General features: G+C 40.8%; 3 protein-coding genes across 9 annotated transcripts; all 3 read left to right on the plus strand.

Moving 5' to 3' along the window:
- The first annotated feature begins 12,950 nt into the window (after positions 1 to 12,950).
- CD5L (CD5 molecule like) lies at positions 12,951 to 30,909 on the plus strand. Its single transcript, NM_001102119.1, has 7 exons — positions 12,951 to 13,085; positions 17,359 to 17,385; positions 19,450 to 19,773; positions 25,199 to 25,522; positions 26,771 to 27,082; positions 28,214 to 28,534; positions 29,915 to 30,909. The coding sequence occupies exons 1-7, from the start codon at positions 13,058 to 13,060 to the stop codon at positions 29,932 to 29,934; spliced, it is 1,356 nt and encodes a 451-aa protein (NP_001095589.1). The 5' UTR covers positions 12,951 to 13,057; the 3' UTR covers positions 29,935 to 30,909.
- Positions 30,910 to 35,403: 4,494 nt separating this feature from the next.
- LOC787904 (CD5 antigen-like) lies at positions 35,404 to 73,191 on the plus strand. 4 transcript variants are annotated; one of them, XM_005203583.5, is made up of 7 exons: positions 35,404 to 35,531; positions 42,600 to 42,626; positions 47,489 to 47,812; positions 53,324 to 53,647; positions 57,978 to 58,301; positions 66,038 to 66,361; positions 72,197 to 73,191. In XM_005203583.5, the coding sequence occupies exons 1-7, from the start codon at positions 35,504 to 35,506 to the stop codon at positions 72,214 to 72,216; spliced, it is 1,371 nt and encodes a 456-aa protein (XP_005203640.2). In that variant the 5' UTR covers positions 35,404 to 35,503; the 3' UTR covers positions 72,217 to 73,191. The 4 variants fall into 4 exon arrangements, with proteins under 4 accessions (XP_005203640.2, XP_024845663.1, XP_059740941.1 ...); XM_024989895.2 differs by having other exon boundaries at positions 57,978 to 58,148; XM_059884958.1 differs by lacking the exon at positions 57,978 to 58,301.
- Positions 73,192 to 81,639: 8,448 nt separating this feature from the next.
- FCRL1 (Fc receptor like 1) lies at positions 81,640 to 114,672 on the plus strand. 4 transcript variants are annotated; one of them, NM_001434743.1, is made up of 11 exons: positions 81,640 to 81,741; positions 102,437 to 102,457; positions 105,105 to 105,374; positions 107,525 to 107,812; positions 107,954 to 108,232; positions 108,572 to 108,688; positions 110,182 to 110,209; positions 111,471 to 111,553; positions 111,764 to 111,835; positions 112,594 to 112,625; positions 113,581 to 114,672. In NM_001434743.1, exons 1-11 carry the CDS (start codon positions 81,711 to 81,713, stop codon positions 113,650 to 113,652), a joined length of 1,293 nt encoding a protein of 430 aa, NP_001421672.1. In that variant the 5' UTR covers positions 81,640 to 81,710; the 3' UTR covers positions 113,653 to 114,672. The 4 variants fall into 4 exon arrangements, 3 of the variants coding, with proteins under 3 accessions (NP_001421672.1, XP_015317290.1, XP_010801130.1); NR_197956.1 differs by lacking the exon at positions 111,471 to 111,553; XM_015461804.3 differs by lacking the exon at positions 108,572 to 108,688.
- Positions 114,673 to 144,179: the final 29,507 nt, after the last annotated feature.

Consider the following 144,179-nt stretch of genomic DNA (forward strand, 5'->3'; position numbering starts at 1 on the left):
GATTTGCTCCAATTGGTGTATTTGGTTTTCAATAATAGGGATATGGCCCAAAAGGCTGAATGCAGAGAAATATGCAAAAGACCCAAATGATTGCAATGCCTTTGTCCCTCAAAGACCACCAATTAGGAGGCTGCCCTCTGGTCCTGGCAGACCACAAGGCCCATGGGTACCCGTACAAGGCCAGTGTATCTTGTATGGACAAAAGGGGCACTGGAGGAAGGATTGTGATTGATGTGTCCTTTGCAAACAGCCAGGGCATTGGCAGAGGGAATGCCCCAGATGCCAGGGAGCAATAGGGGCCCCTCAGCCATCGATAGTTTTGCAATCAAAAGAAGACTAATGGTGCCTGAGGCTTAAAGTGGCTCTGCCTAGAAATATTATCTACAAAACTAATGTCTAGTTTCAAGCCATCATTGATGTGGCTGGCCATTTGATAGAACTTCTTATAGACACTGGTGCAGCCTTCTCAGTCTTAACCCAAAGGATTGGAAACCTTAGCAATCATAAGGAATATGTAATAGGGTTGTCAGAAAGAAACGGCCAGTTTTCTGGAGCCCATTTTGTGCAATTCTAATGGTCAGTTTTTACATTTGCTTCTGTTTGTGCCTCATTGTCCCATCCCTTTAATGGGAAGAGATTTATTAACTAAGTTAGAGGCCACTGTTTCTCGAGGGGCAAAGGAACCACCCTCCTTTCCAAATAGATCTTACAGAAAGCAGAAAGGGACAGATTGAATTTGAAGTTGAGATATACCTTAGTATACCCTGGAATATGTAATATCAAGGTTCCAGGCCTGGTCAAAGGTATCCAGCCAACGGTTACTAAACAAGATTCTTTAAAAAAAAAAAAAAAAAAAGCTGTAGTTCACCATGGGGAACATCAGTCTCAGATTCCCAGGTCTAAATTGAAAAAAATTGCTGAGCTGACCAAGAAGCAATGAAAGCAGCTCAAATACCAACAGATAAAATACAGGCAGTTTTAATAGCCCCAGACTTGATAGAGGAAATGCCACAGCCTTGCTATACCAAAGAGATTGGGGTAAAAATAGGAGGTTAATAAGTCAAGAGAGAAGCCATAGGATTATTTGGTATGCTATGTTAAACATAATCATTTGTAATTCTGATTATTGTAACCAATCTTTATTGATTACATTAGCCATGTCTTTTAAGTCTTTTGTCATTTATAGATATTTTTGTACCCTGGTGCTAGTTCAAATAGTGCTTTATCATCAAGAAGATTCATAAGAAGGCTAAGGAAACAGTTACAACAGTTTCACATCAAGATGATGGCTCTGTGGGGATTCCAGCCCATATGGATTAAAACAAGGAGCTGCCCTGCCCTTGGGACCCCTGGATCAGGTTTTAGAGATTTTTACTCCCTGACAGGCAGGGTTAATGCCCCTACTCAGCCTTGAAGCAATTACAGAAAATGAACCATCCTCCTTCGGCTTCTCATAAGAATGTGGGAGTAAAATCTCTCAGGTGGGGATTGAAACAGGAGGTAAGGGGGCAGGGTACAACTTTTCAAAGAATGACATAGCCCAGGGATACAACATAAATGGATTAGAATCAAATGGGTCCAAGATGGCAGACAAATCAATTTAGACTAGACCTTGATCCTCAATCAGCAAGCTAAATGACACATGCAGAGGTGCCATGACAGTTCCAAGGCACAATCAAAAGACAAAAAGTGGGCAGTGGCCCAACTTCTGGAGATCTCCACCCCTTCCTCAAAATAGTTGGAATAATTCTCCCACTCATTAGCCTATGAAATTACCCAGCCCATAAAAGCTAACCACACCACATTTTGGGGCTGCCAGAGTTGCCTCTGAGATGGCCTAAATTCTGTCTTTGGAGTGTGTTTCTCTCTAAAAAATCCACTTAGTAGCTATCACTTTGTCTCTCACTGAATTCTTCCTGCAATGAGACATTAAGAACCTGAACTTCATTCGGTCCTCAAACTGGGTACTGTGGATTTTGGCTGGGTTTGAGTCCCAACCATGTGGATTAGAGTCCCAAGCAGGGTTTTAGCTAGTTTTGAGTCCCAGACACATGGGTTAGAGTCCCAAACTGGGTTTTGGCTGGGTTTGAATTCCAGCCATGTGGGTTCAAGTCCCAGTTGAAGGTAAACAGTTTCACAGCTGTAGGTTATTTCCATTAATATTTCTTTCACAGTGGCAGAAATTTATGGAGAGTTGTCCAAGTGTTGCACAAATTTATAGAATTGCTCAAGTGTTGCACAACATCTGGGGAAAAGATCCAAGGGAAAGAAGTCTTGTGGTGTGGGTGGGGACATGGTCAGTTCTTAGAAACAGTCTTCTCGGGGTTCACAGTTGGATCCTGCCCTGGGTGTGGTTCTTATTAATACATTGATATTTTTCACTTTGAGTGAGACTTGAACCTTAAATGGACTTTGGTAGTTCCAGTTGTTAATATCAGAGCCTCCAAGATTGGATAAAACTTTTCAGATCTGAACCCCCATTGTTTGCTGAATAACCCGAAGGCAGGCAGCAGGGAGGCTTTGTACAGTTTTCCATACAAATGAGGCAAAAACAACTACCCTTTGTTACCAGCTGCAAGCTGCAACAAAAACATCTCCATCATCTCCCTTGGATCTACAAGTCACATCATGCCCTAATGGGGTGAAAATGTATTGAATTTCTTTGGGTAGAAATTTCTCCCAAGATTTCCCTATTAGCCAGTTGCTTTGCTTAATTGCAGAAACATGTAAATCTTGTTGCTAATTTCTGTTATCCAATAGAGAAGACAGTGTTCACTGTAGGCTTATTCTCACCAAACCACACTGACTTTCAGATCAAGCACAATTTTTTTCTTATGAATCAGCAAGGGTCAGAACTCAAAATTAAGATGTGATTGGTTATGAAGATAAAAAAGAAAGTTTAAATTCTTTCACATCTGAGTTGTGGCATGAAAGCTTAATCTATCCTTCACATATGTCTGATATTGAAATGTAAAGTACCCAATATCAGACCATTCGTGTTTTCAAAACAAACATTCATTGGCATAAACCAGAGTTTTCGTTGTGAATGGGAGTCACATTATGACCAGCATGCCCTTTGTACCCTGTCCTTTTCTCCCCTGTGACCCGGATAGTGTTTTGGTCACCAGTATTTTGGTCACCTGATGCAAATAGCCAACTCATTGGAAAAGCCCCCAATGCTGGGTAGGATTGAGGGCAGAAGGAGAAGAGGGCATCAGAGGATGAGATGGCTGGATGGCATCACCAATGCAATGGACATGAACTTGGGCAAGCTCCAGGAGATGGTGAGGGACAGCGAGGCCTGGCATGCTGCAGCCCATGGAGTTGCAAAGAGTTGGACATAACTGAGTGACTGAACAGCAACAACCTGGACAGTAGTCATCTCTGCCACAAACTTTTTTCTCCTAATGCCCAATTTTACAGTACTCATCTCTTCTTATTTCCAAAGTGAACCTCTCTTCACAAAGCATTATTGAGTTGTTAAAGTTCAGTTTATTAGGTTTCTTCTTTTTCAGAAATTAATTTTATTATTTTTAGTAACTTACCCTTTATTGAATCTTTTTGCTTTTCACCATTAAAAGAAATCTGTAGGACGTCGTCTAAAATTTCCAATCATTTTTAGGTATCAATAAGTAGTCATCAACTCAAATAAAGAAAAGAAGAAATGAAAGAAAATGATGGGGAATTCCCTGGAAGTCCAGGGAATACAGAGTCTTAGCCATTGTACCACCAGCGAAGTCCCTGTGTCATTTTGTTTCCGAGTTGTATCACATTTATTGATTTGTGTAATGCTGTGCTATCTTGCACCCCAAGAATAACTTCCACTTGATTGTGGTTTATGACCCTCTAATATGCTGTTGAATTCTGTTTGCTAGTATATATTGTTGAGGATTTTTGCATCTATGTTTTTCTGGGTTAAGTGTGTACTTGTGTACTCAGTCATGTCTGGGATATTGGCTGGTAATTTTCTTTACTTTTAGTTTCCTTGTCTGTCTTTAGTCCAAGGGTAAAGTGAAGTCACTCAGTTGTGTCAGACTCTTTGTGACCCCATGGACTGTAGCCTACCCGGCTCCTCTGTCCATGGGATTTTCCAGCAAGAGTACTGGAGTGAGTTACCTTTTCCTTCTCTAGGGGATCTTCCATGCTGGTATTATAAAATGAATTTGAAAGGGTTCCTTCCTCTTTGATCTTTTGGAAGAGTTTGGGGAGGATTGGTATTAATTCATCCTTAAATGTTTGGAAGCATTTTCCTATAAATCCATCTGGTCCTCAATTTTTCTACTTGTGGAGTTTTGATTACTGAGTCAATCTTTTCTACTGTTGAATTTTTAAAGTTTTCTGTTTCTTCACGATTCAGTCTTTATACCTTGTGTGTTTCAGGAATTTATCCATGTCTTCTGGGTTTCCTAAACCATGCATGCATACTAAGTCTCTTCAGTCGTGTCCAACTCTGTGCAATCCTATGGACTGCAGCCTGCCAGGCTCCTCTGTCCATGGGATTCGCCAGGCAAGAATCCTGGCGTGGGTTCCCAGGCCTTACTCTGGGGGATCTTCCTAACCCAGGGACCGAACCCACTTCTCTCACGTCTACCTGCACTGGCCGGCAGGTTCTTTACCACTAGCTCCAATCCATTGTCATGCTATTGTTCATAGTAGTTTCTTATGATCCTTAGTATTTCTGTGATATTAATTGTAATGTCTTCTCTTTCATTTGTGTTTTTATTTATTTGAATCCTCTCTTTTCCTAGTCTAGCTAAAGTTTTGTCAGGTTTTGTTAACCTTTTTATAAAGCTAGCTCTTAGTTTCATTGATCTTTTCTATTACCTCGCTAATCTCTATTTCATTGATTTTTTTTTTTTTCGTGATCTTTGTTATTCACTTCCTTCTACTAACTTTGGGCTTAATTTGTTCTTTTTCCAGTTTTTTAAGTCCTAATATATGTTCTATCCTGGAGAACAATCTATATGCACTTGAGAAGAAAATATTTTTTTTTTCCTCTTTTAGGTTTGGTTTATTTGGTCTAATGTGTAGCTTCATTCAATATTTCCATATTGTTTTTCTTTATTGATGATTATCTGCGGTTGAAAGTGGGGTATTGAAGTTTATTATTATTATTAATTATCATTGGCTGTGCTGTGCTGCATAGGGGATCTTAGTTCAGACCTGTGCCCCCTGCAGTGGAAGTGCAGAATGCTAACCACTGGACTCCTGGGGAATTCCTATTATTGTTTTGCTGTCTAATCCTCCCTTTGTATCTGTTGATATTTACACTATGTATTTAGGTGCTCTGATGTTGGCTGCATAGATATTTACAATTTCTATATACTTAAAAAATTTATTGTTTTATTGAAGCATCGTAATGAGGCAGCATAGTGCAGTGACATCCAGTAACCCCTGGGAAACTTCCCAATCTGGAGCTGGTTCATCAGACAGCTCCTCTTGCTCTCTTCTCATGGGTCACATCAGTTCAGTTCAGTTCAGTTGCTCAGTCGTGTCCGACTCTTTGCAACCCCATGAATCACAGCACATCAGGCCTCCCTGTCCATCACCAACTCCAGAAGTTCACTCAAACTCACATCCATCGAGTCTGTGATGCCATCCAGCCATCTCATCCTCTGTCGTCCCCTTCTCCTCCTGCCCCCAATCCCTCCCAGCATCAGGGTCTTTTCCAATGAGTCACATACTGACCTTTTATTCCTACATTACCAGAATAGGGGCTTTTTAAACATGGGAATATCTTTCAGAAGGACTAGGTTTAGGATCAGGGATGTCCAGCCAACTTTGGAGCACAGAAAAACTAATGAAGGCACTAAGAAATGAGCTGGCTTATCTGAGGAATCACTGTATAAGCTACTTGCTTTGCTGTCATTTTTGATTTCCCATTTTAAAAAGGAACATGAAAGTGGATTAAGCAAGATTAAACTAGTTAAATATTTATTCAATAAAAGGCAGAAATGAAAATTGATCATTCTAGCAAAAACAGTATAAATACTCTTTAACAGAACTACCCAAAAGGGTCAAAGTAACTTGTTTAAGGTCATATGGCTATTAAGTGACTGAGTTGGAATTGTAACAAGGTTAGCTTCCCTCCAAAGCACAAGCATTTAGCCTTCACAATGTAATGCCTGTTTGTAAGTAGAGCTGTAGGAAAGTCCAGAAAAGCAGGTTTAAGTACCCTGGGCAGACAGCACACCAAGGCCATAAGGACAGCCAGGGCCAGTCTTCTACCAGCAGGACATGGACAGCCAGGAAGGATGCACACAGGAAAGTCAAGTTTACTGGGTTTCCTCCCTGTGCACTCTACTCTTTTGGCTGCCATCACCCATTCTCCTCTCTCTTGGATTTCTCACTTCAGGTACCTGGGGAGTTAGAGGCCATTAAGACTTTGTCATGTCCTGAGGGAGGCCACAGCTCAGGTGCCCTGCCTGTCCCTTAGCATGCACAAGGGCTCTCAGCCTGACAGAGGCAATGCTGATATTTTAAGAAAGCCTTAGGATCTTTTTTCTGACCGTTTTTAGAATGTTTTTGCAATTTTGAGACTTGGTGACAAGATAATAATAATCATCTATGCTATGTTAAGTCACTTCAGTCGTGTCTGACTCTGTGCGACCCCATAGACAGCAGCCCACCAGGCTCCCCCATCCCTGGGATTCTCCAGGCAAGAACACTGGAGTGGGCTGCCATTTCCTTCTCCAATGCATGAAAGTGAAAAATGAAAGTGAAGTCGCTCAGTCATGTCTGACTCTTAGCGACCCCATGGATCGCAGCCTAACAGGCTCCTCCGTCCATGGGGTTTTCCAAGCAAGAGTACTGGAGTGGGGTGCCATTGCCTTCTCCTAATAATCATCTAACCATAAGTAATGGAATCTATTAAGATACCACATGAAAAAACACCTGCAATTATACGTCCTCTGAAACAACTTACTTTGTCTTCAGATTTTCTCATGATGAGTTGAAAATAAATGCTTTTAGGAAGTGTCCATATGTAAGTCTTTTTATCTCTTCAGGATACATAAAATAATTTTCTTCTAAATACCTGAAGACTGTGCTAAAGTTCCCTGAATCCCAAGTCCTGGATCTTCCTTATTCTGAGCTCCTCTTCATCCTGGTCACTATGGGGAAGGGAGGCAGGTAAACAAATGAGAGCAACAGAAGGAATCAATGGTGTCATTATATTTGCAGGTGTTTACAGATTTACATATATTTACAGGAAAGAGCAGCCAATCCTACCAGGATCCTGTTTTCTAGATCCCCGCCCCCCCCCCCAAAAAAAATATATGACCTGCCTTACTATAGAAAGGGAGCTTGAAAGAGCCCCAGTCATTCCGACAATCATCTCAGAATGTCAGTCTTCACCTTTTCTCACCCAGGAAGCAGACCACAGTGGCTCTCACTTGTGGGTTCAGTCCCACCCAGCTCTAAAGGTAATTCTGTGTAAGATCAGATCAGATCAGATCAGTTGCTCAGTCGTGTCCGACTCTTTGAGACCCCATGAATCGCAGCACGCCAGGCCTCCCTGTCCATCACCAACTCCTGGAGTTCACTCAGACTCATGTCCATAGAGTCAGTGATGCCATCCAGCCATCTCATCCTCTGTCGTCCCCTTCTCCTCTTGCCCCCAATCCCTCCCAGCATCAGAGTCTTTTTCAATGAGTCAACTCTTTGCATGAGGTGGCCAAAGTACTGGAGTTTCAGCTTTAGCATCATTCCTTCCAAAGAAATCCCAGGGCTGATCTGATCTCCTTTAGAATGGACTGGTTGGATCTCCTTGCAGTCCAAGGGACTCTCAAGAGTCTTCTCCAACACCACAGTTCAAAAGCATCAGTTCTTTGGCACTCAGCCTTCTTCACAGTCCAACTCTCACATCCATACATGATAGGTGCATGTTAAAAACCTTGTCCCAGCAAAAGTGACGGGAATGAGTCTTTCTGGAAAAATAGCCTATCCCATTATTATGGTTGTGGGTGCCTGGTTGACTTAGTAGCCTATTAGCTGTTCAGATTGTCTTTTCATAATACAAACCCCAGATAGACAGAATACTTATTTCCTGCCAGGCTTTTCTCTTAGAGACCCTAAAGCCCCTGTCTCCCAGCCCATGTAAGACAGCGTGGACATGATGGACAAGAGATGATGTTTCTTATGATTCTAAAGGCTCACTGGTCTTCTTTGGTTGCCACTATAATCATTTATTCATTCAGAGTCAACAAGCATTTATTGCATGTCAAACATTGGGAATTCCTGGGCAACAGCTCAGGTGATTTCCTGTTCTCATAGAGACCACTAATAATTGACAGACTCAGTTATATTTCAGAGGGATTTCACCTTGATGCTGCTGCTGCTAAGTCGCTTCAGTAGTGTCCGACTCAGCCCACCAGGCTCCCCCGTCCCTGGGATTCTCCAGGCAAGAACACTGGAGTGGGTTGCCATTTCCTTCTCCAGTGCATAAAAGTGAAAAGTGAAAGTGAAGTCACTCAGTCGTGTCTGACTCTTAGCGACCCCATGGACTGCGGCCCACCAGGGTCCTCGGTCCATGGGATTTTCCAGGCAAGAGTACTGGAGTGGGGTGCCATTGCCTTCTCCACACCTTGATGCTAAACCAGCTGAACTTGGAGCTTATCCTTCACTAGAGTACTCAGAGAGAGTCTTCTGTACTCTTATGTTGTTATATACTGATGTTCTCCAGATAATTATCTACTTCCACACAGGCTTACCACTCCCTGCATCCCACTCCATCTCCCTCACCTGGGTAGACCTCACATTGATAATCCATTCTCAATTCGCTAAACTCCTCAGCTTCTGAAACTTCTACTTTCACTCTCTTTCAGTCTCCTGACTTGAAACTTGTCATTGTCCGGAACTATTTCTCCTCTAAAACCATAAATACCACTCTCCAAATCTCTGAAAACTTTCCATGCCTTGAACTTTCTAACATTTTCCTTTCCCCAGCCCTCCTTAGTGAGATCCTCTCTCCTACCACTTATTTTTGTTTTCACTTTTTATCAGCCCATTTCCTGATATCTAAGTCCTGCGGGCCACTTGAGTTGCTTCCTCATTTCAAACTCCCTGACTGTGTCAGACTCCCAACATACTTTTCTTATACAACTCCAACTCTGAATCAGGCAGGCTGATAATCTCTCACGGACCCTCTGATGGCTGCTTGAAAGGACCTTGCAGCAGGGCATATTGATGCTGCTTAACAAATGCAAGCTTTCAGTCCAATACTTGTCTTTACCAGGGCCCCCTTTCCTCTCAGGTGATTACATTAGACCCTTACCAACTTTCAGAAGCTTCCTGTCCAACCAACCTCTCTGGCTCCTGCTAAGCAACTCATCCTCCATTTCACCCCCAAAACACTAGCAGATGTAGTGTCTAGATTCTACCTACTATTGCTGATGTTTATCTTTATTTTCACCTCTTTCACATTTTTTCCTTTCAGAAGTCTGAAAATCATCTTAAATGATCATTTACTCCTCAAAGAGCAAAGTCTTCTTGTAGATTTTATAATTAACTCTCTCTCATATCCATCCCCTCCCCTGGACTCCCCTTACCATCCTGTTGGTTTAGACTCTCTTCTGTACTTTCTGGACTGGTGCAGTGGTTTCTTCATGAATCTTCCTGGCTCCAGACATTCCCCATCCCAATTCCTCCTCCACATTGCAGTCAGAATGAATGTTCCAAAATGCATGCTGCTGTGTTGTGCTAAGTCACTTCAGGAGTGTCCAACTCTTTGGGACTCAATGGACTGTAGCCTGCCAGGTTCCTTTGCCCATGGGGTTTTCCAGGTAAGAGTACTGGAGTGGGTTGCCACTCCCTCCTTCAAGGGATCTTCCTAACCCAGGGACTGAACCTACATCTCTTATGTCTCTTGCATTGGCAGGTGAGTTCTTTACCACTAGCACAACCTGGGAAGCCCTCTAAAATGCATATGGTCCTTCATTTTCTGTGTGTGTGTGTCAGCATAGTGCTCTTTCTGGCCAAGGCCAAAAAAGCTTCCTTTTTCTTTCCTCATGTTCTTGACTCTGTTAATAAAATGCTAGAGTCTGGAGAAAACTTTCATCTTTATTTTTCTCTCCTTTTCTTTCACTTAATTTTCTGTGTGAGTTGGGGAGAAATATATCTCGGTCTTGAAGCTTGAGCTCTCGGGTGGATTTGTCTGCCCTCAGGATATATGAAGTCTTTTCTCCTTCATGTGTGATCAGTAGGGCAGGTGTGACTCCTGAAGGATAAAGATAAATGCATAGGGTCTTGGATCCCAGTTGCAACCTAATGTAGATTCCTCAACAGTAAAGCTAATATTCTGAGCCTTTTCTGAATTCTATGTCTGTTACTGCATCATTTCAGAATCTGCAGAAGGTAGAATGTAAGTAATAAGCATTTACAAAGCTATTTATAACTTTTCATCATCCGGATCCTACTAATACTTTTATATCATCTAGTGTTTTTAAAATTGAACATCAGTGTCTCCTGACATCTGACCACCACACAGTCTGTGATTCAGTCATTCCATAGTAGTTCTTATTGCTTAAACAGGTAATGCTGTTTCATTTGTACAAAAAAGTCTTTTCTCATTCTGATTCTCCATTCTATTTATTCTTTAATTCCTGTTCAACTGTCATCATTTCTGTGAAGTCTATTATTAGCCCCAAGGAAAGGTGATCATTTCTTTAATTGTGTTCCCAAAGTTTCTTATACTTTCCTTTCTTATAGCTGTGTTTACATGCTATTACAATTAGTTCAGTTCAGTTCAGTTCAGTTGCTCAGTTGTGTCTGACCCTCTGGGCCCCGTGGATTGCAGTGCACCAGGTTTCCCTGTCCAACTCCCAGAGCTTGCTCAAACACATGTCCATCGAGTCAGTGAAGACATCCAACCATCTCATCCTCTGTCATCCTCTTCTCCTGCCTTCAGTCTTTCCCAGCATCAGGGTCTTTCCAATAAGTCAGTTCTTCACATCAGGTGGCCAAAGTATTGGAGTTTCAGCTTCAGCATCAGTCCTTCCAATGAATATTCAGGACTGATTTCCTTTAGGATGCACTGGTTTGATCTTCTTGAAGTCCAAGGACTCTCTAGAGTCTTCTCTAGCACCACAGTCTTAAAGCATGAATTTTTGGGACTCAGCCTTCTTTATGGTCCAACTCTCACATCTGTACATGTCTACTGGAAAAGCCATAGCTTTGACTATAAGAACCTTTGTTGGCAAAGTGATGTCTCTGTTCTTCAATATGCAGTCTAGGTTTGTCACAGCTTTTCTTCCAAGGAGCAGTTCAGTTCAGTTCACCCGCTAAGTCATGTCTGACTCTTTGCAACCCCATGAGCTGCAGCATACCAGGCCTCCCTGTACATCACCAACTCCCGGAGCCCACCCAAACTCATGTCCATTGAGTCGGTGGTGTCATCCAACCATCTCATCCTGTTCTCCTCCTGCCCTCAATCTTTCCCAGCATCAAGGTCTTTTCAAATGAGCCAGTTCTTCGCATCAGGTGGCCAAAATATTGGAGTTTCAGCTTCAACATCAGACCTTCAAATGAACACCCAGGACTGATCTCCTTTAGGATGGACTGGTTGGATCTCCTAACAGTCCAAGGGACTCTCAAGAGTCTTCTCCAACACCACAGTTCAAAAGCAATAATTCTTCAGTGCTCAGCTTTCTTTATAGTCCAACTCTCACATCCATACATGACTACTGGAAAAACCATAGCCTTGACCAGACAGACCTTTGTCGGCAAAGTAATGTCTCTGCTTTTAAATATGCTGTCTAGGTTGATCATAACCTTCCTTCCAAGGAGCATGCATCTTAATTTCATGGCTTCAGTTACCACCCACAGTGGGTGCCCAAGAAAATAAAGTCTGTCACTGTTTCCCCATCTATTTGTCATGAAGTGATGGGGCCAGATGCTATGATATTAGTTTTTTTAAAGTTGAATTTCAAGCCAGCTTTTTCACTCTCCTTGTTCACCCTCATCAAGAGGCTGTTTAGTTTTTTCTTTTCACTATTATTATTATTGAAGTATAGTTGATTTACAATGTTGTGTTAGTTTCAACTGTATAGCAAAGTGATTCAGTTATAAACACACGTATATTTTCAGATTCTTTTCCCTTATAGGGTACTACAAATATTGAATATACCTCCCTGTCCTATACTAACTGTTCCTCCTTGACCTGCATACAAGATTCTCAGGAGACAGGTAAGGTGGTCTGGGTCTCGCACTTCAGAATTTTCCAGTTTGTTGTGATCCACGCAAAGGTTTTAGCATAGTCAATGAAGCAGAAGTAAATGTTTTTCTGGAACTCCCTGTCCATCATATCTTAGACTTAAGAACAACCTGATTTCGTTATGACAAGAACCTGCTTCCATTCAGTTTCCAAAGATGGGCATAATTCAGGACAAGCACAGAAGAGCAGATCCATGTACTAGGCCCTCTACTTAGCACTGGAGAAGCTGGTTTGAGAGAAATAAATCAAGCCATATTTGCAAAGATTGGCATCTTGACTCTGGATTGCCATCGTGACTCTGGATTATGGTGGCTTCAAGGGCAACTTTGGAATTGTTCTATGATCTTTGGCCTCTAGATTTTCCAGTCACCTCCATCTGGAAGGAAAGAATTGAAATTGGCTTATTAACCCCCACAAACCATACATGAGAATCAAGCATTGCTTGATCTTCTAATGTGAAATGGCCCTTATTCTTGGTACTTGCCTTTCCTTATGGGAGTTGTTTTCCTTGTTTACATAATGAGGGGACTAAAGCAGAGCTCCATGGAGCTGGGATTACAGCAGAACCAAAGCGTAGCAGCTTTGGATTTTTGTTTGTTTTCTTCATCTTTCTGCCAATTCCAGCCACCTCCCTTCCTCTGGGGCATGCTGAATTCAGCAAGTCCAGCTCTATCAGTCCTGACCTCTGAGCCCATTGGTTTCTAGTCATCTGATAAAGCCTCTGCTGCAGACAAGACTTGCCTCCTTCCCTCCTCACTGCACACTTGCAACCAAAGCTGCATATTCCTGTTGTGGGGCCTCCTTCCAGCCTTCTATTTCAGTTCACTATCTTCAGCCATCTGGGACATGGCTCTGTTTTTCTTCTTGATCTTTGGTGAGTATTTCTGCTCCTTTGGGTCCAGGCTTCAGAGTACTATGGAACTGCCCATCTGGTACAGATCTAGGTATCTTTCAGGGAAAGGCTCTTCCCTACACTCCTCCTTTCTCTATATCTGGTAATTATTCTAAATCCCCAAAGCCACTTAATCTATGCTGCTGCTACTGCTAAGTCGCTTCAGTCGTGTCCGACTCTGTGCAACCCCAGAGACGGCAGCCCACCAGGCTCCCCCGTCCCTGGGATTCTCCAGGCAAGAACACTGGAGTGGGTTGCCATTGCCTTCTCCAATGCATGAAAGTGAAAAGTAAAAGTGAAGTCTCTCAGTCGTGTCTGACTCCTAGCGACCCCATGGACTGCAGCCCACCAGGCTCCTCCGTCCATGGGATTTGCCAGGCAAGAGTACTGGAGTGGGTTGCCATTGCCTTCTTGGAATCTATACTCAATTTATAATCCATCTTGATTACTAGAAAACTTTATATTTCCCTATATTCACACTATTTATTCAGTAATAGTTTATACTATTGCTTTTTCACACAAATTTTCCTAAATGCACTATTTATAAAAAGACAAATAAATGGACCATGGGTAATAGCAAGAAAAGGAAGTAGAACTGCAGGACAAACACCTTTCATTGATCATATTGATTCCTCTCAAATGTATTTCATGTGTTTCCCTAGTTTTTCCCAGTTTCTTGTTGCTCAGATTAATTTAGAGTATTTTGGGATTTTGGAATCAAAGAGATCTGGATTTCAGTTTTTGCTCTTTGATTTCTTAGCTGTCTGAATTTTAAAGTTATCATAGCCCTCAGAAATCTCATTTTCATCTATGAAGTAATGTTATGTTCCTCAGAGGTTTGTTAGGAACCTTTCCACAAGATAAAAGAGCCTGCTAGGTCCCTTCCCTAATCAGTCACATCCATTTTAATTTTCCTGATGATCCAGTATACCACTGAAACCTACCGGCCTCTCAGTTGGGCATTTGTGTGTCCTATGCACAGTGCTGGTCACAGTCCTAAATGCCCATACACCCCTTATGTTACCTAGCAGATAGTCCCCCACCTCCTGTTGTGAAGTTACTATTGAATCTCTTAGGCTTATCTTCAGTTGCACCTCCTTCATGAAGTCTTTCTGATCCGTGATACTCATGGTGATCAACCCCACTACAGAGTTCTCAAGTCACCTCTGGGCTTGGTCACTTTCACACCTATCAGGCTCCTCACATTCAGTTTCCTTTGCATATATACATGCTTTCTGTTCTTTATTAGACTTGTAGAGTGCTATGCATGATATAACCTTGAGTTTTAGGCAATTGCAGACAAAGTCTTTTTGAATCATGTTGTTATCAACCAATTATTTTTTTTTTCTTTTTTTTTGTTTTAATTTTATTTTATTTTTAAACTTTACAATATTGTATTAGTTTTGCCAAATATCGAAATGAATCCGCCACAGGTATACCCGCATTCCCCATCCTGAACCCTCCACCCTCCTCCCTCCCCTCCCCTCCCTCTGGGTCGTCCCAGTGCACCAGCCCCAAGCATCCAGTACTGTGCATCGAACCTGGACTGGTGACTCGTTTCATACATGATATTATACATGTTTCAATGCTATTCTCCCAAATCTCCCCACCCTCTCCCTCTCCCACAGAGTCCATAAGACTGATCTATACATCGGTGCCTCTTTTGCTGTCTCGTACACAGGGTTATTGTTACCATCTTTCTAAATTCCATATATATGTGTTAGTATACTGTATTGGTGTTTTTCTTTCTGGCTTACTTCACTCTGTATAATAGGTTCCAGTTTCATCCATCTCATTAGAACTGATTCAAATGTATTCTTTTTAATGGCTGAGTAATACTCCATTGTGTATATGTACCACAGCTTTCTTATCCATTCATCTGCTGATGGGCATCTAGGTTGCTTCCATGTCCTGGCTGTTATAAACAGTGCTGCGATGAACATTGGGGTACATGTGTCTCTTTCCCTTCTGGTTTCCTCAGTGTGTATGCCCAGCAGTGGATCATAAGGCAAAGCAAATATTTGGAAGAAAATATTCCAGGACAAGTCAATGAAATAGATGGATTTGCCTAAAAAGCTCTAGGCTGGAAGTCCAATGATACTAACTTCTTCAGAAAGATCCTATAAGATGGGGTGGTGTTGGGGGATGATGAGTTTTGAAGTTCAAAATACTGGGTTTCAGAGACCACTGATAGTCACAGCACTCTCTGTATAGCATTTGCTATTGTTCAGTAGCTAAGTCGTGTCTGTCTCTTTGCAACCCCCTGGACTGCAGCATGTCAGACTTCCCTGTCCTTCACCATCTCTCAAAGTTTGCATTGGGATGGAGCCTAATGAGTAGATGAGTCTGATTACAAAGAGATCTTGTAGGAAGAAACTCTGATCATTCAAAGATGTGCTGATACTTAAACCTGGAAGTTTGGGAATTAGCATAGAACTGCTTTCTGCATTCTTAACCAGGTTCAGCAAACTACAGCCTGCAAACTAAGAATGGATATTACATTTTTAAACTGTGGGAAAAGTCAAAAGAATAATATTTTGTGGCACATGAGAATGACACAAAATCTAAATTTAATTGTTCATAAATAAAGGTTTATTGGAACACAGCCAGGCTTATTCATTTACATGTATATGGTTGCATTGACAGAGCTGATTGGTTATAACAGAGACTGTATAGCCCATGAAGCCTAAAATATTTGCTATTTGGCCTTTCACACAAAAGTTTGCTTACCATTGTCTAAATGCAGTGTCAGTGAACACAGAAAAATACTGCCATTTTCCTTTATGTGAAAGGTTGCTGCTATGAACTGTGAATGATGCTGGGATTCTTGGCCTCTGGAGGAGAGGCATTCAACCTGGGGCCAGTGATGAGGCTGCGTTGCCAGAGCTTTTTGTGTAATCAAGTTTTATTAAAGTATAAAATAGATAGAGAAAGCTTCTGACATAGACATCTGAAGGGGAACACTTCCATGAGTAAAATATACTGATGTTTTGAGCCATTATGGGTTCTGAGTCTTTGGTGAACAGACTTGAAGAAACATAAATAAGGTAAATACATCAACATAGCTTAAGAAAAACATTTCCATAAGAAAAATGCATTGGTTAGCTCAAGGTTTGAGAAAAGTTAAGTTCAGGTGGAACCAGGTGTTGTCATGGCAACACAGAATTTTAAAAGAACCCTCCTTTTAATTTTGTATAGAGAAGGAAAACAAACAAACAAACATTTGACATTTGTAGTTTATTTCTTCCACTTGGGGACCCCTAGCCTTCCTGCTTGTTACCCTCTCATATGCCTTTCAAGACATCTTTATCCTCCCCAACCGTGCATCTGTTGTGGAATCCGGAGTTGCAAAGCATACCTCAGAGGACACTCAAGAGAGTGGAGTACAGTTTATTATGCCAGCGGGTCCAAGGGGAATAGTTCCCAACAAGGACCCTGATGTTTCTGAGAGGCCCAGTTTTATACACCCCCCCACCCGACCCCTGCCACCGCTATGTGACTGGTTACATGTTAGCAACCTCTTTGTTGTATATGATTGAGTTTTACAACAAATAGGTGCTAGGAGAACAAACAATTAAGGTTAAGGGGGGTGGGGGGGCAATGATTATACATCAAGGTGGATATCTCCATGGTTAATCTAACCGGGGCAGTCTGACCTCAACTACAATCTCCGTTTGTCATCTGTAGGGAGGGAAGTCTCCAGCAGACCTGGTTTTCACTAGCAAAGGTTTTCTCACTCTTGGGCAGGGTTCAGTCCCAGTTCACATCCAGTCTTTAAGATGGATGACAGGCTTCCAGATGGAGTCTCTCTTGCTTCTCTCACAGTGGCCCCAACACATCTTCCCAGAAACCTCCAACATGTTTTCCTGTTGGACTCAGATACTACATCACCACACTTCTAGTTTAGGTGGTCATCACCGATCAATCTAATAGATTAAAATCGAAAATCAAATCTATCCATGCCTGGGGTAGAGCCAACATCAGATGGAAAGGGAACATGATAAGTCTAATAAGCCATGGTAAAATGGATCTTTTTGGCTCTTAGTTTCCATGTGTTTTTTTAGCCTGGTCATTCTAGGAGAAGGAGAAGGAGAAGGTCTCAACAAGGTCTAACCTTGGAGGCTGTGTATTTACCTCTGTCTCACAAAGTTCAAGAAAACTTTCTAGAGAGTTGTGTTTTTGAACAAAGCTTTGGCAATTGACTACTTGATCTCATTCACTTCTTTCTCTCTTTCTTTCTTTTTTATTTGCTCAGCCTTTAGCACTGGACCTGGACTTCTAGGTAAGAATTTTGGGGTCCTAAGAGGGTGGACTTTCAGCTCTGGAGAGTGGAAATTTTGATTTCCTGTGGCCAGGGAGAGTGGCTGTGGTTCAAAAGAGCCCCAGTAGATTTTCTTTCTGGTTTCCCAACCCACCAGTCTTATATGGGTAGATTTCCACTTCCAAAACTTAGAGAAAATTTGAATGGTTTATACTGCAAAGGGATTCCTTTCCATTTGGCCTGTGTGACCCAAGATGTTAGCCCAGCTCTAGCTCCATTATGTAACAAAGCAGATGGTTTTCTTTCAGGCTCAGAAGATACCTCACCTTCTGGGAAATAAACTTTCTTCTGCCCTTCTATATTCTACTACTTCCTGGTCTCTCTGCCAACTTTAATGTTATCATTGAACTAGAAATGCACCAGCCTCTGTGCACCTCATGGTTTCATCAGCAGAGTGCAGGCTGGATTTCAGTGGCCACTGCCCACCTTTTCAAGGAGACTTTCAGCAGAGCACAAACAGTTCAACTGAGGAGAGAATGGGGAAGCACAAAGAGAATTAGTCTGTGGAAGAGGAAGCCTCTGGTGGTCCAAAAATCAAGGGGACTGGTTAAGGATTACGAGTTTCTTTGACATTGTCTCTTCAACCTATTCTTTCTCTTGATAGTAGAGGCTTTATGAAAGAGGGGCAGCTGCAAACTCTGCTATGAATGTGGAGGATCTTACACCCTGCTTGATCAATTTGCTTCCTTAAAGAAATGCTGCTTCTGGGTCCCAGTCCAGTACTCCAGATGACCTGGTTTTTCTTCTCTGGCCTCCAGAGTTATGCCTTGCTGCAAGTGCCAGGAGACAGCTGCTCTCTTTATATCCAGGGAGGGAGGACCCACCCTGGGTCCTTGTCTCTCAAGCCCTCAGCTAATAAAGTAGGCTAAAACACTGTCTAGGACACAACTGCCCTGATGAGCTCCTTTGTTCTTCTCTCTAACTTTTAAATCTTCTCAGCCCTTCTTTTCCCTTTAGCTGCACTTCTTTGATGTATATTCTCTTTCTCTCTCTTAAACACATTTCTTCTCTCCTACAATGTGATCTAGTCCTCTACTCCGTGGAAAAGGAAAACTTATTTAAAACCAAAATTTGAGGGCTTCCCTGGTGGTCCAGCAGTTAAGATGCCATGCTTCCAATGCAGGGTGTTGGATTTGATTCCTGGTTGAGGAAGTAAGATCCCACATGCCATGTGGCATGGCCAAATAAAAAATAAACCCAGAATTTTATAACTCAGAATAAAATAAAATAGCCTGTGCATGATCCTGATATCAAATATTTGCTAGAGCAAACAGTAATGCCTATCCAAACTCTAATCGTACTTACAATGATCCAGAAGTTATTTCTAGATGACTTTTCTTGAATTATAACCACATGCCTTAAACTTCAGAGTGCAACAATGGTAACTTTTCTTAGTTTTTTATAGTTCAATTTTAATTTTTGTCTCTAACCTCCATTCCTCATGTAATTTCCCTCAAGAAATTATAGAAAAGAGGAGAGAAACAAGAACAAATTAATAAATCAAATAGAAATTTCTCAATGCAGCTTAAAATCAACCAGGTCAGATGTCTTTCACCCAACTACTTCTTCTGGGGTTGATGCCATGTTCTAGGGAGTTTGTGCAGAGTTGAGACAAAGTAGTAGAAATTTGGGTCCTAAGAAATTGTATTACATTCACAGAGGTGTCTGAATTGTTTCACGTAGCCCATGTTGTCATATACTGCTCATAGTCTGATAGACCACAGGCCACAAATACAGAGTCAAAGGTAGGGATATTAAACCTGTTTTTCCAAGTTTCACCAAGGGCCAAAAAAAAAAAAAAAAAAAGTTTAAATAATAATAATAATAAAAGAGTGTAGTAGAACCAGAACTCAGAGATGGTGTCCTGGAGCTCCTGTTCCTTGTCTTCCCTTTTGACCACTACTTTCTCACCCTTCAATTCTCCACATCCTGAAAATGGTAGTAGAATTCCAAGAAGACTGCATACATACCTGAGTACTCCCTGGGCCACTCCTAATCTCCAGCCAATATCTCATTTCTTTGCAGAGTCTCCTCCCAAAGTGCGACTGGTGAGAGGTCCCCATCGCTGTGAAGGGCGGGTGGAAGTGGAACGGAATGGCGAGTGGGGCACTGTGTGTGATGATGGCTGGAACTTGAAAGACGTGGAAGTGGTGTGCCGGGAGCTGGGCTGTGGAGCAGCCAAGGGGACACCAAGTGGTAATTTGTATAAGCCACTGGCAGATGAAAAACAAAAAATCTTCATCCAAGACGTCAACTGCAATGGGACGGAGGATGAATTGATTGAATGTGACCGGGTGGAAGACGTTTTTGATTGTTCCCACAGCGAGGATGCAGGGGCAATATGTGAGAGTGAGTATGGTAGGACTCAAAGACTATATGCCAACTGCCCATACCCCGCATGACCACTCTTTGTCCTCTTTATCTTTATTCTCCACCATGAACTAATGGTTAACTGATTCCTGTCCTTCACTTCCCACTCTTTCTCAACTGTGGACCCTGGAGACAAACATATCCTCATCTAGAACTGTTACTCCTCCTTGGTTGAGCAGTGGCACTAGTGATAAAGAACCCACCTGCCAATGCAGAGACTTAGAGACGTGGGTTCAGTCCCTGGGTGGGGAAGATCCCCTGGAGGAGGGCACAGCAACCCATTCCACTATTCTTGCCTGGAGAATCCAATGGACAGAGGAGTCTGGTGGGCTACAGTCCATAGGGTCACACAGCGTTGGACACGACTGAAGCGACTTAGCATGCACACTTGGTTGACCTAATGATTTTGTCTTAGTTTCAATCTTAGTTTTTCTTTGTTTCAAGAAAACAAAGAACCTGAACCTGATTCCAAGAACCTGATATCCAAGAACCTGATTCTCTTTTTCACACACACAAACATGCACAGATCTAATAACCACTAAACATTTGTATCTAAAGCTCAGTTGGAATTATGGGGAAGAAATGAGCTCCAAAAATATAATGTAAGTTTTTCAGTTCTCAAGGAGACTATCATCTAGTTAGGTAGACAGGAGATGCTCATAGGAAACCAACACACAACAACTGTGTATATATATATGTATGAATGAGTGCATGCTCAGTCGCTTCAGTTGTGTCTGACTCTTTGTGACTCTATGGACTGTAGTCTGCCAGTCTCCTCTGTCCATGGGATGCTCCAGGCAAGAATACTGGAGTGGGTTTGCCATGCCCTCCTCCAGGAGATATTTTCCACCCAGGGATTGAACCCAGGTGGATTCTGAACTCACTGAGCCACCTGGGAATCCTATATATATATATATATATATATATATATATACATGTATTCATATACAACAATTATATATATAGTATATATTATATTAATATATATGTATATAATAGACTAGTCCCTTAGCCAAATCACAGTCTAATTGAAAAGGACATAGACACACAGAAAGTTATTAATGCATAGAAAGCAAATATATGAAAGGAATAAAGGAATACAACAACAATTACATATATATATATATAGGCATTAGAAATTTGGGCCCTGAGCAATTGTAGTTCATTCTTATAGGTATCTGAGTCATTCATTGTAGCCCATATTTTCATATACTGTTCATAGTCTGATAAACCACAAGCCACAAGTCCAAATGTTGTCCCTCCAGGTACAACAGTCCTCTCCCTGAAGGCTTGGCAAACTTAGATCTTCTTTATCACTATATCTCTCTGGGCTGAGAGGACTTGATGGGATTGCTTCAAGCCTATTAAATAGAATCCTCTTGAGGACAGCAATGCTAACTATCTTGATCATCACTGTTCTCTGTGTTCATAAAACAGTACTTGGAATGTAGTATCCAGAAGTTTGTTTCCTGATAGGCTTGTCCCTTGTCTCCCTACACAGTCCTCTGTACTTCATGTCTAAGTTTTGATTTCCTCAGAATTTACCTGGACCTGGAGAAGGAAGTGGCAACCCACTCCAGTATTCTTGCCTGGAGAATCCCATGGACAAGAGGGCCTGGCAGACTACAGTCCACGGGGTTGCAATAGTCAGACACGACTTAGCGACTAAACCACCACCCCCACCACATGCAGGTGACATCACCCTTATGGCAGAAAGCAAAAAGAAACTGGGGAAACTCTTGATGAAAGTGAAAGAGGAGAGTGAAAAAGCTGGCTTAAAACTCAACATTCAGAAAACTAAGACCATGGCATCCGGTCCTATCACTTTATGGCAAATAGACAGGGAAACAATGGAAAGAGTGACAGACTTTATTTTCTTGGGCTCCAAAGTCACTACAAATGGTGACTGCAGCCATGAAATTATAAGACGTTTGCTCCTTGGAAGAAAAGCCATGACCAACCTAAACAACATATTAAAAAGCACAGACATTACTTTGCCAACAAAGGTCCAACTAGTCATAGCTATGGTTTTTCCAGTAGTCATGTATGGATGTGAGGGCTGGACCATAAAGAAGGCTGAGCACCAAAGAATTGATGCTTTTGAACTGTGGTGTTGGAGAAGACTCTTGAGAGTCCCTTGACTGCAAGGAGATCAAACCAGTCAATCTTACAGGAAATCAGTCCTGAAAATTCATTGGAAGGACTAATGCTGAAGCTAAAGCTCCAATACTTTGGCTATCTGATGCAAAGAACTGACTCCTTGGAAAAGACCCTGATGCTGGGAAAAACTGAAAGCAGGAAGAGAAGGGGATGTCAGAGGATGAGATAATTGGATGGCATCACTGACTCGAAGGACATGAGTTTGAACAAGCTCTGGGAATTGGTGATGGACAGGGAAGCCTGGTGTCCTGTAGTCCATGGGGTCACAAAGAATCAGACATGACTAAGCTACTGAAGTTAACTGAACTGAACTGGGAGGTACTCTGGGTAATATAGAGACTTGAATAATATCTGCTTCTTGACATTCAAAGATTCTTAATTTAGCAGGTAACACACACATATGTAAATGACTTAAATACAGCACAAATTGCTGTTTAAAAAATAAACTAAATGCATAAGGAAGTTTAAAAAAAAAAAAAAGAATTTACCTGGAGACTCTGTGAAGCCCATCTCCCACTCCAAACACGTACAGTCTTCTAGACCCAGTTTTAGGGCTCTGAGACTTCGAGGCTCTGACTCTTCCCTTACTCAGCACTCTCTGTATTTCTTCTGAGCTAGGTTCTTGGACATGGGAAAATGTCATGGGAAGTAGCAAGGATGGTTGGGAGTGGATCACTGATACTGAGAGAGAGAGTCAGGTTGTTTAGCCCAAATTATATCTAGACATCTCCATGCTTTCAGTGCAGGGGAAATAGGTTCAATCTGTAGTCAAAGAACCACAATCCCACAGTGGCTAGAATGAAAAGCACATTACAGAAAGTTAATCAGGATGAAAAATCACAGGGTTATGTCCCAGATTAAGGGACAAGATAAAGCCCCAGAAAAACAACTAAAGGAAGTAGAGATAGGCAACCTTCCAGTAAAAGAATTCAGAATAATCATGGTGAAGATAATGATAGTAAAGATCATAGGATCTCAGAAATAGAATGGAGAAGATGGAAAAAATGTTTGCCAAAGACCTGTAAGAACTAAAAAACCAACAGAGATGAACCATACACTAGAAGGAATCAGTAGCAGAATAACTGAGGCAGAAGAACAGATAAGTGACCTGGAGGACTTCATGGTGAAAATCGCTGCCACAGAACAGAATATAGAAAAAAGAATGAAAACAATGAATACCAGACTGAGAGGCCTCTGAGACAACAGTAAACACTCCAGCATTTGCATTATAGGGGTCCCAGAAGGAGAAGAGAGAAAGGACCGAAGAAAATATTTGAAAAGTAGATGAAAATTTCCCTAACATGGAAAAGAAATAGTTAAACAAGTCCAGGAAGTGCAGAGTCCCAGGCAGGATAAATTCAAGGAGGAACACACTGAGACACACACATAGTAATCAAACTGACAAACGTTAAAGACAAAGATAAAATATTAAAAGCAACAAGGGAAAAATGACAAATAACATATAAGGGAACTCCCATGAGGTTGTAAGCTGATTTCTCAACAGAAACTCTACAAGCCAGAAGAGAATGGTATGATATATTTAAAGTGAAGAAAGAAAAACCTGCAACTAAGAATACATTACCCAGCAAGACTCCCAATCAGATTTGATGGAGAAATCAAAAGCTTTCCAAACAAGCAAAAGTTAAGTGAATTCAGCACCACCAAACCAGCTTTACAACAAATGCTAAAGAAACTTCTCTAGGCAGGAAACACAAGAGAAGGAAAAGACATACACAAAATAAACCTAAAACAATTAAGAAAATGGTAACAGGATCATACATATGGAAAATTAACTTAAATGTAAATGAATTAAATACACCAACCACAAGACTTAGACTGACGGGGTGGATGAGAACATGTGCATGTATGCACTTACACTTATCATAGCACTCTACTTAACTCCCCAAATTTATGTAATTTTTTTATATTGCTAGGTTAATCATGTTTCTATAATGCCTTGCAATTGTAGTTATCTTTTATTTTTTGTCTGGCTATTGATTGTGAAACTAAAACATCTTTTGTTATTGTCATTATGTAATTAGTGGCTGTTTAATACCATTGGCCATTTTTCTGGTCAACAGAAAAATAAAAGAATTCCATATCACTAAAACTACCTTTTAATAGAAAAACCTGTAGTCACTTTTCAAAATCCAGATGCATATTAGAATTATCTTGGAAATTTTTGAAAAATGCAAATTCTGAGGGACTGCTTTTTATTTCCAAAGCTCCAGTTGCATTTCTAATGAGCCACCATGTTTAAAAACAACTGGATATATGATGACCTTTTACTTTTATCTGGTCTGTTTCAATTTTTCTATTTCATGTTCAGTGCTTCATGTTTTAGTTTCATTTAGTTTATGTTTTCCAGTTTCTCCATCATTTTTTTTTTTGATGTTCTCTCTCAAGCCTTTATCAAGCATAGTAGAAAAGCCTTGGTATACATATATATATATAGTTTGTATAATATATATATTTTAGAAAATATATAATTTTTTGCTTAGCTAAAACACTTATGACTTTTTGCCTTCACTTGTTTGACCTAGTATGAATAGAATGCTAGATTTCTAATTTATATTCACTCAAAACTTTGATATAGTTCCACATATTTTGGCCTCTAGGATCACTGCTGGTAATCTAGAAAGTTTATTATCTTAGATTTAAAAAAAAACTGAATGAGGCTTGAAAGTTCTAATCCAATTCTGAGAATATAAAGGAATACTATGTTGTTAAAACAAACAAACAGGGAGCTAACTTGTGATACAGTATTATTAGCTGAAATACAGATTTTGTTCAAATTTCACACAAAATGCATATATATATATGCTATACTTTATTTGGCAGAAAGGTAATTATAAGACAAACTAAAATTTTATGCAACGTATTTATGATCATTATAGCATGGTGCATCTTAATTCCTGTTAGAAAATATACTTTTGAAATAATCATATGAAGCACTTATTTGTACCAAATCCAAAGGTAGGGATATTAAGCCTGTTTTTCCAAGTTTTGCAAAGGGCCAAATGAAAATACAGTTTAAATAATAATAATAATAATACAAGAGTGTAGCAGAACCAGAACTCAGAGATGGAGTCCTGGAGCTCCTCTTCCTTGTCTTCCCTTTTGACTCCCACTTTCTCACCCTTCAGTTTTCCACATCCTGAAAGTGGTAGAAGAATTCCAAAACACTGCATACATACTCTCTGGGCCACTCCTAATCTCCAACCAATATCTCATTTCTTTGCAGAGTCTCCTCCCAAAGTGCGACTGGTGAGAGGTCCCCATCGCTGTGAAGGGCGGGTGGAAGTGGAACGGAATGGCGAGTGGGGCACTGTGTGTGACAACGGCTGGAACATGAAAGACGTGGAAGTGGTGTGCCGGGAGCTGGGCTGTGGAGCAGCCAAGGGGACACCAAGTCGTAATTTGTATAAGCCACTGGCAGATGAAAAACAAAAAATCTTCATCCAAGACGTCAACTGCAATGGGACGGAGGATGAATTGATTGAATGTGACCGGGTGGAAGACGTTTTTGATTGCTCCCACAGCGAGGATGCAGGGGCAATATGTGAGAGTGAGTATGGCAGGACTCAAAGACTATATGCCAACTGCCCATACCCCGCATGACCACTCTTTGTCCTCTTTATCTTTATTCTCCACCATGAACTAATGGTTAACTGATTCCTGTCCTTTATTTCTCACCGTTTCTCAACTGTGGACCCTGGAGACAAACATATCCTCATCTAGAACTGTTACTCCTCCTTGGTTGAGCAGTGGCACTAGTGATAAAGAACCCACCTGCCAATGCAGAGACTTAAGAGATGTGGGTTCAGTCCCTGGGTGGGGAAGATCCCCTGGAGGAGGGCACAGCAACCCACTCCAGTATTCTTGCCTGGAGCATCCAAGGGACAAAGGAGTTCGGTGGGCTACAGTCCATAGGGTCACACAGAGTTGGACATGACTGAAGCGACTTAGCACGCATTTGATTGACCTAATGATTTTGTCTTAGTTTCAATCTTAGTTTTTCTTTGTTTCAATCTATCCAAGAACCTGATTCTCTTCTTCACACACACAAATATGCACAGATCTAATAACCACTAAACATATGTATCTAAAGCTCAGATGGAGTTATGGGGAAGAAATGAGCTCCCAAAATATAATGTAAGTTTATCAGTTCTCAAGGAGTCTATCATCTAGTTAGGTAGACAGGATATGCTCATAGGAAACCAACACACAAGAATTGTGTATATATACATATGCATGAGTGCATGCTCAGTCACTTCAGTTGTGTCTGAGTCTTTGTGACCCTATGGACTGTAGTCTGCCAGTCTCCTCTGTCCATGGGATGCTCCAGGCAAGAATACTGGAGTGGGTTGCCGTGCCCTCCTCCAGGACATCTTTTCCACTCAGGAATTGAACCCAGACAGGTTTCCTGAGTCTCCTGCATTGCAGGTGGATTCTGTACCCACTGAGCCACCTGGGAAGCCAATACATACACACACACACACATATACAACAATTGTATACATATAATTGCTATATTTCTTTATTCCATTCATATATTTGCTGTCTATGCATTAATAATTTTCTGCGTGTCTATCTACTTTTCCATTAGACTGTGATTTGCCTAAGGGACTAGTCTATGTTTCTCTTTGTTATCCCACAGTTTGTTATTAGACAAACAGTCACCAAATGTTTGTGCCCGATGCTGACGTCTCATTCTTATTTCTGAGAAAGATTCAGAGTTAGGAGCCCCCTTATGTGGGAAGGCTATGTTCTTGCAGGGAGCAGAAACTTAATCTTTCTTTTCCCACAATTCCAGGGACTGTGAGGCTGGTTGATGGCCCTGGGCGCTGCAAGGGGCGCTTGGAGGTGAAGCACCAAAAGCAATGGGGCACCGTGTGCAAAGCAGGCTGGAATCTCTCAGCTGCGAAGGTGGTGTGCCGGCAACTGGGGTGTGGGAAGGCCACACTGATCAAAAGATGTTGTAACAAGGATACCCAGGGCCAAGGACTCATCTGGCTGAGCAATGTATCATGCTCAGGACAGGAAGAAGACCTTCAACACTGCCTTTCTGGGCTTGAGGGGTATAATAACTGCACCCATGATGAGGATACATGGGTTGAATGTGAAGGTAATACCTATAAGTCCAGTGACTAGGTTTATTCATGAATTTGATTAAATAGAGTTCTATTTAATCAGTGTTTATAAAGAACTACTCTGGTAGCTCAGCTGGTAAAGAATCTGACTACAATACAGGAGACCCTGGTTTGATTCCTGGGTCTGGAAGATCCCCTGGAGATGGATAGGTTACCTACTTTAGAATTCTTGGGCTTCCCTGGTGTGTCAGATGGTAAAGAATCTGCCCACAATGTGGAAGACCTGGGTTCAATCCCTGGGTTGGGAAGATCCCCTGGAGGAGGTCAGGGCAACCAAGTCCATTATTCTTGCCTGGAGAATCCTCATGGACAGAGGAGCAGAGTCAAACAGGACTGAGTGACTAAGCTTAGCACTCATGGAGCAAATAACCATGGCAAAGCTATTTAATTGTGCTGCTCATCAATTTTCTAGTTTTTAAAATGTAGCTAATGATACTTGCCTTTGTACATGAAAATGCTTTAAACAGTATTAAGTGCTGCTCCTGCTGCTGCTGCTGCTGCGTCGCTTCAGTCGTGTCTGACTCTGTGCGACCCCATAGACAGCAGCCAACCAGGCTTCCCCTCTCTGGGATTCTCCAGGCAAGAACACTGGAGTGGGTTGCCATTTCCTTCTCCAATGCATGAAAGTGAAAAGTGAAAGTGAAGTCACTCAGTCATGTCCAACTCTAGCGACCCCATGAACTGCAGCCCACCAGGCTCCTCTGTCCATGGGATTTTCTAAGCAAAAGTACTGGAGTGGGGTGCCATTGCCTTCTCCAGTATTAAGTGCTAAATTAATATAAAATATAATTATATTGAATTGTATATAATAGGGATAGGACACACAATTCCATGTACTTGTTGAACTCTTCAATTAAAAAAAAAACTACTAGAAAGTCATTCATAAGTATTAGACTTTTATAAACTAGATGGGAAAGTAAAAGGTCTTATTTAAGAAATAGACCTGGGGCACATGGATTGGAAACTAGAACAAGGGCTATTATCACAGAAATGCAGGCAGGTAGAGAGCTTCAGAAGTGCTGATGGGATTTGAATGAGGATGTAGATGATGTTTTGTTTTTTTTTTTTCTTCTTTCCATGCCCCACTCCATCCCCTGACCCTGCAGATCCCTTTAAATTGAGGCTGGTAAATGGAGACACCAGCTGCTCTGGAAGACTGGAGGTGCTGCATAAGGGCATATGGGGCTCTGTCTGTGATGACGGCTGGGCGAAAAAGGAGGAGCAGGTGGTGTGCCAGCAACTGGGCTGTGGAAAGCCAATCTTTGTACCTGCCAAAGCACGGAAAAAGTTTGTCCCTGGAAATGGGCGCATCTGGCTAGATGATGTCCATTGCAAAGGGGAAGAGCAGTCCCTGGAGCAGTGTCAGCATAGGTCCTGGGGGTATCATGACTGCAACCACAAGGAAGATGTGGTTGTATTCTGCTTGGGTAAGCTCCGTAGATTGAACCCTTGGGGACTGGCATGGAGGGAGGTGAAGAAGCGGGTGGTGGGGTGTGAACTCTGAGGGTAAGTGTTATTCTACTACTGCTGCGCAGCTGCCCATAATAGTTAGCTACTTTGTGTTACTTCAAGGGATTACTTGAGACTCCTAGTCATGGATAGAATGATAATAATAGTTTAAAAATCCCATACCATACAGTTATTGCATGTGAGAACAAAAGAGGTTTTGAAAATTATTGAATTGACACCTTTATATTAAATCTGAAGAGAGTAAGAGTCAGAGAAAAGAAGCAACTTTCCAAAATCATAAAAATTGTTTTCAAATGATGGAGCAGAAATAAAATGACCAGTCTTGGCTCAGCCCAGGATTAGTTGACTTAGAGGACCCCAGGTCTCAAACTGTAAGTTAGAACTGTAGGAGATGGTCCCACTTCCTTCTACCTATTGTCACTACCCAGATTTTAAATTGATCTGTGGGAATGGGGCTGGGGGAGGGGGCTCTTTGTGAATATCCATAAGAGTGTCTTTTCAGAGAAGCCAGGGTTCCAGCTGTAAATTGTAGACCTCCCTCTACTGTTGGGCTTCCCTTGTGGCTCAGCTAGTAAAGAATCTGCCTGCAATGTGGGAGACCTGGGTTTGATCCTGGGATGGCAAGATCCCTTGGAGAAGGGAAAGGCTACCCACTCCAGTATTCTGGCCTATGGAATTCCATGGACAGTATAGTCCATGGGGTCTCAAAGTGTTGGACATGACTGAGCAACTTTAACTTTCACTTCACAGGAGAGTAAAGGCAGAAAACTTGTCCCCATATGAGTCAGGAAATGCAAAGCATAGCCCTTGGGTGGCTGACTCAAGAAAGTCACAACTCTGAAGCCCAGCTTTGTAATAGTGTGGGATGTGGCATGCAGGGCTGCCTGGTTACCTACTCAGGGAATTGTGTAAGAGCTGAGAGATGATCAAAAATATGAAGAGCAGCTAGTGCCCAGAAAAGGAGGGCTTTAGTGATGGAAGTCTAGTGTTTGAGTCTTGAGCCTGCCATTCTGAGGCTAGTTAATCTTAGCTAGTCAAAAGGAGATACTTGTTCCATTTCTCTGGAAGAGCTTTGTGATTGTGGAGGGTGAGAAGTGCTAATATAAGTGAATATGGTTTGTGACTCACATGGGAGCTGGTTGAATACATCTGGGGCACTGAACTAGATTCTGACGTGGTTCACATCAGTGTGAGATAGGTATGTGATTAGGATCTGGGAGGGCCTCCCTTTCCTATTCTGGGAACCAGTCTTCTTTCTTGACCTCTTTGAGTTTGAATGAAATAATCCCTTCTTGACATGTCCTCATCCTTACTGTACATTCTTCTTCTCTTTACAGAAGGGCAGCCTGACATTTGATGTTTGGCCTGACTCCTGCAGGGCCTGAGTGTCCTTTGCTTTCTCCTGGCCTCAAATGGCTTAGTGCAAGTGCTGGGCCTGCAGGCTCAGCTCCCACTCCCTCAGCCCCTAAGCAAGAATCTGAACACTCTGCTCTCAGAGCCAAGTACCCCCATCACCTCCTGGAGATATGAGTTGTTGAATTCTCTCTTGCCAAGGAAGATGACCTCCCAGTCACCTGCTCTTCACTGCTGACCCTCTGGCATTGATTCTGGCCCCTCCTGCTTCTTTTTAACCAGCCTGGGATCCCCAGGTCTGTTCATTTGACCACTACAGGACATTTCTAAGGCCAAACCTACATGTCTGTAAAGAACATGAAAGGAAGGAGACAACAAAAGGAACATTTGAAGGGGAATATGGGTAAATAATGAGATGAAACTTGAGGGAAAGCTCTTTGAATGCTTTTTCTCAAGCCTTCAACACTTTTTCTTAACCTTCAACAATTAACATCTCACTATTCTCCTGTGGTCTGATAGAAACAGACACATTCTTTCAAGAGCAGAGCAGTATCCTGTAATCCTAGACCTTTTCATGACACTTGGAAAAGAAATATCACACCCTCTGAATGCCCATAATAAAATACCTTTGTTGACTATCCATATACAACTTGCCAACATGGTGTGCATTTAACAAGAAGAATCCCACAAATGTATTTTAATTTCCCCAGGAAAAATGTATGGACCTGAGACTAGAAGGAAAAGGAAGAGATGCAGAAAGAATTTGGGGGAATCCATCATTGTGCCTCATGCCAATCGGATGATATCATTTTGTCAACTCAGATTTTAGGGTCTGTAAGTCTGATGCAAGACAGAATGATACTAAGGAGAGAATCATGGCTTGGTTCTACAAACTAAAAACCTCAGGCTCTGAGACTGAGTTGAGTACCTGTTATGTGTCTGCGTTTATGCTTGCTAATAAAGTAGATGTTAAACAGTCTCAAGAGTTGCCTCTCTGTGTGGTATGCTCTTTCTACCCAAGGGGAAAGCAGGTGCATCAGTTTACAGGGGTGGCCTTACAGGTAGGATTAGCTAGAAGAGAACCTGCTGGCAGATGCAGTCATGTGTGTAATATAGTTCTCTCCTCTGGATGGAGAACTTTCTCCCTATTTCCTATCATGGGAAAAATAGAGAAACTTAGCTTAACAAAAGAGAAGAAGATGACCTAATAGACACTTTGATATCGATCGTGTCTGCTCAAAGAGATTTTGCCTCTGTTTGATCAGTTATCTCAGGTCTTCCTGATTTTCCTCACAGATTAGTATCATGGTCCCTAAACCATGTAATATCAATTGGGTTGGCCAAAAGTTCATTTGGGTTTTCCCATAACATCTTATGGACAAATCTGAATGAACTTTTTGACCAACCCAGCAGAATCTAGAGACCTGCTGAACTGCCTTGATTGAGTCACTGAAAAGCTCTTTTATCCTAAGTAGAGTAGAACAAGGTTGGAATTTCACAAAAGTAATTTTGATTTCCTTTTAATTTTACATTAAAAGTTCTTTAGTAAAATTCTAGCCAATAAGACACCTGAGAACCAATCAGATAAAAGCAACAGCTGTTGGAGGAGGCCAACTGATCCAAAAAAGCAAGAAGGCAAGACATGACAAGCCTAAAAGGTAGACTTAGAGGTCTAATAAGAATGTGTCATTAAAGAGGAAATTGAGAAGCTGAAGGACAAGGTTGACACTAGCCTGCTAGCACAGTCCAGGAGAAAAGTGTCTCCTGACCCAAGAATATGGCTGTTTATCTTGATTTCCAAAGTGGACATGTGTAAAAATAGTGTATCAGAGCCTGAAGAAATTAGCATAGTGACAACAACTGAGTGCTCATGAACAGTCATGTGTGTTTCTTCTTCCTGGACATGCCGCGAGTCTATCCCAGGTTTGTCTTACTAGAAGGTACCCCAGCCAGATTTCTACCCCTGCCCTGGCAAGGCAATGGAGTAAAGTGGAGCTCTGCATTCAATGAAAATGTTACCCCTTGAGTATTTTAGGAGTTGCCAGTTGGCATATGCATTATTCCAGAAGAATCTGTCCTGTAACTGGCATCTCCTGACCCTTGCCCCATTCCGGATTCTAGCAACTCCCAAACTGCTCCGCATGCACATGCTCACTACACATTCCTACAGGAGTCCTGGGCAGCAGTGGGCCTCCAGGCCTGTGGAGCTGGAGCCACACACCAAGCATCTACTTAATCTCCAGTAGGGAGGGAGATACTTTTCTCCTGGACTGGAAATTTACCCTGAGGCTGCAGCTGCAAATTGGCCACACTCAGTCCCCATTTGGACTTGTTTACTGGTGGTCCCAGGCTCCTCCAGCCACCAGGGCTGCCAGGGGTCCTTTTATCTAGGTGGGACCATTCTCACAGTGGAAATGATGCCACTTTACATCAAGGCAGGTAACAACAGTCTGCCTTCTCCATGCTGTTTCTCTTCCTAACTGACTTGTTAGAGAAGACCCCAAGGTTCTCAGTTCAGTTTAGTGGCTCTCACTTGTGGGTTCAGTCCCACCCAGCTCTAAAGGCAATTCTACATAAGATAGGTGCACATTAAAATCCTTGTCCCAGCACAAGTGCCAGGAATGAGTCTTTCTGGAAAAATAGCCTATCCCATTATTATGGTTGTGGGTGGCTGATTGACTTAGTATCCTATTAGCTGTTCAGATTGTCTTTTCATAATGCAAACCCCAGATAGACAGAATACTTACTTCCTGCCAGGTTTTTCTCTTGAGACCCTAAAGCCCCACTCTGAGTACTCTAGTGAAGACTCAGAGAGGGTCCCTCCTTCAAGGGATCTTTGCTACCCAGGGATTGAACGTACATCTCTTATGTTTCCGGCATTGACAGGTGAGTTCTTTACCACTAGCACAACCTGGAAAGCCTTCTAAACTGCATATGCTCCTTCATTTTGTGTGTCTGTGTGTGTGTCCTTAGCATAATGCTCTTTCTGGCCAAAACAGCTTCCTTTCTCTTTCTTCATGTTCTTGACTCTGTTAATAAAATACTATAGTCTGGAAAAAACTTTCATCTTTATTTTTCTCTCCTTTTCTTTCACTTAATTTTCCATATGAGTTGGGGAGAAATATATCTCAGTCTTGAAGCTTGAGCTCTCTGGTCGATTTGTCTGCCCACAGGATATATGAAGTCTTTTCTCCTTCATGTGTGATCAGTAGGGCACGTGTGACTCCTGAAGGATAAAGATAAATGTATAGGTTCTTGGATCCCAGTTGCAACCTAATGTAGATTCCAGTAAAGCTAATATTCTGAGCCTTTTCTGAATTCTGTGTCTGTTATTGCATCATTTCAGAATCTGCAGAAGGTAGAATGTGAGTAATAAGCATTTACAAAGCTATTTATAACTTTTCATCATCCGGATCTTACTAATACTTTTATATCATCTAGTGTTTTTAAAATTGAACATCAGTGTCTCCTGACATCTGACCACCACACAGTCTGTGATTCAGTCATTCCATAATAGTTCTTATTGTGTAAACAGGTAATGCTGTTTCATTTGTCTACATATGGACAACAAAGTCTTTTCTCATTCTGATTCTCCATTCTATTCATTCTTTAATTCTTGTTCAACTGTCATCATCTCTCTGAAGTCTATTATTAGCTCCAAATAAAGGTGATCATTTCTTCAATTGTGTTCCCAAAGTTTCTTATACTTTCCTTTCTTATAGCTGTGTTTACATGCTATTACAATTAGTTCAGTTCAGTTCAGTCGCTCAGTTGTGTCTGACCCTCTGCAACCCCATGGATTGCAGCACATCAGTTTTCAGTGTCCATCACCAACTTCCAGAGCTTGCTCAAACTCATGTCCATCGAGTCAGTGATGACATCCAACCATCTCATCCTCTGTCATCCTCTTCTCCTCCTGCCTTCAATCTTTCCCAGCACCAGGGTCTTTTCCAATGAGTCAGCTCTTTGCATCAGGTGGCCAAAGTATTGGAGTTTCAGCTTCAGCATCAGTCCTTCCAATGAATATTCAGGACTGATTTCCTTCAGGATGTACCAGTTTGAACTTCTTGCAGTCCAAGGGACTCTCAAGAGTCTTCTCTAGCACCTCAGTTTTAAAGCATGAATTCTTTGGGACTTCTTTATGGTCCAACTCTCACATCTGTACATGACTGTTGGAAAAACCATAGCTTTAACTATAAGAACCTTTGTTGGCAAAGTGATGTCTCTGCTCTTCAATATGTTGTCTAGGTTTGTCACAGTTTTTCTTCCAAGGAGCAAGCGTCTTTTAATTTCATGGCTTCAGTCACCACCCACAGTGGTTTTGGAGCCCAAGAAAATAAAGTCTTTCACTGTTTCCACTGTTTCCCCATCTATTTGTCATGAAGTGATGGGACCAGATGCTATGATATTGGATTTTTTTTAAAGCTGTATTTCAAGCCAGCTTTTTCACTCTCCTTGTTCACCCTCATCAAGAGGCTGTTTAGTTTTTTCTTTCCACCATTATTATTATTGAAGTATAGTTGATTTACAATGTTGTGTTAGTTTCAACTGTATAGCAAAGTGATTCAGTTATAAACACACGTATATTTTCAGATTCTTTTCCCTTATAGGGTACTACAAATATTGAATATACCTCCCTGTCCTATACTAACTGTTCCTTCTTGACCTGCATACAAGATTCTCAGGAGACAGGTAAGGTGGTCTGGGTCTCGCACTTCAGAATTTTCCAGTTTGTTGTGATCCACACAAAGGTTTTAGTGTAGTCAGTGAAGCAGAAGTAAATGCTTTTCTGGAACTCCCTGTCCATCATATCTTAGACTTAAGAACAACCTGATTTCATTATGACAAGAACCTGCTTCCATTCAGTTTCCAAAGATGGGCATAATCCAGGACAAGCACAGAAGAGCAGATCCATGTACTAGGCCCTCTACTTAGCACTGGAGAAGCTGGTTTGAGAGAAATAAATTAAACCATATTTGCAAAGATTGGCACCTTGACTCTGGATTGCCATCCTGACTCTGAATTATGGTGACTTCAAGGGCAACTTTGGAATTGTTCTATGATCTTTGGCCTCTATATTTTCCAGTCACTTCCATCTGGAAGGAAAGAATTGAAATTGGCTTATTAACCCCCACAAACCATACATGAGGATCAAGCATTGCTTGATCTTCTAATGTGAAATGGCCCTTATTCTTGGTACTTGCCTTTCCTTATGGGAGTTGTTTTCCTTGTTTACATAATGAGGGGACTAAAGCAGAGCTCCATGGAGCTGGGATTACAGCAGAACCAAAGGTAGCAGCTTTGGATGTTTTGTTTGTTTGTTTTCTTTGTTTTCATCACCTTTCTGCCAATTCCAGCCACCTCCCTTCCTTTGGGACATGCTGAATTCAGCAAATCCAGCTCTGTCAGTCCTGACCTTTGAGCCCATTGATTTTTGGTTGACTGATAAAGGCTCTGGTACAGACAGGACCTTTCCCTCCTCACAGCACACTTGGAACCAAAGCTGCATATTCCTATTGTGGGGCCTCCTTCCAGCCTTACATTTCAGTTCACTATCTTCAGGCATCTGGGACATGGCTCTGTTTTTCTTCTTGATCTTTGGTGAGTATTTCTGCTCCTTAAGGTCCAGGCTTCAGAATACTCTGGAACTTTGATTGGGGGAAGCCTTTCCTTGCCCATCTGGTACAGATCTAGGTATCTTTCAAGGAAAGTCTCTACTCTCCTTTCTCTATATCTGGTAATTATTCCAAAGCCTTTTGATCTATACTCAATTCATAATCCACCTTGATTACCAGAAAACTTTCTATTTCCCTATATTCACATGATCAATTCAATGATAATTTATACTATAGCTTTTTCACACAAATTTTCCTAAATGCACTATTTATAAAAAAACAAATAAATGGACCATGGGTAATAGCAAGAAAAGGAAGTAGAACTGCAGAACAAACACCTTTCTTTGATCATATTGATTCCTCTCAAATCATGTGTTTCCCTAGTTTTTTCCCAGTTTCTTATTGCTCAGATTAATTTAAAGTCAGTTGAGATTTTGGAATCAAAGCGATCTGGATTTCAATCTTTGCTCTTTGATTTCTTAGCTGTCTGAATTTTAAGGTTACCACATCCTTCCAAAATTTCATTCTCATATCTATGAGGTAATGTTATGTTCCTCAGAGGTTTGTTAGGAGCCTTTCCACAAGATAAAAGAGCCTGCTAGGTCCCTTCCCTAATCAGTTACATCCATTTTAATTTTCCTGATGATCCAGTATACCACTGAAACCTACTGGCCTCTCAGTTGGGCATTTGTGTGTTCTATGCACAGTGCTGGTCACAGTCCTAAATGCCCATACACCCCTTATGTTACCTAGCAGATAGTCCCCCACCTCCTGTTGTGAAGTTACTATTGAATCTCTTAGGCTTATCTTTAGTTGCACCTCCTTCATGAAGTCTTTCTGATCTGTGATACTCATGGTGATCAACCCCACTACAGAGTTCTCAAGTCACCTCTGGGCTCTGTCACTTTCACACCTATCAGGCTCCTCACATTCAGTTTCCTTTGCATATATACATGCTTTCTGTTCTTTATTAGACTTGTAGAGTGCTATGCATGATATAACCTTGAGTTTTAGACAATTGCAGACAAAGTCTTTTTGAATCATGTTGTTATCAACCGATTATTTGCAAAGCAAATATTTGGAAGAAAATATTCCAGGATAAGTAAATGAAATACATGGATTTGCCTAAAAAGCTCTAGGCTGGAAGTCCAATGAAACTAACTCCTTCAGTAAGATTCTATAAGATGGGGTGGTGTTGGGGGATGATGAGTTTTGAAGTTCAAAATACTGGGTTTCAGAGACCACTGACAGTCATAGGACTCTCTCTATAGCATTTGCTGTTGTTCAGTAGCTAAGTCGTGTCTGTTTCTTTGCGACCCCCTGGACTGCAGCATGTCAGACTTCCCTGTCCTTCACCATCTCTCAAAGTTTGCATTGGGATGGAGCCTAATGAGTAGATGAGTCTGATTACAAAGAGACCTTGTAAGAAGAAACTCTGATCATTCAAAGATGTGCTGATACTTAAACCTGGAAGTTTGGGAATTAACATAGAACTGCTTTCTGGACTCTTAACCAGGTTCAGCAAACTACAGCCTGCAAACTAAGAATGGATATTACATTTTTAAACTGTGGGAAAAGTCAAAAGAATAATATTTTGTGACACATGAGAATGACATGAAATCTAAATTTAATCATTCATAAATAAAGGTTTATTGGAACACAGCCAGGCTTATTCATTTACATGTATATGGTTGCATTGACAGAGCTGATTGGTTATAACAGAGACTGTGTAGCCCATGAAGCCTAAAATATTTGCTATTTGGCCTTTCACACAAAAGTTTGCTGACCATTGTCTAAATGCAGTGTCAGTGAACACAGAAAAATACTGCCATTTTCCTCTATGTGAAAGGTTGCTGCTATGAACTGTGAATGATGCTGGGATTCTTGGCCTCTGGAGGAGAAGCATTCAACCTGGGGCCAGTGATGAGGCTGGGTTGCCAGAGCTTTTTGTGTAATCAAGTTTTATTAAAGTATAAAATAGATAGAGAAAGCTTCTGACATATACATCAGAAGGGGGCAGAAAGAATATCCCCTTGATAGTTTTGAGCAAGGAGTTATATACCTATTATCAAGCTGCTAATTAGAGAGAGAGAGAGAAAAAAAAAAGAAGCCTCAAAGCTGAGAGTGACACCAGGCCCTTCACCCACAACATGCATTTTGAGATAGCATTGACACAAGGTGAGTCATCCCGGGCCATAGAACAATTGACATTAATCTTGAAGAAAGGCAGATTTCCAAGCAAATACATAGTTTCATTAACATAGCTTAAGAGAACATTTCCATGAGTAAAACACAGATGTGTTGAGCCACTATGTGTTCTGAGGAGAATTGACTTGAAGAAAGGTAAATATATTAACATAGCTTAAGAAAAACATTTCCATAAGAAAAATGCACTGGTTAGCTCAAAATTTGAGAAAAGTTAAGTTCAAGTGGAACCAGGTGTTGCCATGGCAACACAGAATTTTTTAAAAAGCCCTCCTTTTAATTTTGTATCAGTTCAGTTCAATTGCTCAGTCGTGTCTGACTCTTTGCCACCCCACGAATCGCAGCACACCTGCGATGACCTGTGGACCTGCCTCCCTGTCCATCACCAACTCCCGGAGTTCACTGAAACTCACGTCCATCGAGTCGGTGATGACATCCAGCCATCTCATCCTCTGTCGTCCCCTTTTCCTCCTACCCCCAATTCTCCCAGCATCAGAGTCTTTTCCAGTAAGTCAACTCTTCGCATGAGGTGGCCAAAGTACTGGAGTTTCAGCTTCAGCATCATTCCTTCCAAAGAAATCCCAGGGCTCATCTCCTTCAGAATGGACTGGTTGGATCTCCTTGCAGTCGAAGGGACTCTCAAGAGTCTTCTCCAACACCACAGTTCAAAAGCATCAGTTCTTCAGCTCTCAGCTTTCTCCACAGTTCAGCTCTCACATCCATACATGACCACTGGAAAAAACATAGTCCTGACTAGATGGACCTTTGTTGGCAAATAATGTCTCTGCTTTTGAATATGCTATCTAGGTTGGTAATAACTTCCCTTTCAAGGAGTAAGCGTCATTTAATTTAATGGCTGCAGTCACCATCTGCAATGATTTTGGAGCCCCCAAAAATAAAGTCTGACACTGTTTCCACTGTTTCCCCATCTATTTCCCTAGAAGTGATGGGACCGGATGCCATGATCTTCGTGTTCTGAATGTTGAGCTTTAAGCCAACTTTTTCACTCTCCTCTTTCACTTTCATCAAGAGGCTTTTTAGTTCCTCTTCACTTTCTGCCATAAGGGTGGTGTCATCTGCATATCTGAGGTTATTGAGATTTCTCCTGGCCATTTTGATTCCAGCTTGTGCTTCTTCCAGCCCAGCATTTCTCATGATACTCTGCATAGAAGTTAAATAAGCAGGGTGACAGTATACAGCCTTGATGTACTCCTTTTCCTATTTGGAACCAGTCTGTTGTTCCATGTCCAGTTCTAACTGTTGCTTCCTGACCTACATATAGGTTTCTCAAGAGGCAGGTCAGGTGGTCTGGTATTCCCATCTCTTTCAGAATTTTCCACAGTTTCTTGTGATCCACACAGTCTAATGCTTTGGCATAGACAATAAAGCAGAAATAGATGTTTTTCTGGAACTCTCTTGCTTTTTCCGTGATCCAGCGGATGTTGGCAATTTGATCTCTGGTTCCTCTGCCTCTTCTAAAACCAGATTGAACATCTGGAAGTTCATGGTTCACGTATTGCTGAAGCCTGGCTTGGAGAATTTTGAGCATTACTTTACTAGCGTGTGAGATGAGTGCAATTGTGCGGCAGTTTGAACATTCTTTGGCATTTCCTTTCTTTGGGATTGGAATGAAAACTGACCTTTTCCAGTCCTGTGGCCACTGCTGAGTTTTCCAAATTTGCTGGCATATTGAGTGCAGCACTTTCACAGCATCATCTTTCAGGATTTGAAATAGCTCAACTGAAATTCCATCACCTCCACTAGCTTTGTAGTGATGCTTTCTAAGGCCCTCTTGACTTCACATTCCAGGATGTCTGGCTGTAGGTGAATGATGATACCATCGTGATTATCTTGGTCATGAAGATCTTTTTTGTACAGTTCTTCTGTGTGTTCTTGCCACCTCTTCTTAATATCTTCTACTTCTATTAGGTTCATACTATTTCTGTCCTTTATTGAGCCCATCTTTGCATGAAATGTTTCCTTGGTATCTCTAATTTTCTTGAAGAGATCTCTAGCCTTTCCCATTCTGTTGTTTTCCTCTATTTCCTTGCACTGATCACTGAGGAAGGCTTTCTTATCTCTTTTTGCTATTCTTTGGTACTCTGCATTCAAATGCTTATATCTTTCCTTTTTTCCTTTGCTTTTCACTTCTCTTCTTTTCACAGCTATTTTTAAGGGCTCCTCAGACAGCCATTTGCTTTTTTGCATTTCTTTCCCATGGGGATGGTCTCGATCCCTGTGTCCTGTACAATGTCACAAACCTCCGTCTATAGTTCATCAGGCACTCTTTCAGATCTAGTCCCTTAAGTCTATTTCTCACTTCCACTGTATAATCATAAGGGATTTGATTTAGGTCATACCTGAATAGTCTAGTGCTTTTCCCTACCTTCTTGAATTTAAGTCTGAATTTGGCAATAAGGAGCTCATGATCTGAGCCACAGTCAGCTTCTGGTCTTATTTTTGCTGACTATATAGAGCTTCTGCATCTTTGGCTGCAAAGAATATAATCAATCTGATTTCGGTGTTGACCATCTGGTGATGTCCATGTGTAGAGTCTTCTCTTGTGTTGTTGGAAGAGTGTGTTTGCTATGACCAGTGCGTTCTCTTGGCAAAACTCTATTACCTTTTGCCCTGCTTCATTCCGTATTCCAAGGCCAAATTTACCTGTTACCCCAGGTGTTTCTTGACTTCCTACTTTTGCATTCCAGTCCTCTATAATGAAAAGGACTTTTTTTTTTTTTTTTTTTTGGGTGTTAGTTCTAAAAAGGTCTTGTAGGTCTTCATAGAACCATTCAATTTCAGCTTCTTCAGCATTACTGGTTGGGGCATAGACTTGGATTACTGTGATATTGAATGGTTTGCCTTGGAAACGAACAGAGATCATTCTGTTGTTTTTGAGATTGCATACAAGTATTGCATTTTGGACTCTTTTGTTGACCATGGTGGCTACAAGATTTGTTCTAAGTTATTCCTGCCCACAGTAGTAGATATAATGGTCATCTGAGTTAACTTCACCTATTCCAGTCCATTTCAGTTTGCTGATTCCTATAATGTTGACGTTCACTTTTGCCATCTCCTGTTTGACCACTTCCAATTTGCCTTGATTCATGGACCTACATTCCAGGTTCCTATGCAATATTGCTCTTTACAGCAGTGGACCTTGCTTCTATCACTAGTCACATCCACAACTGGGTATTGTTTTTGCTTTGGCTCCATCCCTTCATTCTTTCTGGAGTGATTTCCCCACTGATCTCTTGTAGCATATTGGGCACCTACTGACCTGGGGAGTTCCTCTTTCAGTATCCTATCATTTTGCCTTTTCATACTGTTCATGGGGTTTTCAAGGCAAGAATACTGAAGTGGTTTGCCATTCCCTTCTCCAGTGGACCACATTCTGTCAGACCTCTCCACCATGACCCACCTGTCTTGGGTGGCCTCACTGGGCATGGCTTAGTTTCATTGAGTTAGACAAGGCTGTGGTCCTAGTGTGATTAGATTGACTAGTTTTCTGTGATTATGGTTTCAGTATGTCTGCTCTCTGATGCCCTCTTGCAACACCTACCATCTTACTTGGGTTTCTCTTACCTTGGACGTGGAGTATCTCTTCACGTTTGCTCCAGCAAAGTGCAGCCTCTGCTCCTTACCTTGGATGAAGGATATCTCCTCACTGCCACCCTTCCTGACCTTGAATGTGGAGTAGCTCCTCTAGGCCCTCCTGCGCCTGCGCAGCCACCACTCTTTGGAAGTGGGGGCTGCTCCTCTCGGCCGCCGCCCCTGACCTTGGGCGTGGAGTAGAGAAGGAAAAAAAAAAACAAAAACATTTGACACCTGTAGTTTGTTTCTTCCACTTGGAGACCCCTAGCCTTCCTGTCTGTTACCCTCTCATATGCTTTTTAAGACATCTTTATCCCCCTCAACCGTGCATCTCTTGTGGAATCCGGAGTCGCAAAACATACCTCGGAGGAAACTCAAGACAGTGGAGTACAGTTTATTATGCCAGCGGGTCCAAGGGGAATAGTTCCCAAACAAGGACCCTGATGTTTCTGAGAGGCCCAGTTTTATACCCCCGCCCCCACCCCGCTATGTGACTGGTTACATGTTAGCAACCTCTTTGTTGTATATGACTGAGTTTTACAACAAATGGGTCTTAGGAGAACAAACCATTAAGGTTAAGGGTTGGGGGGGGGGGGCAATGATTATACATCAAGGGGGATATCTCCATGGTTAATCTAACCGGGGCAGTTTGACCTCAACTACAATCTCCATTTGTCATCTGTAGGGAGGAAAGTCTCCAGCAGACCTGGTTTGCACTAGCAACGGTTTTCTCACTCTTGGGCAGGGTTCAGTCCCAGTTCACATCCAGTCTTTAAGATGGATGACAGGCTTCCAGATGGAGTCTCTCTTGCTTCTCTCACAGTGGCCCCAACACATCTTCCCAGAAATCTCCAACATGTTTTCCTATTGGACTCAGATACTACATCACCACACTTCTAGTTTAGGTGGTCATCATCGATCAATCTAATAGATTAAAACCGAAAATCAAATCTATCCATGCCTGGGGTAGAGCCAACATCAGATGGAAAGGGAACATGATAGATCTAGTTAGCCATGCAGAGTGGGTCTTTTTGGCTCTTAGTCAGCGTCCTTGTGCTTTTTTAGGCTAGTCATTCTAGGAGGAGAAGGAGGAGGTCTTAACAAGGTCTAACCTTGGAGGCTGTGTAATTACCTCTCTGTCTCACAAAGTTCAACAAAACTTTCCAGAGAGTTGTGTTTTTGAACAAAGCTTTGGCAGTTGACTACTTGATCTCATTCACTTCTCTCTGTCTTTCTCTCTTTTTTATTTTCTCAGGCTTTTGCACTGGACCTGGACTTCTGGGTAAGATTTTTTGGGGTCCTAAGAGGGTGGGCTTTCAGCTCCGGAGAGTGGAAATTTTGAATTCCTGGGGCCAGGGAGAGAGGCTGTGGTTCAAAAGAGCACTAGTAGATTTTCTTTCTGGTTTCCCAACCCACCTACTCAGTCTTGTATGGGTAGTTTTGCACTTCCAAAACTTAGAGAAAATTTGAGTGGTTTATACTGCAAAGGGATTCCTCTCCATTTGGCCTGTGTGACCCAAGATGTTAGCCCAGCTCTAGCTCCATTATGTAACAAAGCAGATGGCTTTCTTTCAGGCTCAGAAGACACCTCACCTCCTGGGAAATAAACTTTCTTCTGCCCTTCTGTATTCTACTACTTCCTGGTCTCTCTGCCAACTTTAATGGTCTCATTGAACTAGAAATGCACCAGCCTCTGTGCACCTCATGGTTTCATCAGCAGAGTGCAGGCTGGATTTCACTGCCCACCTCTTCAAGGGGTCTTTCAGCAGAGCACAAACGGTTCGACTGAGGAGAGAATGGGGAGACACAAAGAGAATTAGTCTGTGGAAGAGGAAGCCTCTGATGGTCCAAAAATCAAGGGGACTGGTTGAGGATTATGAGTTCCTTTGACACTATCTCTTCAGCTATTCTTTCTCTTGATAGTAGAGGCTTTATGAAAGAGGGGCAGCTGCAAACTCTGCTATGAATGTGGAGGATCTTACACCCTGCTGGATCAGTTTGCTTCCTTAAAGAAATGCTGCTTCTGGGTCCCAGTCCAATACACAGATGATCTGGTTTTTCTTCTCTGGCCTCCAGAGTTATGCCTTGCTGCAAGTGCCAGGAGATGGCTGCTCTCTTTATACCCAGGGAGGGAGGACCCACCCTGGGTCCTTGTCTCTCAAGCCCTCAGCTAATAAAGTAGGCTAAAACACTGTCTAGGACACAACTGCCCTGATGGGCTCCTTTGTTCTTCTCTCTAACTTTTAAATCTTCTCAGCCCTTCTTTTCCCTTTAGCTCATTTCTTTGATACATATTCTCTTTCTCTCTCTTAAACATATTTCTTTTCTCCTACAATGTGATCTAGTCCTCCACCTCATGGAAAAGGAAAATTTATTTAAAACCAGAATTTGAGGGCTTCCCTGGTGGTCCAGCAGTTAAGATGCCACGCTTCTAATGCAGGGTGTTGGATTTGATCCCTGGTTGAGGAAGTAAGATCCCACATACCACGTGGCATGGCCAAATAAAAAGTAAATCCCAAATTTTATAACTCAAAGTAAAATAAAATAGCCTGCATATGATCCTGATATCTAATATTTGCTAGAGCATACAATAATGCCTATCTAAACTCTAATCTTAGTTATAATGATCCATGAATTATTCCAGATGGCTTTTCTTGAATTATATATATATATATGCCTTAAACTTCAGAGTGCAACAATAGGAACTTTTCTTAGTTTTTTATAGTTCCATTTTAATTTTTGTCTCTCACCTCCAGTCCTCATGTTATTTCCTTCAAGAAAGTATTGACGAAGAGGAGAGAAACAAAACGAAATGAATAAACCAAATATAAACTTCATAATGCAGTTTAAAATCAACCAGATCAGACATCTTTCACCCAACTACATCTGGGGTTGATGCCAAGTTCTAGGGGGTTTGTGCAGAGTTGAGACAAAGTAGGCAGTAGAAATTTGGGTCCTGAGAAATTGTATTTCATTTATACAGGTGTCTGAGTTGTTCCATGTAGCCCATGTTGTCATATACTGTTCATTGTCTGATAGACCACTGACAGGCAACAAATATAGATGTTGTCCCTCCAGGTACAACAGAGCTCTCCCTGGAGACTTGGCAAACTTAGATCTTCTTTATCACTATATCTTTCTGGAGCTGAGAGGACTTGATGGGATTGTTTCAAGCCTATTAAATAGAATTTTCTTGAGGATAGCAGTGCTAGCTATCTTAATCATCACTGTTCTGTGTGTTCATAAAACAGTACTTGGAATGTAGTATCCAGAAATTTGTTTCCTGATAAGCTCTTCCCTTGTCTCCCTACACAGTCCTCTATACTCCATGTCTAAGACTTGGTTTCCTCAGAACTTATCTGGAGACTCTGTGAAGCCCATCTCCCACTCCCAACACATACAGTCTTCTAGACCTAGTTTTAGGGCTCTGAGACTTTGAGGCTCTGACACTTCCCTTACTCAGCACTCTCTGTATTTCTTCTGAGCTAGGTTCTTGGACATGGAAAATGTCATGAGAAGGAGCAAGGGTGGTTGGGAGTGGATCATTGATACTGAGAGAGAGAGTCAGGTTGTTTAGCCCAAATTATATCTAGACATCTCCATACTTTCAGTGCAGGGGAAATAGGTTCAATCTCTGGTCAAAGAGCCACAATCCCACAGTGGCTAGAATGAAAACCACATTACAGAAAGTTAATCAGGATGAAAAATCACAGGGTTATGTCCCAGATTAAGGGACAAGATAAAGCCCCAGAAAAACAACTAAATGAAGCAGAGATAGGCAACCTTTCAGTAATAGAATTCAGAATAATGATAGTAAAGATAATGATAGTAAAGATCATAGGATCTCAGAAATAGAATGGAGAAAATGGAGGAGATGTTTACCAAAGACCTGTAAGAACTAAAAAACCAACAGAAATGAACCATACACTAGAAGGAATCATTAGAAGAATAACTGAGGCAGAAGAACAGATAAGTGACCTGGAGGACTGCATGGTGAAAATCACTGCCACAGAACGGAATATAGAAAAAAGAATGAAAACAATGAAGACCAGACTAAGAGGCCTCTGGGACAACAGTAAACACACCGGCATTTGCATTATAGGGGCCCCAGAAGGAGAAGAGAGAGAGAAAGGACCCAAGAAAATATTCGAATAATAGATGAAAATTTCCCTAACATGGAAAAGAAATAGTTAAACAAGTCCAGGAAGTGCAGAGTCCCAGGCAGGATAAATTCAAGGAGGAACACAATGAGACACACACATAGTAATCAAACTGACAAACGTTAAAGACAAAGATAAAATATTAAAAGCAACAAGGGAAAAATGACAAATAACATATAAGGGAACTCCCATGAGGTTGTAAGCTGATTTCTCAACAGTAACTCTACAAGCCAGAAGAGAATGGTATGATATATTTAAAGTGAAGAAAGAAAAACCTGCAACCAAGAATACATTACCCGGCAAGACTCTCATTCAGATTTGATGGAGAAATCAAAAGCTTTCCAAACAAGTAAAAGTTAAGAGAGCTCAGCAACACCAAACCAGCTTTACACAAATGCTAAGGAAACTTCTCTAGGCAGGAAACACAAGAGAAGGAAAAGACATACACAAAATAAACCTAAAACAATTAAGAAAATGGTAACAGGATCATACATATAGAAAATTAACTTAAATGTAAATGAATTAAATACACCAACCACAGGACTTAGACTGACTGGGTGGATGAGAACATGTGCATGTATGCACTTACACTTAACACAGCACTTTAAGTAACTCCCCAAATTCTATGTAATTATTTTATATTGCTAGGAAATCATGTTTCTGTAATGTCTTGCAATTGTAGTTATCTTTTATTTTTCTCTGGTTATTGATTGTGAAACTAATAAACATCTTTTACTATTGAGATCATGTAACTAGTAGCCGCTTAATACCATTGGCCATTTTTTCTGGTCAACAGAGAAATAAAAGAATTCCGTATCACTAAATCTACCATTTAATAGAAAAACCTGTAGTCACTTTTCAAAATCCAGATGCTTATTAGAATTATCCTGGAAATTTTTGAAAAATGCAAATGCTGAGGGACTGCTTTTTATCTACAAAGATCCGGATGTATTTCTAATGAGCCACCATGTTTAAAAACAACTGGATATATGATGACCTTTTACTTTTATCTAGTCTGTTTCAATTTTTCTATTTCATGTTCAGTGTTTCATGTTTTAGTTTCATTTTGTTTATGTTTTCCAGTTTCTTAGTCTTTTTTTTTTTTTTTATGTTCTCTCTCAAGCCTTTATCAAGCATAGTAGAAAACCTTTTGTATACATATAAATATATATATAGTTTGTATAATATATATATTTTAGAAAATATATGATTTTTTTGCCTAGCTAAAACACTTATAACATTTTGCCTTCACTTGTTTGACCTAGTATGAATAGAATGCTATATTTCTAATTTATATTCATTCAAAACCTTGACTTAGTTCCACATATTTTGGCCTCTAGGATCACTGCTGGTAATCTAGAAAGTTTCTTATCTCAGATTTAAAAAAAACTGAATATGGCTTGAAAGTTCTAATCCAATTCTGAGAATATAAAGGAATACTATGATGTTCCAAACAAACAGGGAGCTAACTTGTGATACAGTATTATAAACTGAAATACAGAGTTTGTTCAAATTTCAGACATAAATGCATGTATACACATATATATGCTATACTTTGTTTGGCTGGAAGGGAATTACAAGACAAACTAAAATTTTATGCAACGTATTTATTGATATGATCATTATAGCATGGTGCATCTTAATTCCTGTTAGAAAATATACTTTTGAAATAATCATATGAAGCACTTATTTGTACCAAATCCAAAGGTAGGGATATTAAGCCTGTTTTTCCAAGTTTCACCAAGGGCCAAGTAAAATTACAGATTAAATTGTAATAATAATAATACAAGAGTGTAGCAGAACCAGAACTCAGAGATGGAGTCCTGGAGCTCCTGTTCCTTGTCTTCCCTTTTGACCCCCATTTTCTCACCCTTGAGTTCTCCACATCCTGACAGTGGTAGAAGAATTCCAAGAAGACTGCATACATGCCTGAGTGCTCTCTGGGCCACTCCTAATCTCCAGCCAATACCTCATTTCTTTACAGAGTCTTCACCTAAAGTGCGACTGGTGAGAGGTCCCCATCGCTGTGAAGGGCGGGTGGAAGTGGAACGGAATGGCGAGTGGGGCACTGTGTGTGACGACGGCTGGAATATGAAAGATGCGGAAGTGGTGTGCCGGGAGCTGGGCTGTGGAGCAGCCAAAGGGACACCAAGTGGTAATTTGTATAAGCCACTGGCAGATGAAAAACAAAAAATCTTCATCCAAGACGTCAACTGCAATGGGACGGAGGATGAATTGATTGAATGTGACCGGGTGGAAGACGTTTTTGATTGCTCCCACAGCGAGGATGCAGGGGCAATGTGTGACAGTGAGTATGGCAGGACTCAAAGACTATATGCCAACTGCCCATACCCTACATGACCACTCTTTGTCCTCTTTATCTTTATTCTCCCCCATGAACTAATGATTAACTGATTCCTTGTCCTTCACTTCTCACCGTTTCTCAGTTGTGGACCCTGGAGACAAACATATCCTCATCTAGAACTGTTACTCCTCCTTGGTTGAGCAGTGGCACTAGTGATAAAGAACCCACCTGCCAATGCAGAGACTTAAGACATGTGCGTTCAATCCCTGGGTGGGGAAGATACCTTGGAGGAGGGCACAACAACCCACTCCAGTATTCTTTCTGGAGAATCCAGTGGATAGAGAAGTCTGGTGGGCTACAGTCCATAGGTTCACACAGAGTCGGACATTACTGAAGCAACTTAGCACTCACACTTGGTTGACCTAATGATTTTCTCTTAGTTTCAATCTATCCAAGAACCTGATTCTCTTCTTCACGCACACAAATATGCACAGATCTAATAACCACTAAACATTTGTATCTAAAGGTCAGATATAGTTATGGGGAAGAAATGAGCTCCGAAAATATAATGTAATTTTATCAGTTCTCAAGGAGTCTCTCATCTAGTTAGGTAGACAGGAGATGCTCACAGGAAACCAACACACAACAACTGTGTATATATATGTATTCATGAGTGCATGCTCATCGCTTCAGTTGTATCTGACTCTTTGTGACCCTATTTACTGTAGTCTGCCCATCTCCTGTGTCCATGGGATGCTCTGTGAAAGAATATTGGAGTAGGTTGCCGTGCCCTTCTCCAGGGGATCTTTTCCACCCAGGGATTGAACCCAAGTGGATTCTGTACCCACTGCACCACCTGGGAAGCCTATATCTATACACATATTCTTATAAAAATTATATATAGATTATATATATACACACACACGTATGTCCCTTAGCCAAATCACAGTCTAATGAAAAGGAGATAAACACACAGAAAATTATTAATGCATGCAGCTACTACTGCTAAGTCACTTCAGTCATGTCCGACTCTGTGCGACCCCATAGCACAGAGCCCACCAGGCTCCCCCGTCCCTGGGATTCTCCAGGCAGGAACACTGGAGTGGGTTGCCATTTGCTTCTCCAATACATGAGAGTGAAAAGTGAAAGGGAAGTTGCTCAGTTGTGTCCGACTCTTAGCAACCCCCTGGACTGCAGCCTACCAGGCTCCTCCATCCATGGGATTTTCCAGGCAAGAGTACCGGAGTGGGGTGCCATTGCCTTCTCCATATTAATGCATAGAAAGCAAATATATGAAAGGAATAAAGGAATACAACAACAACTATATCTATATATATCTATATATATCTATATCTATATATATATATATATATATATCTGCTGCTGCTGCTGCTAAGTCGCTTCAGTCGTATCTGACTCTGTGCGACCCCAGAGATGGCAGCCCACCAGGCTCCCCCATCCCTGGATTCTCTGGGGAAGAATACTGGAGTGGGTTGCCATTTCCTTCTCCAATGCATGAAGGTGAAAAGAGAAAGTGAAGTCATCCAGTCGTGTCCGACTTTAGCGACCCCATGGACTGCAGCCTACCAGGCTCCTCCGCCCATGGGATTTTCCAGGCAAGAGTACTGGAGTGGGGTTCCATTCCCTTCTCCGATATATATATATATATATATATATATATATAGGCAGTAGAAATTTGGGTCCTCAGAAATTGTATTTCATTCATATAGGTATCTGAGTCATTCCATGTAGCTCATGTTGTCATATACTGTTCATAGTCTGATAGACCACAAGCCAAGAGTCCAAATGTTGTCCCTCCAGGTACAACAGAGCTCTCCCTGGAGGCTTGGCAAACTTAGATCTTCTTTATCACTATATCTCTCCTGGGTTGAGGGGACTTGATGGGATTTCTTCCAGCCTATTAAATAGAATCTTCCTGAGGGCAGCAATGCTAACTAACTATCTTGATCATCACTGTTCTCTGTGTTCATAAAACAGTACTTGGAATGTAATATCCAGAAGTTTCCTGATAGGTTTGTCCCTTGTCTCCCTACGCAGTCATCTATACTCCATGTCTAGGTCTTGGTTTCCTCAGAATTTACCTGGAGACTCTGTGAAGCCCATCTCCCACTCTCAACACATAGAATCTTCTAGACCCAGTTTTAGGGCTCTGAGACTTTGAGGCTCTGACTCTTCCCTTACTCAGCACTCTCTGTATTTCTTCTGAGCTAGGTTCTTGGACATGGGAAAATGTCATGAGAAGGAGCAAGGATGGTTGGGAGTGGATCATTGATACTGAGAGAGAGAGTCAGGTTGTTTAGCCCAAATTATATTTAGACATCTCCATGCTTTCAGTACAGGGGAAATAGGTTCAATCTCTGGTCAAAGAGCCACAATCCCACAGTGGCTAGAATGAAAACTGTCACACAAGTGTATGTTCCTCGGTTGTTTGTCTCATCACAACAACGATTTGGAGTGACGGACATTAAAGCTCTCAGGGCGTCACAGCTCTCGGGTCTTGGACAAACCATATTATAGCTCTTAGGCAAATCAGTGTTACAGCTCTATTTTATTTAGAAGATAGCAGGAGAATCCATCCTCGAAGTGTGAGGGCATGCCAACACAAAGACTCGAAGAAAAGAGAGTGGAGGAGTGGGCGGGGAGGGAGGGAGGGAGGGCGGGAGAGAGAGACAGAGAGAGACAGAGAGAGAGAGAACACACAAGCGGGAGAGAGAGAGAGTTCATGAGAAAGAGCTTTGGCTCCTCCTTTTATGTTTTTTTCCTCCACCTGGGCCTGCCCTGTGCAAATTGGACTTAGCCAGGAGTGCTGTTTGTTCTGCCTGAAGTCTTCATTCTGGTCCTCGGACCTTCCTTTGACCTTCCTTGTCTTTTAGCCACCACCATTTTGGACTCCTTTTCCCTGTTTTACCTATGTATAACACAGCTCTCCAAGACCTGAGAGCTGTGACACACTGAGGGCTTTAATGTCTGTCGCTCCAAATCTTTGTTGTGACGAGACAAAGAACCGAGAAACATACACTCGTGTGACAAAAACCACATTACAGAAAGTTAATTGGGATGAAAAATCACAGGGTTATGTCCCAGATTAAGGGACAAGATAAAGCCCCAGAAAAACAACTAAATGAAGCAGAGATCGGCAGCCTTCCAGTAAAAGAATTCAGAATAATGATAGTGAAGATAATGATAGTAAAGATCATAGGATCTCAGAAATAGAATGGAGAAGATGGAAGAGATGTTTACCAAAGACCTGTAAGAACTAGAAAACCAACAGAGATGAACCATACACTAGAAGCAATCAGTAGCAGAATAACTGAGGCAGAAGAACAGATAAGTGACCTGGAGGACTGCGTGGTGAAAATCACTGCCACAGAACAGAATATAGAAAAAAGAATGAAAACAATGAAGACCAGACTAAGAGGCCTCTGGGACAACAGTAAACACACCGGCATTTGCATTATAGGGGCCCCAGAAGGAGAAGAGAGAGAGAAAGGACCCAAGAAAATATTTGAAAAGTAGATGAAAATTTCCCTAACGTGGAAAAGAAGTAGTTAAACAAGTCCAGGAAGTGCAGAATCCCAGGCAGGATAAATTCAAGGAGGAACACAATGAGACACACACATAGTAATCAAACTGACAAACGTTAAAGACAAAGATAAAATATTAAAAGCAACAAGGGAAAAATGACAAATAACATATAAGGGAACTCCCATGAGGTTGTAAGCTGATTTCTCGACAGTAACTCTACAAGCCAGAAGAGAATGGTATGATATATTTAAAGTGAAGAAAGAAAAACCTGCAACCAAGAAAACATTACCCATCAAGACTCCCATTCAGATTTGATGGAGAAATCAAAAGCTTTCCAAACAAGTAAAAGTTAAGAGAGCTCAGCAACACCAAACCAGCTTTACACAAATGCTAAAGAAACTTCTCTAGGCAGGAAACACAAGAGAAGGAAAAGACACACACAAAATAAACCTAAAACAATTAAGAAAATGGTAACAGGATCATACATATGGAAAATTAACTTAAATGTAAGTGAATTAAATACACCAACCACAGGACTTAGACTGACTGGGTGGATGAGAACATGTGCATGTATGCACTTACACTTATCACAGCACTCTATGTAACTCCCCAAATTGTATGTAATTATTTTGTATTGCTAGGATAATCATGTTTCCATTATGGCTTGTAATTGTAGTTATCTTTTATTTTTTGTCTGGCTATTGATTGTGAAACTAATAAACATCTTTTACTATTGAGATCATGTAACTAGTAGCTGCTTAATACCATTGGCCATTTTTCTGGTCAATAGAGAAATGAAAGAATTCTGTATCACTAAAACTACCATTTAATAGAAAACCTGTAGTCATTTTTCAAAATCCAGATGCATATTAGAATTATCTTGGAAATTTTTGAAAAATGCAAATTCTGAGGGACTGCTTTTAATCTCCAAAACTCCGGATGTATTTCTAATGAGCCACCATGTTTAAAAACAACTGGATATATAATGACCTTTTACTTTTATCTGGTCTGTTTCAATTTTTCTATTTCATGTTCAGTGTTTCATGTTTTAGTTTCATTTAGTTTATGTTTTCCAGTTTCTCAGTCTTTTTTTTGATGTTCTCTCTCAAGCCTTTATCAAGCATAGTAGAAACCTTTTGTATACATATATATATATATAGTTTGTATAATACATACATTTTAGAAATTTTATGGTTTTTTGCTTAGCTAAAACACTTATGACATTTTGACTTCACTTGTTTGACCTAGTATGAACAGAGCGCTAGATTTCTAATTTATATTCACTCAAAACCTTGACTCAGATCCACATATTTTGGCCTCTAGAATTACTGCTGGTAATCTACTAAGTTTATTATCTTAGATTAAAAAAAAAAAACAAAAAACTGAATGAGACTTGAAAGTTCTAATCCAGTTCTGAGAATATAAAGGAAAAACCTTTATATTAAAAACAAACAAACAATCAGGGAGCTAACTTGTGATACAGTATTATTAACTGAAATACAGAGTTTGTTTAAATTTCAGACAAAATGCATGTATGTACGCTATACTTTGTTTGGCTGAAAGGGAATTACAAGACAAACTAAAATTTTATGCAACGTATTTATTGATATGATCATTATAGCATGGTGCATCTTAATTCCTGTTAGAAAATATACTTTTGAAATAATCATATGAAGCACTTATTTGTACCAAATCCAAAGGTAGGGATATTAAGCCTGTTTTTCCAAGTTTCACCAAGGGCCAAGTAAAATTACAGATTAAATTGTAATAATAATAATACAAGAGTGTAGCAGAACCAGAACTCAGAGATGGAGTCCTGGAGCTCCTCTTCCTTGTCTTCCCTTTTGACTCCCACTTTCTCACCCTTCAGTTTTCCACATCCTGAAAGTGGTAGAAGAATTCCAAAACACTGCATACATACTCTCTGGGCCACTCCTAATCTCCAACCAATATCTCATTTCTTTGCAGAGTCTCCTCCCAAAGTGCGACTGGTGAGAGGTCCCCATCGCTGTGAAGGGCGGGTGGAAGTGGAACGGAATGGCGAGTGGGGCACTGTGTGTGACAACGGCTGGAACATGAAAGACGTGGAAGTGGTGTGCCGGGAGCTGGGCTGTGGAGCAGCCAAGGGGACACCAAGTGGTAATTTGTATAAGCCACTGGCAGATGAAAAACAAAAAATCTTCATCCAAGACATCAACTGCAATGGGACAGAAGATGAATTGATTGAATGTGACCAGGTGGAAGATGTTTTTGATTGCTCCCACAGCGAGGATGCAGGGGCAATATGTGAGAGTGAGTATGGCAGGACTCAAGGACTATATGCCAACTGCCCATACCCCGCATGACCACTCTTTGTCCTCTTTATCTTTATTCTCCCCCATGAACTAATGATTAACTGATTCCTTTTCCTTCACTTCCCACCCTTTCTCAACTGTGGACCCTGGAGACAAACATATCCTCATCTAGAACTGTTACTCCTCCTTGGTTGAGCAGTGGCACTAGTGATAAAGAACCCACCTGCCAATGCAGAGACTTAAGAGATGTGGGTTCAGTCCCTGGGTGGGGAAGATCCCCTGGAGGAGGGCACAGCAACCCATTCCACTATTCTTGCCTGGAGAATCCAATGGACAGAGGAGTCTGGTGGGCTACAGTCCATAGGGTCACACAGCATTGGACACGACTGAAGCGACTTAGCATGCACACTTGGTTGACCTAATGATTTTGTCTTAGTTTCAATCTTAGTTTTTCTTTGTTTCAATCTATCCAAGAACCGGATTCTCTTCTTCACACACACAAATATGCACAGATCTAATAACCACTAAACATTTGTATCTAAAGCTCAGTTGGAATTATGGGGAAGAAATGAGCTCCCAAAATATAATGTAAGGTTTTCAGTTCTCAAGGAGTCTATCATCTAGTTAGGTAGACAGGAGATGCTCATAGGAAACCAACACACAACTGTGTATATATATGTATGCATGAGTGCATGCTCAGTCGCTTCAGTTGTGTCTGACTCTTTGTGACTCTATGGACTGTAGTCTGCCAGTCTCCTCTGTCCATGGGATGCTCCAGGCAAGAATACTGAAGTGGGTTGCCATGCCCTCCTCCAGGAGATATTTTCCACCCAGGGATTGAACCCAGGTGGATTCTGAACTCATTGAGCCACCTGGGAATCCTATATATATATATACACATATTCATATACAACAATTATATATATAGTATATATTATATTAATATATATGTATATAATAGACTAGTCCCTTAGCCAAATCACAGTCTAATTGAAAAGGACATAGACACACAGAAAGTTATTAATGCATAGAAAGCAAATATATGAAAGGAATAAAGGAATACAACAACAATTATATATATATACACACACATATATATATATATATGTATATGTATATAGGCATTAGAAATTTGGGTCCTCAGAAATTGTATTTCATTCATATAGGTATCTGAGTCGTCCCATGTAGCCCATGTTGTCATATACTGCTCATAGTCTGATAGACTACAAGTCAAGAGTCCAAATACTGTCCCTCCAAGTACAACAGAGCTCTCCCTGGAGGCTTGGCAAACTTAGATCTTCTTTATCACTATATCTCTCCTGGGCTGAGGGGACTTGATGGGATTGCTTCCAGCCTATTAAATAGAATCTTCTTGAGGACAGCAATGCCAGCTATCTTGATCATCACTGTTCTCTGTGTTCATAACATAGTACTTGGAATGTAGTATCCAGAAGTTTCTGGATAGGCTTGTCCCTTGTCTCCCTATGCAATCTTTACACTCCATGAATAAGTCTTGGTTTCCTCAGAACTTATCTGGAGACTCTGTGAAGCCCATCTCCCACTCCCAACACTTAGAATCTTCTAGACCCAGTTTTAGGGCTCTGAGACTTTGAGGCTCTGACTCTTCCCTTACTCAGCACTCTCTGTATTTCTTCTGAGCTAGGTTCTTGGACATGGGAAAATGTCATGAGAGGGAGCAAGGATGGTTGGGAGTGGATCATTGATACTGAGAGAGAGAGTCAAGTTGTTTAGCCCAAATTATATCTAGACATCTCTATGCTTTCAGTGCAGGGGAAATAGGTTCAATCTCTGGTCAAAGAGCCACAATCCCACAGTGGCTAGAATGAAAACTACATTACAGAAAGTTAATCAGGATGAAAAATCACAGGGTTATGTCCCAGATTAAGGGACAAGATAAAGCCCCAGAAAAACAACTAAATGAAGCAGAGATCGGCAGCCTTCCAGTAAAAGAATTCAGAATAATGATAGTAAAGATAATGATAGTAAAGATCATAGGATCTCAGAAATAGAATGGAGAAGATGGAAGAGATGTTTACCAAAGACCTGTAAGAACTAGAAAACCAACAGAGATGAACCATACACTAGAAGCAATCAGTAGCAGAATAACTGAGGCAGAAGAACAGATAAGTGACCTGGAGGACTGCGTGGTGAAAATCACTGCCACAGAACAGAATATAGAAAAAAGAATGAAAACAATGAAGACCAGACTAAGAGGCCTCTGGGACAACAGTAAACACACCGGCATTTGCATTATAGGGTCCCAGAAGGAGAAGAGAGAGAGAAAGGACCCAAGAAAATATTTGAAAAGTAGATGAAAATTTCCCTAACATGGAAAAGAAATAGTTAAACAAGTCCAGGAAGTGCAGAATCCCAGGCAGGATAAATTCAAGGAGGAACACAATGAGACACACACATAGTAATCAAACTGACAAACGTTAAAGACAAAGATAAAATATTAAAAGCAACAAGGGAAAAATGACAAATAACATATAAGGGAACTCCCATGAGGTTGTAAGCTGATTTCTCAACAGTAACTCTACAAGCCAGAAGAGAATGGTATGATATATTTAAAGTGAAGAAAGAAAAACCTGCAACCAAGAATGCATTACCCATCAAGACTCCCAATCAGATTTGATGGAGAAATCAAAAGCTTTCCAAACAAGTAAAAGTTAAGAGAGCTCAGCACCTCCAAACCATCTTTACACAAATGCTAAAGAAACTTCTCTAGGCAGGAAACACAAGAGAAGGAAAAGACACACACAAAATAAACCTAAAACAATTAAGAAAATGGTAATAGGATCATACATATGGAAAATTAACTTAAATGTAAATGAATTAAATACACCAACCACAGGACTTAGACTGACTGGGTGGATGAGAACATGTGCATGTATGCACTTACACTTATCACAGTACTCTACTTAACTCCCCAAATTGTATGTAATTATTTTGTATTGCTAGGATAATCATGTTTCCACTATGGCTTGCAATTGTCATTATCTTCTATTTTTTGTCTGGCTATTGATTGTGAAACTAATAAACATCTTTTACTATTGAGATCATGTAACTAGTAGCCACTTAATACCATTAGCCATTTTTCTGGTCAACAGAGAAATGAAAGAATTCTGTATCACTAAAACTACCATTTAATAGAAAACCTGTAGTCATTTTTCAAAATCCAGATGCATATTAGAATTATCTTGGAAATTTTTGAAAAGTGCAAATACTGAGGGACTGCTTTTTATCTCCAAAGCTCTGGATGTATTTCTAATGAGCCACCATGTTTAAAAATAATTGGATATATAATGACCTTTTACTTTTATCTGGTCTGTTTCAATTTTTCTATTTCATGTTCAGTGCTTCATGTTTTAGTTTTCATTTAGTTTATGCTTTCCAGTTTCTTGGTCTTTTTTTTGATGTTCTCTCTCAAGCCTTTATCAAGCATAGTAGAAAACCTTTTGTATACATGTATATATATATATATAGATTGTATAATACATATATTTTAGAAAACATATGATTTTTTGCTTAGCTAAAACACTTATGACATTTTGACTTCACTTGTTTTATCTAGTATGAATAGAATGCTAGATTTTTAATTTATATTCACTCAAAACCTTGACTCAGATCCACATATTTTGGCTACTAGGATTACTACTGGTAATCTGGAAAGTTTCTTATCTTAGATTAAAAAAAAACTGAATATGGCTTGAAAGTTCTAATCCAGTTCTGAGAATATAAAGGAATACTATGTTGTTACGAAAAACCAAACAAACAGGGAGCTAACTTGTGATACAGTATTATTAACTGAAATACAGATTTTGTTCAAATTTCAGACAAAATGCTTGTATGTATTCTATACTTTGTTTGGCTGGAAGGGAATTACAAGACAAACTAAAATTTTATGCAGCATATTTATTGATATGATCATTATAGCATGGTGCATCTTAATTCCTGTTAGAAAGTATACTTTTGAAATAGTTATATGAAGCACTTGTTTGTACCAAATCCAAAGGTAGGGATATTAAGCCTGTTTTTCCAAGTTTCACCAAGGGCCAAGTAAAATTACAGATTAAATTGTAATAATAATAATAATAATAATAATAATACAAGAGTGTAGCAGAACCAGAACTCAGAGATGGAGTCCTGGAGCTCCTCTTCCTTGTCTTCCCTTTTGACTCCCACTTTCTCACCCTTCAGTTTTCCACATCCTGAAAGTGGTAGAAGAATTCCAAGAAGACTGCATACATGCCTGAGTGCTCTCTGGGCCACTCCTAATCTCCAACCAATATCTCATTTCTTTGCAGAGTCTTCTCCCAAAGTGCGACTGGTGAGAGGTCCCCATCGTTGTGAAGGGCGGGTGGAAGTGGAACGGAATGGCGAGTGGGGCACTGTGTGTGATGACAGCTGGAACATGAAAGACGCGGAAGTGGTGTGCCGGGAGCTGGGCTGTGGAGCAGCCAAGGGGACACCAAGTGGTAATTTGTATAAGCCATTGGCAGATGAAAAACAAAAAATCTTCATCCAAGATGTCAACTGCAGTGGGACGGAAGATAAATTGATTGAATGTGACTGGGTGGAAGACGTTTTTGATTGCTCCCACAGTGAGGATGCAGGGGCAATGTGTGAGAGTGAGTATGGCAGGACTCAAAGACTATATGCCAACTGCCCATACCCCGCATGACCACTCTTTGTCCTCTTTATCTTTATTCTCCATCATGAATTAATGGTTAACTGATTCCTTGTCCTTCAATTCTCACCGTTTCTCAACTGTGAACCCTGGAGACAAATATATCCTCATCTAGAACTGTTACTCCTCCTTGGTTGAGCAGTGGCACTAGTGATAAAGAACCCACCTGCCAATGCAGAGACTTAGAGACGTGGGTGCAATCCCTGGGTGGGGAAGATCCCCTGGAGGAGGGCACAGCAACCCACTCCAGTATTCTTGCCTGGAGAATCCAATGGACAGAGGAGTCTGGCGGGCTACAGGCCATAGGGTCACACAGAGTCAGAGATTACTGAAGCAACTTAGCACGCACACTTGGTTGAACCAATGATTTTGTCTTAGTTTCAATCTTAGTTTTTCTTTGTTTCAATCTATCCAAGAACCTGATTCTCTTCTTCACACGCACAAACATGCGCAGATCTAATAACCACTAAACATTTGTATCGAAAGCTCAGATGAAGTTATGGGGAAGAAATGAGCTCCCAAAATATAATGCAATTTTATCAGATCTCAAGGAGTTTATCATTTAGTTAGGTAGACAGGAGATGCTCATAGGAAACGAACACACAACAACTGTGTATATATATGTATGCATGAGTGCATGCTCAGTCTCTTCAGCTGTATCTGACTCTTTGTGACCCTATGGACTGTAGTCTGCCAATCTCCTGTGTCCATGGGATGCTCCATGCAAGAATACTGGAGTAGGTTACCGTGCCCTTCTCCTGGGGATCTTTTCCACCCAGGGATTGAACCCAGGTGGATTCCGTACCCACTGAGCCACCTGGGAAGCCTATATCTATACACATATTCATATACAAAATTATATATAGATTATATTAACATATATATATATATATACACATACATGCATATACTAGTCCCTTAGCCAAATCACAGTCTAATGGAAAAGGAGATAAACACACAGAAAATTATTAATGCATAGAAAGCAAATATATGACAGAAATACAACAACTACTATATATATATATATATATATATATATATATATGTATATATATGCAGTAGAAATTTGGGTCCTCAGAATTGTGTTTCATTCATATAGGTATCTGAGTCATCCCATTTAGCCCATGTTGTCATACACTGTTCATAGTCTGATAGACCAAAAGCCAAGTGTCCAAATGTTGTCCCTCCAGGTATAGCACCGCTCTCCCTGGAGGCTTGGCAAACTTAGATCTTCTTTATCACTATATCTCTCTGGGGCTGAGAGGACTTGATGGGATTGCTTCAAGCCTATTAAATAGAATCTTCTTGAGGACAGCGATGCCAGCTATCTTGATCATCACTGTTCTCTATGTTCATAAAACAGTACTTGGAATGTAGTGTCCAGAAATTTGATTCCTGATAAGCTTTTCCCTTGTCTCCCTACGCAGTCCTCTATACTCCATGAATAAGTCTTGGTTTCCTCAGAACTTATCCGGAGACTCTGTGAAGCCCATCTCCCACTCCCAACACTTAGAATCTTCTAGACCCAGTTTTAGGGCTCTGAGACTTTGAGGCTCTGACTCTTCCCTTACTCAGCACTCTCTGTATTTCTTCTGAGCTAGGTTCTTGGACATGGGAAAATGTCATGGGAAGTAGCAAGGATGATTGGGAGTGGATCATTGATACTGAGAGAGAGAGAGTCAGGTTGTTTAGCCCAAATTATATCTAGACATCTCCATGCTTTCAGTGCGGGGGGAACAGGTTCAATCTCTGGTCAAAGAGCCACAATCCCACAGTGGCTAGAATGAAAACCACATTACAGAAAGTTAACCAGGATGAAAAATCACAGGGTTATGTCCCAGATTAAGGGACAAGATAAAGCCCCAGAAAAACAACTAAATGAAGCAGAGATCGGCAGCCTTCCAGTAAAAGAATTCAGAATAATGATAGTAAAGATAATGATAGTAAAGATCATAGGATCTCAGAAATAGAATGGAGAAGATGGAAGAGATGTTTACCAAAGACCTGTAAGAACTAGAAAACCAACAGAGATGAACCATACACTAGAAGCAATCAGTAGCAGAATAACTGAGGCAGAAGAACAGATAAGTGACCTGGAGGACTGCGTGGTGAAAATCACTGCCACAGAACAGAATATAGAAAAAAGAATGAAAACAATGAAGACCAGACTAAGAGGCCTCTGGGACAACAGTAAACACACCGGCATTTGCATTATAGGGGCCCCAGAAGGAGAAGAGAGAGAGAAAGGACCCAAGAAAATATTTGAAAAGTAGATGAAAATTTCCCTAACATGGAAAAGAAATAGTTAAAAAAGTCCAGGAAGTGCAGAATCCCAGGCAGGATAAATTCAAGGAGGAACACAATGAGACACACACATAGTAATCAAACTGACAAACGTTAAAGACAAAGATAAAATATTAAAAGCAACAAGGGAAAAATGACAAATAACATATAAGGGAACTCCCATGAGGTTGTAAGCTGATTTCTCAACAGTAACTCTACAAGCCAGAAGAGAATGGTATGATATATTTAAAGTGAAGAAAGAAAAACCTGCAACCAAGAATGCATTACCCATCAAGACTCCCAATCAGATTTGATGGAGAAATCAAAAGCTTTCCAAACAAGTAAAAGTTAAGAGAGCTCAGCACTTCCAAACCAGCTTTACATAAATGCTAAAGAAACTTCTCTAGGCAGGAAACACAAGAGAAGGAAAAGACATACACAAAATAAACCTAAAACAATTAAGAAAATGGTAATAGGATCATACATATGGAAAATTAACTTAAATGTAAATGAATTAATACACCAACCACAAGGCTTAGACTGACTGGGTGAATGAGAACATGTGCATGTATGCACTTACACTTATCACAGTACTCTACTTTAGTCCCCAAATTGTATGTAATTATTTTATATTGCTAGGATAATCATGTTTCCACTATGGCTTGCAATTGTCATTATCTTCTATTTTTTGTCTGGCTATTGATTGTGAAACTAATAAACATCTTTTACTATTGAGATCATGTAACTAGTAGTCGCTTAATACCATTGGCCATTTTTCTGGTCAATAGAGAAATGAAAGAATTCCATATCATTAAGATCAGATCAGTCGTTCAGTCGTGTCTGACTCTTTGCAACCCCATGAATCACAGCATGCCAGGCCTCCCTGTCCATCACCAATTCCCAGAGTTCACCCAGACTCACGTCCATCGAGTCAGTGATGCCATCGAGCCATCTCATTCTCTGTCATCAGCATCTCCTCCTGCCCCCAATCCCTCCCAGCATCAGAGTCTTTTCCAATGAGTCAACTCTTCGCGTGAGGTGGCCCAAGTACTGGAGTTTCAGTTTTAGCATCATTCCTTCCAAAGAAATCCCAGGGCTGATCTCCTTCAGAATGGACTGGTTGGATCTCCTTGCAGTCCAAGGGACTCTCAAGAGTCTTCTCCAACACCACAGTTCAAAAGCATCAATTCTTCGGTGCTCAGCCTTCTTCACAGTCCAACTCTCGCATCCACACATGACCACAGGAGAAACCATAGCCTTGACTAGACGAACCTTTGTTGGCAAAGGAATGTCTCTGCTTTTGAACATGCTATCTAGGTTGGTCATAACTTTCCTTCCAAGGAGTAAGCATCTTTTAATTTCATGGCTGCAGTCACCATCTGCAGTGATTTTGGAGCCCAGAAAAATAAAGTCTGACACTGTTTCCACTGTTTCCCCATCTATTTCCCATGAAGTGATGGGACTGGATGCCATGATCTTCGTTTTTTGAATGTTGAGCTTTAAGCCAACTTTTTCACTTTCCTCTTTCACTTTCATCAAGAGGCTTTTGAGTTCCTCTTCACTTTCTGCCATAAGGGTGGTGTCATTTGCATATCTGAGGTTATTGATATTTCTCTCGGCGATCTTGATTCCAGCTTGTGTTTCTTCCAGCCCAGAGTTTCTCATGATGTACTCTGCATATAAGTTAAATAAGCAGGGTGACAATATACAGCTTTGACGAACTCCTTTTCCTATTTGGAACCAGTCTGTTGTTCCATGTCCAGTTCTAACTGTTGCTTCCTGATCTGCATATACGGTTCTCAAGAGGCAGATCAGGTGGTCTGGTATTCCCATCTCTTTCAGAATTTTCCACTATTTATTGTGATCCACACAGTCAAAGGCTTTGGCATAGACAATAAAGCAGAAATAGATGTTTTTCTGGAACTCTTTTGCTTTTTATAAGATCCAGAGGATGTTGGCAATTTGATCTCTGGTTCCTCTGCCTTTTCTAAAACCAGCTTGAACATCAGGAAGTTCACGGTTCACATATTGCTGAGGCCTGGCTTGGACAATTTTGAGCATTACTTTACTAGCATGTGAGATGAGTGCAATTGTGAGGTAGTTTGAACATTCTTTGGCATTGCCTTTCTTTGGGATTGGAATGAAAACTGACCTTTTCCAGTCCTGTGGCCACTGCTGAGTTTTCCAAATTTGCTGGCATATTGAGTGCAGCACTTTCACAGCATCATCTTTCAGGTTTTGAAATAGCTCGACTGGAATTCCATCCCCTCCACTAGCTTTGTTCATAGTAATGCTTCTAAGGCCCACTTGACTTCATATTCCAGGATGTCTGGCTCTAGGTCAGTGATCACACCATCGTGATTATCTGGGTCATGAAGATCTTTTTTGTACAGTTCTTCTGTGTATTCTTGCCATCTCTTCTTAATATCTTCTGCTTCTGTTAGGTCCATAGCATTTCTGTCCTTTATCGAGCTCATCTTTGCATGAAATGTTCCTTTGGTGTCTCTGATTTTCTTGAAGAGTTCTCTAGTCTTTCCCATTCTGTTGTTTTCCTCTATTTCTTTGCATTGATCGCTGAAGAAGGCTTTCTTTTCTCTTCTTGCTATTCTTTGGAACTCTGCATTCAGATGTTTATATCTTTCCTTTTCTCCTTTGCTTTTCACTTCTCTTCTTTTCACAGCTATTTGTAAGGCCTTCCCAGACAGCCATTTTGCTTTTTTGCATTTCTTTTCAATGGGAATGGTCTTGATCTCTGTCTCCTGTACAATGTCACGAACCTCATTCCACAGTTCATCAGGCACTCTATCCATCAGATCTAGTCCCTTAAATCTATTTCTCACTTCCACTGTATAATCATAAGGGATTTGATTTAGGTCATACCTGAATGGTCTAGTGCTTTTCCCTACTTTCTTCAATTTGAGTTTGAATTTGGCAATAAGGAGTTCATGCTCTGAGCCACAGTCAGCTCCTGGTCTTGTGTTTGCTGACTGTATAGAACTTCTCCATCTTTGGCTGCAAAGAATATAATCAATCTGATTTCGGTGTTGACCATCTGTTGATGTCCATGTGTAGAGTCTTCTCTTGTGTTGTTGGAAGAGGGTGCTTGTTATGACCAGTGCATTTCCTTGACAAAACTCTATTAGTCTTTGCCCTGCTTCATTCCGTATTCCAAGGCCAAATTTGCCTGTTACTCCAGGTGTTTCTTGACTTCCTACTTTTGCATTTCAGTCCCCTATAATGAAAAGGACATCTTTTTTGGGTGTTAGTTCTAAAAGGTCTTGTAGGTCTTCATAGAACTGTTCAACTTCAGCTTCTTCAGCATTACTGGTTGGGGCATAGACTTGGATTACTGTGATATTGAATGGTTTGCTTTGGAAATGAACAGAGATCAATCTGTCGTTTTTGAGATTGCATCCAAGTTCTGCATTTTGGACTCTTTTGTTGACCATGATGGCCACTCCATTTCTTCTGAGGGATTCCTGCCTACAGTAGTAGATATAATGGTCATCTGAATTAAATTCACCCATCCAGTCCATTTCAGTTCGCTGATTCCTAGAATGTCGACATTCACTCTTGCCATCTCTTGTTTGACCACTTCCAATTTGCCTTGATTCATGGACCTGACATTCCAGGTTCCTATGCAATATTGCTTTTTATAGCATCCGACCTTGCTTCTATTACCAGTCACATCCTCAGCTGGGTATTGTTTTTGCTTTGGCTCCATCCCTTCATTCTTTCTGGAGTTATTTCTCCACTGATCTCCAGTAGCATATTGGGCACCTACTGACCTGGGGAGTCCCTCTTCCAGTATCCTATCATTTTGTCTGTTCATACTGTTCATGGGGTTCTCAAGGCAAGAATACTGAAGTGGTTTGCCATTCCCTTCTCCAGTGGACCACATTCTGTCAGACCTCTCCACCATGACCCGCCCCTCTTGGGTTGCCCCACAGGCATGGCTTAGTTTCATTGAGTTAGACAAGGCTGTGGTCCTAGTGTGATTAGATTGACTAGTTTTCTGTGAGTATGGTTTCAGTGTGTTTGCCCTCTGATGCCCTCTCGCAACACCTACTGTCTTACTTGGGTTTCTCTTACCTTGGGCGTGGGGTATTTCTTCACGGCTGCCCCAGCAAAGCGCAGCCATTGCTCCTTACCTTGGACGACGGGTATTTCCTCACTGCCGCCCTTCCTGACCTTCAAAGTGGGATAGCTCCCCTAGGCCCACTGCCATTTAATAGAAAAACCTGTAGTCACTTTTCAAAATCCAGATGCATATTAGAATTATCTTGGAAATTTTTGAAAAGTGCAAATGCTGAGGGACTGCTTTTTATTTCCAAAGCCCCGGATATATTTCTAATGAGCCACCATGTTTAAAAACAACCGGATGTATGATGACCTTTTACTTTTATCTGGTCTGTTTCAATTTTTCTATTTCATGTTCAGTGCTTCATGTTTTAGTTTTCATTTAATTTATGTTTTCCAGTTTCTCAGTCTTTTTTTTTTTTTTTTGATGTTCTCTCTCAAGCCTTTATCAAGCATAGTAGAAAACCTTTTGTATACATATATATATATATATATATATAGATTGTATAATACATATATTTTAGAAAATTTATGGTTTTTTGCTTAGCTAAAACACTTATGACATTTTGACTTCACTTGTTTGACCTAGTGTGAACAGAATGCTAAATTTCTAATTTATATTCACTCAAAACCTTGATTCAGGTCCACATATTTTGGCATCTAGGATTACTTCTGGTAATCTAGAAAGTTTCTTATCTTAGATTAAAAAAAAAACTGAATATGGCTTGAAAGTTCTAATCCAGTTCTGAGAATATAAAGGAATACTATGTTGTTAAGAAAAACCAAACAAACAGGGAGCTAACTTGTGATACAGTATTATTAACTGAAATACAGATTTTGTTCAGATTTCAGACAAAATACATGTATGTATGCTATACTTTGTTTGGCTGGAAGGGAATTACAAGACAAACTAAAATTTTATGCAGCGTATTTATTGATATGGTCATTATAGCATGGTGCATCTTAATTCCTGTTAGAAAGTATACTTTTGAAATAGTCATATGAAGCACTTGTTTGTACCAAATCCAAAGGTAGGGATATTAAGCCTGTTTTTCCAAGTTTCACCAAGGGCCAAGTAAAATTACAGATTAAATTGTAATAATAATAATAATAATACAAGAGAGTAGCAGAACCAGAACTCAGAGATGGAGTCCTGGAGCTCCTCTTCCTTGTCTTCCCTTTTGACCCCCACTTTCTCACCCTTCAGTTTTCCACATCCTGAAAGTGGTAGAAGAATTCCAAGAAGACTGCATACATGCCTGAGTGCTCTCTGGGCCACTCCTAATCTCCAACCAATATCTCATTTCTTTGCAGAGTCTCCTCCCAAAGTGCGACTGGTGAGAGGTCCCCATCGCTGTGAAGGGCGGGTGGAAGTGGAACGGAATGGCGAGTGGGGCACTGTGTGTGACAACAGCTGGAACATGAAAGACGTGGAAGTGGTGTGCCGGGAGCTGGGCTGTGGAGCAGCCAAGGGGACACCAAGTGGTAATTTGTATAAGCCATTGGCAGATGAAAAACAAAAAATCTTCATCCAAGATGTCAACTGCAGTGGGACGGAAGATAAATTGATTGAATGTGACCAGGTGGAAGACGTTTTTGATTGCTCCCACAGTGAGGATGCAGGGGCAATGTGTGAGAGTGAGTATGGCAGGACTCAAAGACTATATGCCAACTGCCCATACCCCGCATGACCACTCTTTGTCCTCTTTATCTTTATTCTCCAGCATGAATTAATGGTTAACTGATTCCTTGTCCTTCAATTCTCACCGTTTCTCAACTGTGAACCCTGGAGACAAATATATCCTCATCTAGAACTGTTACTCCTCCTTGGTTGAGCAGTGGCACTAGTGATAAAGAACCCACCTGCCAATGCAGAGACTTAGAGACGTGGGTGCAATCCCTGGGTGGGGAAGATCCCCTGGAGGAGGGCACAGCAACCCACTCCAGTATTCTTGCCTGGAGAATCCTCATGGACAGAGGAGCAGAGTCAAACAGGACTGAGTGACTACGCTCAGCGGTCATGGAGCAAATAACCATGGCAAAGCTATTTAATTGTGCTGCTCATCAATTCTCTTGTTTTTAAAATGCAGCTAATGATACTTACCTTTGTATATGAACATGCTTCAAGCAGTATTAAGTGCTAGATTATTATAAAGTATTATATTGAATTCTATATAATAGGGATAGGACACACAGTTCCATGTACTTGTTGAAGTCTTCAATTAAAAAAAAAAGCTACTAGAAAGCCATTCATAAGTATTAGACTTTTATAAACTAGATGGGAAAGTAAAAGGTCTTAGTTAAGGGAACAGACCTGGCACATGGATTGGAAACTAGAGGAAGGGCTATGATCACAGAAACAGAAGCAGGTAGAGAGCTACAGAAGTGTTGATGGGATTTGAAGGTTCAAAGTCAGGAGGGGCGGCCTTGTCTAAGGTAAGGAGCAGTGGCTGTGCTTTGTTGAAGCAGCTGTGAAGAGATGCCCCACGTCCAAGATAAGAGAAACCCAAGTAGATGGTAGGTGTTGTGAGAGGGCATCAGATGGCAGACACACTGAAACCACAATCACAGAAAACTAGCCAATCTGATCACATGGACCACAGCCTTGTCTAACTCAATGAAACCAAGCCATGCCGTGTGGGGCCACCCAAGACAGACAGGTCATGGTGGACAGGTCTGACAGAATGTGGTCCACTGGAGAAGGGAATGGCAAACCACTTCAGTATTCTTGCCTTGAGAACCCCATGAACAGTATGAAAAGGCAAAATGATAGGATACTGGAAAAGGGACTCCCCAGATCCCAATATGCTACAAGGGATCAGTGGGGATATCACTCCAGAAAGATTGAAGGAATGGAGCCAAAGCAAAAACAATATCCAGTTGTGGATGTGACTGGTGATAGAAGCAAGGTCTGATGCTGTAAAGACAATATTGCATAGGAACCTGGAATGTCAGGTCCTTGAATCAAGTCAAATTGGAAGGGGCCAAACAGGAGATAGCAAGAGTGAATGTCAACATTCTAGGAATCATGGAACTAAAGTGGACTGGAATGGGTGAATTTAACTCAGATGACCATTATATCTACTACTATGGGCAGGAATCCCTTAGAAGAAATGGTGTAGCCATCATGGTCAACAAAAGAGTCTGAAATGCAGTACTTGGATGCAATCTCAAAAATGACAGTATGATTGTTTGTTTCCAAGCCAAACCATTCAATATAATGGTGATCCAAGTCTATGCCCCAACCAGTAACGCTTAAGAAGCTGAAGTTGAACAGTTCTATGAAGACCTACAAGACCTTTTAGAACTAACACACAAAAAAGATGTCCTTTTCATTATAGGGGACTGAAATGCAAAAGTAGGAAGTCAAGAAACACCTGGAGTAACAGTCAAATTTGGCCTTGGAGTACAGAATGAAGCAGGGCAAAGGATAATAGAGTTTTGCTAAGAGAACGCACTGATGATAGCAAACACCCTCTTCCAACAACATAAGAGAAGACACCACAAATGGACATCATAGATGTTCAACACTGAAATCAGATTGATTATATTCTCTGCAGTCAAAGTTGGAGAAGCTCTATACAGTCAGCAAACACAAGACCAGGAGCTGACTGTGGCTCAGATCATGAACTCGTTATCGCCAAATTCAGACTTAAATTGAAGAAAGTAGGGAAAACCACTAGACCATTCAGGTATGACCTAAATCAAATCCCTTATGATTATACAGTGGAGGTGAGAAATAGATTTAAGGGACTAGATCTGAAAGAGTGCCTGATGAACTATAGACGGAAGTTTGTGACATTGTACAGGAGACAGGGATCAAGACCATCCCCATGGAAAAGAAATGCAAAAAAGCAGAATGGCTGTCTGAGGGGGCCTTACAAATAGCTGTGAAAAGAAGAGAAGTGAAAAGCAAAGGAGAAAAGGAAAAATATTCCAATTTGAATGCAGAGTTCCAAAGAATAGCAAGGAGAGATAAGAAACCTTCCTCACTGATCAATGCAAGGAAATAGAGGAAAACAACAGAATGGGAAAGACTAGAGAACTCTTCAAGAAAATTAGAGATACCAAGGAAACATTTCATGCAAAGATGGGCTCGATAAAGGACAGAAATGCTATGGACTTAACAGAAGCAGAAGATATTAAGAAGAGGTGGCAAGAATACACAGAAGAACTGTACAAAAAAGATCTTCATGACCCAGATAATCACGATGGTGTGATCACTGACCTAGAGCCAGACATCCTGGAATGTGAAGTCAAGTGGGCCTTAGAAAGCATTACTATGAACAAAGCGAGTGGAGGGGATGGAATTCCAGTTGAACTATTTCAAAACCTGAAAGATGATGCTGTGAAAGTGCTGCACTCAATATGCCAGCAAATTTGGAAAACTCAGCAGTGGCCACAGGACTGGAAAAGGTCAGTTTTACTGCCGCACAATTGCACTCATCTCACATGCTAGTAAAGTAATGCTCAAAATTCTCCAAACCAGACCTTGGGAATACATGAATGTGAACTTCCAGATGTTCAATCTGGTTTTAGAAAAGGCAGAGGAACCAGAGATCAAATTGCCAACATCTGCTGGATCATCGAAAAAGCAAGAGAGTTCCAGAAAAACATCTATTTCTGCTTTATTGACTATGCCAAAGCATTAGACTGTGTGGATCACAATAAACTGTGGAAAATTCTGAAAGAGATGGGAATTCCAGACCACCTGACCTGCCTCTTGAGAAACCTATATGCAGGTCAGGAAGCAACAATTAGAACTGGACATGACACAACAGACTGTCTCCCAATAGGAAAAGGAGTATGTCACGGCTGTATGTTGTCACCCTGCTTATTTAACTTCTATGCAGAGTACATCATGAGAAATGCTGGGCTGGAAGAAGCACAAGCTGGAATCAAGATTGCCGGGAGAAATATAAATAACCTCAGATATGCAGATGACACGACCTTTGTAACAGAAAGTGAAGAGGAACTCAAAAGCCTCTTGATGAAAGTGAAAGAGGAGAGTGAAATAGTTGGCTCAAAGCTCAACATTCAGAAAACTAAGATCATGGCATCTGGTCCCATCACTTCATGGGAAATAGATGGGGGAACATTGGAAACAGTGTCAGACTTTATATTTTTGGCTCCAAAATCATTGCAGATGGTGACTGCAGCCATGAAATTAAAAGATGCTTACTCCTTGGAAGGAAAGCAATGACCAACCTAGATAGCATATTAAAAAGCAGAGACATTACTTTGCCAACAAAGGTCCATCTAGTCAAGGCTATGGTTTTTCCAGTGGTCATGTATGCATGTGAGAGTTGAACGGTGAAGAAAGCTGAGCACCGAAGAATTGATGCTTTTTAACTCTGGTTTTGGAGAAGACTCTTGAGAGTCCCTTGGACTGCATGGAGATCTCCATCCTAAAGGAGATCAGTCCTGGGTGTTCATTGGAAGGACTGATGCTGAGGCTGAACCTCCAATACTTTGGCCACCTCATATGAAGAGTTGACTAATTGGAAAAGACTCTAATGCTGAGAGGGATTGGGGGCAGGAGGAGAAGGGGATGGCAGAGGATGAGATGGCTGGATGGCATCACCGATCGATGGACATGAATTTTGGTGAACTCTGGGAGTTGGTGATGGACAGGGAGGCCTGGCGTGCTACGATTCATGGGGTCAAAAAGAGTCGGACATGATTGAGCGACTGGATTGAACTGAACTAAACTGTAGACGATTTTTTTTCTTCTTTCCATTCCCCACTCCATGCCCTGCCTCGGCAGATCCCTTAAATAGAGGCCGGTAAACGGAGACACCAGCTGCTCTGGGCGACTGGGGTGCTGCACAGGGGCATATGGGGCTCTGTCTGTGATGATGGCTGGGGGACAAAGGAGGAGCACGTGGTGTGCGGGCAACTGGACTGTGGAAAGCCAATCTTTGTATCTGTCAAAGCACGGAGAAAGTTTGTCCCTGGAGACGGGCATATCCGGCTAGATGATGTCCATTGCAAAGGGCAAGAGCAGTCCCTGGAGCAGTGTCAGCATAGGTTCTGGGGGGTATCATGACTGCAACCACAAGGAAGATATAGTCGTATTCTGCTTGGGTAAGCCTTGTAGATTGGGCAGTCCCCATGGGGACTGGCATGGACGAAGGTGAAGAAGCTGGTGGTGGGGTGTGAACTCTGAGGGTAAGGTTTATTCTACTAGTGCTGCACAGCTGCCCATAATAGTCACCTACTTTATGTTACTTCAAGGAATTATTGAGAATCCTAGTCGTGGATAGAATGATAATAATAGTTTAAAAATCCCATACCATACAGTTATTGCATGTGAGAACAAAAGAGGTTTTGAAAATTATTCAATTGACACCATTTTTAAATCTGAAGAGAGTAAGAGTCAGAGAAAAGAAGCAACTTTCCAAAATCATAAAAATTGTTTTCAAACGATGGAGCAGAACTAAAATGACCAGTCTTGGCTCAGCTCAGGATTAGTTGACTTAGAGGACCCCAGGTCTCAAACTGTAAGTTAAAACTGTAGGAGATGGTCCCACCTCTTTCTACCTATTGTCACTACCCAGATTTTAAATTAATCTGTGGGAACGGGGCTAGGGGAGGGGTCTCTTTGTGAATATCCATGAGAGTGTCTTTTCAGAGAAGCCAGGATTCCAGCTGTAAATTGTAGACCTCCCTCTACTGTTGGGCTTCCCTTGTGGCTCAGCTAGTAAAGAATCTGCCTGCAATGTGGGAGACCTGGGTTTGATCCCAGGATGGGAAGATCCCCTGGAGAAGGGAAAGGCTACCCCACTCTAGTATTCTGGCCTATGGAATTCTATGGACAGTATAGGCCATGGGGTCTCAAGGAGTTGGACACGACTGAGCGACTTTAACTTTCACTTCACAGGAGAGTAAAGGCAGAAATCTTGTCCCCATATGAGTCAGGAAATGCAAAGCATAGCCCTTGGGTGGCTGACCCAAGAGAGTCACAACTCTGATGCCCCAAGCTTTGTAATTAGTGTGGGATGTGACGTGCAGGGCTGCCTGGTTACCTACTCAGGGAATTGTGTAAGAGCTGAGAGATGATCAAAAATATGAAGAGCAGCTAGTGCCCAGAAATGGAGGGCTTTAGTCATGGAAGACTAGTGTTTGAATCTTGAGCCTGCCATTATGAGGCTAGTTAATTTTAGCTAGTAAAAAGGAGATACTTGCTCCATTTCTCTCGAAGAGCTTTGTGATTGTGGAGGGTGAGAAGTGCTAATATAAGTGAATATGGTTTGTGATTCACATGGGAGCTGGTTGAATACATCTGGGGCACTGAACTAGATTCTGACGTGGTTCACATCAGTGTGAGATAGGTATGTGATTAGGATCTGGGAGGGTCTCTCTTTCCTATTCTGGGAACCACTCTTCTTTCTTGACCTTTTTGAGCTTGAATGAGATAATCCCTTCTTGACTTGTCCCCATCCTTACTGTACATTCTTCTTCTCTTTACAGAAGGGCAGCCTGACATTTGATGTTTGGCCTGACTCCGGCAGGGCCTGAGTGTCCTTTGCTTTCTCCTGGCCTCAAATGGCTTAGTGCAAGTGCTGGGCCTGCAGGCTCAGCTCCCACTCCCTCAGCCCCTAAGCAAGAATCTGAACACTCTGCTCTCAGAGCCAAGCACCCCCATCACCTCCTGGAGATATGAGTTGTTGAATTCTCTCTTGCCAAGGAAGATGACCTCCCAGTCACCTGCTCTTCACTGCTGACCCTCTGGCATTGATTCTGGCCCCTCCTGCTTCTTTTTAACCAGCCTGGGATCCCCAGGTCTGTTCATTTGACCACTACAGGACATTTCTAAGGCCAAACCTACATGTCTGTAAAGAACATGAAAGGAAGGAGACAACAAAAGGAACATTTGAAGGGGAATATGGGTAAATAATGAGATGAAACTTGAGGGAAAGCTCTTTGAATGCTTTTTCTCAAGCCTTCAACACTTTTTCTTAACCTTCAACAATTAACATCTCACTATTCTCCTGTGATCTGATAGAAACAGACACATTCTTTCAAGAGCAGAGCAGTATCCTGTAATCCTAGACCTTTTCATGACACTTGGAAAAGAAATATCACACCCTCTGAATGCCCATAATAAAATACCTTTGTTGACTATCCATATACAACTTGCCAACATGGTGTGCATTTAACAAGAAGAACCCCACAAATGTATTTTAATTTCCCCAGGAAAAATGTATGGACCTGAGACTAGAAGGAAAAGGAAGAGATGCAGAAAGAATTTGGGGGAATCCATCATTGTGCCTCATGCCAATCGGATGATATCATTTTGTCAACTCAGATTTTAGGGTCTGTAAGTCTGATGCAAGACAGAATGATACTAAGGAGAGAATCATGGCTTGGTTCTACAAACTAAAAACCTCAGGCTCTGAGACTGAGTTGAGTACCTGTTATGTGTCTGCGTTTATGCTTGCTAATAAAGTAGATGTTAAACAGTCTCAAGAGTTGCCTCTCTGTGTGGTATGCTCTTTCTACCCAAGGGGAAAGCAGGTGCATCAGTTTACAGGGGTGGCCTTACAGGTAGGATTAGCTAGAAGAGAACCTGCTGGCAGATGCAGTCATGTGTGTAATATAGTTCTCTCCTCTGGATGGAGAACTTTCTCCCTATTTCCTATCATGGGAAAAATAGAGAAACTTAGCTTAACAAAAGAGAAGAAGATGACCTAATAGACACTTTGATATTGATCGTGTCTACTCAAAGAGATTTTGCCTCTGTTTGATCAGTTATCTCAGGTCTTCCTGATTTTCCTCACAGATTAGTATCATGGTCCCTAAACCATGTAATATCAATTGGGTTGGCCAAAAGTTCATTTGGGTTTTCCCATAACATCTTATGGACAAATCTGAATGAACTTTTTGACCAACCCAGCAGAATCTAGAGACCTGCTGAACTGCCTTGACTGAGTCATTGAAAAGCTCTTTTATCCTAAGTAGAGTAGAACAAGGTTGGAATTTCACAAAAGAAACTTTGATTTCCTTTTAATTTTACATTAAAAGTTCTTTAGTAAAATTCTAGCCAATAAGACACCTGAGAACCAATCAGATAAAAGCAACAGCTGTTGGAGGAGGCCAACTGATCCAAAAAAGCAAGAAGGCAAGACATGACAAGCCTAAAAGGTAGACTTAGAGGTCTAATAAGAATGTGTCATTAAAGAGGAAATTGAGAAGCTGAAGGACAAGGTTGACACTAGCCTGCTAGCACAGTCCAGGAGAAAAGTGTCTCCTGACCCAAGAATATGGCTGTTTATCTTGATTTCCAAAGTGGACATGTGTAAAAATAGTGTATCAGAGCCTGAAGAAATTAGCATAGTGACAATGACTGAGTGCTCGTGAACAGTCATGTGTGTTTCTTCTTCCTGGACATGCCGCGAGTCCATCCCAGGTTTGTCTTACTAGAAGGTACCCCAGCCAGATTCCTGCCCCTGCCCTGGCAAGGCAATGGAGTAAAGTGGACCTCTGCATTCAATGAAAATGTTACCCCTTGAGTATTTTAGGAGTTGCCAGTTGGCATATGCATTATTCCCGCAGAACCTGTCCTGTAACTGGCATCTCCTGACCCTTGCTCCATTCCAGATTCTAGCAATGCCCAAACTTCTCAGCTCACACATGCTCACTACATATTCCTACAGGAGTCCTGAGCAGCAGTGGGCCTCCAGGCCCCGTGGAGCTGGAACCAAACACAAGCACCTACATAATCTCCAGTAGGGAGGGAGACACTTTTCTCCTGGACTGGAAATTTACCCTGAGGCTGCAGCTGCAAATTGGCCACACTCAGTCCCCATTTGGACTTGTTTCCTGGTGGTCCCAGGCTCCTCCAGCCACCAGGGCTGCCAGGGGTCCTTTTATCTAGGTGGGGCTATTCTCACAGCGGAAATGATGCCACTTCACATCAAGGCAGGTAACAACAGTCTGCCTTCTCCATGCTGTTTCTGTTCCTAACTGACTTGTTAGAGAAGACCCCAAAGTTCTAGGGGAGGGCTGATTGAGAAGATTAAAAGGAGCCTGGGTCTTTGAATGATTATGTGAATCTCTGAATGACTCATACTCTGCTGACTGTGTTGTGAATAAAAAATAAACTTTATTTGTATTAAGTCAGTGAGATGTTGGGGTGGTTTTTACAACAGTTTAGTCTGATTAACAAAGTGATAAATAGTGTTTAAAAAAATCGGTTGCATTCCTTTAAAGATAGCCAGAAAAAAATTTTTTTCTAAATATCATGCATTTTATTTTTACTTAATTTTTAGTTGAGTATAGTTGCTTTATAATGTTGTTAGTCTCTGCTGTACAGCAAAGTGAATCAGCTATATGTATACATATATCCCATTTTTTGGATTTCCTTCCCATTTGGTTCACCACAGTGCACTGAGTTCCCTGTGCGTACAGTAGTATCTTATTAGTTATCTGTTTTATACGTAGTGCTGTATATACAACAATTCCAATCTCATAATTCATCCCATCCCCTTGTTCTTACCTTGGTGTCTCTATGTTTGTTCTCTACACCTGTGTCTCTATTTCTGCTTTTCAAATAACTTTATCTGTACCATGTTTCTAGATTCCACATGTAAGCACTATTATATGATATTTGTTTTTCTCTTTCTGACTTGCTTCACTCTGTGTGACAGTCTCTAGGCCCTTCCATGTCTCTGCAAATGGCAAAATTTCATTCTCCCCTACCCCAAATTTCTAATGATCATGGGGTTTCCTCAAAGCCTCTAGATATCTAGTATTCCATGCTAATTACGAAACATGAAATTTGGCCCACTCATTTTATTTTTACTATAAATTAACTATAATTAATTAATGTATTTTTATTTTGGTAGTCTTCTGAGTCCCCCTTTTTTCTAGAAACTATGCAAGGTGCTCATGGAGAATTCTTTGCCAACATTTTAAAGTATATATCTTAAGACTTTATTTTTTTTAAGAACAATTGTAGGATCACAACAAAACAGAATGGAAGGTACAAAGATTTCCCATACACCTTTTGCCCTCACACATGCATAACTTTCCCCATTCTCTGCATTCCCAATAGAGTAGTATATTTGTTAAAAACAGTGAAAATACAGTGAAATATCATTATCACCCAAATCCCATACTTTGCATTAAGACTCTTTTGATGTTGTTCTATGGGTTTGGGTACATTTATAAACATGTATTTCCCACTATAGTATCATACTGAACAGTTTCATTACCTAAAAATCCTCATTTATCCCTCACTTTCTTCCCACCCCTAGCAACTACTGATCCTTTTACTGAAAAGCTTTAACTTTTCAAGAAAGTCATATCATTGGAATTGTACAGTATATATGCTTCTCAGATTGATTTTTCACTTAGTGATATCTATTAATGTTTCTTGATAGCTTATTTCTTTTTAGTACTAATATTCCATTGTCTGCATGTGCCACTTTTTTGTATACATTTATCTACTGAATCCCATGTTGGTGCTTCCAAGTTTTGACAATCGTGAATATAGCTGCTATAAACATCTGTGTGCAGATTTTTGTGTGGCCATAAGTTTTAAACTCTTTCGGGTAAGTACTAAGGAGCATTTTACAACAATATAAGCATGATCTCTTTTTGTTTCCAAGGCAAACCATTCAATGTCACAGTAATCCAAGCCTATGCCCTAACCAGTAATGGTGAAGAAGCTGAAATTGGATGGTTCTATGAAGACCTACACAAAGCAAGTGGAGGTGATGGAATTCCAGTTGATCTATTTCAAATCCTGAAAGATGATGCTCTGAAAGTGCTGCACTCAATATGCCAGCAAATTTGGAAAACTCAGCAGTGGCCACAGGGAAAAGGTAAGTTTTCATTCCAATCCCAAAGAAAGGCAATGCCAAAGAATGCTCAAACTACTGCACAATTGCACTCATCTCACAGGCTAGTAAAGTAATGCTCAAAATTCTACAAGCCAGGCTTCAGCAATACATGAACCGTAAACTTCCAGATGTTCAAGCTGATTTGAGAAAAGGCAGAGGAACCAGAGATCAAATTGCCAACATCTGCTGGATCATCGAAAAAGCAAGAGAGTTCCAGGAAAACATCTATTTCTGCTTTATTGACTATGCCAAAGCCTTTGACTGTATGGATCACAAGAAACAGTGGAAAATTCTGAAAGAGATGGGTATACCAGACCACCTGACCTGCCTCTTGAGAAACCTATATGCAGGTCAGGAAGCAACAGTTAGAACTGGACATGGAACAACAGATTGGCTCCCAATAGGAAAAGGAGTATGTCAAGGCTGTATATTGTCACCCTGCTTATTTAACTTATATGCAGAGTACATCATGAGAAATGCTGGGCTGGAAGAATCACAAGCTGGATTCAAGATTGCTGGGAGAAATTTCAATAACCTCAGACATGCAGATGACACGACCTTTATAACAGAAAGTGAAGAGGAACTAAAAAGCCTCTTGATGAAAGTGAAAGAGGAGAGTGAAATAGTTGGCTCAAAGCTCAACATTCAGAAAACTAAGATCATGGCATCTGGTCCCATCATTTCATGGGAAATAGATGGGGAAACAGTGGAAACAGTGTCAGACTTTACTTTTGGGGGCTCCAAAATCACTGCAGATGGAGACTGCAGCCATGAAATCAAGATGCTTACTCCTTGGAAGGAAAGCAATGACCAACCTAGATAGCATATTCAAAAGCAGAGACATTACTTTGCCAACAAAGGTCCGTCTAGTCAAGGCTATGGTTTTTCCTGTGGTCATGTATGGATGTGAGAGCTGGACTGTGAAGAAAGCTGAGCACCGAAGAATTGATGCTTTTGAAGTGTGGTGTTGGAGAAGACTCTTGAGAGTTCCTTGGACTGCAAGGAGATCTAACGAGTCCATTCTAAAGGAGATCAGTCCTGGGTGTTCATTGGAAGGACTAATGCTAAAGCTGAAACTCCAATACTTTGGCCACCTCATGTGAAGAGTTGACTCATTGGAAAAGACTCTGACGCTGGGAGGGATTGGGGGCAGGATGAGAAGGGGATGACAGAGGATGAGATGGCTGGAAGGCATCACCGACTCAATGGATATGAGTTTAAGTGAACTCCAGGATTTGGTGATGGACAGGGAGGCTTGGTGTGCTGCAATTCATGGGGTCGCAAAGAGTTGGACACGACTGAGTGACTGAACTAAACTAAACTGAAGCTTTCAAAATCCAAAATGTAATTTATACTCACAGTGGATCTCAGTTTGGAGTATCTATATTTCAAATGCTCTAAAGACATTCGTTGTTAGTTTCTACCCTGTTTGATAGCACGTGTAGACTCTCCGCTGTTTCCTCTATACTTGTGACTATTTCAGTCCTCACTAGTCACACTTCACTGTGTTTTGTTTATATATCTCTCTTCTCTTATTATACTGTGGGTTTCTGACACTTAAGAAACACGCCTTAAAATTTTTTTTCTGTAAATCCAGCTTGCTGTATGGTTCATGGCACATGTTGCCATTTTCAGAGACCAATAAGTAACACCCCTTTCTTACTCACTCCAGTTTGAAACAAACTGAGAGTAGCAGGAGTCATGTAGAGGGGAATGAAACTTCAGCTTTCTAACCAATAAAAATTATCTGGAGGGAGTGGCTTCAGTTATGTGACCTCAGTGCGTTCTCTGTTAACTCACTACTGTACTAAGTAAGTTTACCATCCCAGCCACAGGCAGTCTGGACAGCCATGGGCCTCTGCAACAGGGACAGACTCTTTTGTATGGATGGTGGCAGATTAGAGCATGATGAAGCCTTCTAACTCAAAGAGAAAGCCCAGGTGGCACCAGGGCAGGCATGCTCAATAGTTTCTCCTTTATTTGTCAATCAAATATTAATAAGTCACATCTCCTTGATACTATTCTTCTTGAATTATGAAGAGAAAAATCTCTCCTTTTTATGAAAACTGAGGAATAGAGGAATAACAGTCCAGAGCAGAGATCCAATAAATAAATGAGTAATATTAACTTGAAGACAAAGTCAAAGTGATAATGTATATTTGTAGTACCCGGCCACAAATCTGTTGTGTGACTGTATTAGCTTTCACTGTGCTAATAAACCATATCAGTATCTCACGACTTACAGTGTAAGCTTTTATTTCTTGCCCTGACTGAGGGTTTCCCTGATAACTCAGTTGGTAAAGAATCTGCCTGCAATGCAGGAGACCCCGGTTTGATTCCTGGGTTGGGAAGATCTCCTGGAGAAGGGAAAGGCTACCCACTCCAGTATTCTGGGCTGGAGAATTCCATGGACTGTCCATGGGGTCACAGAGTTGGACATGACTGAGCAACTTGCACTTTCAGACTAACCAAAGGCTGCAGGTAGTTGGGTTTTCCTGTGTTCCTCTGCCCTCAGCATGGTTTGGCTTTGGTTACGGGCTGGATTCAGGTTTTCTCTGTCATCTCATTCTAGGAAACAGATTGAAGCAGCAGTCAAGCCAAACCATGGAACTGCAATTAAGTATCTGGATGCAGCAAATACCTTGTACATTTAAGTTCCTTTGGCCAATGCGTGCCCCATAGCCAAGCCCAAAGCCAGTGAATTAGGGACATCCACTCCTCCCAAAGGATACTTGAGCAAATCACCTGACAATGAGAAAGCACATACAGTTCTCTTACAGGTAGGGAGCCAAAGGAGGCAGTAATCCAGTCTACTACAATGACTTGTAACAAGTTTCTTCTCCTCTATGGACCACATTTTCTTCATCCATAATATACAGAATGAAATTTTCTTTTTTTTGCTGCATATCTGGGCCCCATAGCTCAGCCAAGTTGGTTAAAATTAACCAACACAGCTTCCCCTGCAGAAACTGGTATTTGTTAGATATGACTCATCAGAACTGCAGACCTCTACTCTGCATCGTGATGTGGTACTTCACTCTCTAAACTCTTGCATTTGAGTTCAAATCACCTCTGTGCCCTCATTACTGCTCTATGGAGCAAAAGATGCTGATTTTCCAATAGTAGCATCCTTTTGGGTAAATTCTTATTCTGCTGTTGGAGCCCCAGTGACAGCACTCATTTTCATATTCCTCTGCTTTCTTAGCAGTGTGCCCTTTCACCCAGTGCCTCCTTAATCTGCTCATACCCCCACTGACCTCATTAGAATCTTTGTGGGTGGGCTCATGGTTTTTCATTTCATCATAGTATTACATAACTTAAATGTATGTTCCACTTCTCAGTAGATATGTATGGGTTAATGTTATAAAAATAAACATGTTAGAACTTAATAAATAATGCCATTTTTAAACCCATGGAGAAGAAAGGTACAGATATTTTCTTCTGAAGAAAATAGGAAGGCACACGTATGAGCTCAGGAAAGAGGTGTGAAACAGCACAGAGTACGCAGAAACATAGCCTTATGCTCTGAGTTCAGAGGGCTCCACATTGCTCATTGAACTTTATGCCTTGTTCTGAAACTTTAAACTAGGTGAATTCATCCCTACACAGGCTTTCCCAAATAAATAAACAAAGCTGTGGCACACCTGTCTTGTTTGTGGCAATTTCCTGGGGGCCTTTAGTCTAGTCCCAACATAGCTCCTCTTGCCTCCAGCTTTGCACATCATTGACCATTTGTTTCTTTCTTTTTCTGTCAGGGTCCTCTGTCCATGGGATTCTCCAGGCAAGAATACTGGAGTGAGTTGCCATGCCCTTCTCCAGGGGATCTTCCCAACCCAGGGATTGAACCTAGTCTCCTGCAATGCAGGCAGATTCTTTACCATCTGAGCCACCAGTGAAGCCCAAATATATGCCTGCTGCTGCTGCTGCTAAGTCACTTCAGTCGTGTCTGACTCTGTGACCCCATAGATGGCAGCCCACCAGGCTCCCCCTTCCCTGGGATTCTCCAGGCAAGAACACTGGAATGGGTTGCCATTTCCTTCTCCAATGCCTACTCTTTTACAAATTCATTTCTATTTAGGTTATTATTTAGGTTATTATTAGACCATTTGTTTCTTTTCTTAATCTTCCTCTTTGCACTCGATACCTGGACTTGGATGTCATTACTGAAAAGCATCTTCCCATATCCCCTAATACCTTAGCTTCCACACATTCTTACTTCTACATACTCAAAGATTGAAGAAATGTTGAAAATTAAGATGGCTTATTCCCTTCTAATGCACAGTCTGAGTTACATACAGTCTTCAAGTGTGGAGAACTGGTAGCCCCAAGGTGTTAAGGGAAGAAATGGGAGAGATTACAAATATCCTAATTTTGGGAGAGGGGAGGAACCATATTACAAATGCCAGGGTTAGTGATAATGGTGAACTTACGTCAAATGCCCAGAAGATAATTTGCATATGCATAGTTCCTGAATTTCACTTATAAATGTTTCTTAGTTTGTAATTTCCCATGATTTTATTTTTCAGTTGTTTTCATGCCCAGTGGTTGATTTCATGTTTCAATCAACACATGATGATTGTTTCAATCATGTGCAACTACTGTCACACATTACCCACAACCTGGGTGACAGCCCATTCGTCCCTGCCTTAGTGACACTTGTGTGTGTAGGGTGACTACAGTTGAGGCTGCTGCAAGGCAAAAGGATGTGCTGATTAGATATGGTTGAGAAGACACACTTACCAAAGGTGACAAACATGCCATTTGAATTTCAGCAGGACCACTGCCTGATGAGACGCCCATCAGTCAGAATCTGCCTTTGGGAAATTTACTTTAAGCTACCTGAGTTCTTAAAGAAGGTGCTGATGTATTAATATGCACTGTCTTCAAAATTTGGAAATAGAACCAAGCTATAAACAGAAGTGTATTTAATCTTCTTGACCTCCAGAGCAGACGAAATAGAGTGGCTCTCAGGAGACTCTTGTTCCTTCTATTTCTGTACATGTGTGCTTCCGATCATGTGACTTCTGATCCTGACTTCCTCAAACTTCTGACAAGCCACATCCTCTTGACTCTAAGATGAATTCTTTTTTGATGAGACAGTACCTTCAGTTCCATGTCCACTGCCCAACCTGGTCCTCATGTTCCTGAGGCTTCTGCTGTTGATCTGTGGTGAGTAGGACAACTCAGAGAAAGGTGTGGGATTCTATCCCCTAGCGCCCTGCCTTCTGAAGATTTGGGGTTTCTCAGGACTGAGTTTCTGCCCAGTGATAGTCAGGTGTGCTCAGAGCTTTACTCCCCACTGAGGGCTCAGAGCTGGGCAGAAAGTTATAGATAATGGAGAGCCAGATTTTGGAAGAAAACTGCCATTTTATTTTTTTATCTCATAGCAAGTGTTCACTTTCTGTCTTTCTTTCCTCTATTGATTCTGACTTTGTTCTTGATGGTTTTGATAGCCACAAAGATAATTCATACAACAAATTGGCCTCTTAGTCTCTTTCCCTTCTTATCATTAAAATGATTTCTCTATTTTCTTCCTGTGTTGTGTGTTAGTAACTCAGTTGTCTCTGACTCTGCAATCCCATGGACTGTAGCCTGCTAGGCTCCTCTGTCCATGGAATTCTTTCTCTGGGCAAGAATACTGGAGTGGGTAATTATTCCCTTCTCCAGGGAATCTTCCTGATCCAAGAATCACCTGGGTCTCCCACATTGCAGGGAGATTCTTTACTATCTGATCCATCAGGGAAGCCCCCATCCTTCCTTGGCTTCCCCTATTTCTACCATCAAACCCCAAAACTTGTGATTACCAACAACTGTCCCACTTCCAAAGTCTGATTTCAGCATCCACCTTCCCATCCAATTACAGCATATTTCCAGCTCACTTTGTCTAATACTCCATATTCAACGTGCCTTCCACTCCCCAGTCTTAGTTTTCCATTGTAAATTAGTACACTCTGTGTCCTCACTTCACAGATTTCATCACAATACTCTCAAATACATAATCACCTCTCTTACCCATAGTGCTCTTCTGACTAACATTCTTTTCTGCATGCTTTACACCTGTGCCTGAGCAACTGAATGTGACCCGAAACAAAAGGCACAATCTTGCTGCTTTTATTTTTTTCTAAACATAGTACACCAATCTTAGGTGGCTATCAGAGGTGCCACACAATCCTATTCTTTTGGAGTCAAAGCTCTTCCATTCTTGATGACCACTTCCTCATACTCCCTCCTTTCTCCTCAAACTTTTCTCTTGTTGCTCTTAATTTAGAACACTGAGGAAAAGAAAAGCAATCAAAAGGAAATTTCTTCATCTTCCCACTGCAGTATCTATCAACCTGCCACCTCTGTGTTTACATACTGTGCCTTTTCTCCCCCTATTATGGATATATTTTCCCTCATCCTATTGAAGGCAGGACTCTCCACTTGTGCATTGGGCCCAGACTCCCTGGCTCCATCATCAAAATGTTTCTCCATCCTGGGCTCTTCCTATAAATATACAAATATGTTATAATACCTTCTATTTTAAAATCATAGAAATGTGACCTCCATTTGCTTCACGATTCAATGTATCCCTTTATAGTTTTCAGTGAGTTGCTATCTTTACCTGGCATCCTCCCATACTTTCTTTTTAAAATTCGTTGTTAATTTTCTTTGTAGTAAGATTCAGTTTTTGATGCACTTTGATTTTTTTTATAATCTAAACTTTTTAATTTTTAAAATGAATTAATTTATTTATTTTACTTTATAATATTGTATTGGTTTTGCCATACATTGACTTGAATCTGCCATGAGTGTACATGTGTTCCCCATCCTGAACCCCTCTTCCACTTCCCTCCCAATCCCATCATTCTGGGTCATCCCAGTGCACTAGCCCCAAACACCCTGTATCATGCATCAAACTTGGACTGGCGATTCGTTTCACATATGATATTTTACATGTTTCAATGCCATTCTCCCATATCATCCCGCCCTCGCCCTCTTCCACAGAGTCCAAAAGACTGTTCAAAACATCTGTGTCTCTTTTGCTGTCTCGTATACAGGGTTATCGTTACCTTCTTTCTAAATTCCACATATATGCGTTCCGTTCAGTTCAGTTCAGTCGCTCCATCGTGTCTGACTCTTTGCGAATCCATGAATTGCAGCACGTCAGGCCTCCCTGTCCATCACCATCTCCCGGAGTTCACTCAAACTAATGTCCATCAAGTCGGTGATGCCATCCAGCCATCTCATCCTCTGTCGTCCCCTTCTCCTCCTGCCCCCAATCCCCCCCAGCATGAGTCTTTTCCAGTGAGTCAACTCTTCACATGAGGTGGCCAAAGTACTGAAGTTTCAGCTTTAGCATCAGTCCTTCCAAAGAACACCCGGGACTGATCTGCTTTAGAATGGACTCGTTAGATCTCCTTGCAGTCCAAGGGACTCTCAAGAGTCTTCTCCAACACCACAGTTCAAAAGCATCAATTCTTCAGCATTCAGCTTTCTTCACAGTCCAACTCTCACATCCATACATGACCACTGGAAAAACCATAGCCTTGACTAGACGGAACTTTGTTGGCAAAGTAATGTCTCTGCTTTTGAATATGCTATCTAGGTTGGTCATAACTTTCCTTCCAAGGAGTAAGCGTCTTTTAATTTCATGGCTGCAGTCACCATCTGGTGATTTTGGAGCCCCCAAAAATGAAGTCTGACACTCTTTCCACTGTTTCCCTATCTATTTGCCATGAAGTGATGGGACCAGACACCATGATCTTCGTTTTCTGAATGTTGAGCTTTAAGCCAACTTTTTCACTTTCCTCTTTCACTTTCATCAAGAGGCTTTTTAGTTCCTCTTGACTTTCTGCCATAAGGGTGGTGTCATCTGCATATCTTTTAGTATACTGTATTGGTGTTTTTCTTTCTGACTTACTTCAGTCTGTATAATAGGCTCCAGTTTCATCCACCTCATTAGAACTGATTCAAATGTATTCTTTTTAGTGGCTGAGTAATATTCCATTGTGTATATGTACCACAGCTTTCTTATTCATTCATCTGCTGATGGACATCTAGGTTGCTTCCATGTCCTGGCTATTATAAACAGTGCTGCGATGAACATTGGAGTACATGTGTCTCTTTCGATTCTGGTTTCCTCAGTGTGTATGCCCAGCAGTGGGATTGCTGGGTCATATGGCAGTTCTATTTCCAGTTTTTTTTTTTTTTTTAAGGAATCTCCACACTGTTCTCCATAGTGGCTGTACTAGTTGGTGCATTCCCATTGTGTAAGAGGGTTACCTTTTCTCCACACCCTCTCCAGCACTTATTGCTTGTAGACTTTTGGATCACAGCCATTCTGACTGGTGTGAAATGGTACCTCATTGTGGTTTTGATCTGCATTTCTCTGATAATGAGTGATGTTGAACATCTTTTCATGTGTTTGTTAGCTATCTGAATTCTTTGGAGAAATGTCTGTTTAGTTCTTTGGTCCATTTTTTGATTGGGTCGTTTATTTTTCTGGAATTGAGCTGCAGGAATTGCTTGTATATTTTTTCAGATTAAGTCCTTGTCCATTGCTTCATTTGCTATTATTTTCTCCCATTCTGAAGGCTTTTTTCTTTTCTCCATTGTATATTCTTGCCTCCTTTGTCAAAGATAAGGTGTCTACAGGTGTGTGGATTTATCTCTGGGCTTTCTATTTTGTTCCATTGATCTATATTTCTGTCTTTGTGCCAGTACCATACTGTCTTGATGACTATGTCTTTGTAGTAGAGACTGAAGTCAGGCAGGTTGATTCCTCCAGTTCCATTCTTCTTTCTCAAGATAGCTTTGGCCATTCGAGGTTTTTTATATTTCCATACAAATTGTGAAATTATTTGTTCTAGCTCTGTGAAAAATACCGTTGGTAGCTTGATACAGAGTGCATTGAATCTATAGATTGCTTTGGGTAGTATACTCATTTTCACTATATTGATTCTTCTGATCCATGAACATGGTATATTTCTCCATCTATTAGTGTCCTCTTTGATTTCTTTCACCAGTGTTTTATAGTTTTCTATAAATAGGTCTTTTGTTTCTTTAGGTAGATATATTCCTAAGTATTTTATTTTTTCATTGCAATGGTGAATGGAATTGTTTCCTTAATTTCTCTTTCTGTTTTCTCATTGTTAGTGTATGGGAATTCAAGGGATTTCTGTGTGTTAATTTTATATCCTGCAACTTTACTGTATTCATTGATTAGCTCTAGTAATTTTCTGGTGGAGTCGTTAGGGTTTTCTATGTAGAGGATCATACCATCTGCAAACAGTGAGAGTTTTATTTATTTTCCAATAAGGATTTCTTTTATTTCTTTTTCTGCTCTGATTGCTGTGGCCAAAACTTCCAAAACTATGTTAAATAGTCGTGGTGAGAGTGGGCACCCTTGTCTTGTCCTGTCTTTAGGGGAAATGCTTTCAATTTTTCACCATTGAGGATAATGTTTGCTGTGGGTTTGTCATATATAGTTTTTATTATGTTGAGGTATATTCCTTCTATTCCTGCTTTCTGGAGGGTTTTTTTTTTTTTTTATCATAAATGGATGTTGAATTTTGCCAAAGTATTTCTCTGCATCTATTGAGATATCATATGGTTTTTATTTTTCAATTAGTTATTGTGGTGTATTACATTGATTTATTTGCAGATATTGAAGAATCCTTGGATCTCTGGGATAAAGCCCACTTGGTCATGATGTATGATCTTCTTAATATGTTGTTGGATTCTGTTTGCTAGAATTTTGTTAAGGATTTTTGCATCTATGTTCATTAGTGATATTGGCCTGTAGTTTTCTTTCTTTTTTTTTTTTTTGGTGGCATCTTGTCAGGTTTTGGTATTAGGGTGATGGTGGCCTTATAGAATGAGTTTGGAAGTTTACCTTCCTCTGCAATTTTCTGGAAGAGTTTGAGCAAGATAGGTGTTAGTTCTTCTCTGAATTTTTGGTAGAATTCAGTTGTGAAGCCGTCTGGTCCTGGGCTTTTGTTTGCTGGAAGATTTCTGGTTACAGTTTCAATTTCTGTGCTTGTGATGGATCTGTTAAGATTTTCTATTTCTTCCTGGTTCAGTTTTGGAAAGTTGTACTTTTCTAAGAATTTGTCCATTTCTTCCAAGTTGTCCATTTTACTTGCATATATTGCTGAAAATTGTCTCTTATGATCCTTTGTATTTCTGTGTTGTCTGTTGTGATCTCTCCATTTTCATTTCTAATTTTGTTGATTTAATTTTTCTCCCTTTGTTTCCTGATGAGTCTGGCTAATGGTTTGTCAATTTTATTTATCTTCTCAAAGAACCAGCTTTTGGTTTTGTTGATTTTTGCTATGGTCTCTTTCATTTCTTTTACATTTATTTCTGCCCTAATTTTTAATATTTCTTTCCTTCTACTAACCCTGGGGTTCTTCATTTCTTCCTTTTCTAGTTGCTTTAGGTGTAGAGTTAGGTTATTTATTTGACTTTTTTCTTGTTTCTTGAGGTATACCTGTATTGCTATGAACTTTCCCCTTAGGACTGCTTTTAAAGTGTCCCACAGGTTTTAAGTTGTTGTGTTTTCATTTCCATTAGTTTCTATGCAAATTTTGATTTCTTTTTTGATTTCTTCTGTGATTTGTTGGTTATTCAGCAGCGTGTTGTTCATCCTCCATATGTTGGAATTCTTAATAGTTTTTCTCCTGTAATTGAGATCTAATCTTACTGCATTGTGGTCAGAAAAGGTGCTTGGAATGATTTCTATTTTTTTGAATTTACCAAGGCTAGATTTATGGCCCAGGATGTGATCTATCCTGGAGAAGGTTCCATGTGCACTTGAGAAAATGGTGAAATCCATTGTTTTGGGATGAAATGTCCTATAGATATCAATTAGGTCTAACTGGTCTATTGTATCGTTTAACGTTTGTGTTTCCTTGTTAATTTTCTGTTTAGTTGATCTATCCATAGGTGTGAGTGGGGTATTAAAGTCTCCCACTATTATTGTGTTACTGTTAATTTCTCCTTTCATATTTGTTAGCAGTTGTCTTACATATTGCGGTGCTCCCGTGTTGGGTACATATATGTTTATAATTGTTATATCTTCTTCTTGGATTGATCCTTTGATCATTATGTAGTGACCATCTTTGTCTCCTTTCACAGCCTTTGTTTTAAAGTCTATTTTATCTGATATAAGTATTGCTACTCCTGCTTTCTTTTGGTCCCTATTTGCATGGAAAATCTTTTTCCAGCCCTTCACTTTTAGTCTGTATGTGTTCCCTGTTTTGAGGTGGGTCTCTTGTAGACAACATATGTAGGGGTCTTGTTTTTGTGTCCATTCGGCCAGTCTTTGTCTTTTGGTTGGGGCATTCAACCCGTTTACATTTAAGGTAATTACTGATAAGTATGATCCCGTCGCCATTTGCTTTATTGTTTTGGGTTCGAGTTTATACACCGTTTTTGTGTTTCCTGTCTAGAGAATATCCTTTAGTATTTGTTGGAGAGCTGGTTTGGTGGTGCTGAATTCTCTCAGCTTTTGCTTGTCTGAGAAGCTTCTGATTTCTCCTTCATATTTGAATGAGATCCTTGCTGGGTACAGTAATCTGGGCTGTAGGTTATTTTCTTTCATCACTTTAAGTATGTCTTGCCATTCTCTCCTGGCTTGAAGAGTTTCTATCGAAAGATCAGCTGTTATCCTTATGGGAATTCCCTTGTGTGTTATTTGTTGTTTTTCCCTTGCTGCTTTTAATATTTGTTCTTTGTGTTTGATCTTTGCTAATTTGATTAATATGTGTCTTGGGGTGTTGCGCCTTGGGTTTATCCTGTTTGGGACTCTCTGGGTTTCTTGGACTTGGGTGATTATTTCCTTCCCCATTTTAGGGAAGTTTTCAACTATTATCTCTTCAAGTATTTTCTCATGGTCTATCTTTTTGTCTTCTTCTTCTGGGACCCCTATGATTCAAATGTTGTGGCATTTAATATTATCCTGGAGGTCTCTGAGATTGTCCTCATTTCTTTTAATTCGTTTTTCTTTTATCCTCTCTGATTCATTTATTTCTACCATTCTATCTTCTAATTCACTAATTCTATCTTCTGCCTCTGTTATTCTACTATTTGTTGCCTCCAGAGTGTTTTTAATTTCATTTATTGCATTATTCATTTTATATTGACTCTCTTTTATTTCTTCTAGGTCCTTGTTAAACCTTTCTTGCATCTTCTCAATCTTTGTCTCCAAGCTATTTATCTGTGATTCCATTTTGATTTCAAGATTTTGGATCAATTTCACTATCATTATTCGGAATTCGTTATCAGGTAGATTCCCTATCTCTTCCTCTTTTGTTTGGTTGGTGGGCATTTATCCTGTTCCTTTATCTGCTGGGTATTCCTCTGTCTCTTCATCTTGTTTAAATTGGTGAGTTTGGGGTGTCCTTTCTGTATTCTGGCAGTTTGTGGAGTTCTCTTTATTGTGGCATTTCCTCGCTCTGTGTGGGTTTGTACAGGTGGCTTGTCAAGGTTTCTTGGTTAAGGAAGCTTGTGTCAGTGTTCTGGTGGGTGGAGCTGTATTTCTTCTCTATGGAGTGCAATGAAATGTCCAGTAATGAGTTATGGGATGTCTATGGTTTTGGGGTGACTTTGGGCTGCCTGTATTTGGAGCTCAGGGCTGTGTTCCTTGCTGCTGGAGAATTTGCTTGGTATGTCTTGCCCTGAAACTTGTTTCACCCAGAGAGGTTTACAGCATTATATGGAGAAGAGAAGAGTGAGGAGGGAGTTAGAGGTGACCCGAATGAGATAAGGTGGAATCAATAGAGGAGAGAGTGGGCTATTCAGTAATCTCTTCCTTATGTGGACTCCACAACTGGACCGCTCAGAGTTGTTCACAGAGTTATACAGAGAAGAGAAGAAGGAGGAAGGTGGCAGAGGTGGCCAGGAGGATAAATGGGGGGAATGAAAAGGAGGGAGACAGATCCAGCCAGTAATCAGTTCCCTAAGTGTTCTCCACCGTCTGGAAGACACAGAAATTCACAGAGTTGGGTAGAGTAGAGAGGGGTTAGGGAGGAGACACCAGCGACCTAGTGGAGAAAAAGGAGAGTCCAAAGGGAAAGAGAGCAGTTAAGCCAGTAATCTCGCTCCCTAGTGAAAAATGGGTAGTGAAGATTGGGTTCTTAAAGGTACAAAATTGGTAACAAATACATAAAAGCGAAAATTAAAAATCTAGAGTAGAGTTTGGAATTTCAAAAATACGATGTTAAAGAAAAGAAGGAAAAGAAAGAGAGAAAAAAGGAACAAACAAAAACAAACAAGGTCGCAAAAATTATAAAGAAAATATAGGTACAAAATTGATAACTAATACCAAAAAGCAAAAGTTAAAAATCTAGAGTAGAGTTTGGAATTTCAAAAATACAATGTTAAAAAAAGAAGAAGAAAAAGAAAGAGAGAGAGAGAGAGAAAAAAAAGAACAAACAAAATCGCAGAAATTATAAAAAAAAAAAAAAAATACAGGTCCAAAATTGATAACAAATACCAAAAAGCATAAATTAAAAATCTAGAGTAGAGTTTGGAATTTCAGGTATACAATGTTATTTAAAAGAAGAAGAGAAAGAAACAGAGGAAAAAGAAAAAGAAAAAATTAAAAAGGGTCACAGAAATTATATAAAAACAAAAACAAAAAAAAACTATAGGTACAAAATTGATAACAAATACTAAAAAGCTAAAATTAAAAATCTAGAGTAGAGTTTGGAATTTCAAAAATACAATGTTAAAGAAAAGAAGGGGAAAAAAAGATCAAAAAATTATAAAATATATATATATATATATGAAGTTTGCTTTAAAAAAAAATAGGGTCTTCTTTTTTTTTTTTGCAAAGTAATCGGTTATAAAAGTGGAAATTAAAGGAATAATAGAGGACTTAAAAAATTTTTTTTAATTAAAAAAATAATTGAAAAAAAAAAAGAAAGAATGATCGTACAAATAGTAAAAATATATCTAGGACTTTCTCCGGTTTTGTTGTTGAGTATTGTGGGTTCAGTTCATTTTTGGCTAGTTCCTTGGTCCGCCTCATATTTCTCAAGATCTATAGGCCCCTTCCTATGTAGATGGTAGTAACCACAGGGTTTTAATCTATTGCCTGTAGCTTCCAAGGCTGTTATAGCTTCTTCTGTTTGCTGGTCTCTTCAGTGTCTGGTTTTCACCCTGACACAAAGGGGACGGTGGAGGACACTTTTTTTTTTTTTTTAGGCTCACTTGTTCAGTCGCGCTGAGGGGAGGTAGGGAGGGATGCTGCAAACAAATAACACTGACGTGTGCTTGCAGTGCCTCAGCCACACTGGGTCTGCCCCCCGTTCACGGCGCGTGTAGCCTCTCTGCCCACGCTGCTCAGGCTCTAGGTTGCTCCACTGGGAACCATCCGCGGCCGGCCCTGGGCTGCCTGTACTTCCCAGGTCCAAGCCGCTCAGGTTCAGGCACTTGGGTAGTCCTCAGAGGCACAGACTCTCGGTTGGGCCTGCGTTTTGTGCCCTTCCCAGATCCGAGCAGCTCAGGTGATGAGGTGTTTTGCGCGCGCGATTGCTGCGACTTATCGCCTCCCCGCCACTCGGTTATCTAGTTGTGCACCGGCACACCTTCTCAGGCAGATGTTGACCGTCCAGACCCCAAGAAGTTTTAGTTAGCAAAGAAGCCTGTTTACAGTTTTATGGATAATGTCTCTCTGGGGCTGCGATTGTCCCCTTCCGGCTCTGGCTGCCTGTCACCGGAGGGGGATGGTCTGCCGCCGGCTATCTCTGTTCAGTCCTTTGTTCCGTGCGTGGGCCTGGCGGTGTCATAGGTTAGGGCTGGCTTTTCGCGTGGTAGATATCCCACAGTCTGGTTTGCTAGCCCAGATTATTTCGCTCAGATAGCACTCAGGGTATTTAGGCCAGATTCTTGCGATGCAGCCCGCACGGCGCCTCCCTGCCCAGCCCCCGCTTGCTAATGGCGGATGCAGGCGTCTGCACTGCTTCTCCGCTGGGGGAGTTACCGTAGGGCTCGCAATGTGTGGGTTTTAATTATTTATTTTTCCTCCCTGTTATGTTGCCCTCTGTGCGTCCAAGGCTCGGCACAGATTCGGCAGTGAGAAGGTTTCCTGGTATTTGGAAACTTCTTTCTGTTTAAGACTCCCTTCCTGGGACGGAACTCTGTCCCTCCCTCTTTTGTCCCTTTTTTTGTCTTTTATATTTTTTCCTACCTCCTTTCCAAGACTTGGGTTGCTTTTCTGGGTGCCTGATGACCTCTGCCGGCATTCAGAAGTTGTTTTGTGGAATTTACTCGGCGCTTAAATGTTTTTTTGATGAATTTGTGGGGGAGAAAGTGTTCTTCCCGTCCTACTCCTCCGCCATCTTCTTTTCATGTTTCTTGAGGTAAGCCTGTATTGCTATGAACCTTCCCCTTAGTACTACTTTTACAGTGTCCCATAGGTTTTGGGTTGTTGTGTTTTCATTTTCATTCGTTTCTATGCATATTTTGATTTATTTTTTGATTTCCTCTGTGATTTGTTGGTTATTCAGCAGCGTGTTGTTCAGCCTCTATTAGTTGGGATTTTTAATAATTTTTCTCCTGTAATGACATCTAATCTTACTGCATTGTGGTCAGAAAAGATGCTTGGAATGATTTCAATTTTTTGAATTTACCAAGGCTAGGTTTATGGCCCAGGGTGTGATCTATCTTGGAGAAGGTTCCATGTGTGCTTGAGAAAAACGTGAAATTCATTGTTTTGGGGTGAAATGTCCTTAGATATCAATTAGGTCTAACTGGTCTATTGTATCATTTAAAGTTTGTGTTTCCTTGTTAATTTTCTGTTTAGTTGATCTATCCATAGGTGTGAGTGGGGTATTAAAATCTTCCACTATTATTGTGTTATTGTTAATTTCCCCTTTCATACTTGTTAGCATTTGTCTTACATATTGTGGTGCTCTTATGTTGGGTGCATATTTATTTATGATTGTTATATCTTCTTCTTGGATTGATCCTTTGATCATTATGTAGTGTCCATCTTTGTTTCTTTTCACAGCCTTTGTTTTAAAGTCTGTTTTATCTGATACAAGTATTGCTACTCCTGCTTTCTTTTGGTCTCTATTTGCATGGAATATCTTTTTCCAGCCCTTCGCTTTCAGTCTGTATGTGTCCTTTGTTTCAAGGTGAGTCTCTTGTAGACAACATATATAGGGGTCTTATTTTTGTATCCATTCAGCAAGTCTTTGTCTTTTGGTTGGGGCATTTAACCCATTTACATTTAAGGTAATTATTGATAAATATGATCCCATTGCCATTTACTTTATTGTTTTGAGTTCGAGTTTATACACCCTTTCTGTGCTTCCTGTCTAAAGAAGATCCTTTAGCATTTGTTGGAGAGCTGGTTTGGTGGTGCCAAATTCTCTCAGCTTTTGCTTGTCTGTAAAGCTTTTGATTTATCCTTCATATTTGAATGAAATCCTTGCTGGGTACAGTAATCTGGGCTGTAGGTTATTTTCTTTCATCACTTTAAGTATATCCTGCCATTCCCTTCTGGCCTGAGGAGTTTCTATTGAAAGATCAGCTGTTATCCTTATGGGAATCCCCTTGTGTGTTATTTATTGTTTTTCCCTTGCTGCTTTTAATATTTGTTCTTCGTGTTTGATCTTTGTTAGTTTGATTAATATGTGTCTCGTGGTGTTTTGCCTCGGGTTTATCCTGTTTGGGACTCTCTGAGTTTCTTGGACTTGGGTGACTATTTCCTTCCCCATTTTAGGGAAGTTTTCAACTATTATCTCCTCAAGTATCTTCTCATGGTCTTTCTTTTTGTCTTCTTCTTCTGGGACTCCTTTGATTCGAATGTCGGGGTGTTTAACATTGTCCCAGAGGTCTCTGAGGCTGTCCTCATTTCTTTTAATTCTTTTTTCTTTTATCCTCTCTGTTTCATTTATTATTCTATCTTCTACCTCACTTATCCTATCTTCTGCCTGTGTTGTCCTACTGTTGGTTCCCTCCAGAGTGTTTTTGATCTCAATTATTGCATTATTCATTATATATTGACTCTTTTATATTTCTTCTAGGTCTTTGTTAAACCTTTCTTGAATCTTCTCGATCCTTGTCTCCAGGCTATTTATCTCTAATTCCAATTTGTTTTCAAGATTTTGGATCATTTTCACTATCATTATTTGGAATTGTTTATCAGGTAGATTCCCAATCTCTTCCTCTTTTGTTTGGTTTGGTGGGCATTTATCCTGTTCCTTTACCTGCTGGGTATTTCTCTGCCTTTTCATCTTGTTTATATTGCTGTGTTTGGGGTGGCCTTTCTGTATTCTGGCAGTTGGTGGTTCCTCTTTATTGTGGAGGTTTCTTGCTGTGAGGGGGAGGGGGTTGGACTGGTGGCTTGTCAAGGTTTTCTGGTTAGGGAAGCTAGTGTCAGTGTTCTGGTGGGTGGGGCTGGATTTCTTCTTTCTGGAGTGCAATGAAATGCCCAGTAATAAGTTTTGAGATGTCAATGGGTTTAGTATGACTTTGGTCAGCCTGTATATTGAGGCTCAGGATTATGTTCCTGGAGAATTTGCGTGGTATGTCTTGCTCTGGAGCTTGGGTAGTGCTTGGTTTCAGTGTAGTTATGGAGGTGTTTGATGAGCTCCTATTGATTAATGTTCCCTGGAGTCAGGAGTTCTCTGGTGTTCTCAGGATTTGGACTTAAGCCTCCTGCCTCTGGTTTTCAGTCTTATTCTTACAGTAGCCTCAAGACTTCTCCATCTATACAGCACTGATGATAAAACATCTAGGTTAATGATGTATAAAGTTTCGCCACAGTGAGGGACACACGGAGAGGTACACAGAGTTACATGGAGAAGAGAAAAGGGAGGAGGGAGATAAAGGTGACCAGGAGGAGAAGAGGGGGAATCAAGGGGTAGAGAGCAAGCTAGCCACTAATCACTTCCCTATGTGCTCTCCACAGTCTGGATCCCTCAGAGATGTTCACGGAGTTACAGAGAAGAGAAGAGGGAGGAAGGAGACAGAGGTGGCCAGGAGGATAAAGGGGGGAATCAGAAGGAGAGAGACAGATCCAGCCAGTAATCAGTTCCCTAAGTGTTCTCCACAGCCTGGAACACACAAAGAGATTCACCCCATTGGATAGAGAAGAAAAGGTGGAGGAGGGAGATAGAGGTGACTTGGTAGAGAAAAAGGAGAGTCAAAAGGGGGAGAGAGCAATCAGGCCAGTGATCTCATTCCCAAGTAAAACTGGGTCCTAAAGATTGGGTTTTTAAAGGTACAAAGTTGATAACAAACACCAAAAAGCAAAGATTAAAAATCTTGAGTAGAGGTTAGATTCTCAAAAATACAATATTAAAAAATACAAAAACAAAAACCAAACAAACAAAGAAAACACAAAGTCACAGAATTATATATATATATATATGTATATATATGAAGTTTGCTTTAAAAATAGGGTCTTTCTCTCTTTTTTTTTTTTTTTTTTGCAGGGTAATAGTAGGTTATAAAAATGAAAATTAAAGGAGTAATGGGGACTTAAAAATAACAAAAAAAAATAAAATAAAAAATTTTTAATTTAAAAAATGATTATAGTTAAAGTATATCTAAGACTTTCTCTGGAGCTGTTGCGGACAGTGTGGGGTCAGTTAATTTTCAGATAGTTCCTTGGTTCGGCTTGTACTTCTTATGGTCTATAGGCCCCTTCTTATGTAGTCGGTGCTAACTACAGGACTTCCACCTGTCACTTCCAAAGCGGTTCCCTCTGTTTATGTTAGCTTCTTCTGTTTGCTGGTCTCTTCAGTGTCTAATTTCAGCCCTGACACAAGCGGAACGGTGGTAGTCACTTTTTTTTAGGCTTGCTTGTTCAGTCGTGTTTTGGGGAGGGAGGAACACTGCAAACAAATATCACTGGCGTGTGTTCACAGTGATTCTGCCACACTGGGTTTGCCCCCACTCACAGCGTGTGTGCTTTCCCAGTCTACACTGCTCAGACTCTAGGTTGCTCTGCTGGGAACTGTCTGATGTGGGCCCTGGTTTGCATGCACTTCCCAGGTCGAAGCCGCTCAGGTTCAGGTTCTAGGGTACTCTACAATGGTGCAGACTTGGTTGGGCCTGCGTTTTGCGCCCGTCCCAGGTCCAAGCAGCTCATGTTGCCAGGTCCTTGGCGCGAGTAGTCGCCCCCAGTTGAAGGCTGAGACTTATCCCCTTCCCCGTCCCAGCCGCTCGGTTTTTTTGAGTGTACAACGGGCATGCCTTCTCTCTTCTGGTAAGCTGATTCTGGCTGCGACCCTCCCGGCGGATGTCGACAGTCCAGAATCCCAAGAAGTCTTGGTTAGCAATGAAGTCTGCCTGCAGTTTGGTATAGGATGCTTCTTTGGGACCGCAATTGCCCCCTTCCGGCTCTGGCTACCCTTGCCTGCCTGTCTCTGGTGGGGGATGGGCCGGTCTGCAGCCGGATAGCTCTGCTCAGTCCTTTGTTTTGTGAGCGTGCCTGGCGGTGGTTAGGGCTTTTCGTGGGATTGTGGGATAGCAACCACAGTCTGGGTTGCTATCTCAAGCTAGTTCCCTCAGATTGCCCTCAGGGCATTCAGGCCTGGTCCCTATCCTAAGCAATGCCCCCTGGTCCTCCCTGTCTCTCCCTCGCTTGCTAGTGGGGGATGCGAGCGTCTGGGCTATTGCACTGCTGGGAGTTGCTGTTGGGCACATAATCTATGGGTTTTAATTATTTATTTATTTTTCCTCCCTGTTATTTTGCCCTCTGAGATTCCAAAGCTCACCACAGACCCACAGGAGAGAGTGTTTCCTGGTGTTTGGAAACTTCTCTCTTTTTTAAGACTCCCTTCCCAGGGCGGATCTCTGTCCCTACCTCTTTTGTCTCTCTTTTTAACTTTTATATTTTGTCCTGCCTCCTTTTGAAGACAACGGGCTGCTTTTCTGGGCACCAGATGTCCTCTGCCAGCATTCAGAACTTGTTCTGTAGAATTTGCTTGGCGCTCAAATGTTCTTTTGATGAATTTGTGGGGGAGAAAGCGGTCTCCCTATCCTATTCGTCTGCCATCTTAGGACCGCCTCTCTGGACTTTGATTTTTGACAAAGGTTTGGAGTCATGTAACTATCACCACAATCAATGTACAGAATATTTCTATCATGTAAAAAATTCCCTCAAGTCCTCAATCCTTTTAGAGTGAACTCTTCCTAACCCTTGGATATTGTTAAACAGTTTTAGGTCCTTATAGTTCTTCCTTATCCTTTCTTGATTCCACTTGAATCAATCTTTGCCTCTACCACTCCACTAAAACTGCTCTGATTAATATCATCAACCACCTCTATGTTGCTTCACCCAGTATTCAATGTTTATTTCTCATTTTATTCAACATCTCAGACCATAGTTGACCATTCCAACTTCTGGAAATATTTTCCCACTTGGCTTCTTAATATTATATTCTGTTTGTTTTCTTTCTAACCTAATACCAGATGCTTTACTGATCTCAAAATGTTTGACTTTCCTAAGATTGGCATATAGACTTTTCTCCATCCATACTCATTTCCCCAAGTTATATACTTTAGTCATTTTATGCACCATTTTAAACATCTTTAAATTGTTACTTATCCAACATTGATCTCACTTTTGAACACCTTGCATATATTCAACTGCTATCCAACTGTCTAATATGTATTTTAATCTCAACATGTCCAAATAGATCCTTTGATTTACATGAACCACCACTACCACCATGGAACTTAACCTATTTCTCTCTACCATTCTTCCATTTTTGTAACCATCACCACCGTTCTTCCTAGTAATCTCCTCAGTTCAGTTCATTTCAGTCGCTCAGTCGTGTCCAACTCTTTGCAACCCCATGAATTGCAGCACGCCAGGCCTCCCTGTCCATCACCAACTCCTGGAGTTCACTTAAACTTATGTCCATTGAGTCGGTGATGCCTTCCAACCATCTCATCCTCTGTCGTCCCCTTCTTCTCCTGCCCCCAATCCCTCCCAGCATCAGAGTCTTTTCCAATGAGTCAACTCTTCACATGAGGTAGCCAAAGTATTGGAGTTTCAGCTTTAGCATCAGTCCTTCCAATGAACATCCAAGACTGATCTCCTTTAGAATGGACTGGTTGGATCTCCTGGCAGTCCAAGGGACTCTCAAGAGTCTTCTCCAACACCACAGTTCAAAAGCATCAATTCTTTGGTGCTCAGCTTTCTTCACAGTCCAACTCTCACAGCCATACGTGACCACTGGAAAAACCATAGCTTTGACTAGATGGACCTTTGTTGGCAAAGTAATGTCTCTGCTTCTAAATATGCTATCTAGGTTGGTCATAACTTTCCTTCCAAGGAGTAAGCGTCTTTTAATTTCATGGCTGCAGTCTCCATCTGCAGTGATTTTGGAGCCCCCCAAAATAAAGTCTGACACTGTTTCCACTGTTTCCCTATCTATTTCCCATGAAGTGATGGGACCAGATGCCATGATCTTAGTTTTCTGAATGTTGAGCTTTGAGCCAACTTTTTCACTCTCCTCTTTCACTTTCATCAAGAGGCTTTTTAGTTCCTCTTGACTTTCTGCCATAAGGGTGGTGTCATCTGCATATCTGAGGTTAATGATATTTCTCCCGGCAATCTTGATTCCAGCTTGTGTTTCTTCCAGTCCAGCATTTCTCATGATGTACTCTGCATAGAAGTTAAATAAGCAGGGTGACAATATACAGCCTTGACGTACTCCTTTTCCTATTGGGAGCCAGTCTGTTCCATGTCCAGTTCTAACTGTTGCTTCCTGATCTGCATATAGGTTTCTCAAGAGGCAGGTCAGGTGGTCTGGTATTCTCATCTCTTTCAGAATTTTCCACAGTTTCTTGTGATCCACACAGTCAAAGGCTTTGGCATAGACAATAAAGCAGAAATAGATGTTTTTCTGGAACTCTCTTGCTTTTTAATGAGCCAGCGGATGCTGGCAATTTGATCTCTGGTTCCTCTGCCTTTTCTAAAACCAGCTTGAACATCTGGAAGTTCATGGTTCATGTATTGCTGAAGCCTGGCTTGGAGAATTTTGAGCATTACTTTACTAGCATGTGAGATGAGTGCAATTGTGCAGTAGTTTGAACATTCTTTGGCCTTGCCTTTCTTTGGGATTGGAATGAAAACTGACCTTTTCCAGTCCTGTGGCCACTACTGAGTTTTCCAAATTTGCTGGCATATTGAGTGCAGCACTTTCACAGCATCATCTTTCAGGATTTGAAATAGTTCAATTGGAAATTCCATCACCTCCACTAGCTTTGTTCATAGTGATGCTTTCTAAGGCCCACTTGACTTCACATTCCAGGATGTCTGGCTCTAGGTCAGTGATCACACCATCGTGATTATCTGGGTCATGAAGATCTTTTTTGTACAGTTCTTCTGTGTATTCTTGCCACCTCTTCTTAATATCTTCTGTTTCTGTTAGGTCCATACCATTTCTGTCCTTTATCGAGCCCATCTTTGCATGAAATATTCCCTTGGTATCTCTAATTTTCTTGAAGAGATCTCTTGTCTTTCCCATTCTGTTGTTTTCCTCTATTTCTTTGCACTGTTCGCTGAGGAAGGTTTTGTTATCTGTCCTTGCTATTCTTTGGTACTCTGCATTCAGATGCTTATATCTTTCCTTTTTTCGTTTGCTTTTTGCTTCTCTTCTTTTCACAGCTATTTGTAAGCACCACCCCCCAGACAGCCATTTTGCTTTGTTTGCATTTTCCATGGGGATGGTCTTGATCCCTGTCTCCTGTACAATGTCATGAACCTCCTTCCATAGTTCATCAGGCACTCTATCTATCAGATCTAGTCCCTTAAATCTATTTCTCACTTCCACTGTATAATCATAAGGGATTCGACTTAGGTCATACCTGAATGGTCTAGTGGTTTCCCCTACTTTCTTCAATTTAAGTCTGAATTTGGCAATAAGGAGTTCATGATCTGAGCCACAGTCAGCTTCCGGTCTTGTTTTGGCTGACTGTATAGAGCTTCTCTATCTTTGGCTGCAAAGAATATAATCAATCTGATTTCAGTGTTGATCATCTGGTGATGTCCATGTGTAGATTCTTCTCTTATGTTGTTGGAAGAGGGTGTTTGTTATGACCACTGTGTTCTCTTGGCAAAACTCTATTAATCTTTGCCCTGCTTCATTCCGTATTGCAAGGCCAAATTTGCCTGTTAGTCCAGTTGTTTCTTGACTTCCTACTTTTGCATTCCAGTCCCCTATAATGAAAAGGACATCTTTTTTGTGTGTTAGTTCTAAAAGGTCTTGTAGGTCTTCATATAACCATTCAACTTCAGCTTCTTCAGCATTACTGGTTGGGGCATAGGCTTGGATTACTCTGATATTGAATCACCTAGATACACTTAATTCCTCTTTCTTCTATACTTTGTATTCAATCCACAAGTAATTCCTATTGATTCTACCTCCAAACTTATACTGAAATTTGTCCCCTTCACAGCCCAACCAGTACTGCCTAACCCAAGCCACCATCCTCATTCTTCCAGACTAAATTCCCACTGATTTTCATCCTGTTTTTCTTGCAAGTCTGTAGTTTTGCTACAGTGGAAGAGTGATTTTACAAATAGATATCAAGTCAGAACTGTTCACGGTCCCGAATTACATCATGAACAAAATCGAAAGCTATGACCAAGTCCACCAAGCCTTCTGTGACTGGCTCTGGCTTACTTCTCACACAAAAATATCAACCACTCTCTCCCTCAACTAGACAGTTCCAGGTGCACCTGTCTTCTCATGCTGCCTTGAACAAGCTCATTTCCTCTTGAGGTCTTTTTGTTTACTGTTTCTCTGCCAGGAATGTTTTTTCCCCCAATATTCAGAAGGTCTGCTCTCTAATTTCACTCATGTTTCTACTCAATTGACATCTATATAAATAGTCAAGACCATCCCAAGATACTCTGAAACTCATTTTTCTGTTTTATTTTTCATATAACACTGACCATTCTCTGAGATCATGTTGCATATTTATTTTTTTTATTGAAGGATAATTGCTTTATAGAATTTTGTTGTTTCTGTCAAACTTCAACATTAATCAGCCCATATTTATTTTATAATTGAATCTCATCCACTATAATATAAATTTCTTAATGGAAAAGATTGTCGTTCAAGGTCACTCCTGCAACCTAAGTGCAATGTACAAGGCCTGACATACAGTAAGCACTCAAAATTATTTGTTGTATTGATGAGTAAATAAAATGTAATTTTTATGCTCAGTTCAGTTCAGTTCAGTCGCTCAGTCATGTCCGACTCTTTGTGACCCCATGAATCGCAGCATGCCAGGCCTCCCTGTCCATCACCAACTCCTGGAGTTCACTCAGACTCACATCCATCTAGTCGGTGATGCCATCCAGCCATTTCATCCTCTGTCATCCCCTTCTCCTCTTGCCCCCAATCCCTCCCAGCATCAGAGTCTTTTCCAATGAGTCAACTCTTCACATGAGGTGGCCAAAGTACTGGAGTTTCAGCTTTAGCATCATTCCTTCCAAAGAAATCCCAGGGCTGATCTCCTTCAGAATGGACTGGTTGGATCTCCTTGCAGTCCAAGGGACTCTCAAGAGTCTTCTCCAACACCACAGTTCAAAAGCACCAATTCTTCGGCGTTCAGCTTTCTTCACAGTCCAACTCTCACATGCATACATGACCACTGCAAAAACCAAAGCCTTGACTAGACGGACCTTTGTTGGCAAAGTAATGTCTCTGCTTTTCAATATGCTATCTAGGTTGGTCATAACTTTTCTTCCAAGGAGTAAGCGTCTTTTAATTTCATGGATGCAGTCACCATCTGCAATGATCAGACCGGATGCCATGCTCTTTATTTTCTGAATGTTGAGCTTTAGCCAACTTTTTTACTGTCCACTTTCACTTTCATCAAGAGGCTTTGGAGTTCCTCTTGACTTTCTGCCATAAGGGTGGTGTCATCTGCATATCTGAGGTTATTGATATTTCTATGCTAGCTCTCATTGATTACCTTCTTGTACCTGAGGAACTAATTTTTCAAATAAACATTTAATCTAAAACTGTAGGCATCTCAGAGTAAACTGGGCCAAAATAGATAGTAATAGTGAGATAAAATTTACTGAATGCTAGATGAATTCCAGACATTCTTTTAAGCATTTTGTGGATATCAACTCATTTAACCTTCACATAACTCTGTGAGGTAGGTTTATTATTATCTCTATTTTACAGGAAACTAAAGCACAGAGAGGTAAAATGTTTTTCCCAGAGTCACACAGCTCATAGGAGGAAGAGCCAGGATTCAAATCAACATCACCTAACTACAAAGCCTACATTTACCCCAGAATTTTCCATTTTTAACCATATGCTATATATGGTAAATTCTTGAGAGATAAGAGAATCTTTGGAGAAATCTGAATTCTTTCTCTGGACTTAACCCTCCTCTGCTCTGAAGTTGTCAAATAAAGGGGCATTATGTCTTACGTATGACCCCATCCATTCTCCTTGCTGATGAGTCAGCAAGTCTTTAGAGCTGGATCATCAGACTTCTGAGAGATGAGGTGAGGATGATGCACTTGAGGATGGAAGTCACTAAGTAGTTACAGAACAAAAACACCATCTCATAATCACAGATGAGAGAAACTATTGGAAATTTTGATCACAAAACAGAACTGTGTATCATTTTGTAGGCAGGTGATTGAAGTGGAATAGGGGAAAAGGAATAGAGAGAAAGGAGGAAGGAAGCAGGGCAGGGAAGGGATAGAAAAATAAAGTGATAAGGAGGGAAAAAGAGAAGGACAGAGAGAAAAAGGAGAGAGGAAGGGCACAAGGAAAGGAAGGTGAGCTGTTGGGCAAATCCTCGGGGGAGTTAAATTTTAGGTATGTTTGGGATTTGCCACCCCGTACTGACGGATCTCTGCTGAATTCTCTCCCAGCTCCACTCTGCGAATCAACCGGTGAGTCTCACTTCCTTTTCTTCTTCATGATCTGTGGGTATCTTGCTACTTGAGCTAGTGCAAGAGGTCTGTGGATGGTTGTCTGATATCTGGTATACAGACGACAGCAGCTCCCTTGGGCCCAGATTGCTTTTGTTTGCACCAGTCTCTGCACATGTCATGTATGTACTCAGCTGATAGAGCAGGTCTTGCTCTGATCTTCTTTAGACAGTCTTTTTTACGGGGACATCTCAGTTTAGGGAGGGTGATGCTGTTTGCACAAGGAAGTCGGGGAGTGCTGAAGACTGATATCGCAAGAATCTCTGCTTTCTGCTGAAAGAGCTCCAAAGCCCCTGTGTATTCCCTAGCTGGGCTCACCACTAGAGGACTGAAGAAAATGCCAAAATCATACCTCCACAGAGAACAACATTATAGCCAATGCTCGAGGCACATACAAATTGTAGACTACTGCCTTCTTCTTATTTCCAGCCCTCCTCTGCAGCCATAATTGTTATCTCAGTGTGATTTCTCTCTCAGACTCTGGTTGATGCAAGCTTATTTCATTACTTTGCTCCCAATTCAGTCTTACTTTTACCAGGCAAGGAGGGAAGGAAATTTCCCTGCAGAAGAAATCTTCCACTGAAGTATGAAGCTGAAGTCCCAATACTTTGACCACTTGATGTGAACAGCTGACTCATTGGAAAAGACCCTGATGCTGGGAAAGATTGAAAGCATAAGGAGTAGAGGGTGACAGAGGATGAGATGGTTGGATGGCATCACCGATTCAATGGACGTGAACTTGGGCAAACTCTAGAAGATGGTGAGGGACAGGGAAGCCTGGCATACTGCAGTCCATGGGATACAAAGAGTTGGACTTGAGTTGGTGACTGAACACCACCAACAACAACATATTGAAGACTGCTCTCTTGTGCAGGTTTAAAAGGGGTTATCCTGCTACTCCAACACAGGCTTAATGTGCAACTAGGAAACACAGGAATTCCATGACCAGAAATACTCAGTTACTCACCTGATGTTTGTCCAAGACTAATTCACACCTTGTGTTGATGCCATGATGCCTTGCACCTGGCTCTACTTTTACTCCACAAGTGTGTGTGACTCATTTTAGCCTCAGTAGAAATTTTAAGTCACATCCAGGATAAAGAATCAAAGCTTTGGCCACCAGGAATTTGCCAGGTAGTCTCTGTAAATGAGAATTTTCTGAAACAAACTGAACTGCAAGACTGACCTTTGGACCTGTGCAAACTGCCCTGTCCAGTGTCCTACCACATCTTTACCCCAGACCCATTCAAAAGAGTGGGTTACAGTTGCCTTTTTAAAATTCCCTTTCCTGCCCTGCTCCCGAGACTGTGTTGCTCCTCAGTCCTCTGGGGACTACAATTTTCCAAGGAGAGAAAATGACTAAATGCACAGGGTATTCCATGCCTCAGCACAGGCAAACATTTTGGTACCATGAAACTGAAAGTTGCTCAGTCGTGACTGTTTGTGACCCCATGGACTAGATAGTCCATGGAATTCTCCAGGCCAGAATACTGGAGAGAGTGGCCTATCCCTTCTCCAGCAGATCTTCCCAACCCAGGAATTGAACTGGGGTCTCCTGCATTGCAGGCGAATTCTTTACCAACAGAGCTATCATGGTACCACGGTTGAATTGAATTGTTAAAAGTCCAAGGGTAAAGCATTCCGATAGGAAGGCTTGGAGATTATAGACACTGGACCAGGAATCACCCCTCAGTGATCTAGAACACCTAGCATTTTTACCTGATAAGGAGACAAAGATGCTTTTCTTAGGGATATTCTTAAAACTTCTCAAAGAACAGAGTCTCTGAAGGTTGGATAAACAAATGCTAAGAGCAAATGCTATCAGGGCTTTTGATATTTCATGAACTGCTGCAACTGGGATAGATAAGGACGTAAGATGAAAGCAGAATACAACTTTACTCATCTTTAATTCATCCAGAAAAGAGCCCCTATGGCCAAAAAGGGATACATGGCTTCTGTAGGGGTTTGTATAGAGGTCCCAGAGCAAGGGATCTGGGCCACATGGGTGTGTGGGTGCAGACTATTTCTTGGCAAGTGCATGCTTGTTCCTTCCATTAGGAATAGCAATAAAAGGGGCAGGAAAAAATAGTTAAAAAATCAAGTTCATCTGAGTATTTCCCAAACTGACTGATCTTCCGTGTGTCATATTCTACCTCTGAAAGAGATAATGTGGGTCTGAGACATCAGGGAAAGAGGAACAGAAGAAAATGACAAGTACGGCTTATCACAAGGATAAATGAAGTATATTTCCCTAAAACTTCAAGCTTCGCCTTCTCCAGTGCCAACTCTAGTGTCAGTCATTGGTATCCCTGCGTTGTCTCCAAGAGTAATTTCAGTTCATGGATAGAAACTTCAAAAAGTAAGAGCCAGGTCAAAGGGAAGGGTTTGCCTTGTGGAAGGAAGTGGCACTGTGTAGGGGCAGGATGTGAACAGTTGTGTGTGAGCAGTTGGAAGCCCATGGGCCATGTCCAGGCGGGGTGGTAATGTGAGAAGTGATCTGTGTGTCCAATGAGCTGGTTCTTTAAGTCTTGCTGAGAACACAAAGTGCCTCTGATCAGGATCTCTGAGCTCCATTGCCCTAGAATATGTTTTTATTTCTTCCCTCTAGAACTGTTTCTGATAGTCAGCCCCTCTCGGCCCATAGAGGGGAACACAATGACCCTGACTTGTAAGACCCAGCCCCCTCCACAGAAGTTGGATGCCAAGCTCCAGTTCCTCTTCTACAAAGATGGTCGAGCCCTAGGGCCGGCCTTGGATAGCCTCCCAGAATTCCGGATTCCTGTCGTGCGGAAGGAAGACTCAGGGTCCTACTGGTGTCAAGCAAAGATAACATCTATCAAAGCCAAATTGAGCCGAAGAGTCCAGATAGAAGTTCACAGTGAGTGCCAGTGGGGACCACTGCTGGGGTGGGCCAAGACGGGCAGAGACATTAGTCTGGTCTTCCCTGACTATTGTGTTCTGCTCCTGCATGCATGGATGCTGTTTGAGGCATGCACCTAAACTTCTCTTCATCAGAGTCATTAAAAAAAATTTTTTTTTAGTTGATAATTTCTTAAACTTTTGGCTACATGCCACAGCATGTGGTGCCTTAGCTCCCCAACAAAGGATTGAACTCATCCCCTCTGCACTGAAAGTCAGAGTCTTAACCACTGGACTCCCAGGGACATCTCTTTAACTTTTTAAAATAACAGTTTTATTGAGATATAAGTCACATAGTGCAAAATCCACCCATTTGAAGTGCACGATTAATTTTTAGGACATTCACAGTTAGGCAGCCTTCACCATGATCAACTTTAGACCATTTCCATCATCCCCAAAACAAATCCCTTATTCATTATCAGTCAGTCCCCATTTCCCCCTCCTCTCTCCCTAGCTCTATGCAGCCACCCATGTATTTTCTATCTCCATGGATTTTCCTATTCTGAACATGTCATATAAATGGAATCATATAACATGTTGTCCTTTGGCTACTTTCACTTAGGCAATATTTTCAAGATTCCTTGATGTTTAGATGTATCAATATTTCATTCCCTTTTATAGCTGAATAACATTTCATTGTATGAATATACTGCATTTTATTTATCAATTTATTAGTTGATGGACATTTCGGTTATTTCCACTTTTGACTTATGGATAATCTGCACAAATTTTTGTATAGGTATATGCTTTCAGTTCTCTTATATTAGAACTAGGAGTTGAAGTGCTGGGTTACATAGTAACCAAACTGCCAGACTGACTTCCAAAGTGGCTGAATCATTCACTCCACCAGAACTATATGAGAATCTTAATTTTTCCACATCATAAGGGATATTTTAATAGATGACACCATAAATGTCAAAGTGAGGCATGTGAAGTTACAGTATCTCTTAATTTACTGACAATAAACTCAAATAACTTTCAACTTTTAAGACTTGATTGATTCAACCTAAAAAAATAGTATTTAAAATAGATGTTTAGAAAACATCTTAATATTTATTTTATCAGAGTTCTTAAGCAGTCTTCCCTTATTCCTGCTATTCCTGTTTAAGCAAACAAGAGAATGTTCAGAAAGACCTTACTGTATTTCATCATTGTGCTGGAGGGTGTGGAGGAGAAAGCTGCATAATACATAGTTCCTGACTGTGAGAAGCTGACACTCGGTTGGCATCCAAAACAATGAGGGTGGTCATGTTGTACAGGTTGACTATTGATAGAAACTGTAGAGAAGGGATAAGTCTGACTGAGGTGGTAAGAGGAAGCTTTGAAGAAAAGGCCAAGGGGGAAAGGCTTATGGAAGAAAAGTTGAGGTCTGATTTTGAAAGATAAAAGGGAATTGAAGGTGTTTTGTGATTCTGAACCATATTTATCCCATATCAGGGTGGACATTTCTGACATCCTCTCCCACTCTCAAACAAAGAGGTATCCATGCTACCACAAACAAATGTTAATACCTCCCGAAAGCTGAGCTTTCCCAAACTTGCTCAAAACTCAAAACTGTGGACCTGGATCTCTACAAAAGCCACTGGATAGTTCATATGCCACAGGCCCTGTTCTAGTGCTTCCCACATGTTGTTTAATTAAAGCCTGCAACTGTAGGAGGTAGCTACCATTATCATCTCCATTTTACAGGTGGAAAATTGAGTCTCAGAGAACTTAAGTAATTCAAACAAGCAAGCACACACAAGAAGAGTTGGAACCAACATTCCAACCCAGGCAGTTTGCTTTGTAACATAGACTTTTAACCACTATACTACTGTGCCTTTAAAAATGGGAGTTTGAGAGATCACGGTTCTGGTAATTACACCATTCTAGGCAGGGAGAAGACACTGCATCCTCCATAGGAATATTATGGTGTCTTTCTTACCCTGCCATCTTCAACCCAACCAGTGCCAATTCCAAATCAGCAGGACTCCTTACCTGTCCCTCATCCCACCTTTACATAAATTTTTGACTTGACCAGAGGCCTTTGCTTCCAGGACTGTCACAAGTACCCTGTCCCTGAAACCTTTCCTACTCAGGGCCTTCCTGTGTCATCTTGTATTCATGTAGGAGTCCCCATCGGTAATGTGAGCTTGGAGATACAACCTCCAGGTGGACACCTGATAGAGGGAGAGAAGCTGGTTCTTGTGTGTTTGGTCACTGAGGGCACAGGAGATATCACCTTCTTCTGGTTCAGAGGAGCCCGGGGTTTAAGTCTGAAAATGAAGACCCAGCATTCACTGATGGCAACGTTTGAGATCCCTGCAGTGAGAGAGAATGACTCTGACCAGTATTACTGTGCAGCTGACAATGGCTATGGGCCCAGCTTCAGTGAGCTGGTGAGCATCACTGTCAGAAGTAAGTTCCACTGCCCTTCAGCTCAGCCAGTGTGTTCCTCTGGGGCACCCTGAGAAAGTTCACTGGGGTTGAGCCTCTGTGGGCAGGGCTTGGGAGTGTGGCATCATCAGAGACCTCCTGTGACAGTCTACTATCTCTCAGTTCCAGTGTCTCGCCCTGTCCTCACCCTCAGGGCTCCTGCAGCCCAGCTGGTGGTGGGGCACATAGTGGAACTTCACTGTGAAGCCCAGAGAGGCTCTCCCCCGATCCTGTACCAGTTTTATCATGAAGATGGTGCCCTGGGGAACAGCTCAGCTCCCTTTGGAGGAGGAGTGTCCTTCAACCTCTCTCTGACTGCAGAAGATTCTGGAAACTACTACTGCGAGGCCAACAATGGCCAGGTGGCCCAGCGCAGTGAGGTGGTACCACTCAACATCACAGGTATAGCTTGAGTTGTGGAGCTGTCTTGGTCAGTGTTTCTTCTCAGCATCCTGGGAGAGTTTTGCTGACCCCACAATGTCTCCGGTGGGTATGCTACCAAAGATGAGGCTTTGCAGGTAGTCCTGTCCTGGGAGATGTATGCAAGGGACCATGAGGACATCAAGGCTGGTTCCTCTCTTCTCTTCTCATCAGTGTGACAAGTTGCATGTCCCTGGGTGTATAAATAAATCCCACCTGCCCCAGGAAGAGCAGGAATGGCCTCAATCCATGCTCAAAATATCTTCACCCCAAACCCAAGCCCTTCTCCTTGGCAGCTCATGTACAGGTCTCTTCCTTCAGTGCCTATGGAAGACAGAAATGAAGTTCTTACTTCAGGAGTCATTGAGTTGGTGCTTGGCATCCTTGCTCCCACCACTTTGGCCCTATTATTTTGCTGCTGGCTCAAGAGAAAAATAGGTTAGTATTTATAGAGATTGGTATTTTGTTACTGTGATCTTTGTTTTCACTGAAGTAAGGCTAGATTTGTGACATCTATACTATTAAGGATGAATATATTCCATTAGCTACCTTGCCTACTTATCTGCTCACAGGCTCTCCCCTCAACTTTCCAGCACATGGGTCAGTATCTATTAAAGTAGTGAAAGTTTTTAGTAAAACCCTTCAACCCCACATGTTATCAGTTGAGGTTAAGCTGATACCTTGAACTTCAGTGGTTTAATGTTTATACACAAATGTAACTATTTAAAATAACTAATCAGCCACTGGAAGAGAAATACAATGAACAGTTCCAGTTACACTGACTATCTCCCAGTTAAAGTCAATGCACTAATTCTTATTTGCCTTAGAATACTGTCACACATGTTTTTTTCTCCCTGACATGCTCAACCACGCATTCACACAGTCTGTTCATTGCTGTCTTTGTCACTTTTCAGTTTAAATGTCATTTTCTCCAAGAGGCTTCACCTGGACACACAGCCTACAATTCTGTTTTAGGTGGCTCAGTCAGTAAAGAATCTGCCTGCAATGCAGGAGACCTGGATTCGATCTCTGGGTTGGGAAGATCTTCTGGAGGAGGGCATGGCAACCCACTCTGATATTCTAGCCTGGCGAATCCCCATGGACAGAAGAGCCTGAAAGGCTGCAGTCCATGAGGTCATGGTTGTACACAATTGAGTTACTAAGCAAATCATAGCACACGTTCTTGATCAGAGTACCAATAGCTTCACACTTCATTTCAACTGATAATTACATATTTATTTGCATGTTTAATCTCAGGTTTCATGTTCTTCATAGAGCAAGTTGGAGATGGGGCAAGAGAAGATGTGAGATTCTCACTTAAATTCCAAGATTTTCAGGCATATTTGGAGACCTCACCCCAACTATAATGTGTCTATGGTAGTGCAGTTTGTTATGATAGGATTAGGTTGAAGAGTGAGTGTTAGTTGCTCAGTTGTATCCAACTCTTTGCAACCTCATGGACTGTAGCCCACCAGACTCCTCTGTTCATGGAATTCTCCAGGCAAGAATACTGGAGTGGGTAGTCATTCCCTTCTTCAGGAGATCTTCCCAACACAGGGATTGAACTTGGGTCTCTTGCATTGCAGGCAGATTCTTTACTGTCTGAGCCACCAGGGGAGCACTTTCAGGATTAGATTGTATGGTTGTAAAGCCAAAACCAAAAAATGTTATAGGTGTGGTACAGAGGCTTAGACTCAAGTCCAAAGTTGATATTAACTGCCTTTGGGCAACTCATTTGACTATTCTGGACCTAAAGCGCTTCAACTGCAGTATGAAGGATCTGCCCAAATAATTGCCAGGATGTACTCTGGGCACAAAAGAGCACCTTGCAATGGGCATGCTAGAATAAGACAAGTCCTTGCACAAGGACTGTATGAAAACACTGAGAGAGTTCCTCCACTGACATGTATGTTCATTTGTTTGACTTGTAGGAAGACGTACAGCCAAGGATGCAGTCAGGTGAGACCTCTGTTTGCTCTCTGTGCACTGATTATATATAGATAAAGCTATTAAAGATTTTTTGGAATTGTTCTCTCTTGTGAGCTTTTCTCCATGTTTTATCATACCTAAAACTGCTACTCCAGAGTTCTTCCACTGGTAATTTCATTTGCTATTCCTCTTCTTTTATATATTAGCTAATTAATGTAAATCCTGTCATCATTTGTCCTAATTTATCTCTTTCACTAAATCTGCAGAATAAGAAAGCTCTACTATATTGACCAGTTTCATACATTTATTCGATCAATTAACCAATATCTGAGAGTATGTAAATCATTTTGTTGAGTTCTAGAAATCATGAACACATGTAAAGATTTTGAGAGCTTTGAAATATCTCAGAGTAGTTTAGATATACACACATTTCCAGAATACAGGCCAGAGAACAATCAACATACTGAAAAACTTTTGATGATGTTTCTTAGAAGATTAAAGGAGGAAGATATTTTTAAAATTTTATTTTTGATTTTATTTTATTGAAGTATAGTTGATTTGTGTTACTTTCAGGTGTATAGCACAATTATTCAGCTATTTTAATATATTCTTTTTCAGATTCTTTCCCCTTATACGCTATTACAAAACACTGAGTATATTTCCCTGTGCTATACAGTAGGCCCTTGTTGATTTAGAGGGGGAAAAGATTTTTAAAATACTTTCATTGGGAAATATCAGTATTTATTTGATACATTTTTATAGCATGTTATTATTTCTGCCAGTAAAAGCCAGATTTTTTTCCACAACAAATTACTAATTTCATCTATTTGTAATTCTAATTACAAGTCAGATTTACTGAAAATTTTCAGTTATACATGCATATGCAAGACCATTATCTTTTCCTTCCTCAAGCTGCTTGTTCTATGTAGCAACTGGTTCCATCTGGAGTAAATAACTATTCTTTCATTCAATATTTACTGAGAACCTATTATGCAAATAGCACTATCCTGGGTGTGGGCAATACCACAGAGAGCTGTCAGATAAGAACCTTACACTCCTGGAATATGTACTCTAGGGATGCTCTGCAATGCCCTGCTCACTGCAAGCATAGAGCTGTGGCTTGTACCAGACAGCTGTGCTGATTGCTGATTTCCACATAAATTAGCATTCTCTCAGGACATTTCCTCCTTCAGGCTTCTCTCCTACACTGTTTTACTCATGGTCCCAGATAGTTATGTCTGGAACATCTGGGATTCTATCCAATAGATAACGTATGTTTCTGTGTTTTCAGGAGCATTCCCAGCCCTGTACCCCAAGAATCCACCTACTTCAACTCACAAGCCCCAGAGCAACTACACTTTGACTATGAAAATGGTGAGGCTTCCCAAATGACCTGGGCCAAAGTAGGCAGAGGGGGCTGGTGATGTCTCTGAACCGAACCTGACTCTGCTGTGTCCCTGCCACCTCTACAAATCAGTGACTCCTCTGTCCTCATGGCTGTGATAGGTGGTAGGTACAGAGTGAATTAAATGTCAAGAAGAAGGGACTGTGTCATATAATGAGGCTTCCTTCTTTCTCTTTCAGTGAATATTGTAAGTGGGGATGAGGTTTATTCTTTGGTGTACTGTGTGCAACAGGAACAGCCATCAGCAGCAGGTGAGACATGAGAGAGTGAATTTGTCTCTGATTTTGCCTTTCCTGGAGCCAGGAGGATAATCGGTGACTGTGTATGGCAACATAGCAGCTGGCACTGCTGCTTCTATCCTTGGAGTTGAATATGAGTATTGCTATGCCTATTTGAAGATTGGCCTGTGGACTGGAAGCTGCCTTGAGTAGGTCCTAGTAATGATGCTAACTTGTGTATCTCACCCCCTGTCTGTTGGCAGCGTTGGAAATGGTACCAACTCTGTATTCTCTATAGCACCCCAAAGTGGTTGCCTAGTTGTGGCTGTAGTCCCACCCTGTGCTTGATGCACACAGAAATACTGAGAGGTATTGATGCCAGGGGAGCTTCCCTGGTGCTCAGTGGTAAAGAATCCACCTGCCAATGCAGGAGCTGCAGGTTCAATCCCTGGGTCAGGAAGATCCCCTGGAACAGAAAATGACAATCCACTCCAGTGTTCTTGCCTGGGAAATCCCATGCACAGAGGAGGCTGGTGGGCTACAGTCCATGGGGTTGCAAAAGAATCAGACACAACTTAGCAATCAAACAGCAACAGCAAATGCTAGGAGGGACAATCTGGCCCTTACACTCACATGTGCCAATTTTCCTAGCCATATTTGTGATGGCAGAAAAGTAAGACAGAAAATATTAATGGATGCAAGTTACAGGATATAGGAGAGGAAGAAGTCTTCATTAACATTAATTTAAGGAAGGACTCTAAAGGGAATCTCACATATATTTGTCTTCACAGAAGAACCCCTGGGGACACATCCTGGGGATAAGGTGAGTTAGAATCCTTGTTCTTTCTTCCTTGCTCTTTCACTCCTTCTTCTGGGGACTGGGTCTCAAACTTCTAAAACTATGGCCACTTGGAAAAAACAAAAGATCTCATCATCTATCTCCTATTTTATCTCCCCACATAATGGGGATAAAAACATCCAATTATAACAGTAAAGCATCTTTTTACAAGATAATTCTAGAGGCTCTTATATGCATATTTTTTAGCAATGGATGTATGAAGGTTTGTAGCTAAACTGTAGTGCATGCTTAGTCTAAAAGTTCTATTGGTTTGAAAATCTTTATTCTGAAATACTGTTTTACCATGCATACATCACTTTGTGCTGTAAGGCTAGCTAAACAACATGTCAAAAACTAAATTGATATTGAATAAAATGAAACTAAAAGTGATTTTTGTCATTGAAAAATTGGTAATTTCTAAACCTTGATCAATTCAAGACTTCACTAATAATACACAATTGCTTTCAGAAAATTGTAGAAACTCCAACTTTGCATGTATGCAAATAGAGGAGGTGCTTTGTAATTTTGTCTTGTGTGGTGTGGCAGCCAATCGTCTCTGAACAGAATTCAAGTCCTTGATAAACTCTAGCGACAGGCTAAGTTTAGTTTATGGATACATAATTCTGATGCACTTAAACAATTATAGCCTATGGAATGGCCTAATACAAACCCATAAAAATGAAAGAAGGTTTTGCATACGTAGTTCAGTTTACAGCTCATCAAGACCATGTCTGTAGCCTAACAATGTGACGCAAGCCCTTTGAAAATGCCTAGGGCCACAGTCTTCCAGAAAGGTCTGTGTTCTGTCTCGAGTGGTGCACCATGGTAGGGTGTGTCCAGGCAGATCAGAAAGAGAACCTGCGAAAATATGTTCTATTTGTTTTCCCTGCTCAAGTTCTACCCATGTTCTATCCTGCTCAAGTTCTACTTTTGCTTCTAGGACTCCTCAGCCATATATTCCAGGCTGAAGAAGGCAGATCTTACAGATATGGACTATGATGATGTTATGTAGAGTTACAGAAGATTCTGCTCTTGGAAAACCATCCATGACTCCAAACCTCAAAACTATTATGTCCTTCAGAGATCCTGGGAGAATTAGCATTCCAGTACACCTCATCCAGGTGCTTTCCTCCATAAAACTATTTCTGCATCTACTGTGAAGTGCAGTTTGCTCAAGCTTTGAAGAGATCATCTGGAAGAACCCACCTGAACTCAGGAGTGGGAAAAACTTTGTTATTAGAGCTTGATTCCTATTAGTTCTTTCAGGTACAGGTCAAACTCTGCTCTAAATTCTTTTTATAAGTGGAAACAGGATGGGAATAAAAGAACTTGAGATCTTGGAGATAGTGAGACAGTGAAGCCTAGAGTGCATGAACCCAAGGTTAGTGATTTTGTGGGACTGCTCCATACAGAGAGCTGCATCCATATTCTTTTTTGGCAAGTGCTTTCTCTGAGCAGACAGTACAGAGCTCTAAGCCATGTTTCTTACAGTGATCATCCTGTTCCTCCATAAAATATGTGACTCAATGAATTTTTGAGTCACTATTACCAAACTAGAATTAAATCAAAGTTACATAAAATTCTGTTGTGGTTGCATTCAGTTTTAATGACATATTTTATATGCACAAGCTAATCTAGATGCTGCCATATTTATAATGAGATATAATCTTTGTAAGTTTCACTACATCCACGGTTCTATATTTGTTGCAGCTTCTAGAAGTTTTAGGAATATATTTTCTTCCTTAATTCACACATTTTTTGAAAATGTGATAATATGGTTTGAAGTCCATATTTTAATTTTAAAACAATCATAAGCTAACACATAAACTAAAACATTTAAAAACTATATAATGTAAAAGTTAAAGTCTTCCCTATAAGTTAACACCACAAGTGGTACCAGTTGTTAAAAGCTTAGCATTGTTAAAATCTTAACTCTGCAGATATTTTTCTTTTTTTTTGTAGAAACACTTCTACATACATGTGAATATATTTAGAAGTACGTATATTTAATAAAATATCATGAAATTTTAAAGTCTGTACTATTTTAAAAGGCTGTGTAGTATCCTACGATATGATAAATCATAACACATTTTTCTTTTTCATTTTAGTAAAATATAAATAACATAAAATTTATCATTTAATCATTTTTGAGCTACCAGTCTTTATTTTCTACTTGTCAAATTCTTTATTTTTTTCCTCATTTGTGTTTCTTCTATTTTTCTTTTTTTATTGAGATAACATCGGTTTATAATATTGTATACATTTTATATGTATATTTATCAGAGAAGGCAATGGCACTCCACTCCAGTACTCTTGCCTGGAAAATCCCATGGATGGAGGAGCCTGGTAGGCTGTAATCCATGGGGTCGCTAAGAGTCGGACACGACTGAGCGACTGCACTTTCACTTTTCACTTTCATGCATTGGAGAAGGAAATGGCAACCCACTCCAGTGTTCTTGCCTGGAGAATCCCAGGGACGGGAGAGCCTGGTGGGCTGCCATCTATGGGGTCACACAGAGTCGGACACGACTGAAGTGACTTAGCAGCAGTAGCAGCAGCATGTATATTTATAATTTGACTTACATTTACACTACAGTGTGCTGACCATCAAGAGTTTACTTTAAATCTATTACTATATAATTAGTTCCCTTACCCACTTTGCTATCTTCACCCCCCTTCACCTTTGGTAACTGCTAATTTGTTCTTTGTATCTATGTGATTGTTTTTGTCTTGTTTTGTGAATAGTGTAAGATAGGAGTCCAGTTTCATTATTTTGAATATGAATATCCAGCTTTCCCAACATCATTTATTGAAGAAACTGTCCCTTCTTCACTGAGTATTCTTCATTCTGCTGTAAACTATTAGTTGACCATACATGCATGAGTTTATTTATGGGCTCTCAATTCTGTTTCCTTTGTCTATGTGTCTGTTTTTATGTCAATACCATACTGTTTTTATTACAATAGCTTTGAAATATAGTTTAAAATCTGGATATGTGATGTCTTCAGCTTTGTTCTTCTTTCTCAATATTGCTTTGGTTATTTGATGACTCTTGTAGCACCATATAAATTTTAGAATTCTTTGTTATATTTCTGTGAAATGAGTGTCATTAGGATATTGATAGGAATTACATTAAATTTAGAGATGGCTTTGGATAGTTAACAATATTAATTATTTAAATCTATGAACAAAGGAAATATTCACATTTATTTGTGTCTTCTATGTCTTACATCAAGGTTGTACAGTTTTAAATACATAGATCTTTCACCCCTTTGGTTAAATTTATTCTTAAATATTTCACTGCTTTTAATGCTATTCTTTTCAGATAATGTATAGTTAATGCATAGAAATGCAACTGATTTTTGTCTTTATTTTTTATTTTGAAATTTAACTGTATTTTATTATTTCTAGCAATTTTTTTTTGGTGGAGTTTCAGGGTTTTCTATATATAAATCATGTCATCTGCAAACACAAATTTCCTTCTTTTCTGATTTGGATGCCTTTTATTTATTTTTTGTTTTCCAGTAGCTTTGGCTAGGACTTTTAGTATTAAGCAGAATAGGAGTGGTAGGAGTGGGCACTCTTGCTTGTTCCTGGTGTTAGAGGAAAAGTTTCAACCTTCCACATTTAAGTATGACATTAGCTGTGGATTTGTCATTTATGGCCTTTATTATATGGAGGTACATTCCTTCTGTATACAATTTTGAAAGTTGTTATCATTTTGGCATTTTGTCAAAGCCTTTTCTGTGTCTACTGAGATAATTTTATAACTTTAATTTTTCATCTATTGTTGAGGTCCTTTAATGGGCCAGAACCTGGTGGTCCAGAGTTGACGATAAGAAAGTAAAAGAGAGAAATAAAGAGGCTGATATTCCTTGGTTTATGCAGAAAGCCAATAAAGCCTTTGACACAAGGCTTGCACTGCTACACATAGGCACCAAGCGCCCTCTCAAGGGGGTGAAGGCACAGTGCGCCTTCACCAGGGGGTCTTAGAAGCCCGGGTAAGAAAATGAGCTCAGTGAGCCTCTGTGCTCCAGAGAATTAGCCTGAGAGAGAGAGAAAGAAAGAGGGAGAAAGAAAGACACGGGGACCCAAGATCTGATGGAGCAAAGGTGTTTTATTCAACATTGTGTGGGTATTTATACTGTCTTACAAGGTAACTATTTTCAGCAGAGATAAAAATCAAAATTCCACACTTACAAAACATTATAAGGCAATCCATATCAAAGACAGAGGGTTGTAAATAATCACTTTTATCATATGGTTCATAAAAAGGAAGAGGGTCATAAATAGTTACTTATCACCATATGGAAAAACTAATGAAGGAAATGCATGCATTCCTAAGCCCCCAGGAGTAGTTTGCTGCTGCTGCTGCTGCTACTGCTGCTGCCAAGTCGCCTCAGTCGTGTCCGACTCTGTGCGACCCCAGAGATGGCAGCCCACCAGGCTCCCCCGTCCCTGGGATTCTCCAAGCAAGAACACTGGAGTGGGTTGCCATTTCCTTCTCCAACGCATCAAAGTGGAAAATGAAAGTGAAGTCGCTCAGTAATGTCCGACTCATAGTGACCCCATCGACTGTAGCCCACCAGGCTCCTCCATCCATGGGATTTTTCCAGGCAAGAGTACTGGAGTGGGGTGCCATTGAAGCCACTTAATTTCTGAATATTCAGGAATTAATAAGGGACAGAGGATTCATGACAGATCCCAAACAGAACACAGGAAGCTTCCTGTTAAATGCTTCCTTGCTGCTGCTACGGCTGGTAAGTCACTTCAGTCGTGTCCAACTCTGTGCAATCCCATAGATGGAAGCCAACCAGGCTCCCCCATCCCTGGGATTCTCCAGGCAAGAGTACTGGAGTGGGTTGCCATTTCCTTCTCGAATGCATGAAAGTGAAAAGTGAAAGTGAAGTCATTCAGCCATGTCTGACTCTTAGCAACCCCATGGGTTGCAGCCTACCAGGCTCTGCCACCCATGGGGTTTTGTTGCTGCACCACACCAGGCTTCCCTGTCCTCCACTATCTAGTGGAGTTTGCTCAAGTTCATGTCCATTGAGCCAGAAATGCTATCTAACCATCTCATCCTCTGCCACCCTCTGCTCCTTCTGCCTTCAATCTTTCCCAGCATCAGAGTCTTTTCCAATGAATCTGCTCTTCACATCAGGTGGCCAAAATATTGGAGCTTCAGCTTCAGTATCAGTCCTTCCAATGAATATCCAGGGTTGATTTCCTTTAAGATTGATTGGTTTGATCTCCTTGCAGTCCAAGGAGCTCTCAAGAGTCTTCTCTAGCACCACGATTTGAAAGCATTTATTCAAATGCATGTTTCTAGGAATCTATCAATTATTTTTCTATGTTGTCCAATTTGTTGTAATATAATTGTTTATAGTAGTTTCCTATGGTCCCTTGTATTTCTGTGTTATTAGTTGTAATGTCTCTTTTTCACTTACAATTTTATTTACTTGAATCCTCTTTTTCTTGTTTCATAGATTTGTCAATTTTGTTTACCTATTCAAATAACCAGGTTTCTTATTGTCTTCTACTGTTTTCCTATTCTCTATTTTATTTATTTTTGCATGATCTTTATTATTTCCTTACTTCTGCTAACTTTGAACTTAATTTGTTCTTGTTTTTCTAGTTCTTTGAGGTATAATGCTAGGATGTTCAATGAGGTCTTTCTTTCTTTCTTTCTTTTTTTAATTTAGGACTTTATAGGCATAACCTTTACTCATTAAACTGTTTTTGCTACATTCCCAAGTAATAGTGTGTTATGTTTTTATTTTATTTTTCCTAAAGATATTTTGTTGACTTCCCTTTTGTTTTCTTCTTTGCTCCATTGGTTGTTCATAAGCATGTTGTTTAATTTCCATGTATTTGTAAAATTTCAGCTTTCCTCCTGTGATTGATTTCTAGTTTCTTATCATTACAGTAGGAAAAAAAAAACTTGATATAATTTATTTCTCCTAAAATTTGTTGAGAACTTGTATTGTGGCCTAACATATTATCTAGCTTAGAAAATGTTCCATGTGTGCTTGAAAACGGTGTATATTCTTTTGCTCTTGAATGGAGTGTTCTATATATGTCTGTCAGGTCTATTAAGTCTATAATGTTGTTCCAGTTTGCTCTTTCCTTATTGATTCTCTGGATGATCTATTCATTGTAGACCCTGGGTAGTTAAGTCCCCAGTTATTGCATTGGTGCTTATTTCTCCTTTAGTTCTGTTTGTATTTGCTTTATGTATTTATTTGGGTACATAAATACAATTGTTATATCTTCTTGGTAAATTGACCCAGAAGGCAATGGCACCCCACTGCAGTACTCTTGCCTAGAAAATCCCATGGATGGAGGAGCTTGGTAGACTGCAGTCCAAGGGATCGCTAAGAGTCGGACATGACTGAGCGACTTCCCTTTCACTTTTCACTTTCATGCATTGGAGAAGGAAATGGCAACCCACTTCAGTGTTCTTGCCTGGAGAATCCCAGGGATGGGGGAGCCTCGTGGGCTGCTGTCTATGGGGTCGCAGAGTTGGACACTACTGAAGCGACTTAGCAGCAGCAGCTGCAGACTATAAAATGACCTTCTTTGTCTTTCAGTTCATCCCACCCTTTCCGTCCCCCACTGTGTCCAAAAGTTATAGCTTTTGACTTAAAGTCTATTTTGTCTGCTATAAATATAGCTTCTTTATTTTGGTTTCATTTACTCAGAATTTGTTTTTTCATTCTTTTATTTTGTTCTGTGTGTATCTTTATAATTGATGTGTCTCTCTTCTGAGCAGCATAGAGTTAAGCCTTGTTTTATTATCCATTCAGCCACTTGATTGAAGAATTGAATTTAAATTTAAATAATTACAGATGTGTAAGAACTTACAAATGCCATCCCTTGTGGCTCATGGACAGACATCTCGATGGATTCTGTGATGCAGTTAGTAACATTTATGTCCCTCTGGTCCCCTCTGAGAGTCCTTTCTGATAATTTCTGAGTTGCTCCCCACCACTGTCACACAGCACACCTAAATATTCCCCTTCAGTCTATCCAACATCTGAATTTTTGCTTCAATAGTGTGTTGAAAATTCTCTGCTGGACTCCTGGATGTCCACAAGGCTCTCTTGTTCTTTGGTGATTGTCTAAGTTGGTGGTCTTAAAGGAAAGACAGAAGAAAATTCTTATTCTGCTATGATGATAGTATCACTCTGGTCCAGTTTCTTTCTTCATGAATTTTTACTTTCTAGTTCTTTTTGCTATAGACTGTGAGTTCATTTTTCCAAAAGGTACAAATGCAGAACTGTGAGGTGAATGAACTGAGAGCCTGTGATAGATAGTGAAGTAAGTCAGAAAGAGAAAAACAAATATCTTATATTAACACATATATATAATCTAGAAAAATGGTATTGATGAACTTATTTGCAGGGTAGGAATGGAGACACAGATGTAAAGAACAAGGTTTTGTCTCCTGATTCAATATGGACTTTAAGTGTGAAGCCCATAAAAATTATTTAGTGTAATATTTTCTCCCCCACTCCTCCCCAGGGGAACAGTAATGTAATTTACATGTTTAGCACTCTGTTTTCACTTCCTTTTTAAAATCTATAATATGGGAATTTCCCTTCTTACCTGTTTGGCTATGCATTTTAAAAATTAGGTAAAATTTATCCATCCCTGAATGAATGTATGAATGCTTTTTCTGACTGGGGATTATACCTATGTGCACTGGGAAACAGTTGCTAGGAGAGCATGTTAGAAGAGTGAGCAAAAACCTCTAAAGGGAAATCGAGATTGAAAGCCAGGATATAATTTGGATCTTAGTGCTTATTTATTTTTCTGTCACAAACTGATATTTAGCTACCAGGAAGACATCCATAGAAAGCTGCTGTAGGTGATGCTATTAAGGGATGGGATAGTCAATGACCCATGGTCCACAGTTCTCGGTAATTGTCCTTCCCACATGGAAAGTCATAACCCATTCATCTTCTGGGAAATCCACAAACATACAATTAAAATAGAAAGTAAAAAGCTTCAAAATGAATTGTCTGATTCTTGGGGGTCCCTCTGCACCTGCCATCCCCAGGAAGTCTAGGCCACTAACTAGGTGGTATTTTTACACATAGAGGAAGGGCAGCTCTCTGTTGCAGATGCTACTCAGATATCTGTCAAGAGCCTCAGTAAGTCATCCTGTGCCTCTGTCTCCCCTCAGACTCCAAGTCTAGGCTTACCTCTACTCCCCACCACAAGAATGGCAATGCCTTCTGTAGAAGGGGTTTGTAGCAACTTTTATTAATATTGAGGAAACTGGTACTCTTTGTAAAGAGGAAAAATTTGAGCTCTGTAAAACTTCAGTCTCTTAAAAAATCATTATCTGAAGCCAAAACTTACTTCTGCCCTTCTCTAATTGAGCAAATATGGGGATAACTCTTTTAGAAGCTGGATCTCTGGAGCATTCTTTCTTTCTTTTTCTTTCTTTCTATTTCTTTTTTTTAAGTATTTGGTTGTGCTAAGTCTTAGTTGTGGTACACAGGATCTTTAGTTGCAGCATGTGGGGTCTAGTTCCCTGACCAAGGATTTGAACCCAGGCCCTCTACATTGGGAGTGCTGAGTCTTACCCACTGGACCATCAGTGGGAAAATCCCTAGAGTATCTCCATCTTTACATCTGCCAAGGAGGTAACAGAGAACAACTTCCAGGTATTCTTAGTCTGAATTCTGTGTCATGCTATTTGGCCTGTATAGGGCCCCAGTAGATTTATAGAAATTAGTTAATTGAATTATAGAGAATCTGCTGGGCAGGGGGGCCTGTTTCTGCCTAAATAATAGCTACCAATTCTTCTCCAGGAAGTCTTCAACAAACATTACTTTCTGTGCATGCATGAGAAGTAGCTTCAGTCGTGTCCGACTCTATGCGATCTTATGGACTATAGCCTGCCAGGTTCCTCTGTCCATGGGATTCTCCAGACAAGAATACTGGAGTGGGTTGTCATTTCCTGACCATTTCCATATCTCCAAAAGTATGTATTTATTAGCGTGGACATAAAATTCCTAAGTCAAGACCTATCAAGAGACACATATCATGTCGTTCAAAATAATTATAGTAACTATTAAAATTACTACCACAACTACTACCACACAATGACGATGACCTTGCCAATGACTACTTCTATAGCCAAGTGTACTTCATATATATATATATATATATATATATATATATATATTTTTTTTTTTTTTTTTCCTGTGATCAAGTATGGATGTGAGAGTTGGACTGTGAAGAAGGCTGAGTGCCAAAGAATTGATGCTTTTGAACTGTGGTGTTGGAGAAGACTCTTGAGAGTCCCTTGGACTTCAAGGAGATCCAACCAGTCCATTCTGAAGGAGATCAGCCCTGGGATTTCTTTGGAAGGAATGATGCTCAAGCTGAAACTCCAGTACTTTGGCCACCTCATGAGAAGAGTTGACTCATTGGAAAAGACTCTGGTGCTGGGAGGGATTAGGGGCAAGAGGAGAAGGGGATGACAGAGGATGAGATGGCTGGATGGCATCACTGACTCGATGGACGTGAGTCTGAGTGAACTCCGAGAGTTGGTGATGGACAGGGAGGCCTGGCGTGCTGCGATTCATGGGGTGGGGTCGGAAAGAGTCGGACATGACTGAGCGACTGATCTGATATATATATATATATAAAACGACATTTAATCTGTCAGAGTGACCTTGGAGCCCCACATTCAACCAGATACATCCAGAGATCTCTGAAGTTCACCAGCCTAGAGAAGTTTACCTTTTCTATCTTAACTATCCTAGTAGCCAACTTCCTCAAATGGGAGATGTTATGTTTTTCCCTTCTTAGTTGTATTTCATGACAGTACTCTTGGTTTCAATTCTGGCATACTCCATCTTGGTTTGGCACTGTACTTTGTATCCTATTCAAGATATTGAATAGAATTTGCAGAGATTGCTTTTGCTCTGCATCTGAGAAAATATCTTTCTGTACATTACCACCTGTGGAATCTCCAAGTCAAGCATCTACGTGGTTGCACCAAGAAACGTTTCTATCTATGCATAAATCTGCTTTCCTCTGGTACCTGTGACTCCAACTTGCTGGTGGCTAATTATCTCTGCACAAGGGATTTTTTAAAATCTCTCACTTTGGTTCGGAGAAGGCAATGGCAACCCACTCCAGTACTTTTGCCTGGAAAATGCCATGGACAGAGGAGCCTGGTAGGCTGCAGTCCATGGGGTCGCTAGGAGTCGGACACGACTGAGAGACCTCAATTTCATTTTCCACTTTCATGCATTGGAGAAGGAAATGGCAACCCACTCCAGTGTTCTTGCCTGGAGAATCCCAGGGACGGGAGAGCCTGGTGGGCTGCCGTCTATGGGGGTCTCACAGGGTCGGACATGACTGAAGCGACTTAGCAGCAGCAGCAGCAGCAGCAGCTCACTTTGGTTAACCTCCCCCCTCCCACCACACACAATTTCACTTTCGCTGTTACAGTCTTAAGCATTAAGTTACCCTTTCTCCCACTGTACTACTTAGCTTCCTAATCTGGCTGCAGTTTCCAAGTTTAGGTGTGCTTTCAGTCTGTGTCTTTCCACATGCAAATGTCTGCCATCTGTCAGATACAAAACAGCATCCAGGAACTTTCTTGATGGTCCAGTGACTAAGCCTCCACACTCCCTATGCAGGGGGCCTAGGTTTGGTCCTTAGTTGGGGAACTAAATCCCACATGCTGCAACTAAGAGTTCACAAGCCATAACTAAAAGATTCTGCATGCTGCAACTAAGATCTGATGCAGCCAAATAAGTAAATACATGTTTAAAAAAATCAGCACCAAGATGGAGCATGTCAATCATCTCAGAGGACTTGTTGCCACCATTGTGGTCCATCCACCTCACTATGACAATGACCATCTCTAACAACTCATTATTTCTCCTTTCCACCTACAGCACTCACCTTCACACAAACCGTGAATTTTATCCCACAGCATTTGTGGTAGCACCTTAGGAAATATTAATTTCCAAATAAACAGGCTACATTTCTATATAGGACATATTGGAATTAATGAAAGGTTGTGAATATTTTTACACATGGACATCACCAAATGGTCAACACCAAAATCAGATTGATTATATTCTTTGCAGCCAAGTTAAAAAAAAAAAAATTGAACACTGATTATATTCTTTGCAGCCAAAGATGGAGAAGCTCTATACAGTCAACAAAAACAAGACCAGGAGCTGACTGTGGCTCAGATTATGAACTCCTTATTACCAAATTCAGGCTTAAATTGAAGAAAGTAGGGAAAACCACTAGATCATTCAGGTATGATCTAAATCAAATCGCTTATGATTATACAGTAGAAGTGAGAAATAGATTTAAGGGCCTAGATCTGATAGATAGAGTGTCTGATGAACTATGGAATGAGGTTCGTGACATTGTACAGGAGACAGGGATCAAGACCATCCCCCTGGAAAACAAATGCAAAAAAGCAAAATGGCTGTCTGGGGAGGCCTTACAAATAGCTGTGAAAAGAAGAGAAGGGAAAAGCAAAGGAGAAAAGGAAAGATATAAGCATCTGAATGCAGAGTTCCAAAGAATAGCAAGGAGAGATTAGAAAGCCTTCCTCAGTGATCAATGCAAAGAAATAGAGGAAAACAACAGAATGGGAAAGACTAGAGATCTCTTCAAGAAAATTAGAGATACCAAGGAAATCTTTCATGCAAAGATGGGCTCGATAAAGGACAGAAATGGTATGGACCTAACAGAAGCAGAAGATATTAAGAAGAGGTGGCAAGAATACACAGAAGAACTGTACAAAAAAGATCTTCACGACCCAGATAATGACGATGGTGTGATCACTCATCTAGAGCCAGACATCCTGGAATGTGAAGTCAAGTGGGCCTTAGAAAGCATCACTATGAACAAAGCTAGTGGAGGTGATGGAATTCCAGTTGAGCTATTTCAAAACCTGAAAGATGATGCTGTGAAAGTGCTGCACTCAATATGCCAGCAAATTTGGAAAACTCAGTAGTGGCCACAGGACTGGAAAAGGTCAGTTTTCATTCCAATCCCAAAGAAAGGCAATGCCAAAGAATGCTCAAACTACTGCACAATTGCACTCATCTCACATGCTAGTAAAGTAATGCTTAAAATTCTCCAAGCCTAGCTTCAGCAATACGTGAACCATGAACTTCCAGATGTTCAAGCTGGTTTTAGAAAAGGCAGAGGAACCAGAGATCAAATTGCCAACATCTGCTGGATCATCGAAAAAGCAAGAGAGTTCCAGAAAAACATCTATTTCTGCTTTATTGACTATTCCAAAGTCTTTGACTGTGTGGATCACAATAAACTGTGGAAAATTCTGAAAGAGATGGGAATACCAGACCACCTGACCTGCCTCTTGAGAAACCTATATGCAGGTCAGGAAGCAACAGTTAGACCTGGACATGGGACAACAGACTGGTTCCAAATAGGAAAAGGAGTATGTCAAGGCTGTATATAGCCACCCTGCTTATTTAACTTATATGCAGAGTACATCATGAGAAACGCTGGACTGGAAGAAACACAAGCTGGAATCAAGATTGCCGGGAGAAATATCAATAACCTCAGATATGCAGATGACACCGCCCTTATGGCAGAAAGTGAAGAGGAACTCAAAAGCCTCTTGATGAAAGTGAAAGTGGAGAGTGAAAAAGTTGGCTTAAAGCTCAACATTCAGAAAACTAAGATCATGGCATCTGGTCCCATCACTAATGGGAAATAGATGGGGAAACAGTGGAAACAGTGTCAGACTTTAATTTTTTGGGCTCCAAAATCACTGTAGATGGTGACTGCAGCCATGAAATTAAAAGACGCTGACTCCTTGGAAGGAAAGTTATGACCATCCTAGATAGCATATTCCAAAGCAGAGACATTATTTTGCCAACAAAGTTTCATCTAGTCAAGGCTATGGTTTTTCCTGTGGTCATGTATGGATGTGAGAGTTGGACTGTGAAGAAGGCTGAGCACTGAAGAATTGATGCTTTTGAACTGTGGTGTTGGAGAAGACTCTTGAGAGTCCCTTGGACTGCCAGGAGATCCAACCAGTCCATTCTGAAGGAGATCAGCCCTGGGATTTCTTTGGAAGGAATGATGCTCAAGCTGAAACTCCAGTACTTTGGCCACCTCATGAGAAGAGTTGACTCATTGGAAAAGACTCTGATGCTGGGAGGGATTGGGGGCAAGAGGAGAAGGGGATGACAGAGGATGAGATGGCTGGATGGCATCACCAACTCGATGGATGTGAGTCTGAGTGAACTCCAGGAGTTGGTGATGGACAGGAAGTCCTGGTATGCTGCGATTCATGGGGTGGGGTCGGAAAGAGTCGGACATGACTGAGTGACTGAACTGAACTGTGAATATTTTGAAAAACTTCCTCAAATGTTGATGAAAACTTATACCTACCACTAACTCCTCCACCATGTTTTACTTTCTCCTCTCTCTACTCTGTTCCCTAATTTGCTTCCACCCATCAAAATGGTCAAGAAGAGGAGGAATTATAGGCCAACTAGGAATACTTCTAGCAGGTAAGGACTTGATGATCGGTTCTGGTCTCAGGGAAAGAAAACTTATCCTATTTGAAACACAAAGAAACCATTTACACAGATAGTTAAAGTAGCATTGGATGGCTTCCCTGATAGCTCACTTGGTAAAGAATCCGCCTGCAATGCAGATTCGATTCCTGGGTTAGGAAGATCTGCTGGAGAAGGGATAGGCTTCCCACTCCAGAATTCTTGGGCTTCCCTTGTGGCTCAGCTGGTAAAGAATCTGCCTGCAATGTGGGAGATCTGTGTTCGATCCCTGGGTTGGGAAGATCCCTTGGAGAAGGGAAAGGTTACCCACTCCAGTATTCTGACCTAGAGAATTCCATGGACTCTGTGGTCCATGGGGTCACAAAGAGTCGGACACTACTGAACAACTTTCACTTTCTTTTCACTTTCCCCTTAGCAATATATCACAAACATCTTTTATTCCTATAAAATATTCTTCAGAAGAATAATTTTAATGGCAGCTTGGTAGTCTGTGTATAATTTATTTTCAAACTGCCTTTGTTGGGTGTTTTTAGCATTTTCTTTTTACATGATTATAATGGTTCATAACATCACATATATACATCAGCATTTTCCAAAATAAAACTATGTTTACAGTGAATGATATTAAATCTCACTATCAGTCAGTCTCCAGGTTACAAACATCTATGATTTTGTGATTTAAAGTTTCATGTTGCATAAGGTCCAAAAACACGACTTGCATCTGCCTGGACACCCTAGCAGACTGTTCTATATAACATTTATGAGGACTACATATTATCAGGATGAGAATGACAGTAGGCTTTAACATGATACATGCTTTGTAGGGTATAGCCATATTAAGACCAGTCTGTGGTACAAAAAGTAGTATGATTTAGAAATAGGGAAGGGGACAATGTTCACAATGATATAGAGAAAGTGCTTTGAATCTTAGTGAAAATCTCATTCTACAAACTTAGAAAAATCTCACCTAAGACTTAGGAAAATCTCATCTAAGAAACCTGAGCCATTTTAACAATGGCCCTTCTATCTTAAGGGAAGATTGAGAGACAATACTTCATAGTAAGACATCAAAGTGTTTAAAAGGCAGGCTATGGAACTGAACTGCCTGGGTTTGACTCCCAGTTGTTACTACTAGAAATTGACCATGTTGATCTTGATGGCTCTTTTTCTGGTGCCTCAGTTGCCTCTATTGCATGAAGGGTAGAGCTCGATTTTACAAGTTTGCTGCTACTGCTGCTAAGTCGTTTCAATCGTGTCCGACTCTGCAACCCCATAGACGGCAGCCCACCAGGCTCCCCAGTCCCTGGGATTCGCCAGGCAAGAACACTGGAGTGGGTTGCCATTTCCTTCTCCAATGCATGAAAGGGAAAAGTGAAAGTGAAGTCGCTCAGTTGAGTATTAAAAATAACTTGGTGAACATAAAGCTCTTTGAATGTATTCAGCTTATTAATAACCATATATAAGTGTTAGCTATCATCAGCGTTAAGGTGTGGAATTTCTCTGCCATTGAGAGGATCATCTTTAATTCTCTTGGCATCTACAGAAAAGAAGATAGTGGTGAGACATTGAAGAGCTCTTCTACTTCCTTTTTTTGCTAATTGTGAAAAACTTACTTTGAAAAGTAGTTTTCATTTCCTGACCGTGGAATTCAGCAGGTGGTTATGGGGACATCTCAAATAGCTGAACCAGGCCTTCACACTGTTATGATCATTGCTGATAATCTTTTGTGCGTTAACATGAATTTAGAACTGAAGTGGAAGCAGGATGAGATCTCCAGCTCCTGAAAGATCTAAGGATTTCTCAGAGCTCAGAGACCAATAGAAATGTTTGGGTCTCTGCTTCCAGCTTAGACTTCAAAGGCAGATGCAAAACAGTGGCCCCAGGAAAATCCTGTTGCAATACATCCTAATTCTAAATGCTCAGGGCAGGCCCCTTTACCATTTGTTGACCACGAATGGAGTGAATGAATGAATCTGTTTTATCTTAAATCTCAGAGAGTAATATGTTCTCATAAATAAAATTCTCATAACTTCAAAATTTCATAATGCTTAATACCTCTCCTTGAAAAGTATTTAGATAGTTATCAACAAGATTTTGGCTTAAAAGATGTATTGGGACCTTTAGCTAATGTTCCTTTGCTTAATCATGGGCAATGGGAGAGAAGAGGGCTGCTGCTGTGAAGCAAGATTCCTTTTTTCTACATTCAGTAGGCACTAAATTTGGTAAGTCCCCTACATATGAACCTTCAAGCTGTGAACTTTCAAAGGTGTGAATGTGTTAGGGGAAGCACACTGATTGAAACCGCCCACCCTGGCCAGGCACCATAGTACCCATTTGCATGAGCTGTTTTATGACAGGAGATCCTAATAAGGAATATGGAACTAATAAGCCACCACCAACTGGAACAGTTCGGGAAAGGTCAAAAGAAGACACTGCATGTCCGTCCACTTCCCAGAATCCCTCTCTCTAGCATCCATCTTGGCTGAGCGATGCATGCGCCACCAGGAAAGACTGAATTAGAATGATTGGTGGCCAAAGACCACCTGGAAACTAATTCCATCACCATAAAACCTGAGACTGCAAGCCACATGGTAGAGCTGTTCTCCTGGCTTCCCTTACCCTACTGCTTTCCACCCGGGTGCCCTTCCCAATAAAATCTCTTGCTTTGTCAGCATGTGTCTCCTTGGACAATTCTTTTCCGAAGAGCCCAGTTTCGGGGCCTGGAAAGGGTCCCCTTTCCTGCAACAAATGTGCTTGCCCTCCATCTCCTATTGCTGATAATTCTTCAGAATGACCATGTGTCTGTCATTGCTCCTTTGACTCTCTATCAGGAGTCAGCAAACTTTCTCTGTAAAAGACCAGAGAGTAAATAGTTTAGGCTTTTCAGGTCTCTGTTGTAACTTTGTAAACTCTGTCATTATAGCAGAAAAGCCACTATGGACCATGTGTAAATGAATGGGCACAACTTTGTCTCAATTACACTTGATTTACCAGAACATGCAGCTGATCAGCTCACAAGGCACTGTCTGCTGGTTCTGACAGTCATTATGCAATTCTGAATTTCTTCATATGTGTGATTCTTTTTTTAACATTGTATGAATAAAGATAATTTCATCTTACTGCTTGATTTAAAACTGTGCTAAACAAAAGAGGTAAATGAAGACAATGTTTTGTTCTATACACAGAAAATCCACGAGCCAAGAGTAAATCTGAGGAGCTGGAGAATTGTTTCCTTGCTTATCCAATGATAACCACCAAGTGGGAGGGTCTTTGTGGGCTCTAAGGAATTGTACTGGGATAAACAAATTCCTGTCTCACCTTTAACTGTGAGACATTAATGGAACAGGAATGTATAGGGACATTTACAGAAGTTTTAGCTTTCAGCTTCCTCAGGAGCAAGACTCATCTCTTGCATTCACTCTATCCTTTGAATAATTCTTAGTGACCTACTCAAAGGTTCAGTTAGGCAACTATACCCCAAGCCTGTGAAGTTGCTCATCATGAGCCCTTTCAATAGCATTTCAAACCATGACTTAGAATATTTCCTTCCTATCTTAGAAAGCATTATCCCTGGGAATTTTTTCCAGTTTCTAGGTGAAGACTCTAGTAATGGTTTAAAGATTGGCTTCATTGTAAGCCCCAAGGCCAAGTCCCCATGGGATCTAGTCTCCATCTATAAAGGAGAGAAAAATTCTTGAATTAACCTATTGTTACTATAATGCACATTTTCTGCTCTTCTGATTTTATTAAACAGATTGTCCCTCAATATTCAACAGGTAAGTCTGATTTTCCACCTGTATTAGTCAGTAAAAAACCGCAAGTTTTTCTTAAAAATTAAAATTCTAAATTCCATAAGCTTCTTGTGGCATTTGGCTCTGTATTTACAGTGATACTTCAGGAGGTATGACATCTCTTATATGACTGACCTTCCCTTCCTTACACTGTACATCCAAATTCTGGTAATCATGGTGTAATTGGACAGTGGTAGGGATAATATTTTCATTTGAGGTATAGCTTAGTTCCTCACCTTGGGATCAAAATCCTCAACTATAATCCTAAAATATATTGCAGATGTGACAAACACAAAACATAGTTTGGTACCATAAATAAGTGAAGACACAGGGTGGAAATTAGATAATCCATGACCAATCTAAGAAGAGCAGCCCTTGGGGAGGACATTTGTATTTGGTAATGAAAAAAAATTTTTTTTTCACAATTATCAGTCACTTAAGAACTAAACCTTGGATTTAAACTCGTATCTTCCTCATTATAGATTCAATGAATGGACAAAAAATTTTTGGAAACATTTAAGAAGAAAGTTCTGAGAATTGAAATTACTGGATCTTATTCTAGTAACCAGCTTATTCTGCAGTTATCCAGGCCACTTTGTGGTTTCATCTAGCTAGTTAAGAAGAAGGAACAGAACATGAATTTATAATATGGCATAGAGCCTTGAAAGATTGGAAGAAAGCATGAGCTATGGGAAAGCAAATGCCCACAAGGACAATGGTCCCCTGTGTGATGTCACCAATGCAGAAAGCTAAGAAGTAGGAGCTTTAGCAGAATACACTTTTGCCATGTAAAAAGTTATTCCCTGCAATGGACTGACTGTTTTAGTCAGTTATCCACTCATGTGTTAAAACCATCTTCCCACAGTGATAGTATTTGGAGGTAGTATTTTTGTGAGGTAAATAGATTATAAGGGTAGAGTCTTCGTGAATGGGATTAGTCCCCTTATAAGAAGAGGTCAAAACTGGCTAGTTTTCTTCCTGCTGTATGAGAAAACAAGTCAGCAGTCTGCAACCTGGATAAGGGGCCTCAGCAGAACTAGACCATGCTGGCACCAAGATAGGGCTTTCAGGCTCTAGAACTGTGAGAAATATTTGTGTTATTGATAGGCCCCCCTGGTTTATGATGGGGGCTTCCCTCATGGGAAGTTAAGGCTATTTACTCTGGCAACTTGGTGGCTCAGACAGTAAAGAATCTGCCTGAAATGCAGGAGACCTGGGTTCGAACCATGGGTTGGGAAGATTCCCTGGAGAAAGGAATGACAACCCACTCCAGTATTATGGTTTATGATATTTTGTTAAGTGCTAAGGAAGTTGTTCAGTCATGTCCGACTCTTTGCAACCCCATGGACTGTAGCCTACCAGGATTCTCTATGCGATTTTCCAGGCAAGAATACTGGAATGGGTTGGCATTTCCTTCTCCAGGAGATCTTCCCAATCCAGGCATTGAACCCGAGTCTCCCGCATTGTAGGCAGATGCTTTACCATCTGAGCCAACAGGGAAGTCAGCCCAAATTGACTAAGATATTCTCTCAGGAAAAATAAGATGCATGTCTGTCTGCCTAATGGGTTGCAACTACCATTTTGTCTAAAGGTGAAGAGATTGTGCCTAGTACCATCTCACTGCCTAAGAGTAAGGGAGTAGGTTAGACATTAGATTCTCTGCAGAAATGAGAAGTCCAGTCCCCACCCCTCCCCTCTCTTTCAGACTGTCTCACCTTCTTGGCTCCTTCTTCTGTCTTTGAATGAAACAGTGTGATTCTGGTACTCCAGAGAGAAAAGGCCTGGAAAACAAAGACTGCAACTTATGACAAAACTAGAAAAATTTTGTCCACAAACAAAAGAAAAGAGGTATTTTGTGAATAACTCACAAGAGTTATCTTGTGAAAGGAGTTATTTTTCACCAATGAAGTCTTAAGCTTTCCTGTCCAAAATTGGCAGTTGTGAGTGACAGTGGCAAATATTACTGTACTGTTACTCGGAGAAAATTCTAAAGAAAGAAATAGTAAAAAATAGTAGAGGGACTTCCCTGGTGGTCCAATGGTTAAGAGTCTGAGCTCCCAATTCAGGGGGTCCAGGTTCGAATCCTGATCAGGGAACTAGATGCCACAAACTTGAACTAAGAGTTTACGAGCTGTAACAAAGGTTGAAGATCTCATTGCATGTCACAACTCAGACCTGGCACAACCAAAATAATAATAATAATAATAATAGCAAAGATTACTGTCTTTGGTAAAATCATCACTCCTGTGAAAGCTGGGCTGGACAGGAGACAGTGGTAGCAGAGCAGGTGAGAACCTCCTAGTGGAAACCTAACCATACATCAAATACGAATTGAAGTCCTTGTGGTGTGACCATACAAGGGAGACATGGTAGATGATATATGTCTTGTTATGAATATCCTCTTTGCTGGGATTGCTTTTCACTAGGTCCTTTTCAGCAGGAACCGTAAGTTGCAGTCTTCTGAAAACCATTGTGATCCCTCTTTTCAGAACTGTTTCCATGTCTTAGGCTGACATTTAGCTCCTCTGGGCCCACTGATGGGGGCCCAGTGACCCTGACGTCTCTTGAGAGACCTAGTCTTTTTTGCAGAGCCCAGATGCCCAACTCTAATTTGCTTCTTAAGAGCCAGCAGGACCCTGGGATCAGACTAGAGCAGCTCCTCAGAGCTCCAGATATCCACCATACTGAATGAAGACTCAGGATCTTACTGGTGGCAGGCAGAGACAGTGATTCACAGTGTCAGAAGTCGGAGCCTCCAGTCCTAAATTCATGAGCAGAATAAGTATCAGTGGAGCTGAGCATGGGGGAAAATATGAACACTGTAGCTTCAGCATGGGTTGCTAGTCTTCTGTTTCTTTGTGCAATTTCTGTCCTTGTGGAAAGTAGGAGTTGGACTAGAGACACTGCAAATTGCTGTTGGCATTTCATAAGAATAACAAATGCACCAAGCTCCTTATAATCTTTCTCTTTTTCATGAAAGTAATATCATCAATCAAATCATCACTGATCACTCATTGTGTGCCCTGGCATTTAGCAGTGGGCTGGGGACTTTAAAAGGCAAGGCTTCTACTCTCCAAACAGCTCCATGTGCTGAACTGCAACACATATTTAGCTAAATGAAGTATCAGAGAAAGGAGAAACCAAAGTGAACAGGAGTGGTCAGAGGATGGGTGATGATTTGTGTTGTCCCTTAGAATTGGGAATAATAGATTAAGTGTTATTATTATTAGGAACAGTGTCTTTTTCAAGGTAGAATTGAGGCTACCAGTGACCCTCTTCATTCTATGTGAAAAGTGTATCTGCACAGTGACTCATCTAAAAAAAATGTTTCTTCTCTCATGGAGTGGATTCATCACAGTTATTTAATGATTGCCCCCCAAGAAATTAGCTAAGATCTGGGTCAGGTCATGCAAGCATCAGTATCCACATACTTCAAGGATAATTACCATGGATTCCATACCATTGTGTACTTATTATATGTTACATAGGCAATACCCATATTACGCCTCCTTGCATTAGAGAGTGAAATAAGTCTACCTTCTGGTCCCAGAGTTTTTCATAGTCAAGGTTCTCACATGTCATTTTCTATTCAGATAAAAGTCCCAATCTGTGATGTAAGCTAAGATACTCAGGTCCCTAAAGGACAAGAGATTAAAGGAGGAGATCTCGTTCTGTTCTGCTCAGGGGCTGAAGATATAGGAAACATTACATTTTCCTAGCACAGAGAGGCCACAGGAACCCGTTTGGGACAGGAGTCCAGCATTCTCCATCAGCAGACCTAGAGATCCCAGCTGTGAAGGGCCGCCATGCTGGCCAGTATGACTGTGGAGCTGACAATGGCCACAATCCCACCCAGAGCAAGGTGATGAATATCCCTGTGAGAAGGAAGTTTCATGCTCTTTCATCTCAGATAGAAATCCCCAAACCAAGAGCCAGGAGTCATGAGGAAATCCCAGGAGATCCCAGAGATCAGTGCTGTGGAGAACCAACAACAATTTGAGGATGGGTTTCCTTTACAAGTTAAACTGCTGACATCTTTCTTTCTTTTCATGGAATAAAACACAAAGGGGGCTGGCTTGGCATTAGAAACAAATAAGATGAGAAGGACAAATGATCATGTCTCCAGACAATATCCAGAATTATATTTCCCCAAACTTCTAATGATACTGTTGCAGAAACAGCTTCTGATAATGCTAGTGGGAATGAGGGAATGGAAGGAATTCATAATGACTGAGAGCCAGGCTCTTTGCTGAGATCCTGGTATGGGAATTTGTGAGTCTAATGTATCACCAATCCTCTCTGATAGCCCCACTTTGGGTCTGTTAATTCCATCATCTTGTCCTGTCCTCACCCTCAGGGTTCCCAGGACCCAGACTGTCCTGGGGGATATGGTGGAACTTTGCTGTAAGATTTGAAGCTGCTCCCACATCCTCCCAGTCCTGTACTGGCTTTATCATGAGGACATCAATCTGGGGAACAACTTAGCACCCTCTGGAGGAGGAGCATTTCTCAATCTCTCCCTGACCACCAAACATTCTGGAAACTACTATAAGGCTGACGGAGCCCTGGGGGTCCAGCTCAGTGAACTGGTGCCACTCTTTGTCTCAGGTGGGTTGATGGTCCCTGGATATGGAAAGTGAAAGTGAAAGTTGCTCAGTCATGTCCGACTCTTTGCGACCGCATGGACTATACAGTCAATGGAATTCTCCAGGCCAGAATATTGGAGTGGGTAGCCTTTCCCTTCTCCAGGGGACCTTCCCAACCAGGGATGGAACTCAGGTCTCCCACATTGCAGGCAGATTCTTTATCAGCTGAGCCACAAGGGAAGCCCAAGAATACTGGAGTGGATAGCCTACTCTTCTCCAGTGGATCCTCCCAACCCAGGAATTGAACCAGGGTCTCCTGCATTGTAGGTGGATTCTTTACCAACTGAGCTATCAGGGAATCCCAGATACAAGGATAGTATTATAATCAATGACTTTTTATTGGTAACACATGGGAATTTAAGAAAAGAGGTGGAAGTATCTAGGTGATGTTGGCTAAGTGGGAGGAGTTGGAGAAAATGAGCTCATTCCAAGTTTGACTGCTTTTGTTCTCTCTGCACTAACCCGAGAAGTACACACTATATTTAGATAAAATTACATGAATTTATATTTACCATTCCTGCATAGTACCGGCAAGGATTCCAGGGCTCATCACCGATATAGATTGGATTTGAAAAAAAAAAAGAGAGAAAGAAAAAATAAAACCTTCCAAAATTTGCTCAATTATTTTTATGCTTCACAATTTTCTAAGGTTCCATGCAGTGGGCAATGTTGCTATATTACTAATTTTGCAATATGTCATTTTCCCCTGCATGTAGTCACTTGAGACTAAAATCATTAACACATTCCTCCATGCTTGACTTTTAAATAAAAAGTCCAATTATTAAATGTAATTTAACAATTTCAATAGACAAAATTAGTTTATACTCAATGGAGTAGGATATAATAAGGAGTTATATTTAAATAAATTAAAACAACTTAGTACAATATTTTCCCTTTTACTTATCCATTTCTTTTCAGTTACCCTCCTCATTACAAGAACAGAGACTCCTTTATGTATTCATGAATTTATTTTACAGATCATAAGTGGCCATCTACACGTACATAGCTGGTGGTTGATGCTGGGTATGGGTTGGGACCTCAACCAGAACAGTCAATTAGAGAGTGAATGTAAATGTGATCTGGATTCTCAGGTACTGTGGTGGCCTCAGGGTAGGCCTTTTTGTGTGTTGGCTTAGGCTTCCAAAAAAAAAAAGAACGTGTGATAGTGAATCTACAACATCTCATCAACTAATTAAAAAATTACCAGTATCACTTCCACCACAATTTCACTGGAAATGCAGGAGATGCCAATTTGATCTCTGGGTGGGGAGGATCCCCTGGAGGAGGACATGGAAACCCACACCAGTATTCTTGCCTGAAAAATCCCATGGACAGAGGAGCCTGGCAGACCACAGTCTATGGAGTCAAAAAGAGTCAGATATGACTGGGCAGTTGAGCACAGTACCCAACAAGGGCTTCCCAGGTGGCTCAGTGGTAAAAAATCTGCCTGCCAATGCAGGAGACATGGGTTCAATCCCTGGGTCAGGAATATCCCCTGGAGAACAAAATGGCAACCCACTACAGTCTTCTTGCCTGGAAAATACCATGGACAGAGGAGTCTGGTGGGCTGCAGTCCATGGGGTTGAAAGAATCGGACACAACTTACTGACTAAACAATAACAACAACAGTGTCCAACAAACTTGTCTGGATGCAAAGAGAGGGAGTATAGACTCCACTTCTAAATAAAGGAACTGTCAAAAATTTTAGAACCATATGTATATTTTAAATTGAAGTATAGTTGGTTTACAATATTGCATTAATTTCAGGTGTACTACACAGTGATTTGTCTTTGTTTTGCAGATTATATTCCATTATAAATTATTACCAGATATTGAATATAATTTCCATATTATACAGTAAACTCATTGCTTAACTATTTCATATATAATAGTTTGTATATGTTAATCCCATACTCCTAGTTTATCCTTCCCTCCCTCTCTTTCTTGTTTGGTATAGATTACTTTGTATTATTTTTTAGATTAGATGTATAAGTGATATAATTTGTCTTGGTCAGACATTTCACTAAGTGTAGTATTCTCCAGATCCATCCATGTCACTGCAAATGGCAGTATTTTATTCTTTTTTATATTACATCCATATTTTAAACATTTCCACACACTCACCAACATGAATTCCAGTCCATGCCTCCCAACCTCACAGCTGAGTCATGCAGTTGTGTATGACTCTTTGTGACCCCAAGGACTGCAGCACACCAGGCTTCCCTATCCATCACCAACTCCTGGAGCTTGCTCAAACTCATGTCCATTGAGTCAGTAATGCCATCCAATCATCTCATCCTCCGTCATCCCCTACTCCTCTTGCCTTCAATCTTTCCCAGCATCAGGGTCTTTTCTAATGAGTCAGTTCTCCGCGTCAGGTGGCCAAAGTATTGGAGTTTCAGCTTCAGCATCAGTCCTTCCAATGAATATTCAGGACTGATTTCCTTTAGGATGGACTGGTTTCATTTCCTTGCAATCCAAGGGACTCTTGAGAGTCTTCTTCAAAAACATCAATTCTTCAGCACTCGGCTTTCTTTGTGATCCAACTCTCACATCCATACATGACTACTGGAAAAACCATAGCTTTGACTAGATGGACCTTTGTCGGCAAAGTAATGTCTTTGCTTTTTCACATGCTGTCTAGGTTGGTCATAGCTTTTCTCTCAAGGATCAAGCATCTTTTAATTTCATGGCTGCAGTCACCATTTGCAATGATTTTGGAGCCCAAGAAAATAAAGTCTGTCACTGTTTCCATTGTTTCCCCATCTGTTTGCCATGAAGTGATGGGGCCAGATGGCATGATCTTCATTTTTTGAATGTTGAGTTTTAAGCCAGCTTTTTTACTCTCCTCTTTCACACTCATCAAGAGGCTCTTTAGTTCCTCTTTGCTTTCTGTCATAAGGGTGGTGTCATCTGCATATCTGAGGTTATTGATATTTCTCTCAGCAATCTTGATTCCAGCTTGTGATTCACCAAGCCCAGCATTTCAGATGATGTACTCTGCATATAAGTTAAATAAGCAGGATGACAATAAACAGCCTTGACATACTCCTTTCTTTGTTTGGAACCAGTCCAGTGTTCCAGGTTCTAACTGTTGCTTCTTGACCTGCTTACTAGAAGTATAAAAGTAGGCACCTTTTATTAACCAACACTTTCATAAAGGTGTGTTTTTAGCATTTTCAGCATAAGTATATCTCTTTGTAGTATATTAGTTGTAAGTCCAAGAATCTAAAGAATTTCTTCAAATGATATACCATACTGATCCTCACTAATATCTACTAGCCAAAAATTATTACCAGTGACCAAGCTCTAGAGCCCTGCTGCATAACTGTTGCATCCATTGTCAAAAACAATGTGTCATATAATTAAAAATTCATTAAGAAGATAGACATCATGTAACGTGTTTCTTCTATAATAGAAAAAGAAAGGAAGGGAGGAAGACAGGAAGGAGGAAAGAAGAGAAGGGAAGAAGAAAATAAAGCAAGCATGATGGAGAACACACCAGACTCTTTTCAGCTCCTGTGATACTATAGTTTAAGGAGAGAAAGGAACATCATACATCTTGAGTCCTGCCCCAGGCTACAGGTGAGATGTCTTGCAAGGCCACAGAAGCAGAACCCAAGGTCATCTCTGAAGCTGGCTGAGACCCACTGTAACTGTTCCCAAAAGCTCTTGATTATCAGTAGCAAGCTTCCTGACTCCTAGTTAGGCAAAGATGTCCACTCCAGGAAACACCCTATAGTCTCCCAACCAATCACGTAATGCCAACCTTCCAGCAGGAATTTTCTTTTACTTGAGGCCATAAGAATTAGCTATTAACCCATAAAAACTGTCTGCTCTCCCTGGTCTTTCAGGAGGTCGGCCCCCTGTGCTCACAGTGCCCAACTTTATCTCTGCTCTTTATTCTTCATAAACTGACTCCTTTCTGCAGTACTCTGTGGCTGGAAATTCTTTTCCAACCTGCACTTGGACTGCCTCAACAATGCAATCACATAAATACATACAGAAAAACAAAATTTGGTAACTGTCATGGGGGGAAAGCATAGAAAGACATTTGTTTAAAGAGAACTTCTTTCCCTTGTAGCCTCAGGATGACCTCCTCAAAGAAGGGAAACTTGATCAGAGATTTCTCTAAGATAAAAATGTCTTTGAATGGCCATAACTTTCTATCCTACTGAGAACCATCTGTCTCTATGTGTAGAGCATACTTTCCCAGCAGAGGTGATATCAACCTCAAGGCAGCAAAAATTGGTCCTTGTAGAGGTGAAAAAAAAATCTTATTTTTTATATATAAAGCGTATATAATAAATACATAAAGATATACAGCATATCTGTGCTATTGCTTCATACAGTAGGGAGGTGGTTAGGGGAAAAAAAAAATCTAAATAGACCCTTTGGGATGTGCTAATGAAATAAATGTCAAGAAATCCTGGTCTAGAGTTTTTCATAGTTTCTTTAAATAATAATTATTAAATGCCTCCCTGCAAGAGAGAATTGGTAGAGGCACAGGGGATACAATGTTGGGTAAGATAAGCATGGGCCTTTAAATGTTAGCTCAGGAAAAGACATAAAAGCAAGCAAGAAAACAGAGGAAACAATTACAAATTATGATAAATGCTGTGGAAAAAGGGTACAGAGGCCTGAGATAGGAAATAAGCAGCTGAGACCTCTTCAATTGAAAGGTTAGGGCTCTGGCTTTAAAAACAGAAGTTTTGCAGAATGAGGCCTAACACCTGGTCTTTCCTTTGTAAGGCAGAAGCCTAACGTAAGCTTTGTTTGCTGAGGCATCCACTTCTAAGAACTGCTTTGAATAAACATGTTTCCAGCCACTGGATAAGAAGGCAGCATGAAAGCCCATCCCCCAATCCCAGACTTCCTAGTTTTAGAGACATTGATTGATTTTCATAACTGACAATCTGGGCTTGGTTCCCCCTCTCCCGCCCCCCACCCCGCTCTCTCTTCTTGTGCTCCACCCTCCCCTCCCCCCCCTCCTCCGGTCAATAAAAGCAGAACCCCAGGCCTTTGACCTCATAGTGTAGCCTCAGGCGAGCCATATTGCTTTCCCGGATTCTGTGAGTAATAAACTTTTCTTTTTCAAACTTTCTTCGTGCTTGTTGCTGAGGGTTGTCAACTACAAACTGGCACTTGCCATCTACCTCTACGAGGATCAAATCGTGTGCTGCTGCAGCTGCCAATTTTCAACACCCTCTGAAAGGAGTTCAGGGTGGAGATCAGAAATGAGGCACTCTGTGCTCAATGCGGGTGGGACTGGCCGGACAGGTCTTCAGATAGGTATTTTCAAGAGCCGATTTTATGAGCCTAATTCTTGTATCTGCTCACATCTAGAAAAGCACATGGCGATGACTATTCCTTATGACCAGCAGAAAGCTTCACGTGACTAGTAGAAACCTTCTGTGAAAATATATGCTTGATTGTAGATATCCCCCCTTCACCAAAATCACATATATACTGACCTTTCCCCACTGCCTCTTTGGAGAAGTTTCTCAGAGCTATCTGACATGCTGACTCCTGGGCTGCAGTCCTTATTTTGCCCCCCAGTAAAGCTGAACTCAATTTTCATACTGTGCTTTTTTTCTTTTTAAGTCGACAGGGTGTCTTGAGATCATAATCAGAACCACAAGTTTCTGCGCAGCCACACCACTGGTTATATAGGCTGAGTGTGCATGTGCTAAGTCCCTTCAGTTGTGTCTGACCCTTTGAGACCCCATGGACTGCAGCCATCAGGCTCCTCTGTCCATGGGATTCGACACTCCATGGAGTGGGTTATCATGCCCTCCTCCAGGAGATCTTCCTGACAGAGGGACTCAACCTGTGTCTCTTATGTCTCTTGCATTGGCAGGCGTGTTTTTTTACCACCAGTGCCACCTGGGAAGCCCAGTTATAGGCTGAGGTGGGCACAAAACAGTTTCTTATTTAATGCGTGTTCATTTACCTCCTAATTTGCCTAGATCTAGGAGGAATTTAGGGACAGACCCTTTAGCTAGTCTGTGAATTTAAAAAAAAGTCCTCTTCAAAAACTTCATGCCAATGTGTATTAGGTCAAAAGATTTTCATGTCTGCTTTGACACTTTGATTCTTTGTGAGTCACACTACAAATCATAGTGGGACATCACAATCTATATTAGGAGCCTCATACAGAACCAAAAGTTGTATGAATTCAAGGTAATGAAGGGTTTTCCATTTTAAAAAATGGAAAAAAAAAGTTATTTAAATACTAGCAAATCCATAGCATGACCAAAGAACCCAGCACAACCTTGGAGACAATTCTCCTAAGAGCTGAGCTGTTGAAAGATGACTGTCAACATCTGAAAATGCACAGCTGCCGGGGTTGAAATACAAACAACATTTTAAAAGGTAGCTGTGTTAATTTTTCAAAACCCAAGGTGAAATATGATTCTTTCACTTCCCCTTTTCTGATTCTTGCAGATCTCCTCTGAGTACCTCCCTTCTGTCTTCTTTGTGGATGGGAAATAAGCCCAGCTTTGGTGAGACAGATTTGCCCTGCCCTCAGCCACGCCAGTTCCCCATGCTTCTGTGGCTTCTGCTGCTGCTGATCCTGCGTGAGTAGATGGGTTAGACTGGACAGTGGCCTCTGTTCCTAATACCAGCCAGGGAAAAACCAAGGAGCTTCTGCCTTTGCTCCCACTCAGGGTTCAGAGACATATAGCAAGTGTCAAGCAAAAGAAAAATGTACAATGTAAATGTGAATTAAGGTTTATTCGGGAACCTTACTGAGGACCATCAACCAGAAGGCAGCCTCTCAGATAGATCTGAGGAACTGCTCTGAAGAAGTAAGGCAGAAGCCAGGATATATATCAACTTTTTTCTGGGAAAAACATGTAGTCAAGCATCAAAAGATCACTGCTAATCACAAAGAACAGGAATCTCAAGTTAGCAATTTAAATGCTTTTCGATGTATGGGAAGATGAAAAAGCCGAGTCATTTGAATTTGTTTTTTCTTAGTATGCATCTTAACTATCTAAGGATGAGTAAATCTAAAGCACAGAATGTTCTCTGTTTTTTTTTTTTTTTTTCATCCTGAATTGTCCTCGGAGCCTACTGCCAGTGGGCAACCGCAGCAGCTAATGGCTTGATCCTTGTAGAACTGGAATAGCAAGCAACAGTTTTTTCCTTACAGTGCTCTTTGTTGGTCATAAATTTGACCAAGGTTTGGGAGGCATTTCATGATAGATTTATCCCATGGTGCTAAGAATACTTATTCCTAATTAAGGCAAAGATCTCCATGATAGGGCATTCATGTACTATATCTGGATTAGGCCCTGTTAGTAACTTATAGTTCTCTGGATCATCTATTTTACTAATCTATTATGATCCAGGAAATGTTTTTCTCTTGTTACTTTTTCCCATGTCTAGAGTTGCACGATTACAATTATTCTGTATAGAGTTATATGTGTAATCATTGCTTCAAGACTTTTAGCCATCATTAATTTTGTTGGAGGCTTCATTACACACATTAGGTAGGTAATTCAAGAGACAACAATTTTACAAAATAGACAGAATATAAGTAATAGTGCTAGGAACATTAACAGGGTCAGACTAGAACAGAAAGAGATACAAAGCATCTCTTTGTAGTTTGAAAACAACAAAGAGAGAACAGATTAAAATGATTTGTATAACGAGGTATAACCTGAATCACAATAAGCCATAAAGTCCAGAGGGGGCCCAGCTGGAAAAGCCAAATTCTGGAGGATCAGGTAGAGAGAAAAAGATTAATGTTTCATATTTGTTTACAAAGGTATACATTATCAATTGGTTGTAAGTCATAGTGTTAAAGGAAAGGTTTTCTAGAAAACTAAGGATTAAAAGTCAGCAATACTTCAGAAAAAGATATAAATTATAGGGACTTACCTGGCAGTCCAGTGGTTAGAAGTCAACACTTCTAATGCAAGGGGTGCAGGTTCGATCCCTGTGGGCTGCAGTCCATGGGGTCGCTAAGAGTCGAACAGGACTGAGTGACTTCACTTTCACTTTTCACTTTCATGCATTGGAGAAGGAAATGGCAACCCACTCCAGTACTCTTGCCTGGAAAGTCCAATGGACGGAGGAGCCTGGTGTGCTGCAGTCCATGGGGTCACTAAGAGTCGAACGCGACTGAGCGACTTCACTATCACTTTTCACTTTCAAGCATTGGAGAAGGAAATGGCAACCCACTCCAGTGTTCTTGCCTGGAGAATCCCAGGGACGGGGGAGCCTGGTGGGCTGCCGTCTCTGGGGTCGCACAGAGTCGGACACGACTGAAGCGACTTAGCAGCAACAGCAGCATATTAGCTATTTCAGTCCCATAAATTGATTCTTATTGATCTGGATGAAATTATCATTTTTTTTGTTTGTTTTGTAATTTCTTACCCAGTTCAGTGGTATGATCTAAAAGTCTCAGAAAACTTGTTTGTTAAAAAGTCCTTTTTGTGAATCTTCTTAAAGATCTTCATTTTGTAAAACCATCAGAGTAAAACAATGACTGTCTATAAGAGGCAACAGATTTTAAATGGCATGGTTAAATATCGGATTGCAATGTAACTGACAAAGAATATACAATATTTTGCGACATACAATATTTTGAGATAATAGAATGATGACTAATAACATTATACCAGGATATATCAAATTTTTAGAAATTTCATAGAATTTTTGGAATCTCTATGTTAATGACATATATCCATATAATAAAACCTAAGAAGTTTTATCACCACTTATTTGGAAAAGACCCTGATGCTGGGAGGGATTGGGGGCAGGAGGAGAAGGGGACGACAGAGGATGAGACGGCTGGTTGGCATCACTGACTCAATGGACATGAGTTTGCGTAAACTCCGGGAGTTGGTGATAGACAGGGAGGCCTAGCGCTGCGATTCATGGGGTCGCAAAGAGTCGGACACGACTGAGCGACTGAACTGAACTGAATTGATTTGACAATATTTCCCATGTATTAATAATTTAACATACCCAACAAACCTAATTAGTTTAATACCTCTCTTTACTTTGAAACATCTCAAAGTTAGCTAGAAGTCTAAAGAACTTCATGTGGAATTTGACTTGAGAAGTTCATCAAAGATATTAAAAGGTTTTTAAAATATTTGGTTAAGTAGAACCATAGGTCACTGTGAAACAATTCTTATTCACCCAACTAAAGTGATAATAAAAGATTTTAAAGGCATATACAGACAGAAAGTTACAACAAATTACTTAGAAGGTAAAGAAACTTTACAATCCATTAACAAAAGCAGATCAATATTCCAAAAAAAACTGTTCTCTGAACATAAAAAAAAAAATTCTAGCTTTGTACCAGCTCACTTTTAATATTTAAATTTATTTACTCAAATTTTATTTTAATCTTAGCCAGTCCTGACCATGCACAAAACTCTTTGAAGCTCGTTTCCCACAAACCTTCTATAACTTTCTTTTTTGCTTTCAGATTTTGCCCAGGGATTTTTCTTTCTTTCTTTCTTTCTCTCTGGAATAAAATGACTGTTTTTTCCCATAACAAAATGAATGTCCATTCTTTAATCCTTTTCC

The sequence above is a fragment of the Bos taurus genome, chromosome 3 (assembly GCF_002263795.3).
Source record: "Bos taurus isolate L1 Dominette 01449 registration number 42190680 breed Hereford chromosome 3, ARS-UCD2.0, whole genome shotgun sequence".
NCBI lineage: Eukaryota > Metazoa > Chordata > Mammalia > Artiodactyla > Bovidae > Bos > Bos taurus.

Coding starts and splice junctions, on each gene's coding strand:
- CD5L (NM_001102119.1), top strand. CDS start 13,058: ATGGCTCTGTTTTTCTTCTTGATCTTTG. Junction 17,386..19,449: donor CACTGGACCTGGACTTCTAG/GTAAGAATTTTG, acceptor ATTTCTTTGCAG/AGTCTCCTCCCAAAGTGCGA. Junction 27,083..28,213: donor TACATGGGTTGAATGTGAAG/GTAATACCTATA, acceptor CTGACCCTGCAG/ATCCCTTTAAATTGAGGCTG.
- LOC787904 (XM_005203583.5), top strand. CDS start 35,504: ATGGCTCTGTTTTTCTTCTTGATCTTTG. Junction 42,627..47,488: donor CACTGGACCTGGACTTCTGG/GTAAGATTTTTT, acceptor ATTTCTTTACAG/AGTCTTCACCTAAAGTGCGA. Junction 58,302..66,037: donor TGCAGGGGCAATGTGTGAGA/GTGAGTATGGCA, acceptor ATTTCTTTGCAG/AGTCTCCTCCCAAAGTGCGA.
- FCRL1 (NM_001434743.1), top strand. CDS start 81,711: ATGTTCCTGAGGCTTCTGCTGTTGATCTGTG. Junction 108,233..108,571: donor GGTACCACTCAACATCACAG/GTATAGCTTGAG, acceptor CTCTTCCTTCAG/TGCCTATGGAAGACAGAAAT. Junction 108,689..110,181: donor CTGGCTCAAGAGAAAAATAG/GTTAGTATTTAT, acceptor TTTGACTTGTAG/GAAGACGTACAGCCAAGGAT.